Source organism: Rhipicephalus sanguineus, chromosome 2 (genome assembly GCF_013339695.2).
Source record: "Rhipicephalus sanguineus isolate Rsan-2018 chromosome 2, BIME_Rsan_1.4, whole genome shotgun sequence".
Taxonomy (NCBI): Eukaryota; Metazoa; Arthropoda; class Arachnida; order Ixodida; family Ixodidae; genus Rhipicephalus; species Rhipicephalus sanguineus.
The window spans coordinates 132,829,776-132,973,954 of record NC_051177.1 but is presented as its reverse complement, the minus strand read 5'-3'; positions in this window follow the sequence as shown (position 1 = coordinate 132,973,954).

The window sequence follows — 144,179 nt, the reverse complement described above, 5'->3', positions numbered from 1 at the left end:
CATCTGTGAGGCATTGTGAGACTCTTCATGTCCTCCGAGATGGCGAGCGCGCGGCGTGTATCTTGGAGGCCATGCGACTCTTGCTTTAGATCAAAAACCTGTACCATGCACACACGCGCGCGCGCGTGTGTCTGTGTGCGTGTGTGTGTAACAATACATACATTATTAAGTGGCCCCTTAGTTGTTGAAGTGCGCACGAGGGACCGGAATTGCACGAAGTCGTTCCAACTCTATGTCAGTTTCCGAGTGCCTTGAGGAGCATGCCAGCGTGCGCATTGCAGACTGCGCTGCTTCCTTGATCGCTTGCTCTAGGCCAGAGGAGAGACCTCTGCGACAAGCATCTTCCATGTTGGTTTTAAATGCAGACCAATCAATTCATCGGATTGCGCCTACTGAATGACAGACAGCCAGCGAAGCCTTTGATGTTAAGGTAAGAGGCGACATGATCACTGCCATGTGTCTCGATGTATTTAAACCATTTTACAGATGTGGCGAAGCGACTTGACACAAACGTGAAGTCCAATCCAACCAGCTGCTATATGTGGAGCCTCCTAGAAATGTAGAGCTTCCATCGTTAAGTAGGGACAGATCGTCATCAGACACGAACGAAGCCAGCCGCTGACCCGTTGCGTTAACTTTTGAGCTCCCCCTCCCCAAGGGTGGTGGGCATTAAAGTCTTCCGTAATAATCCATGGACCAGGGTTTTGTGCGAGTATGCCATCCAGTCTTTTTCTATAAATCAGGCTGAGGGGATAAATATAGGTGAGGTTTTTCTTCATGACAGTCAGACAAACATATTGGTTGTCATCGTGTGGCGGCACGGGCTCAATGACGTACGTAAGCTTGCGACGAATATACACCAGGAGCTTGCTGCTTTCGTTGTAGTTTGAGGACATTGATTCATAGCCGGATAGCCTGATTGGAAAACGGTTTCGCAAATTACGATGATTGGAAAACGGTTGGAAAATACACACTAAGTCCTCTGGCGTTCCACTGGATGATAGTTGCTTGTGTGACTTCTTTGCAAAAAGGGTTGCTAAGACCGGGCTCGGCGCGTCCAAAATTTGTAGACCGCTTCGGGCGGTTGGAGTTCCAGGCTTCTTAGGAGTTCCGCCATGACAGCGACAAGGGATCGCAGCATCGGAATGATCTGCCGATCGACCCTTGACATATCATCAACTGAAGTAGGCTCGGAGGAAGGTGTAGGGCGAGGACGCCTGGAAGGAGGCACCTTCGGAGGCTGCGTACGCGGAAGCGCAGGCCATTCTTCCGCAGCGTTGGGCTTCTGCGACTCATTTTGCTTCTTGCTTGCAGCTTTGCCTCTGCTCGAAGCTAATGAGTTTTGCGCAGGTAGCATATGTTTAGCACGCTCTCGTGCACTCTTCCGTCGACGATTACGCCGACGCCGCACCTTATCCGCGGCTTCTTTGTGGGATAAACTATCTCTAACCATTTGTTTGATAATGGCAATTTCTCATTTGATCCGTGGGCAGGTTTTGGAGGCGGCATCATGAGGGCCATCACAATGTTTGTACTTTCGATCTTTTGCAAGACAGGCATGCTGCAGTGTGCGGTTCAGCGTAACGGGGGCGTACGGTGCTGTTTGTGCATACACCCTTGACATGGCCAATCTTCATGCAGTTGTGGCATTGGTCGAACAGGCTGTCGGAAGTGGCAGACCTTGACATGCGATGGGATGGAGTCACCTTTGAAGATCACCTTTACGCAGCGGGTGTTTCCAAGGCGAAACACATCAGCGATGACCACTCCCTCGTTAGCAGGTTTTATAAGAATGGCCAGGTCCGAGTTCGCAACAGCCAAATCAATGTCATAAATCACACCCGCCACGCAGGCGCCGTCCATTGGAATGACCGGCCGGACTTTGATGCCGGCCAGATCTGCTACTCTACGAAGCTTGTCTAAGGCTGTTGCATTAGACGTGTCCACGACGAGGATATTCTTTCGCGTGTTCATGCGGACATCTTTGATTTCATCCGGCGCCACACCCTCAAGGAACATAGAGAGAGCTTGCCTGTTAACTGCTCGAAGGCTGATGGAAGGATCCTCGGGCATGAATAAGATGGTGTGCGGCCACCGTTCTCCTTTTGCCTTCGAAGTTAAGGTGCTCGCTGGTGAAGACGCCTTGATAATTCTTTTTGCCTTGCTACTACTCCTCACGGACTCAAAGCTGTCATTCGACGAATCGTCGCCAGTGATGGAGTACAAGTCGGTGTCCTCGCTGCTGCTGGAGCAAGTCGTCCGCTTCCTCGATGAGCTTGCCAAGGTGGACCTCTGCCCGCTTGGCGTCGCAGTAGGCTCCGCGTCCATCGCCACAAAGTGGTGACCATCACTGTTGGCCTCACCGGTTCTCATCCAGGCGCGTTGATTTACAGCGGCGCTCGCCATGGCAGACATCTGGCTGGGCGGACCTGTGGAAGGCTCCGCGTCCGTCGCTGCAAGGGAGGGAGCAGCGTCCCTCGAAAAAGGGGAAACTTGATAAATTTGCACGGAGCACAAATAGAAGCGTTCGGTGATCATATTGTGACAAGCTGGTCAAAGTATTTCATTCAGATGGCATTGCTTGGCAAATGGGTCATTCATTGTAAAGAGAACCCTGTTTCATTAAAAATGTTGCAGCAAGTTGTCAATGTTGTTTCATTAAAAGAGTGCATAAAAAGAAAGCGAGCTTTTCTTCAACATGCCAGTGACTAACACAAGGAACAAAGAGAAACACGCACCACGCAACGCTGCCGAGGTCATAGCAGGCGGCTGCGTACCGTACGCAGGTGCGCAGCATGTGGGGTCCGCGGTGCACAGAACAGGTTAACCACGCGGCTGCGCTGCTGCTGGCCCTTGAGAGGCAACAGCCGTGGTGCTGGACCTCGTTCTGGTGGCGGCGGTGGCTTATCAGCTGCTGGTGGCACCTCAGAGTCGTCGTCGGTGTCGTCATCGTCCCCTTCAGGAACAGGCTTGCGTGCCGCCATCGCAATGTTGTGAAGAGCTGCGCAAGCAGCAGTGATGGTGGCTGCTTTGTCGGCGTTGTAGAGCAGAGTCCGGTAACGCTGCAAGCAGCGTAACCTGCTCTTTAGGACCCCGATGCACCTCTGCACAACATTGCGCATGGTGGTGTGGACCTTGTTGTACTCGCTCTCAGTGGTGCCACTAGCTGGACGTCCGAGCACTGGCGTCATGAGCCACGGTTCCAAAGGATAGCCGGAGTCTCCTGCACAAGGGCAGCATGACAGCTGTAGTTATAGTGTCATGTGGTAGTGATACTGACGAAGGCAGCAGTCAGTGTGTTCAAGACTAAACTTCTTTTATTTGGATGAATTTGTGCCCAAAAATGAAAATAGAATGTGCAAGGCGTTCGCACTGTAAAGCGAAAGCAGCATGAGCACAGCCGTCAAGTAATCTGAACATCAGCAGAATGCGTCTTTAATAAAGCAGTTATAGAACCTTCCAGCGTTATCGCTGGTGCTTGCATAAGCTCTCGAATGAACTTGACTGTTTGCGTTCTGCGTGTGATCACAACAGATTGATCGAAAAAAAATCACGACGAGCCTTTCCAGACATTGATTGAGGCAGTCTGCACCAAGCATTAACAATTGGTGTGGCAGAAACATGAATACATCAATATAAGGCAATAAACGAACGTGGAAATAGCGTCTTGAATGTGGCAAAGATTGCCAGCACTTACCAAGCAAGCTTTCGCCAAGCCGCAGTTCAGCTCCCACGTGCCACCGAAGAGAGCTCCTCCGCCACACCCACGAGTCATGGCACGACCCCGGGAAACATTGATTGATATCCAGAATCCAGAGGTCGGCATCACAGGTCTGCGCAATTTAATTGAGCCAAAATTATAGTCACAAAAGACCTCGCAAAAACTGTTATGTTAATGTAACTACATCTGCCTGCATTGTTACCTACCATTCAAACATAGCTATGAACACATCGTCGACAAGGTAGGACTTATACCATAAGCGCTAACACATTCACTTGGCTTGATCAGACAGTGAGAAATGGTATATAGTCTGCATACTTATTGTTTGGACCAACCCAGCTTCTGGCCACAGCATGCTTTACACCAAATTACTACTGTATGTTTAAGCAACTATCACAAACTACTTGGAGCATAAAAAAGACTCGCGAGTAAAAAAGGGTAATGAAACAATACGTAGTTAATTAATGCACATGTATTAAAGCAACGCCCATCACAGCAATCAACAATGAGGACACACATTATGCATGGAGCGCTGCTTTCAAGAAATACACATCGAGAATCATGGTTTAGGGTACGTTTGGCGATCGAGCAGCGATAATATTATGCACTGTCGAGGCCACTGAAGCACAGCGAACTGCGCGTCGCAAGATTTCATCGCTTATACTAAGCGAGGTGCCCCGACACGATTCCATTACCGTTCTGGATAGTCGATTCAAAATTCCGCTCACAGAACACTCTGTCGCAAGTCCCAGTAAAGCGGAAAACTAAAAATGAAACGATTCGCTACGCTTACAATGCATGAATACTCACGATCATTGTGTTCAAGGCGTAGAAGCCCTTCCGCGACATGTAATTCGCCGTGTCGGCGGGGCTCAGGCCGTGGGGCTTCTGGATGGCGATGAGCGTGCCGTCGACGCACCCCAGCACACCGGGAATCCGCCAGAGCCACGCGAACGACGCCATTGTTCGCTCCTTCGCTTCTGATGTTTTGGGAAACGCCACCCACCGTTTTTGTCCACCAACGACAGCGGTGGCTTGTGCCACCTCGTGGATCGTGTCGCTGACGGACGGCTGCGACAGGCCGATGAACTCCTCACTGCCGACACCTCGCTGGAAGCACGCGGGCGCGAAAAATCTCAGCGGACACAACACCTTCCGCTCCGTTGAAATTCCACTGGCTCGTCGGCACGCGATGATTGGGTCCAGTTCGCCGCACAACCAACGTACTGTTCGTTTCGAGAAACGAAAACGACGCCGGAATTCACACTCGCTCAACAACTCTTCAAAAGCATTCCGCACCTCCAACACCTCTTTCTCTTCGTCAAGAATCGCCAACGCTGCGACAACACCCGCGGCGAGCGCCATTTTCTCAAAAACTACGCCGTGCAAAGCCGCTTTTACGCACCGGAGCGCGCGTGCGATCCCCGCGCGAACGGTCTCGCTCGGCGTCCCGTTGTAGCAGACGAAATTCTCATTATGACGCGGCATGACGTCACCAAAAAGAAAACCTCAAACAAAAAAAAAAAAGAAATGGCGACACCCCCCGGCCTTGAGTGGCATCTCCCGCTTGAGCCAATCAGCGTGCTTGTTCTTCCCCAGGAGAATGAACAAGGGGAACTAACAGATCTCCGATCGCCACCTTGCTGAAGGCCTTGACTGTCTGAGAAAAATACCTATTCTCATTATTCTTTTCTGTAAAACACCCCCTCCGTCAAAACTTTTGGGAGGGGAGGCGGGCCCCTGGGGCATAACCCCTAGCTAGGGGCTTGGGCTCTGGACTCCTATGTGGCCCCGGTCTGTCTATGAAACTTCTTCCGAAGTGCCACGGCCCGTACCGTGTGCTCTAGCAAGCTTCGTATTGATATACGTTGTCAAGTCGCTTGAGACTTATTGTAATCAAATAATTAGGCATGAGATTGTGCTTATGGACCTGATAAAGCTTCAGTGTCACTGTGCAGCTGTCCGTAATTGGCCAGGGTGGCTCTGTTTCGGAGGGGTAGTAAATGTAATGCAAAATAGCGGCTCTACTTCTAGAAGGAGAGAACGCTGCTCCCTTAGAAAAAAAGGCAACGATTCGACAGCACAAGCTTTGCGTTTGTTCTACTATTCCTGGTTACGTTTCTGTGTCTCTCTCTAATAGTAGAGTACTTCAAAACGCTTCATTATAATGTAAATGGCTGCCCTCATACTTGCCTTGGTTTCGTTGCGTATAGCCTTCTTATGGCTGAGGTTAACTAAAATCTGTGTTCCTTTTTCATCGTTATTAATGGGTTGCGTGGTAATAAATAATAAAACATGAGAAGTTTACTTGCTCCATTTACAGAAGCGAAACCGAAACTGCAGCAAATATCTTCCGTGAAATGATCCAGCGAGAAAACAAGCAACTAAATCTTCAGAAGCGTTGCACTTGTAATAATAATTGCTGGAGTTCTACGTGCCAAAACCATAATATGTTGATGCGTCGTGCCGTAGACGAGGGCTGCGGAAATTTCGACCAGCCAGGTTCGTAACGTGCATCTAAAACCAACTACACGAGCTTCTAGCATTTTCGCCTCGTTCGAAAATGCTGGAGCCGCCGTCAAACCTGTGCTAGGTCAGCAGCCGAGCGCCGTAACCGCTGTACCACCACGGCAAACTTAAGCAATTCTGAGAGAGAAAGAAAGAGAACAAGAAAAAAAAACGCATTGGGATTCGAACCCGCGCCCCAGCGATTACGTGCGAACTGCCAGCACGGACGATCAACCCATTCAGCCACAGCGCGTGGCGGCTGGCACGTCATACGATAGCTATTATCAAGATCTTACGGTCAAACGCTCCTTGCAAAGCTTCTTGCTAGTGTCCCTACCTTCCAAAGAGCAGGAACGGAATGCAAAGTGAAAACGGCTGCTTTCTGTTTGCAAAAATGCGCCGTAGAGCATAATTCGATGTTTCACAGCGTAAGGAACGAGGACGATATTTGAAAACACACACAGCGCTGAACTTACAACTGGCTATATTTTCAAGCTTAAAGCAATATATATACGCTTTTCACCAGGAAAGAAAAAAGAATAGAGCAAGTGAAGCATGCAAAACATTCCTGAAACATCGTAGAAAACCAAGAAATTTTGAACCGTGATAAAAAGTGCATGAGTGCAGCTTCACTTGCTCTTTCGAGCAACGAAAGTGAATTTCTCGTGATCGTAAAATATATGTGATATCGATGATGGGTTGTTGTTCCTGTGACTACAATTTTTTGTACACCAGGCCTGCAATTGTCGCGTGACTAAAATCACGTAACATCGCACATCTTCTTACGTGACTACAATCACGTAACAACTAGTCACGTGACTGAAAATCAAGAAAAATCACGTAATTTGTCACGCAACTAAAATCCCGCAACGTCACGTAACTATTAATGTGACATGTTTCCGCCAAAACCTTCGGAACAACAGGGTGGCGCGGGGCAACCTCAGCGTGTCTGCACTGGACTCTAATAAAGTTGTACTTTCTCTCACGTGACTAAAATGCCATCATGTAACTACTAGTGACGCGACATTTCTCCTTCAGAACCACGTAACAAATGCGTAGTGTGGGCAACCGACCGAAACCTGAGAGGAATAGAATATCCAAGCCTAACGACATCCTAGTATTACTAGCAAAAACTACACCTCTAGCAAAAGCTTCGTATTACTAGGAAAACCTTAGAAGAAGCTAGATCGAACACTAGCTCAGTTGTCGGTTCCTGCCTTACGCAACTAGTACAAGCTGCGCACATTTTTATTTATAGATGTTTAAAGTGGTATCTTACTGCGGTACGTTGAGGTCGGCTCCGAGTGCGTGAGAAAAGCTGCTGAATCACAGGATTTTCGTTCTGTAACTGGCAGCACCAGTCCCTGGACTTCCACAAAGATTTGATTTATACGGACCTATCCGATGCAGCGCACAGTGCTTTGTGATGTTAAAGGAGATGGCATGCTGGTCTTTTTCTGTTGACGTAGGACGATAGATGTGACAAGAGATGAATAAAAATCCCAGTTTTACCGCAAGGGCAATGCAAAGAGTGCGACAGCAACAAATGAAGCAAGGCTGGCTGCTAACTCTTCTAGATATAGTCTCGCGTAACTCTACAAAATGGTGCTTTAAGAGAACACAGCCACTCCAGGTAGGAAAGGGGATTTCGCACAGTCTCTTTGCGTTGAGAGCGCAGCATGTAGAGTATACGAGCCGTTCGCTGATGCCTCTCCAGATAGCGATTTTTGATTTCTTTGAAAAAAAAAATCAAATAATGTTTCCTATTCTTTGCTTGGCTTTATATATGTTCGTTTCATTAGTTGTATCTAACAAGGAAAATAATCCCTCGAACAATTCCCCTTCTTTCGTTAAGATTACGACAGACACTTGCGTTAGCCCTAAAGTAAAAAGCTACTGCAAAAACGTCTAACTTTGTTATTTCATTACTATGCCTCGCTTTTCTAAGCTTACTTCGTTTTCTTTACGTTGCTGAATTGTAGGTACCTGAGAAGATCCTAATGAAATCATGAGAACGGGGAAATACGTTTCCACCACAATACGCGTACGAAAGTTCGAAAGAGCTTTGTACACCACAACGTTTATAAAAGGATAAAGTAAGAATTACAAAATATAGATCTGAATTATCTGATACGCGTGGAGTCCCGAAACCAAAACGAAAGATCTTTTGTTCTGTTTCGGCGGCGACATCTTGAGGGAAGCTGTGGAACTAAGTCACGGCCTGAAAAAAAAAACCGATTCGACGCGAGGATTCGAACCGATGACGGCGCGGTGATGCCGCGCTCCGTACATGAGCGATAAGCTCGCTCGGCCACAGACGACGCCTTGCCGCCGGTGGTAAGCAAGGGTTTATCAATTTACCACAAGCATTTGAAGGACCGCGTTTCAAAAAACGCGTTAGGGAACAATGTTATGCCAATTGCGGCAAGCTGAGAATGGCTTCACACGAAAGCTGAGTGACAGGACTACATGTGATTTCCTGACCATTAACATAACTTGCTTAGTTTTACCACAGTGGCCGTTTTTGTCTCGAAAAACGGGCCGCATTTTTCGCCGTTTCCATGGACTCCCATTGTACAATCTTTAAATGCTCTGGGAACAAAATTGAAGCCTACTGCAACATCATCGCTGCAGTCCTCTCGTGCGTTTAGGTCCCCAGAAGCGCTCTGTCGTCTGCGTTTTTGAACATTCACCATCTACGCTTAATTATTCGGGAAAAACGCGCTAGTTCCATTGAAAACGCGCTAGCTTCGCGCCGCGGCCGTCAGGGGCGCTGGCTGTTATGTGTCCACAAAAGCTCGATATGTTTGCTTGGCCAAGGGAAGAAGTTCTTCAAGGCCGCCAGTGTTGCGGAATGGGCGCCTCCATTCCATTCCAATTCCATTCCGGAGAATTAGAACTTACCACAATTTCATTCCTATCGCCGCCGTAGTTCCGCACGACGGATACCAACGGCACAGGACTGCGGTTACGCGAAGAATAAAGACAAACTTCGGAGCAACATAGTCTATATAAGGACAGAATTGTGGTAGGCGCGTTACTTATAAATGTACCGTTTTTTTATAATCAGCCAAGGTATTTTGAAAATACTGCTTTACTGTTGATTTCGAGGCTCTGACTTACTAATGTTTGAAGTTTGAAAAACAGCGCATAGACGAAAAGGTGCTCTATTTTTGGAAAAAAGACCCAATTCCATTCCCATTCCATTCCGTGCAAAAGGCGCTTAATTCCATTCCTTCAAGCGTTGTCCCCATTCCGTTCTGGGGTCGCGAAAATGTGGAATGATTTCGTAGTCATTCCGATTTCGGAGTGGCAACTCCGCAACACTGAAGGCCGCAAACCTGTGCTCATGAACACGGCAGCCCAGTAGCTTCGCCATGTAAACCTTGGCAGCAAGGCAGTCAAATACAACAGCGACCACTTCCAAGCCGCATTCAGTGGTGCACCAAATGGCCTGAAGGACTACGTTCTTAGCACCTCTCCAGATAGCCCCGCTGAAAGAAAATAGCCAAATGGCGTTTTCCAGGGTGCTGCTACGCCAACAACCATGAAGACAAGCGCATCAGTCGCCAATGGCACATTGTCCGCATCGATGGGGCCCTGGCTGTTACGTAGGTCAACGAATGCAATGAGGCGGCCACTGGGTGCATCTAGCTCACAACATTTCCTGATTCTCATTCCATCGAGCACATAGAGCAGAGGCGCTCTCCTAGAGTATCGTTTTTATGCTTCACTTTCAGGTCTTCCAGAACTTCAGCGGTGGACCCTCGCGAACATTTGACAACTTGGAGCCATTTCCTGATTACCTGGACACGTTTCAGGTCTTCCACAACTTCAGCGGTGAAGCCTCGCGAACATTTGACAACTTGGCGCGATATTCTGATCACCTGGACACATGGCATCGGAAACAGTGCTTTCGGGTACTCGGAGGCGCGTGGCGAGTAATAGTGTGCAGTCATCGCAAACTTCATTTCTAACTCTATCTTCTGCCATGTGATTGCTCTGCTGCATTTTTGCTCCAGTTTTAGGAGCTTGCTGGCCACGCTTCTTATGCTCGCGCCTTGTCCTCACACTGTGTGACCGTCGGCGGCACACACCACGCTCGGCGCAGCTGCGCTCTCTCCGGTGATTTCAAGAATGCTCACTAGATGGCGCTGCCGCTCGTGGCGGCACACGCCACGCTCGGCGCAAGCGCTAGTTAGGTGACTGCTCAACGGCCGCACCTCTCGTTTGGCCTAGGGATGGTAAAATCGATGAACGATTAATCGATTAAAGATCAGCAATTAATCGATTAATCGTCATCGATTTTCGCCTTTCGATGAATCGAATTAATCGATTAAAACTATTCGATTATTAGATTACGACACCTCCCACTCCTGCCCCCAACCTCGCCCCTTGGCCGGAGCGCATGACTGCGAGGCGCGCTATCCTGAGACGCAGATGCCGTGCACATAGCCTCTCTTTCACTGCTTTCACTACAACGCATACTTACTGCGCTAGCAGAACGAGCCCAAAGCTGGCAGCGGCCATACTGGCGATACCCCATAGAGAAAGCTATGAACTCGCCCTGATCTCCGTCGCCTACGGCGTCCAACTCCACCCCATCGAGGCAGAAATGAACTTGCCCGCTTCTCTCCGGCTCACAGTCTACTGTTGCTACTGCCTTCACCCTTAAGCTGGTTCACCGTCGCCTGATTAGACGCGGGGCTTGCGTGTTCTATTGCGTAATTATTACACATTGGTGGTTACACTGCTATATTTGCGATGTCATAATGCCGGGCAATCGGAAGAGGAGCGCAGTGTGGTCGTTGTTTCGCTGAAGATGAGAAAACGAAGACTGCAATGTGTAATAAATGTGGCAAGCACTTCACAAAGCCAGCACTTGAAGCACGAAAGTTGCTGACATTAGTTGAGAGAAAATGTAGCGCAGGAATGCGCACTGGCGAATTGCGAAAAGGGCCTTATAGACCCTTTATGTAAACCGCCACTTTACGCGTCGGTTTACCGAACGTCTAGCACCCAGTGCATTACTACTGAAGTGACCTTGTGGCATTTAGTAATACTGTATGGTCGCATATTTAGGGAGGAACATACAGCTTTCAGCTAGAGGCCCCCGTCTTATGCTGTGACAAGAAAGAACGACAGTTGCAAAATTTATTTTGTGATGTCTGATACACCAGATAGCGGTCACAGTTCAGGCTGTACGCACGATTGAAAACGTGCGAGTGGCGCCGTGTTAAGGCAACGATCAGATGAAACCTGCGGAGTATACTGGCGCAGCTGCTGTTTATTCTAGCCGGAAGGCAGAAACTCATGTCACTATATTTCCCGCAGTTGCCTGTACCGATGGTCTGTTTGAGGCCAGTGTAATCTCTGCATGGGTTACCTCAAATAAAAGATCGTGTCTGTTCGCAATTATAGTATTATGTGGGGCTTCCACAATATGTAACCGACAAACCGAGAAAAGATGCCGTGCGTACGAGAGCGAGCGTCTTATTTAATTCCTCTTCCTCCTCGTCTCTCTTTTACCTTTCTCGGGATTTCCTCACCCTCCGCCACACTGCATGTTTCAGCTGCGACTTTCCAACCAGTGTGGTCCCCGAACGCGCCTCCGGTTTCGATGAGCTCGAGTAGGCAGGCTTCGAGAAAATACGACCTGCTGCCGAATAGTCCAGGGATGATGGCCACAGATGCTTGAATCGACGACATCAACCAAGGACGACGGGCCCCTTGTGTACAGTGTGCGAAAGTGGGAATTTTCCCACACTGGACACAAGGGGCCCGTCGTCGACACTTTCGAAAGTGGGAATTTTCGATCGTCAGCGCGTCTGATAAAAAAATTTGGGTCCATATCAGACACGAACGATGCCTCTCAAACGAAGAGATATCGGTTTGAAAGCGCCCATAAAAATGTGGATTAATCGATTAATCGATTAAAACATTTCGCCGAAAGGAATAAATCGATTAAAGGCTAAATCGAATAACGATTAATCGATTAAAAATTTTAATTGAACATCCCAACTTTGGCTCGCTTCCTTTCACTTCGCCGGGAGCTCACTAAGTGAACACTCTGTTGCCGCTCCGCAGCATGAGCGGAAGCAGCGCGACGGGCTCGCAGCGCAGCAGCAGCTCGGGAAGATCTCGCCTTGCCAATAACCAGCCAAAACATAATGTCACGTTACGCTCTCCGATGCGTATCGTACGACTGCAAACGTGCCACCGCCATCAGGGGCGCCTGTATCGATGTTGCCTTCTCGAACTTTCCATGGCGTCCCATCATCGATGACCCCTTGGCAACATACTTCACTGATCATAAAGCAATCATCTTTAAAAGGAAACGAGTCCGCAAGCTCATCGAGGGACGCCCTTCTTGTACTTTGTAAAAGAACATCTCTTGTGTCTATGTAATGCATATAGTTCATCCATCATAAAACAATCATCTTTAAAGGGAAACCAGTCCCCAAAGTCATCGAGGGACGCCCTTCTTGAACTTGGTAAAACAACATCTCTTGTGTATATATAATGTTTATAGTTCATCGAAATGTATATATACTTCATCAAATGTATATAGAGCATCCAGCCTTACATTAATAAACATTGTGTATGTAATGCATATATAACAACGTTGTCACGTTTATATACGATGGTAGAGGAATGTGTTTGAACTTGGTAAAACATCTTTTGCGTATATATAATGTTTACAGTTCATCCAAAGGTATATTCTTCATCAAAATGTATATAGTGCATCCAACCGTAAATTAATAAACATTGTGCATGTAATGTATGTATAACAACGTTGTCACGTCTATATGATGGTACATGGAGCATTCGCGGGTTACCCGATCATCTCCGAGCAAGCTCCTCTAACATCATTCACTTTGTGGATTTGGCGGTGAATTTTGTTTTCTGCTTCATCTGAGAGCATGTGCCTTCTTTTCATCTTTTGTAGATCCTGATTTCTCTCTTTTTCTTTTGCTTACCCGTATCCCTATACCTGAATCTTAGTCCTTCCTGATGTGAGTATTTCTCCCAGCCGCTTCACCTTTGCTTCTGGGCACTCCGTGGAGCTGTACTCATGGTCGGAGAGGCATTGTGTTGTTTGTTCGGCACTCGTCGACGGCCGTTGTGAAAGTTCGCTGCTTGTCGGCGATTCATAGCTGCCAAGGTCTGTAGAGCTGCTGGCCTGTGGCACATCCTGGAAGATGTGCCTCAGGCCACCGCCTCTGTGTGTACAAAGTGTGAAGCCGACATGATCTCCTATAAAGCTGTGATGGAAACGCTCTTATGTTTCGGTCCAGGATCCGTTAATACAATGACAGAGCAGTCGGCCTTCAACACGCAACACAGGCATCTTTATCACAGAATATTTACAGAAACTCAATGTTCCGCACCCGACCGTCTATTTCCGCGACGTGATTAGCACTCATGCGTTCAACTTCAGGAGCTTTCGTCGTGGTCACCGTGGTGTTCGTCCTCACGGCGGTATCGCTGCGTGGCCCGACAATGAGGGTCGCGACGGCTCGTCGTCACCTACGGCGCACTTGTCGCCGCGTCCAACCCGGTTGTGACATGGTCGGTAGGCAGTCGCAGCAACCAGTTGACCCCAGGTTGCTGCTGTGCCCGACTAGTGGTTAGCCAGTCGCTTCCAGCTGAGGCGTCTCCCTGAACATCGGTCTTGGTCGCTCAGGAGCACTCGCACCAGGCCGCTGGCGCACCGGAGTCAGGAACAGGATGTCGGCACTGCTGGGGCACTCGCACCAGGCCGCTCGTGCACCGAGGAGGAACGAACGGGATCTCGGACCCGGTTCCCACGGTAGCGGAACCCCAGACGCCGACACCCGAGCAATCGAACTGCCATACCCGATGACCACCCGCTAGTGATGCAGAACTATCGATGGCACTATCGATACTATCGATAGCGGAGTCGCTATCGAACTATCGGTGGCAAAAAAATACTATCGATAGCGCTATCGATAGTAAAAAATTCGATGGTACTATCGATAGTATAAAACCAACAGCACGAACTCATTGCAGAATAAGCTTGGTGCCCCGCGCGCGTGGTACATAGGGGAGCCGGAGGAGCTGGCTGAAGGGCAAGAAAGTTGACATGACTGTGCTCTTCCCCTGAGTGCTTTGCTGACACATAATCCTAAAGTCAAACTATTCAGTTGTAGCGGAAAGGAAGGCGTTACATCTAGTGGAACTGCGCGGCTTCAAATTTATATTGTACTGTATGATTTCAAAATAAAAAAAAAAAATATCATTAAGTAAGTTTGTTAATTGTAAGGTGTAACTGGTTGCTTTTGGATGTGAATTTATTGATGGACATATTCTGCCCTTTTCACTGCGGAAATAATTTATTTCTTTTGCCAAGAATTGCTCATAAATTAAGCGAAGCTGATAGTAGGCTATCACAAATATGGCCGACCCGCAACAGCATCATTATTCACACCACTATCGATAGTATTGGCACGTGTTTCTGACGGTGAACAATGCTGCAACAAGACTGGGAAATATGGAGCTCTTTATTTGGGCTATCCTGTGGCCAGAAAATCAAAACTCAATATACAAGCGATACCTGCTGTACACTGATAGCGACGAGAACAGTCGTCGGCCGTCGAGTAATCTGATCATCGGTGGAAAGCGTCGTCTTTTATACATCAGTCATCGAACCTTACAGCCAGGGGCGTAGCCAGAAATTTTTTTCGGGGGGGGGGGGGGGGGTTCAACCATACTTTATGTATGTTCGTGCGTGCGTTTGTATGTGTGCGTGCCTATATACGCAACCAAACTGAAACATTTCGGGGGGGTTTGAACCCCCCCAACCCCCCCCCCCCCCTTGGCTACGCCCTGCTTACAGCGTTATCGCTGGTGCTCGCGTAAGCTCTCGAATAAACTTGACTATTCGCGTCCGGCGCGTAACCTTAACAGAATGATCTCAAACAATCGTGAAGCTTCTCAAACATTACGGCGCGGTCTGCGTCAAGCGTTGCTAACAGTCTTTGTGGTTGAAACCAGAATACATCAAAACAAAGCAAAAAACACACGTGGCAGTAATATCGCTAGTAATATTTACCATGGTACTACCGATTGCACTATCGATAGTTTGTCGATAGTAGTACTATGGAAAGTTTGTCTACACTATCGATAGTTAAAAAAACATGGCTGATCCCTCCGACATAGGAATCGGTATAACACTAAAGTGAAACGTGTCTTCACAGAAGTAGTGCTTATTGTGTAGTGATATATGAGAGCTTGTACAATGTCTATTCGTGTTAGGCAGCTATAGCACCGTTTGACGTGGATGCACCCATGTTGACAGCATGTCTCTATCGCGACTAACGCCCATGATTATAATTAAACCGTTGTGGTAGCTGGCTGACAGTGTGAACATATATTTGGACACAGCGAATCGTGAATCCCGCGTAAGGATGATATCAACAAGCTCATAATCAACACTGGTACCCGGTATGCATTTCTTCAAAGCGTCGTCAATTAAGGAGAGAAACGGCATGGCGTGCGCTTTCTAGTAATGGGTAGCCGACGCCTGTGTTGATGCATACATAACACACATTGCGCTTCAGCAACACGGGAGGTAGAGGTTCGTAGCCTGAGCCGCAAACGCGTGCGTGCCGCTGGCCTCTGTCTCCCAGGCGCTGCTCTCGCTCCACCAAGGCACGACATTCGCCTGTCGAAATCGCGTCCTTTCTGCAACGCGTATTGCAGAAGTTTTGTTAGTCGGTGCTCTCGCAATTGAAGCAGTCGGCGGCGGAGAAATCGCGTAGGTGCACGTGGAAGCGGCACTACTCCGATGAACCGACGCACGCTAACACGAAGCCAAAGGCAAAGAACGTAACTGCGTCAAGGGCGCCTCGGCGACGCGAGCGCGGGCAGTCTAGCTCTCTGGTATTGAGACGCTTTAACCATGACCTCCGATATCGCATGCAATCTCGGAGTAAGCGCTAGTAAGTGTCGATCGTGAAGCATTACTTCTTTTCACATCTCACAGACGGCGGCACCGTCCCGTTAAGATGGCATATACACGATGTACTACTCGCCTGATAGTTAAGAAAGAGGTAGGAAAGTCTATAGAATTGCAGCGCTCTGTACGCCAAGGGTGCCCGCTCTCTCCTCTCCTTTTCTGCATATTCATTGAAAGCTTTTGTCTCAGTATATTGAACAGTAACGCAATTCAAGGATTCAGGCTTCATGCTTGTGAAGTGCGGCTACTGGCGTATGCTGATGACATAGCGATTTTTTGTACAAACCTCGAAAGTATTGCAGAAGCAGTTAACATCGTAAAACGCTTTTGTGAGGTTAGTGGAAGCGCAGTGAATTGGGGAAAATGTCTTGGTTTCTGGCATGGAGATTGGGAGCTCACGCCAAATTATTTCATGAACGTCCAGTGGCTCACAACACCGGTTAAGTATTTAGGCATTCCTCTCGAAAATTACAGCGACAGTGAACCTTATTGGCACAGGCAGACATCTCAAATCCGAGAAAAAGCAGAAAAATGGAAGGCCAAGGATTTATCCATTTTTGCACGCGCTACCATTTGTAACGTGTTCTTTATTACAAAATTGTGGTACGTGTTGCAAGTACTTCATTGCTCTCGAGTCAACCTTCAAAAACTTCATCGTATTTTTGCCGTCTTTATTTGGGGTTCCACCTGGGAGAAGACTACTAGGACGAGTCTTTTTCGACGTGTGCGTGACGGTGGTTTGGGTTTGTCGCATTTGTTTCTGCGACAGCTTGTAAATCGCTTCTTGTACCTTCGTGACGTTCAAGACCCGTTTTTGCGCACGGTCTGCCAAGTGCGGTTGGCCAATGCTTTGCCTGAGTTTGTAGTGTCTTCTGTTAGGTTGAAAGGTCGAACACAAGGTTACTTTAAAGAGATTATCGATTCATTTCGCTTCCTCAAGGCACGATTTTCTATTGAATATTTAGGCACTGTGTCCCGTAAAAAGTTATATAAAGACTTATGTGATGTTGTTCTCCCCATTCCCTTGTACCGCTCTCAGTACTGTGGTGGAAAATGGAGCAAAGTGCTAAAACGCGTAAAAGGCATGCCTGTGCGTCCGGGGGTTAAAACTTTCTTCTTTAAGCTTCATGCTGGTGTCTTGTCAGTTAAGACGTGGTTGTCTGAAAAGGGGTTGTTCGTTCCGTGGGGTGACCAGTGCTTTTTATGTCGCAAACCAGAAACCATTGAGCATGTCTTTCTGGAATGCTGGGACGGGGTGTTCTTCTGGGACGTCCTGCAAAGGACACTAAAGAAAGATTTCCCATTGGACGCACAGGGCATAAGGTATTTGATGATTGAAAATGATGATGGATTTCCTTATGATATCACAATGTTATTGGCGCTTTACAGCATTTGGAGGTCCCGAATGGCTGTACGTAACGCTGATGTTGACGCTCGGCGAGCCATAGATTACTTTTGTGAGACGCTGACTTCGTTTCTTGAATTGCAAAAAATGCAAAAGGATGTACCCCATTGGGTACCTCGCATAGAATTGCTGTTGCACATGAAACAATTGTAGACAGGATGTACTCTCTTCTCACGGTTGAAAACTGAAGCCCTGCAATAAAGACAAAAAAAAAAGAGTTAGCTTAGTCGGTAGCGCGTCGGGCGCTTGCCGTCGTGGCCGCAACGTCGTGGGTTCGATTCCCAGCGGGGGTATCTTTTTCTTGGTTTTTTTCTTTCTCACCCGTTGGCGTCCACTTTATCAACGTCATATCCGTGACGGATGTACTTGGTGGACCCCGGCATAAAACACTTTCGTGTTAAAAAAACTATCGATACTATGTATAGTCAATTTAACGATAGTTCTGCACCACTACCACCCGCTCTCGTTCCGCTCGTTCTCTCGTGCTCTCGCGACTCTTTTTTCTCTCGGCCTACGTTGTTCTCCACCACAATCATCATAACCACTCTTCGTCACGAGCCGCCTCTCTCCAGATCTTCCCCGGTGTCACGGCCACACCCCACTATGCACATCATCACAAAAGCCTTTCTTTGTGGAAAACTTTTGGTGTGATCACTGAAACAATTTTACTATCGTGGTGATTCGGAATTGTCTCTCTGTGCTTCGTACACTAAGAATATGACTAAGTGAAGTCATTAGACATTATGTTAGCGTTTTTACATGTGAGTGCTTGGTCCTAAAGTTAACGTTAAATTTGTGCTTTCATGCCGTTTAGAGATGCCTAAGGTCACTGTAGTAGTTTTGGGCACAAGAATATTCTTGGAATGACACATTACTACTCTATCATACATTCTATATTCAGCCACCTCAGCGCACACTGGTCACAAACGTAAAATCTGAAGCCTAACACATAAGGAGTTTAACAAGACAAGAACCTGTGCAGAAATATGAGAACACAATGTTAACACTAGCCTCCGTAAACTGTTTCATGGAATTTTGAAAAATGCTTCTTTATTCGGTTCAGAAGTTGAATGCTTGAAGTAAGAACATATGTGCAAGCTAGCTGATCCTATTTTAGTAGAGGTGACTGATTTTTGTGCAGGGTGAGGAAACATGCACGCTGTGGACCTATTCTTTTTATTTGCCTGCTGTAATCATCACTTGAAAAACACTGCTGCAACTGGAATGCAGGAAAGTAAGTGTAAGGTAAGAAAGCCCATTAGAAAAAATATCTGTCTTGAGGCACGAAAGGTCTTGCACATCGCTGATGCTCAAAGCAGCAGTAGCTTACAGCCTGCTTTTGTAGTATATGTGAACATTGTGTCCCAGTTAAAAAAACATATTTTCTGAATTACATCTACCTTGAATGTCCGTAGCATCTTTGTTTAAGTACTGTCTATCGGAATGCGTTCCGCTTTTTGAAAGGGACATTTGCGTTGCGCCTTTCCTATCAGGGTTTTGTGTTATAAACCCACGAAAATGGCAAGGCCATACCACCACCTTAAAGGGGTACTGACACCTTTTTTCGAAGGCGAGTTTACTCTGCCATACAAATCTCCCGTATGCAGAGACGGCTCTGAGCAAGTGTGAACCTCAGCAAATGCTGATAAGATATTTTATTTTGATATTAAAGTCAGTTTTTCCATGGCGCACCTACTGACATCGACACTAGCTTGACGTCAGGCTACAGTACAAATTCTGGTGACTTCACGCAGCAGTATGGCTAGTTGTGATGACGTTAGGTGCCAAAACTTCCAAGATGGCCGCTTGTGCGTCATCAAAACTTCCAAAATGGCCGCTTGTGCATCACCAACGGAGCCATGGTGCGGAGCGGCCGTGGAAACGTCACTATATATTGTGCGAGCACATGACGAGAAGCTCATACCGTGTTGTGACGTCAGGGTACAGTAGGAACCGAAACCAGCTTTTAAAAACATATTGTAATTACTTTTACAGGGCGCACTCGCGCTTAGCATTACCTTTTCTAGGCTTTTGAGGGCTTGACCTTTCATTTGACGCGAAAAAAGGACAACTGAAAATATTCGTGTCAGTACCCCTTTAAGGAAAGTAACGACAATTGCTGATGTGCAAAATTTTTCGCATCTTGCACTACGACGCAATTTTTATCTGTACAATTGTAGCAATTTCGTTGCTCGACAACATATACCAGCAGGTTTGTATAAAGTTATTACATATGCAAATATACAGGTGTGCTTTCACTTGTGTTTGGATGTTCAAGCTATGAAGGCACAGCACCCTCCTGTAGCACACGTTTCCGTAGAGCACCCCTGAAGTCGTCTGGCCTAAAAAGTGTGCGGAACAAAGCGTGTGATGGCTTGCAGGCTTAAAGTCTGGCTGCCGCGTGCCACCAAGCCATATCTGCACGAAAGGTGTGTTTTCCAATGGGGACCTGCATTCGTTATAAAGAAAACAAACATAAACAGTAAAACTAAACGCAAAATAAAAAGTAATTTGCTACACTATGAATGTGCTTGCTCCTCGGTACTTTTTCTTGTTCCAGATAAAGTGTGCGACTCGAGAGACTGCTACGAATATTGGCTTCATTTCCTGCCCTACATATCCTGCCCAAAGACGAACATTATAAATAAGCGTTTCACAATGTGTGGAAAAGTTTTAATAAATGCGAACCATTTCTTAGCGAACCTTTGGCACTTTGAGCGTTTCTATCAACGTATCTATCTAGCCGCCTCCGTCTGGGTGCTCTCATGATCGCCTCCTTAACTTGGTGTAGACCAAAATTGGCATGGGAGGGTAAAGGATTTGACGAATACAACTGTCGGGTCATGACATGAATAACCTGAAAATCTTGGCGCGTACGTCGTCCAACCGTTTCCTCTAGACACGTCTGGCACATACCCGTTTACCACTGGCCGCGGTGTACGGATATGCGCCACAGCTGATTGATAGCTTATATCTACCCAGGAACGGCGAGAACAGACATTGGTAATTTAAATGCGAGAGTGTTAAGAAAAAAGATGGTTGATCCCCCTGTCATAGGAATCGGTATAACACGGAAGTGAAAGGTTTCGTCACAGAAGTAGTTGATTCTGATTGTTAATTGGTAAATGCGAGCTTGTAGATTGTCTACTGTTGTTTGGCAGAGACAGCCCCGCTTGATGTGGACACGCTCACGTTGACGTCTAGTGGCACATGTCCGTACCGACGATTAACTCCCATGATCATGATTTAACCTTTGACGTAGCTGAAGTTCTTAACATGTACGTGGACACCGCATATGATGTATCCCGCACACATATGGTATTAACAAGCACATAATAAACCATGATACTCGATATACACTCCTCCGAATCGTCGTGAAATGCGAAGAGAAACGAAACGCGCGTCGTGTCTTCCCTCTAGCCTGGCAATCAATTCTCACAGGGTGAGCGGGGAACGCGGTGCGACAGCCAGGCGAGCGTCGGAGAGCTATTTTTCGATATGGACGGATGCTATGAGAGAGGCTAGGGCTATAGCCACCACCTCGCGGTGTGTTAAACGAAATTACACTTCTATTGGAAACGCGCCCAATGGGACGGTCGCAGCAACAGAGTGTACTTTTTTTTCGAGCCTGGTGTCATACATGTCACCACCCCGTTATACAGGGAACGCTCATAGCAACCATTCAAGCAAGAGCATTGAGAGAGGAAAGCGTGAAAGATCAAAGGCGCATTCATGTAGCCTCCGTTGTGTTTGGCGGTAGCTAAGTGGGCTAAACGCCCGCCAGCCATCGTCGCGGACCGAGAGGCCATAGGTTCGACTCCTGTCAACGGAACTTTTTCTTATAGTTTTTGCTCTTTGCCATTTGATGACATTAATTTTGCTGACGTATTTCCGTGACGGAAACACGCCATGATATGTTTGGTGGACCCCATGATAAAACACTTTCGTGTTAAAACCGATAACTGCAGCTTTGAGCAGCAGAATGGAAAGAATAAAAATTAGGATCCCTGGAGGAATAGAACCCACCAAGCGTTTTGCGTGGCAATCAGGTATGTTACCACAGATCCACGCCAGGTTTATAAACTGACTTGGAAAAACAGTCTATGCAGGTGTAATTTTTTTATTTATGGATTTATTTACAACAATAATGTTGCGGGAGACCAGGGGAAAAAAAAGCTGATCAATCAGCTTCAGGGTGTCGTGGCCACCCTACACGTATGTCAGCGTAAACGGTGGCTACAAACAACTACTAGAACAACAAAGTTCATACATAATATATTGCACATGGCTCATTTCCATGGAAGAAGGAAGCGCGCTTGCGTAGACAACATAAAGAAACTCGAAAACGTTTCCTTTGAGAACACAACGAAAACGAAAACAAATAGAGGACGACGTTTTGAAAGAAAGTTCATGGCGAGGATATTGTGGTAAACAGTCTTCGAAGTTCTTTAAATGAGGTTTCAATAATGTTAAAAAGCTGCTCTTTACTAATTCAGTTTAGCAGTGCTGGTAGCGTGTACTGAAGCATTTGTTTACCGTTATTAGTGGGAGATTTCCTAATTTGCCATTCCTCTGGTTGCGTATATTGTATTTTAAGGTGGCCTGTAATCCTGCTAGAGTTTGTAGAGTGCTATATTTTCTTCATTAAACTAGGTTTATACTGGTGACATAGGTTATAGTTAAAGATGGACTTTACCGGGCAATGTTGTGCCTTATAAAGAGATCACTGGTGTGTGAGACGTATGAAACCTTGCATGTTAATCGGAGCACACGTTTTTGTAATACTGCGAGCTTGTCAATGTTTACTTTTCTGGTAGTACCCCAGTCTATCAGTCCATAATTAAGTACCGGTACGAAAAGAGTGTTATACAGAAGCATATTGATGCTTGTAGGGCATTCGAAAGAGACGCGGCGCATCGCACCTATTGTACTGGATAATTTACTACTTAGGTGGTTTATGTGGTCTCCCATGCCATGTGTTCATTGAAATAAACGCTTTAAGTTTTTATTGATGGTACGAACTCAACTTCTGCGTTATTTAGTTATAGATGCTAGTTGAACGATCTTGAACCGCGGTCAAAACAAGATTGCCTTAGTTTTGCTGATGTTAATTTTTAAGTTGTTTTTGAGTTGTCCAGTAATTTATTTTCGACAGCGCTTCGGGACCTCTATCAATTAAGTCCATTTCTGCGCTTCCTGAGAAAAATAAACTGGTGTCATCTGCGTATGTAATGAATTTGGCTGTATCATAAATCGTTGGAATTTGGTTGATATAAAGTAAAAATAAAAATGGTCCCAGGATACTTCTCTAGGTCTACACTGACTTCTATGTTTTAAATATGAGGAAATTAAAGTGTGTGCTATGCCTCTAATGCCATAAGATTCCAGCTTGCTCAACATAATGCTATGGATAACAAGGTCGAATGCCTTTGAAAAATCTAAGAATATACCCAGTGCCATTTCCCCACATTCAAATTTCTCTAATATAAATTCTAATATAAAAATGTATGTTGTGGTTGTGGTGCTGGCTATCTAATTTTGCAAGAACGCAATAAACACTATATATGTACTCCGACGATACAAGCGTCATATGAGATTAACGTCGGTGGGTCCAGTGTTGGCTCCGCTTTTATAGCAGTCTAATAAGCATAACATTTGTATTCCTGTGATTCAGCAAGCTGTATTGAAGCACTGCTCGACCATGGAGAAGTACATTACCGAAAGTTGCGTGTGATATTGGCATCATTGCACCATAAAGTGCACTTAGTTTCGATAATACTGAAGTATGTACTGTAACGTGAAGGCTGACGTTACGTCGCATTGTAAGTTTCCCTTTGAACGCCAGTGTTGTCGTTGTCGACATGCCTGGCAAGCCCACAATGTGCACACAGCTACACTTACAAAAACACGTCGATCCACCTCGTAGCGCTTGGCGTTAAAATGCAGCATAGAAGTACGCGCTGACTGCTTCGCATGAAACCGATTCCCACAACACGTGGGATCTGCCTTTCTTTTTTTTTCATTTTGTTGGTTAGAGCAAAACCCCTGTCTGCCAAGACTACTTGGTTTGACAACAAGTCATCCATGAAAGTGGAGTCCTCGAAAATGAAATTATTGGATGCCCGCCCACCATAGCCATAAGAGACGAACATTACAAATCCGGTAGGGGTAACTGCCACCAGAAGCTTGATTGTGTTTCCCCATGAACTGTAAGTTTGCCCTCTAGCATAACTTCTCTTTGGTCGCTGGATATAGGTACCTCTGTGCAATCTATGATGCATGTTGTGTCGACTTATCCAGCTGCTCTCAAGGGCTGTGGCATGGTAGCACGAATGGGTTCTATGGGCATGATGCGGTACAACACATCAACCATTTCACGCAAAACTTTTCCAGCCTGGGATACTCATATGCCAAATCTCATGGCAAGATTAAAGTACAGCAGCCCTAGACGCAGCCTCATAAACTTTAGGAGGGCCTGGTCTACTGTGGTGATCACAATCTTGTTAGGTCCCGCTAGAGACACTGTGGCCACCAGTTTCCAAAAACCGTCACAGCTAAGCCCAGTGTGAATATTGCATGCAGGCTCTGTTCGGTCCTCAGACAGTGTTTTTCCTAGGTTTGTTCCTGTCTGTGTTTCCATGGACCTGGTTCGTGTGACAGGTGCATAATATGAGCGGTCCGTTTCAATAGCCTCCCATGGGTCTTCCCACTGCGCACTGGAGCTTTCAACTTCAGGCTCAGCCTAGCAGGTCACGCAGTGTTTCTCTTCAGATTCAATTGTACTTTCGGCTTGCTTAGTGGATCTCAAGTCAGGGGGAGTGGGGTCAATCTCTATGGCTCCATCACTGTCTTTGTACTTCAGGCATGGATTAGGAGATCCGCAGCCTGGTGTGTCCACTGATGCAGGGGGCTGCTCTGCATTATACCCAAAGTCAGTTTCTTCTGAACCCTGCAAATATAGCGAATACGCTGTTTTAACAGGAAAGTTGTTTAATAAATCGTTCATGGTCCGCCAAACCAAACAACTATGTGATAACAGAATGAATGTGGGCCCAGGATCCGTATGAATTGACACGGCAGTCAGTTGTTTTTACACACACACAGACTATATTACAACACATAAGTTGAACGCCCTACAAACAAGACAACGCTGATAATCACACTGCGAGGTAGCAGTCCTATGCGCCTAGACACGCATGAACTGTCCTACTCGCCGTTACGTAGTTGATGCGGTGAGGGTTGTCGTCGTAGACGCTCCACGAGGCAGTCTGAAGTCCAGCGTCTCAGTATGACCTGACCAGGCTCTGAGGGGTAGTGGGTAGAACTGGAGGCCGGCAGGACACCAGGCCACTGCAGTACAACTCAGTCGCCGATCGCAGGCACGAACTGCGGGAACCTCGTGTCACCTCGACAGCAGGCGGTTGCGCCTCTTTTGCCAGGGCACGAACACCCAGGCCACACTTCCTCACGTCCGGTACACCCCTCAGGTCTGCATAGCTGCAGGACACCCGGCCGAGGGGAAGCAGTTCACAGCGGGACATCAGGCTAACCAGGTCCGCATGGCTACAGGACGTCTGGTTAAAGAACGTCGCGACCCGAACCGCCGATCAACCAGCCGCCGTCGATCGTGTCACGCTCCTTCTGTCCAAGCTGCACGCCGCGCTCGCTCTTCGTCTTCCTCCTCGTCAGAGGCACATAGCGAAGAGAAGAACTGCCGTTTCCTCTTCGCTTCGTCGCAGCCACAATTCACATCATCACAAACTGTAATCATAAACGGGTATGTGCCACCAGAAAGTGGGGTAAATCCCACTATCCACCACTGGGTCCACTAAAATGAAGGCAACAGTTAGCCCAACAAATGGCCGCGAAGCGACGGGGGCGAGCTGAAGCGTTAGAGAACCTACGCCAACTACGAGGTGCCCGGAGGTGCGAACGCTTGATTTGAGCGGGAAGTTTTGTTTCTGGACTTTGGACATACGTGTCGTGTCTGTGTCATTGTCTCTAGATGGCAAAACACAACACAGGAACACTGAAGACAACGAAAAATTCTTTATGCGAAAAACAACTAAACTTGATACACAAGGAGTAGTGAAAAAACAAAAGCCCGACTATATAAACAAAGATCCCTTGTCCACACTATCCCAAAACTAAAAAAAAATATTTACAGTTTCGTCACTGGTTGATGTCCTTGAGGTGGGGCTCCGGTGCTGCGAAGTGCGTTGCTTCGCCGGAGCACGACCGTATGCTGCACCGTCGGATACCCGTAGTTGCCGGTCACCGCCGCGTCAGGTACTTGCAGCGACTGTACCGCTCGTCATCTGGTGCGCGATCCACGGGGCATAGCCGCAGAACATCTGCGCGTCCTCAGGAGAAGGGTCTCGCTGGTGTGAGCTGGTCACCTTCCTGGCCACGCCTCTCAGGTCACAGTACGTTGCTGCAAATGCTGGGGCACTTTTCCAGGGGCTCTCCTGGCGGACCTCAGGCGACCGCCTTGCCACCACCACCGCTCGTCCGCGCCTCTTCCCGTTCCAAGCGCGCTCTGCCTTCTCTCCTGCTCCTCGCCGGCCACGTCGCCTTTCGTGCCCGTTTTTCTCCCTCTTCTTCTCTGCGTTTTTTTTTTCAATTCTCTTTCAGTGTACAGTCTTCGTATTTGTTTATTCCATATTTCTTTCGTTTGATATCCGTCTTTTCTCTCATTTCTTCTCACTCTTCTCCCACAAGTCGACAAACTCCTGACAATGGCATGCCCTCCTTTTGGCGAGTTTTTCGGCATAAAAAACTGCTCCTGGCGTCCCAGGGCCTTCCGTCGTCAATGTGTGTCATATACACGTTCTCTTGATGCACTTCACCGGCGCACTCACATCACACCACTATCACAATCACTTCAGCACTCATCACGACTATTTCACTAAACGGTACATGTATGGTTCAACACTTCACAAGTGATATAAAAGCACTGTGTCTACTGTAGCAATACCGCGAAATGTTATAACAGTAAGGCGAAGTCCTAAACACACTCGCTTACAATAGAGAAGTCACTATGCCGACTACTCAGCATATTCGACAGTTTGCTATCTCGAAACTTTCGTGTTGGGAAACTGCACGAAGAAAGTACTCGAACATACAAGCAGTAGTAACAACTTGATGAGGGCTAGTTGGTTCATAATTAGAACAAAGAAAGTAACAGCGCGAATGGAACAAGGACGACAAAGGAACGAAGACCACGGGACAAGCGCTGACCGCCAACTGAATGTTTATTTCAAGAAAAACCAGCCTTTTATACATTCTCAAAATGAACATACGCACAACACTCGCTAATCACACTCAGAATCTTTCTTTTAAGAAGTTTATTTCTCTCTCCGAGAGTAGAAGAGAAGGCGAACTGATACACTTATCACCTTCGTTATGGATCCAAAGGATCCAGCAGGCTATCCTTCTCACCCTGTGATCGTTAGCGCAATGTTGTCTTTTTCGCTTGCCCGTCTACGTTGCAGCCACCCTCCAACAAACTTTTAACATCTCTTCGCAAGAAAGAAGCCTGCCAGAACACTACTTTAGTTAACGCCGTCACCGTTCGCGCTCACTCCTTATGCCCCTTCGCAATGAAATGTTCCAAGACAGACTATCCTACTACCTTGCCGGCACCATCAATAGTATGCACCCTCTCCCTTGTGAGCAAGGAACTTTCTGATAAACCACGCCTTATTCACTACGCAGGTCACGACCTGCTCCCGTTCCTTCCTTCGTTGGCCTATCTCGCAAGCCTACGTTTCTGCATCTTCAGTGGCCTCATCATGTTCGTTGCTGCTTCCCTAGCCCAGCTGTGGGGGATGCTAACTCATCCAGTGTTGGGGGCAGACGGTGTTCACCGCTGGTCCTACATCTTTCCAGTGTGCCACTGGGTCTGGAACTGCTCTTACGCCTTTCACATTACCGAACACCACATCATACAAGGGCTCTCTTACACACAGGGCAGTTCGACGTCCTGTGAAATACGGAGTGTATAACATTATTCTAGCCTCCGACAAATATCTGTTTGACCCATCTGCCAGCACCACTCGTGATGTTTTTCCTGTTAGCTCCCTGTAGTTCACCAAACTTCGTCTAACCAGCACCGTTCCAGCACCGGGGTCTCGAAGTACCGATGCACTTTTCTCGTTCACTGACCCTTTGACAACCGGAATGCTGACATTCTCAAGGCCAACTGTGGCCACAGCTGCACTTACTATATTCGGTACCTCTCTTTCCTTTGTGTCATCTTTGTCTGCTTCTGTATGAGCTAATATCTCTGCTACTTGATCTCGCGGTTTCCGTCGACTTTCCTCAGTCTTGTGACCTCTCATATTACACGCCTGGCAGTAACTTCTTTCCCGTTGTACACCGCATTCCACTAGACAGTTACGGGCTTGATGGCCGAGGCGATTAGAGAGGCAGCACCGTTGCTGCATCTTCTGCGTTCTATGCTCCTTATTTCGGGGCTCCAAATTCGTGTCTCCTCTCTTCTGATCATCTCTTTATCCATATTCCTAAATTTCAATTGCCTGAGCTTCCATGTATCGGTCGAACTAATCGGCTACCTGATCGAGTGATCCCAGCTTCCTTTCCTTTAGAAACACGCACAGCTTTGGGTGACAGTAAAGAATTGTTCTCTAACGACGTAGACAAGCACAGGCTCCCGTAAGTTTTGGGAGTATCAGCCATCTACATCTACCTGTCAAAGTATGTAGACAAGCAGCCCACAAACTGTTTTCCCGTTTCGCCGTCTTCGGGCTTACATTTCCGAAATCTTTCGCGGAAGCCTTCAGCAGTCAGTCTGAAACCGCTGAAGCAGTGCTTTCTTCACTTTATCATAGTCCATTGACTAGGGAGGCGGCCATCTCCCAAATACACTCAAGGCTTTGCCTACTAAACAGAGACTAATGTGCTGTCGCTCATTCCCTTCTATACCAATGTTGTCCCAAAGCGATACTTCCAAACCGGTGCAGGCAGGCATCTAGATCATTCATCTCTCTTATCATCAAATGGAGCCATTAATATCCATAGACAAATGCTCGTAGCTCTCGGGAACTCCCTTTCAAAAGAAACCGACCATCGACTGCCATCATCTCTGCGAATAGAGGCATCTGCCAGCCGAAACTTTAAGAGCAGAACCTCTTTCTCAGCTTCACGCGCCTCGCGAGCCTACTTTTCCGCGCGTTCAAACAAGGTAAGCGACTCCTCCCGGCTGAGTCCCAGCGCAGTCGCTATTCCCAACAATTTCTCAAAATCCATGCTCCCGCGCTGTGAGAGACCAAATGGGTAGGATAATCTATCCTGGCAGGCTCGCCAATATTTTGTCATGGTCTCTCGTCACAAACGAGCGCGTTGGTAAAGCTCGCGCGCGGCCGCTTCAGCAGCAAGATAGAACGGCGCGAGCCGCCCGCCCAAGAAGCGCGAACGACGAAAAAAGAAGCATCAAAAGACGCCGACGCGCCGCATCCATAGATGAATGCGGCGCGACACCGAAAATTCTGCAAAACGAGCTCTTTTAGCTGTCGCGTTAAAACTGCCGGCGTTGGTCACTGAAACTTGGATAGGAAGAAACAATCTCTGACCTAGTGGGCCTAGTGATTGCCATACTTTTCAGGAAACGTTAGGACAACCGAGGCCTTTCTCTGGTAAAAAGGCAACATTATGGGCTTACTCTAACGCCGAATTGATCGGAGGTGCGACAATATTCATGGCTCGCATTTTTTTCTTAATTCTTAAGTGCTACATTTCGCTTTGTTCTTTTGCTTCGTGCCAAGCTTACGAGGAACCATCAATCTTCCGAGCACACCAGCATATCACATTTTTGCCCTCCCCTATGTGCGAACAGAAAAGCGTGTTCTGCTGCCATCGTCTATTTACAGCCATCGCAGCTGAATATAAAAACGCGATATCAATTGTAGCGTTGTAGGTCGCCTTGGAGGCAAATAATGGCGCTCGATTCTCATCGTGTGTCCCTCAGACAGGTCACGCGCGTGCAGTCGGCTGTAGTGAAGCAAAACAAGGTGGTCGCCGCCGGTGTATCCCCGCAGTGGCCTGCGTTTCAACCGCAATGCTTCCTGAACTCATATTGGCATGCGTAGCAGGCATCACAATGGCTGCACCAGTTTCAGTGCAGAATACGCAAGAGATGCGTTGGTGGTGTGCTCCACTGAGTGAGTACAATATTTTTTTTTATTGGCGCCAGTATGCCCTACGGCATAAGTTAAATAAAAGGAAAGAGTTCAGATTCGCTGATAAAGGCCAGGAGCGGTCGATGCAACGGCCCGTGCGTCCAGCGCGTTAAGTCGGGTGGTCGACCGGGGCGGTAGTCAAGGCCTCGTAGGTGGCGGGTGCGAGCCTTGTGAAGGCCCGGACAGGTCCCAAGTAGGTGATCGATCGTTGCCTCTGTGGCTGGAGCAACGCAGAAGGGGCATGTCGTTGGGGGAGGCTGTGCACCGGATGTCCATGCAGCCCGGATGGCAGGAGTCAACGCGGCGGCCCACACGAATCCTCCTGAGCGCAACCTCCTCTCGGCGAGTTAAGTCGCCGGAAGGTCCGAACCACGCGGAGGAATGAGTGCACGCGTGAGCATTTGGAATACTCTATTTGGCATCGCATATTCAGACAACCAGAACACGAGGAGCGAGCGATTTTTTTGGCTTACCGTGCAGCTGAGACAATGCATAGATGAGAATTATTTACATTGTAATTTTTATTTCTTTTGTTATGCCGCTAAAGGCCCCGAAAATATTATATTACATAGGGGGAATAGATGCACGAAAACTGCGAGCTTTGTCCGTTAGAGAAATGGAAAAGTCGTACAAAATTGCGAAATCTAGCCAAAAGCAGAGTAGAAAGTACGTTAGGCAATTAAAAAATTCGAGGACAAAAGTTTGTCACTAAAAAAACAAAAAATCTTCATCGTATCGGATAGAGCTTAATACTGATGAGGCAGTAAGACCAGTTAATTGTTGGTGTGATGGTGTGCCGCCCGCCCCCTTGCGTCGCCCGCTCACAGCGATGGTCACGCGCTGGTGGACGGCGAATCAACGCCAGCTCCCCTGGAGACAACGGATTGTTAATATCTCGAAATTATTAGAAAGAAACCCCATGTCTCTTAGTGTGTCTACACTTTCCTTAGCCCACACCAAACGGTACGATACTGTGAGCGTAGAAGGACGTCCCGCGAAACTAGGGCACAAAGGTCCTGGTGCATGTACTTGAAAGTTTTCGTTATGTGGGCATCGGATAGTCGTACGCGTCCACCACCGCCTTCGCATCAAGCACAAGAGCCTGGCCATCCCTCTTTAGGTCCAAGTCAGGAATTCTCTTGCCCAGCCTAGTGCGGTAGTTCGGCTCTTCTAAGGCTTCAAAGCCCAATTCGCGGCACCGCTTGGCGGCACATCTGAAGATAGCGTCATGTGTCTGTATCCTCGTGTGATGGGTGCGGTGGTCACATCTGCAAGATGTGACCCAAGGTCTGCTCCTGGTTGCAACTAGCCCTGCACAGCTTTGTGCATTATAAATTGGAAAAATTCTAAAAAAATGGGAAATCTAGCCAAGAACACAAATAGAGCAGAGCAGAAGTACGTTAGGCAAGTAATAAATTGCACAACAAAAAATATTATTTGACAAAAAAAAACAAAAATTAGGGGAACTAGATGGATAAAATATGCATGACAAGAAGTAAACCCACGTCATGCTTCCACACCTGCTACAGTGTGCACGCAAATTCTTAACAAATGAACTGGACAAAAAATCTATACTTAGTAACCAAAGAAGATACGTTAAGAGTACATATTTACGCAAAAATGTTGCCTAAATGTTCATCAAAAGTTGCGAAATCGGTTTAAGTAGCGATTTGTGATGGCAGGTTATTCAATTCAACTAGTCTTCGTGGAATGAAGGAATTCACATAGTCAGCTAAGAAGGCGTTAGCATCTTCAAGATATGGTGTGTGCGTGGAGATGTCTGTTGGTGTGTCGAAGATCCCGTGAAGGTACTGGAAAATATAAACTGCAGTAGGACAGACTGTCGGAATTGTTGGTCTTGCATTCGAACTAGTGGCTCCGTGTTTTCGGAGTTTATTTTTATTGAAGTTGGGAGGGGGTTTTTCGGAGTTTACTTTCCTGGCAGAAATTCTGCGTGTATCAGAGTTTATTTCCCATAAATCGGAAATTCGGAGTTTAATTTTCCGTAATTCGAAATACTCCAATATCTTGGATATGGTATCTGAACACGAGGACACCAGAACACTCGAAGCGTATTTTAGTTGTCTGGCAAGTTTCAACGCACAAACACATCCGCACAAAAGTGCAAATACTTGAATGCAACACATCTGCGTATGTGTGTGTTAAAACCTGAAGGCTTATTGTAATAGACGCAAGCATACTTTACGAGGTCCGTATATCAAGATGTCTCACGCTCTCGGAGGCCGCACATACGCTGACGTCCCTGCCTCCGTGCTTGACACAACCTTTCTGAATGTGCGATGAATGCGGTTCACGATACCGCTGAAGTGAAGTTTCTATTGGACTAACAGGCTGATGTATCCATCACCGCTTTGAACATGCCCTTTCGATAAAGAACGGAGCAGGTTCATATTGGTCGTTAAAATCGGCGTTTATCGGATAAATCCTAATAGTGCAAAATTTTACCGGCGAGTGTTTATTGGATTTCTTGGGTTTAGCCGAAAACACGGAGCCCTATAGATATGTAAGGTTAGTGACATTGAGATGACAGCAGATGGCCGACACTGCAACCCGAATAGGCTTTCTCCTGACATGAGGCGAGGGCCCTTTTCCGAAACAGTTTGGAGCACTCGCGTGGTTCTGTGGTAGAATGTCTGACCGCCATGTAGAATGCCTGGGTTCAATCCCAGCTCCAACCGTGAAATTTGTTGTTTGTTTCAATCGCGGTATTTAACCCATCGACAACACTGCCGATCCCGGCACCGCATTCTCTGTGAAGCGGGCTTCTTCACACTGTAGGGTTAATATTTCCAGTGTCGGTTGCTGTGGATATACAATCGCCTGTGGCACATACCCGCACACTATGGGGCCAAGTGTGCAGGTATGTACCTCACGTTACTGGTGGAAATGATTTCATGACGTACGCACAGGGAAGTCAGCTTATACATGTCATGACTTGCGAGTCGTCTTCGCCATACATTGACGTCCTCATATATGCCAATTTCGGCATGTACCAAGCTAAGGATACGACCACGAGAGCGCCAACACGTAGGCTAGACAGATGCAACGGTCAAGGTGCCTTTGGTTCGCTATGAAATCCTCACCATTTCAAACCCTAGAGGTCGGCTTGCTCATTAAATGCGATGCAGTTCTTAGCGAACCAAAGCACATGCAGTCGCATGCGCTTTCGAGGACATAGCGGTCGGCCTCGTGCAGCTGTAATCACAGTAACGCAAAACAATTTCGCTGCTGATCGCGAAATCAGATAAATTACGCAAGTATGCATACAGAGCGACCGCCCATATATTTTTCACTGGAGACTTAATCACTTAATCCATTTTTACGACATGCGAAATACCCCCCTAGTGCATACAGTGCAGTACGATGTATATATTAATCGTCACAGTCGCTGAGATTTAAGTACCTTGTGTACAGTCCTAATAAAGGGGGGGGGGGGTTCAAACGCGGCAATCTGCGCCCGCGGGTGATTTCTCAGCTTTCGCGCATGCATGACTTTTTTTTTTTTTTTGCATTGAGCGAACAGCATGCCAGAGCTCCAATGCAGGGTGGTAAGTGCGCGATTTTGGGTGAGTTCAGGTGATTCCGTTTGAATCACAGAACACAGTCGTATTTCATTCCTTCGCCATCCCGCGAAGAAGCCGGTGTGGCGCAGTCGCCTACACGGCTGCGACCGCTAATCTTATGCAACGGCACTGTCTAACAAATGGAAGCGAAGTCATTTCACCAAGGCGCGAAAAAACGGCAAATGTTTTCTTTTGGATTGAAATGGAAGCGTGCTGTAATTACCCGCAAAGAGACGCCGTATAGTTGTTTCCCTTGTTGAGAATGACATCGCGCTCTTACAAGAACGCCGTCCGTCTCCTTCACGTCATAAACGTGTCCGGCATCTTACAACTTCTCGCCTTTGCGCAGCACAGACTGATGGAAATACACGTCCAAGTGCTGCACGGGTTTCAAGCGAAAAAAAAAACTATATTGGACAACTCGCGGCAACCGAAACAATGCAGGCAGCTGCATTCAAATACGCCGCGCCACTCTGTGGCAGACCCGCAGTTTCCAACTCCTGTCACACATTGGCGCTAGTAGTACTGCTCTGTGGCGCCGGCTGTTCACTGGTGAGAGTCTATAAATGCCGGCGCGTCTTACCGCTGCTCACATTACCGCCGGCCGACTACTGTGATTACCGCTATGAGTGCACAACATGTATTGCTTGCAACATGACTTTTCGTTTCCAGGGCACAAGTATGCCCAATGAAGTATTTCATATTTAATATCCTGGTTGCGTTTTTTTTCACCATCACGACGTGAGCATATAATAGAGTTCATAAAGAGTTCTTGAAGGCAGTTGCGTTTCGTTAGTCCGGAATGGTGACATGATAAGAAAATAATTACCGCGAAAACATTACCTCAGTTTCGCACCTTAAATGTTCTTTTAACCGCCTGGAGTTAGCGCAGCAATTTTTCGCACATGTAAGGTAATGTCAATTCCATGTTCGCGAGATAATCTTGTGACGTCTGATAGTAGAAATCCAGGGCAAGCTTGAAAATAACCTTAAATGTTGTGTAAGAAAGTGTGAAAAATTGGCATATTCCACGTACACCGGGAATCAGCGATATTCGAAGCATGCATCAGGAACTTTGCTTTGTCACTCTTTTATTTTCAGCATAACGTAGGTGCACGAATGTAGTACACAATAGACATGTGTAGAAATGTAATGTGGACTCACAATTCTAGAAAAGATGCAAGGGTGTTGAACTGGTTGGTCATTGTTGCGTAACGATGCCCCGCTAACGTTTGCATGACGAGCACCAGCAATGGTAGGCTGATATGTTGTTCTTGTATTAGCCCGTGATAGCGGTGAACGCACACACACATTACGAATACGCGTCCATTTGTGGAACAGGGTGTTGAAACATTGTTAACCAGGGCACCATCAATGTGAACAGTCAGCACCAGCTGCAGAAGAGGAGTTATCAGATGCGTCCGTTATTGCGGCGATGAGGGGCCTATGTACACTGAAGTATGGCGTATAAATAACCTGCTGGAAATCGCAGATGTCTCTTCTGAAGAAATGATCAATGACACCTCCGGTCCTCGTCGTGGCAACAGGGTCATGGGAGGCCCTGTGCTCATCGAAAACGTCTTTCATATACTGTGTGAACCAGGCGTTGTTGGGTTTTGACACATCCACATTGAAGTCACCGGCACTGATGAGCGGCATGCTCCTCTCAGCAGAGATATTGCATCGAGGAGTAGCCCCGGTTTTGGCGTAATCGCGAAGGAACTTAGAAAAGAAGCTTTTCAAAGCTTAGAAAAGAAAAGAAACTTAGAAAAGAAGCTTCTTTTCAAAGACTCCTTTTTTCTCTGGGACTCAGGTAAATGGCGTCGAGCGCAGTGTCGCTGTCGTGGTAATTTATGTGCGCAACACAGACGTCGCCGATTCGGCTGCTTGAGTCTGTGTTTTTGTCGTCTGGAGGTTGGAGCAGCGCTTCGGCGCCAATGGAAGTTGCACATCGCCGTGTTTTTATAGATGGCCACGCGGACACATCTGTAATGAGGCCGCCTGCTGTGGACGACAGACTGGAATCCCCCATATGGAAATCGGAGCATCACTCCAACTTTCAGAAACGACCAGCACGCAAGTTTGAGCGCAGCGTCTTCTTCAAAGTCCTGCACGTGCGCTTGCAGATACTGGATGTGGAGAGCTGCGAGCATGAGATGTTTCCTGTGATTGGGGCGCCGCACAAAGGCATCAGTATGGTCCAGGACAGTATCCAGGCGCCTTTTTGCTAGCCGGGCCACTTCATCGGCAAGTTTTCTATCGATGGGGCCATGCAGGTGATGAAACCTGATATCACACTTTGCATTGGTGAGGTATAAGCCGTGTAGGCTGGTAACCCTGGACTGTGCCACGTAAACCAGCCTCAGGGGATGGCGCCTGTCGTATTCGTAGACTATCTCGGCGTACGTAGCCCTTGCGACTTGTGTATAGTTATCGCATTGGCTTGCGCGAGGGGAAACTGCGTCTTCTTGCAGCAGATGCTTTGCCATGCGTAGATCGTGGTGGTGGTGGTTCGCAGTCGCACTGGCGCCCATTGCGATTCTATGGAGGGGTTTGCGGCCGTGACGTGTTTCATCCCATGTCGAGCGAGGATGCCTACTGCAGATGTTGGAAACTCCAGCCACAGGCGCACGAGGTTGACGTGTTTGTCATGCTAGATGCACCTTAAGGTGCCCATATTTCCATTAACGAGGCCGTCGCTGACGTCGATGTTGGCCATGATCATATACGGCTTGCCGACGCGCAGACAAATTGAGACTGGAAGGACCCCCATGTCGTTTGTGTTCATCTTGGCCATCTTTGACAGGGTATCTCTATACGCTTGCTCATTCTTGTAGCCAGTGACCTTATTGCAGGCGGGATGGCATAAAACGTCGTCCGCATCCTCGAGGCAATGGGCGTTGTAGCGGTCAACATCCGCGTTGCTGTAGAGCCTGATGCCGTTAGGGCACTTTGCGGTGGCTTCCTCGAGTATCACAAAGCGGCTCTCAATCATCCTGACGTCATCCTCGCTCAACATGAGGCCATCGCCCAATCTCGTAAGAAATGACGAGAAGACTGCATCGTTTTGGCGGATAACGCGGACGAGCGGATGGTACTCGGGAGTCTTCCAGGCATGTTCCGCTTTCAGTTCTCTCACTTGTCTCGCGCTGCGCCTGTACACCTCAGTGGCCTTGATGGGAGGCAATTGCGGAGGTCACCACACATGTAGACGTGGAGGCCTCCGAAGGGTTCGTGAAAGTTCTGCGTGATATGACGCAGCCTGTCGTCGACTTCGACCAGCACCTCGGAGCCAACCGTGCTGACCTCGTCCACTAATATTGCCTTGACGTCCCTAAAGACATATCGGTAGGTATTTAGATCGCTGTGACGGAAGCCTTCATCATCCTTCTTCATGGTTGTCTTGAACGCCGAGTGCGCGGTGACGCGCCCGATAGCATTGGCGGCCTTCTCCATTGTTGTCATAGCGACATAAACCTCGCTTGCGGAACCTGGGCTTTGGTATCCTTCAAGAGATTAACACTAAATGTCTTGCCGCATCCCGCTGGCCCCGTGAGGAATACTCGGATGGGTTTCTTATCTGGAAGCTTCAGGCGATGAATGACCTCTACCAGTAGTAGTGAGTGTTGCTCGTGGTTTCTGAGGTGCAACTCTTGAAGATAACCCCCCTCATATGTTAAAGAATTTTATCTTCAAGGGTGGCGATATCTGGTTAATTGGTTGGTTGGTTGGTTGGGTTGGTTGGTTGGGGTTTAATGGCGCAAAAGCATCTCAGGCTACGCTGCGCCAGCCACAAGTCATTTCGTACTGAATAGCTTGGGTTAGACGATTTCACAGTTTATCTAAAAAGCCAGTTGCCCGTAGCAAACTGAAAAGATTACGCAATGGAACAAGTGGGTCTTCTCCGAGGATTATACTGGCGTGCAGGGGTACGTGACGCTTGTATAACTTGCCAAAATATCTGCGTCTTTGTGTTTACAATATAGGGACATGTAATTGGAATATGTACGATTGTTAATGGTTCCTGGCATTTTCCGCATGTTGGTTGTTGTTCCTTCCTAAGGAGGTAGTTGTGTGTGAGATGCGTGTGCCCTATTCGGTGTCGACGTAATATAACCTGATATAGCGTTCTTGATGACTGGAGGTTTTCCATTCGCTAATTAGGGGTTTGACAAGATTGAGCTTGTTATTCATACCGTTATCCCATTGCTGTTGCCACTTCGACTGCAGAGCCAACCGGATTGCTCGCTGGTTATCGTTTAAAGAAGGAATGCTTATTCGTGTAACTGGTTTCTGCGCCGCTAGAGAGGCACATTCACCGGCCGTTTTATTGCCTGGGATCCCCGTATGACTAGGTACCCAGCTAAAACAGCAAACCGGCATCGCGGGGACCCCAATGCAGTGCGATAACCGCTTCAAGACTGCGAAGAAACGCTATAACAATACCCCTGAAAGCATAACAGGCAGTCTGAGGTTAGCTCTACAGAAATCCCCTACGCCGACGAAATGAGCAAGCTCGCCACCGTAGATTACAGCGTATCCCATAAAGTAATGAGAGGTATCGGGCAAGTAGAGCGGAAACCGCCTCCTTTGAGCCAACCCAGTGTCTTTTCTGGCCAAGCGAACGGACAAGAGTCTGCTGCTGACCATGGGTCGGGTGCTGCTAAAGAGAGCGACGTCGCAGCTTCACCGTCAGCTTCAAAGCGACCGAAAACATCTCAGTCGCTCGCCAAAGTTCTGTGGATCATCCACTAGGAAAGGGAGGTGGCTAGGGAGCAAAGACGTCAAGAAAAGTTGGCTCTCATCAGGCAGTTGTTTTCCGAAAAATATTACATGTATTGACAGGAGCGAGAGATTGTAAGTAGTCAAGAAACATAAAATAGTCTATTTTGTTGCTCGTTGACGACCAACGCAATAATAATTTTTTTCATGTGTTCGTCTAGCTGCGTCCCCCTCGTTGCAACTTCAACGCAAAGAACGTATCAACTTACACGCGTTTTCACATCGGCTAGCAGATCGCGATTACGGTGTCATGACGTGTGCCTTGTCTGTGGCGTTCGTTTTCTACTGGTTTCTTGAGCACCGAAACTCTTCAGGAAGAAAAGCCAGCATTTATTGAACCTTCACTCGCCCATTAGTTCACTATACTCGCGCATTAAACATGGCGCTAAGGTCTCCTATAATGAACAACGTACGTGATTTTCAGTTAAAAGATCGGCCAAGGCACGCCTTTTTGCTTCCCGGAGTTGCCTCAGAAACCGAGCTGTGGCGGTCCTCTCTTGCGTGTCTTGCGCGTCCTCTCGGGAGCTGTCATCCATATCGTGTTCCCCATTAATTATACATATGTTTGGCAGCACGCAGCATGCAAGAATGAATTTTCTTAACCACTCTGGTGTGTGAAACACGAGCAACAAAAGCTACCGAATCCTGTTCTTCAGAACTCCAAAGGCGTTCTCGACGCGCACGCGCTTTCGGCTCAGACTGTAGCTAAATCTCTTTTCCTCAGTGATCATATGTCCATGGTCGCGGTACGGCGTCATGATGTATACACGCAGTGGGTACGCCGCGTCTGCTACAGGCATTTTTCGACCAGGTCTGAGCAGTGCCTCTGGAGGGGATCGCTAAAAATCGAAACTGGCGGTCCACGACCTCCGAAGTTGCCCGCCGCGTGCCGGCAGACGTTCTCGGAGGCCTGGTATTTTTCGAGAAAATTTGCAAATCTGCCGCGCCAGGTGGCGCTCATTTCGCTCCTGTCGCCACGCTGTCACCCCCAAAATCATGGCCCGCGTGCCGTCACCGCCGCCGCGCATACGCAGACTACCCTCATGAAGAAGGCCCATTATGTGGAAGCGGCCAGCCTCGCAGATTACGTGCAGCTCCGCGCTCAGGAAAGATAAATCGTAAACGTTTGCGTCGCTCATGACGACGACCCAACGGTCTGCAAAATACATCCAAAATAATCTATCTGCATTGCAGATTCCCTGCAGAGTTTACGTCGGGGTGTCGTGCCTGTCAACGAAGCTGGCCTTGACTGTTCTGTTAGGGCACTGGGTCCGAATGGTGTCCCGTCGATTCCCCAAGGACGTTCGGGAATCTCGCTATCTGAAATAAAATACAAGAGGGAACAGTAATCATTGGTGGCTTAGATCATGGGTATGGGATATTGCACGCACACGGCTGAACTGACGGCGTGAAGCCAGCGACAATCCCGTGTGCCTGGGCCTCGCTATCTATTGTCTAAATAACGCTTGAGGCGAGCGCTCCTCTTTTAATTTTACGGACCGCTAATAAACCGCGATGAGCTCTTACCTTTAGATACTGCAACTAGGATGCGCGTCAGCGTTGCTTACGTGAGCTGACCGTATGCTGACCCTTGTACAATCGTCCATGCACAGAATACCTACATACCGCCTCAAGCAAAAACTCGACTGCCGTTTCTCCTTCTGTGCGCGGTATCTACAGCTACGTAGGAGCTATGTAGGAGTCCGCGACCCTGGCCACCACTCCCTGGAGCGTGCTTTCTGCCATCCCAAATAGCTGGGCTACTCATCGAAATGTGACTTTGTACCCAGCATACCTGTCGAAGATGTCATTTGATAAGTACAGCCACACACACACACACACACCACACACACACACACACACACACACACACACACACACACACACACACACACACACAAAGAATATATACCCTTCAGGAGCGAACGTTGCATGTTTTCACGTAAGGTGCTGAAGCGATGTATGCTTCACTGAATCATTGGTGTTTGCAGAAATATTTCCATAACATAGACATGAACATGCCTAACGTTTGTCTTGACATAATATATACACTACACCTTTAAACGACGTAGAATATCGGCGACACCATGGTTTCGAGCTGAGGGGCGCGAGGTAGGGAATTAGATTCTCAACCACGGCGCGAAATACTGATCGTAAAGGAGTAATTGTTGGGAACTAAAAAGCCACACACATATAAGCAACGACAAAGTGTGCTTGTTTAACAACGCGAGTGCGTAGGGAGAGACCTCATGGCCTCTCCACGTTTACATCTGTGCGCGGCTGTGAATTATGTACTATTGCAGCCGCCGTCATGTCATTGTCCTTGTTAACAACGCACACGAGAGCCAACGTCGGACGTTCCTTGGCTGGCGCTTTTCAGCCAATCCCTGGGCTTTGCGTACCGGCAGGTTCCGACGGCGCCTTGCCGGTTCTGACTCCACGATCAGGGGACGTAGCCAAGGGGGGGGGGGGGGGTTGGGGGGGTTCAACCCCCCCCCCCTCCCTGAAATTTTTCAGTTGTGCTTGCGTATATATACACGCACACATACAACGCACGCACGAACATACATAAAGTATGGTGAACCCCCCCCCCCCGAAAAAAATTTCTGGCTACGCCCTGTCCCCGATGGGAGTCTCCGGGAAACTGTTGGCAGTAGGGCATAACCAGAGAGATGGTCAGACATCTCCTTTAGTAGTAAAGCTACACATAAATGGCAAAGAGGTGACAATAGAACTTATACAGGATCAGCAGTGTCTCTAATGTCGGAAAGCTATTCGAAAATGTTTTCCCGATGCTGAGTGGTACGCAACTGATGTGCGCTTGGTCACGTACAACGGAACACTTGTAAATGTGAAGGGTTTCCGTTGCAAGTTGATGGTGAGCTATGGCACACACAGCGCCATGAGCTGCCGCTTCTAATAGACATGCATGAATCGGGCTTGAGGATGCCAACACTTTTGGGGCGTAACTGGTTGTCGAAAATAAGGTTAGATTGGTCAGAAGTCGTACCTGTGTACAGCATTCAGACAGAAAATTCTCTTTTGAAAAAGTACCATGAAGTGTTTGCAAAAGGATACGGTAAAATCAAGGGCTTCAGTGGGGAGCATTGTTCTGGAAGGGAATGTGTCACCCCTTTTGTGTAAGGCTAGACCAGTTCCATACGCCGTGTTGGAGCAAGTTGAAAAAGAATTGCATGACCTTGAGAGAGCTGACATCGTATATCGAGTCAAGCACAGTGAATGGGCGACCTCTCTTGTGATATTGCCGAAGAAAGACAATTCTGTTAGGATATGTGGGGACTACAGAATTACTGCAAATCCGCGTATAAAGGTGGATCAGCACCCACTGCCTTTACCGGACGACATTTTTTGCATCGGTAGTAGGAGGCGCAAATTTCAAAGTTCTTGATCTCTCTAAGGCTTACCTGCAACTTCAACTTGATGAACGCGCCCAAGAGCTATTGACAGTGAACACGCATTTGGGTCTTTTCAGATTTAAAAAACTGCCGCGCGGAGCACCAAGCGCTCCGGCGATGTTCCAATCAGTAATGGACCAGATTTTACCAGGAATTCCTGGCACTGCATGCTACATAGATGATGTACTTATTTCAGGAAAAGATAAGCAAGAGTGCTACGAAAGAACCGAAAGAGTGCTTCAGAGCTGCAGGATCGGGGCATCCGCGTTAATGCAGAAAAAAGCTCGTTCTTTCGAAGCAAAGTGTTCTATCTGGGACACGTAATTGACAAGAATGGATACGTAATTGACCAGAGAAGGTGGAAGCTATCATGCATGCTTCTGAGGCAAAGGATGTTACACAGCTCAAAGCATTTCTTGGCCTCGTTAACGTCTATGCGAAGTCATGGCAAATCTGACAACTCTACTTGAGCCATTACACAACTTGCTACGCAAAGAAGGAGCACGGAAATGGTGAAGTCAGTGTCACAAGTGTTGCAGAGAATGCAAAGAAATGCTAAGTAATAACCAGCTATTACAGATTTATGACGTCAGAAAAAATTTGCGTCTGACATGTGATGCGTCTGCATACGGCTTAGGGGCCGTGCTGTCTCATGTGGTTGTAGGTCATGAAAAAGCTGTTGCCTTTGCGTCACGATCAATCACCCCAACTGAGCGCAATTACGCACAAATCGAGAAAGAGGGACTTGCCATTATTTTTGGAATCAAGAAATTTCACAAGTACGTGTATGGTCGCAAGTTCGAAATTTTCACGGATCACCGGCCACTGACCGCTCTGTTTGACCCTATGCGTCCTGCAAGCTCTGCGCGAGTGCACCGTTGGTTACACGTACTCTCAAATTACCGTTACCAGGTCACGTATAAGGCAGGACGTACGATTGGCAACGTTGATGGTTTTTCGAGGCTTCCCCTGCCTGGAACTACTGAGGAGTCTGAAATCATTTTTTATTTTACACCGATACAAGACCTTCCTGTCACAGTTAAAGAGGTTGAGCTAGTGACAGCCACAGATGAAGTCCTCCGCGTTGTACGTGAATTCACATGGAGCCGTTGGCCAAACAGTTTCTGACGAGCTAAAGCCGTACTTTGTAAGGAAGTTAGAAATGAGTGTGCACATGGGTTCTTTAGTGTGGAATAACAGCGTTGCGATTCCCGCTTCACTTCAAAGTGACGTTCTTGAATTGCTGCAAGGACAGCAGATCGATGTCACTAAGATGAAGGCAATCGCTAGATCAATGGTCTGGTGGCCTGCTATTGATCGCTGTATTGAGGAAATCACTGGAAAGTGGGATATTTGCCAGAGTGTTGTTTCGTTCGGTCAGCCCACTCCATTGCAACCGTGGCGATGGTGTGAGAATGCGTGGGAGAGAGTACACTTAGATTTTGCAGAGAAAAATGGCAAATCATGTCTCCTTGCCGTGGACACGCATTCGAAGTGGCTAGAGGTAGAACTCATGAACTCCACTACAGCGCAACAGACTTTTTTGCCGCACGAAGGGAGATGGGCATTTCCCCCGCTTCAGCAAGTGTGGGGCCAATTTGGGTGCTACTGGGGAGGCCGTAGAAGGTTCGCAAGTTCGGCCCACTGGCCCTTTCGGAGAGAGGACAGAGGCAGGCCGTAGAGGACTCTGGCAGTAGCAACGCCGTTCTAAACACGCAGGGCGAGCTTAGGCGTGCAGCAACGCCCTCGGGCAATGAGGCCGCGGGCCGCGCAGAGAACTTTCCGGTTCGTGTTGCGCAGCTCGCGGACCGCTGGTCGCCAGGAAAGACGATCATCTATGACGACACCGAGGTAGCGTACTTTGGTGCTCCAGGGGACGAGGGTGCCTCGAAGTGAGAGTTTGGAGCTATAGAATCGTGCGGTTGCACAAGGGTGTACGAGAAGAGCCTCGGTTTTCGGGGCTAAGAGGGAGAGGCCAACTCCCGAAATGTATCCGTCCACGGCATTCATGGCGCACTGGACTGAGTCGAAAAGAGCGGCACGCTTGTTTCTCGGAGCACTGGCGAAGATGGCAATGTCATCCGCGTAAATAGCCGTGCGTACCTCACAGGGGGTGCGGCTAGGGATGAAGTCAGGAAGTCTTAAAAAATTGGCCGCGTATCTGCGTGCTTCGCTGCAAATGTCGTCTAAAGACGATAAAAGAGGCGATGTGTGAGATATGGACGCCATCTGGCAATACGTCGGGAAATATGAGTGCTGTGTTGCGGGCTGGTAGTCCCGTCGCAGCGGCAGGCGAACACCGGCGGTGACCAACGCGACCGGTGGGGACGCCGGCCATCCCGAACACGCAGTTTGGCGCGATGCGCCGAAGGAGAAGAAACGTCCGCACTCAACGAGTACTCTCCACAAACTCTCTTATTTACACGTCGCCTGGGTAAAACAGGAATGCCAGAGCGGCGCCCCCTGTCATTCGTACAATGCAATACTGAACCGAACCGAAACACAACATGAGCTTGTGCAGAGGGCACGGAGGAAGACAAGTTTCAGCGGAGTCGCATTTTCAGCGCAGCTTAAGAAACTAGGGTCTTTAAAATTGTGTATCGATGTATTTTCTATTAAAGGAACACACCACCTAATATTTACCGAATAATGTTGCGCCTCAGATATGCGTAATATTTACTTTTTGATCGACAACGTTCACAAGTATGAACAGCCGCACCAGTTCAAGATGTGTGGGCGGTAAGCAAGTGGCTCAACTTTGGCCGGGTGGCTGAATCGGGTGACGTGCCGACAAACAGAAAGCCAGACAAAAAATTTTTGCGTTTAGGTTCCCCAAGAAAGACTATCGTCTTTAAAAGAAAAGGGCTCAGTACACTTCCTTGTGGAACGCCGGCAACGAAGGGGCGGGGTTCACTGCTCACGTTTCCGATGCGCAGACGTAAGGAGCGTCCTTTGAGAAAATCGGTGAGGTATTCCAACATGCGGCCACACACGCCGAGGTCACTGAGTGCGTCCAAGATGGATGCGTGCGGAACACCGTCAAAAGCGGATTTGACGTCCAAAGGACAAGGTAGCTAACCTCGTCGTTGGCCTTGGCGTGTTCCAGGGAGGCAATCACATCAGCGAGTGCATCGGCAGTGCAGCGGCTCGCACGAAAACCGCTTTACGTGAGGACGAAGTAGTCGAGTTCGTCGGCGATCGAGTTGAGTCGCCTTAGCACCATGGCCTCCATCGTCTTTCCCACGGAGGACGTGAGGGAGACAGGGCGGTAGGAGGACGGCAAGGAGGCAGGCTTACCCTTCTTGCGTATGGGCATAACAAGGGCCTCTTTCCATGTAGCTGGGATGAGTCCCGATTGCCAAACTTGGTTGTAGGCGCCAAGACGTCGCGATAGTTGGCTCTGAGTCAGGTTGCGTAGAGCCTCATAGGTGACGCCGTCTCCACCGGGTGCGGAGCGACTTTAGCGCCGGTCAAGAACTAGGGCGAGCTCACTGATGATGAAGTCCGCGTTGCATAATTCACGAATCTCGACGAGGATTCCCTCGGTAGGGAAAAAGCGTCGAGGCGCGTATAGTTCTGGCCTGTTGCCGATGGGGAGCTCAGGTAGTCGCACACGTTGGAGTGGCTGCTGGCTGGGTGGTGCAAAATTGTCCGCCATGAGTTCGGCGACGGCTGAGGCAGTTATGCCCATGGCAACCGCAACGGAGAGGACGGGGTATCGAGCTGTTCTGGGGTGTAGTATTGCCGCGAATATTCGCCACGCACGGCGGGTGTTATGCGGGTCGTCGAGTGACACACAGAGCCCCTCCCAGCTCCGGTCTCTTCGCTGACGCATGTGGCGGCGGCAGACAGCGTGTTTCCCCGGGACGCCGGTCTCGCCATGTATTGTAAACAGAAAGCGACTTAACGGCCCTCCTCCTCCTCGAGGACCCCGCCTCCATCGGGGCAGTCTGCTCGAGGCTCTGTATTCTTACCAAAATACCAAATTGCACAGAAATCGACGGCAACATCACCTGGTTTCCTGCCCACATGGGCAAAGATGTCCATCCATCCTGTTATCCCCAATGCCAATGAGCTTGCGCATACCCGCGCACGCGAACTGTCCCACCGTGACGGGCAATCGGCATCTAAATATGGGGATGGCATCCGGCAGCCTGATTCTCTCCTCACCTTTAATGAGATTTGCTAACATTATCAATTGGCCAGGCGTAGCTTTCCACTCCCGCACCCGCAACTCTCGAGGACCCAGTCAGTCACTTTAAGAATGCTGCAAACGGGTACCTACCTGTCACCTTTAGTGTACTGCAAATTTATTGACAGCATAAAGCCGCACTGCCCTCATTGCGACGAGAGACGATACACGTTAGCCCACATGCTCTGGCAGTGCACGGCGTTGCGCGATTGCGAGAATCTCAGCACAGAGGACGCCTGGAGGACGGCAATCACCAGCTCGGACCGGGAGGTCCAAATCCGGGCTGTCCAGAGGGCCCGCAATTTGGCGGGAGGGGCTCGCTCTTCCTGTGCCCACGTGGGTGCGGTCAGCAGGCGACCCTCCCTCTCGAGGGGAATCGGCTCCTCAGGACAATTTATAAATAAAGTTCATTGACTGACTGACTGAGGCTCTGTAACTATGAGCAGCTCAATAAAGTTTCTCTTCCACCCTCTGATCCTGCGTTCTTGAAATACAACAGTAATAACATTTAAAAAAAGACGTTTGTTACCGTGAGTCACGATGAGGTTATTATACAAGATGCAGTGTACATTAATGAAGTTTGTGCCTTCATCTCTCGCATCTTTATTAAAGTACGCTTCCACAAGTTCACGTGCCCTTTGATCACTATGCTTGTGCAAGATGACAGTGTTGTCGAAGAACGGTTTACATCCACACGCCCTACAATGAGTCCAAAGGTGTGACGTCGGCGCTCCCTTTAAGGTGCTATTGTGTTGGCGGAGTCTTTCGTTTATGCATTTACCTGACTGGCCTATATACACATTGCCGCAGGAGAGGGGAATACTATAGACCACTCCAACAGAGCATGAAACAGTTTCAAGAATGCATCAGTTCCAACTCGCCCACCTCTCTACTTGACTGTGTTGAATTACAGCACAGTCCATGGGTTACAGTGAAACAAAGAACATAAAAATCGGCCGAGCCATAGTCGTGCAATGCTTTCTACGAGTGAGGTGGTTGAGAAGAAAAATACACATCTGAGAAAACGGCTTTAGATGTTTTGAAAACGTTGCAACTTCAATAAAAAGCCCCGGGGTTATAGTATTTAGCATCACTGCCATGACACATCCTCTTGGACCTCTGTCTCTTGGTTTGTCCACTTTTGCGTGCTTTCTTGAGACGCAGGTGGTCTTTTTCTTGAGACCTCTCGAGAGCAATGGCAGCAGAACGTACACCCAATGTGGCACACATTTCCGAGTTCATCCGTAGGCATCCTGAATTATACTTTAATACTGCCTCACTTACCACTGCCTCTACAGCAAAAAGTGAGGCATATTGGTCCTTGGATAGTAGTGACCAAATCACGGAATGCAAGCTTTCAGCTGCATTCTGTGTCTTCCCCCCTTTACACCGCTCAAACAGCTGTGTATCTGCAAGGCGTCGATACACCGGCAACAGGGTTTGGACAACTCTGCCTGAAAGGTTGGACTTATGGGCTGGTTGTGCTTCTCCTTTTGCCTCTGCAACTCTGTGCTTGCACCTGCTGGTAGGGCCAGGTGGACAAAGCTCATTGTGGGGACTCTCATCAGTGGACGTGACGTGGTAGTAGGTCGCCATTAGAGCATTGTGCATCGCAACAAAATCGTTGCTGTTGTTGCGGAGGGCTATTCTATAGTAGTTTGTAAGTCTTGATGAGGTCTTGCGTAAGGCCTCCTTTTCCGCCTAGTGGCTCCCCTTTCTTAGCTTTGCTGACAAGATAGCGGAGGGCGGTGCCCATCCTCTTCTTTACACAGTTTATGCAGTCATTTTTAGTTATTTGTATGTAACTGTAGGGCTGCTCCACAAACAACGCCTGCAAAACTCGGCTGTCGCCATCAGCAACCACACTGCAGTACCTTCTACCATTCTTCGTCAATGACCGGCCAAAAAGCTGCAGCACGGCCTCCGCCTCCATGCGACCAGATCCAACGTCCGTGTTTTTTTTGCACTGATGGTGCGGCCTCCACCTGGTATACGCAGGGTCGTTCTGTGCTGGTCCTGGATAGCACCCGAGGCAGAAATTGGACAGGACAACTCTGTCGTGCACAAGCCCTGTGTGGAACTGAATTATTGACCCAACTCCGATATGCGACTGAGGACCACGCGTCATCCAGGTACCGTCGTAGACAACGGTGGCATTGTTAGAAAAACCAATGTCCATCTCTCTGTACACTCTTTTGACAGCACTAACCGCATCTGCAAATATGGCGTCTGAAACCACCTCAGCCTGCTTGAATAACCGTTTCAAATCGTCTTGGTAGGTTTTGTGATGCAAGCCGCGGGGAGAAACGTTCATGATGGCCCACATCAGAGCAGTCTGTCACTTAACAATGATTTTTATCGCTTGCATTGAGCGAATGTTGACGTCAAACATTCTGGAGTCGTCCTTCCTTTTAGAGGGCCGGTGGGAGGATATGCTGCCACATTTAATGCATGACAGCGCCATTTTCACTGCCAGACCCACCCTCGTTTCAAAATTCACGCCCACAGAACTTTTTCGGCATTTCGGGCAGAGTGTGTCAGCAAGCAGTGCGTTGATAGCAGCATCTGAGGAGCCCGTTCCCGTCCCTTGCGACTACTCGGCCATCCTAAACCATTACAGAGGACTCAGGCAAACTTACTCCCTACCACATCGAACATTAAATAAAGAAGAATCGGTCAGCTGGAGGCAAATTCAAACCGGCACGTTTCCAAATTTGCACACCCTCAGTAAAATGCATCCTACTGCATACTCTACTCACCCTGTACCACGTTACGTGGCCATTACAGCCTTACCCCCGATACAAAATCCCACAGCGGAGCGATGGGAACAGCTGCTGGCCAGCGAGAACCTGGATGATCAGCTGAGTCTAATTGACCGGACCCGTAGAGCGGCTGCTGCGAGCGGAGCCCAGCACTGAGGGCCCCCCCACCGCAAGTCAAGAACCTCCGCATACCCGGAGCTTCTTCAAAGAAATTCTGTTAATAAATGTTTTCACCACCACCAGCTTGCACAAGTCAAAATTCATATCCAAGTGTTCCAGAAGTTTCCTCTTCACCTTGCTGGCCCACCAGACAGCTTCCGCTCAGGAGCGGACACCGCGCGAAGAGAGTCGCGAATGCTTGCGCCTCCGCCGCTCCCGCTGACACATAAGGAGTCTCCAAGCCCGTCTCAATGGTGCGATGCTCGGTTGACGACGTTGTGCAGCTTGTGGAACGGTGAATCGTCGTTCACATCGAAGCTCGTCGACGGACGGGGATCGCTCGTGGATAACGGTCGCACTTCCGCGGACTTTGCTGGCGCCGGCGACCTGTGATCCCAACGGCAGTCTGCGATTTCATCTCGGCTGCGTGAGCGCGCGCCTCCGAGTTGAGCGTCCGGGGTCACGGTACGCGCCGAAGCATTTGATCCGTCCTCCGGTGACCGTGGCACATAACTATCACCAAACGACAACAGCGTTATCGATGTTGTCACATTACGATTGTTCGATTCAACGCTGCGTTCTTGGGGGTAATACGGTGCAAGGCAACTTCGCATGTTATCTTCATGTTCCGTTAATGCCAGTGCAGTCGTCGGATGTTCCGCAGCTCCGTGCAACGTCCGCCGCTTTTTAGCCGTAGGGCACTTGAGCTTTCGTTTTCCAAACGCGTGAGTCGTTGCAAACTTCTTTTTGAACGAGCGAGATTCCATAACGGCGTGTGTGAAATACTCGACAGGTGGTTTTCGAAGCAGACGACAGCGGCGCCTACGCGACGGAACGTGGTTTTCGAAGCAGATGACAGCGGCGGCTACACGTCTGTCGTAACAGCGGCCAATTGGGAGCCTCCTTGCAGTGCGCGAGCCAATCGGAAGACCGCTTTCATAAAACGGCCCTCGGATTACTCGTGTGACCACGTGCCCTTTTTTTTGCCTTTTGCGCGTTTCCCACTCACCGGTGACATTTAAAACGTGGAAAGCGGGAAGGCGTAGCGTCGGCGTTTCAAAAAATACCAAGATGACGGCGATCGCTGGCGTGAAAGATCAACAATTGCTTCGTGAACATTGGCGTTGTCGCGCGATATGTGGCGCGCTGAGAAACGTATTTCTTTCGGGCATTCAGAGTACCGTTTCAGGCCAAATCGTTTTGGTGCAGCATAGAAAAGGCGTTGCAGATGCCGAAATGTGGGATTTCCGAAAATCGACTTTCTTCAAGATTTTCGCGATCTGATTCCCGCGTCCCCCCTTAAGCTACCTCAATGGGGCTTAAAGTACGTCATCTGATGCGGGAGTAGTCGCAATTTTTCGCTTCATAAAGTGTGTAGCGGGAAAAAATAAAACGATAAGAACAGCAATAGGTAAAGCAGTTTCCAAAACGTGATGTGTACGTATGGATCATACAGAATTGGACAGGTCAAAGAAACGAAGGTCACTGCAACAGGGCACAAAACACGTCATTACTCATTACACGTGTTCATCATTATTAGGCAAAACACGCGCCAACGTTTCCGCAAGCAAGATGCATCGTTAATGACATAGTACACAACACACAATTTTGTCAATTCTACCGTTACCAAAGGTCAGCCAAAACGCCGCTGTCTTTTCACCGCACACCACACGACAGAGATAAAGCAGTACATTTTCGAAGACGATGCCGCTGTTCTTCGCACGGACCACGACGTGGGTTCGCTTCACAAATTTAAACAGGCAGCCCACATGGGCTGTTTTCAACATATCCACCCGTATGTTCTCTGGCACATACCAGAACTAGACTTGCAAACATTGAAGTGATTGTAGAGACTTAAGGAAAAGCGACGAGCACCAAGCACAGCGCGACTGTACCACGCCGTGCCGGCAACGGTAGTGTTTAGCCAACCACATCCGCTGCACGTGCGCTGGTGACGTCATAGAGTGACTTACTGCGGTACCCGCCTCTTTCCTACGCTTTCTTCTCCATCATCTCGTAAGCTTTGCTGTTGTGACCACTAAAATAACGATACGGCGCACATCACTCAAAAAACCGCAATTCCCCTTTGCAGTTGCCTCTTGATGAATCCATAAGGAACAAGCGCAGTCCAATTATTTATTTATTTATTTTCAATACTGTCGACCCCAGTCATTGAGTCATTACAGAGGGCATATTTGTTTATTCTGTTCATTCATAACGACCACACAATAACATTCCAAGTAACATACGGGTTCACTTACACTGGTGGTAAACAACAACGAAATATAAGCAACAATGAATTTTCTATACTGAACAAGGGCGACATTCGTACCAAAATTTGTTATACACTGTTATAAAAAGATATAGGTATGTACCGCATCTTTAATATCGGCACAACCATCACTATCTACAAGTGTGCCGGCAAACCATTCCGCATTTTATTTGCGCAAGGAAAAAGAAGAGACTGAAACGAGAGGCATCAATTTGAAACGCGCCAAATTTTTCGGTATGTATATCAGAGAGCAGGACAAATGGCGGTGACAGAATCAACAATATGCGCAGTTTCCTAGCAGCAAACTCAGGAAACTGCTGACTGGCGCATACGAAGCCAGGTATTTGAGCGATGGACTGAATGAATTAAAAAAAAATTTTTTTTTCATCCCTTCATTTACCAGACGGAGGCGAAAAGTTAAGCCTGGCCAAGTAGTCTGGCCTGCCACAGTGCACTGTGCAAAAAAAGAAAGAAAAAAAGGAAAGAGGGAAATAAAACTGTGCGAAGCATTGACACACTATACTGTAGGTTACGCATGGTTTCTAACACTGCGTTGAATGCGGATAATGTGTCGGCATTAGTAGCATTTGCCTTCAGTTTATTCCATTCGCGTATTGTTAGTGGGAAAAAACGATTTACAAAACGTCGCTCTTTGAGGAATATTCTTTCAGACTGTATTTGTGCTTATGACGGGTAGGGCGCGACTGTGAAAATGTGACGTAAATTAGAGGCATCTACCTTGTAGTAGCCATGTAACAACTGGTACAAGAACCTCAGGCGCGCCTCTTTGTCCTAGTATCTAATTATCAATGCCAGATGAAGCCAGAAGGTTAGTGGGAGGAATCTGTACGTTTGAACTTGTTGTGTACGAACCGTATGGCTTTGCGTTGTACTGCCTCTAATTACTAATGCTACTTAGTGAATAAGGAAACCAAACTACGTTGGCATATTTCTATTACTGGTCTTACGAACATAGTGTAAGCCAAGAGTTCTGCAGGCGCTGGTGCAGTTCTAAGTCTTCTTTTTAGGTAGAAAAGTCTACGAAGTGCGGCCGCAGTGACGTTAGCTATGTGTGTATCCCATCTCAGGTCAGATGTTAATGTAATGCCTAAGTACTTATGCTCCACAGCATTAGTCAGTGGTGAACCATGAATGGTGGTAAATGAATTGTGATGGATTCTGCTTACGCGGTACCATCATAGCTGCGGGTTTTTTCACATTTATGTACATTTGCCACTTAGCACACCAATCCGCTAGCGTAGTCAGACATTCATTGAGGTTAATGTGGTCTGTGAAGCTGGTTACTTCCTTATAAATAATGCAGTCGTTGCAAACAGCTTGATATTACAGTCAATGTTTGACGCGAGGTCGTTTATGAAAATTAAAAATATAGTGGTCCCAAGACGGAACCTTGAGGGACCCCAGAAGTTACGGGGACTATGTTTGATATATGACCTTCATACAGCACGAACTGTGAGCGATTTGTAAGAAAGCTTTCTATCCAAGAGAACAGTAAACCCTCTCATATGGCACTTTTCAATTTATTAGTATTTTCCTGTGACATGCGCAATTGAAAGCTTTAGATAAATCAAGTAAGATCATGTCTGTTTGGCCGCGATTGTTTATGGTGAAAGCTAGATCATGAACTACCTACGTTAGCTGCGTAACAGTGAACAGGCCACTACGAAATCCGTGTTTGTTAGGAGACAAAAATTTTATTTTCTCGACAAAATAGTTTCAGGATGATATGCTCTAGTAGCTTACATGAAATGCTAGCGAGGGATGTCGGCCGGTAATTTGACACCAATGACTGTTCTCCTGATTTCTGAATAGGTATTATTTTTGCAATCTCCAGTCATCTGGCAGCTGGGATGAGGTAAGCGAGTTTCGAAAGATTAGCCCAAGAAACTTGCTACACCATTCCGCGTACCTTTTAAAAACTCGTTAGGAATATTGTCTGGACCAATCGATTTTTAGGATCTAAGTTAAGAAGCAAGTTCAGTATTCCTTCATCTGTGACTTCGAGGTGATCGATGATTGGCGAATCGAGGGATAATACTGGAGGAATGATACCATTATCAGTCGTGAACACTGATCGGAAAAATTGTTGTATTCGTTAAGCCTTTTCCGTTCTTTCCCCTGGAACCATGTGCGACTGTGTATTATTGCTGCTGCGAAGGTATCTCCAAAATTTGTTTGGATTGCTTTTAATAAAGCTTGGAAGGGTAACACTAAAGTAATAGTGTCTGGCACTTTTCGTTGTTGCTTAAACGATGATTTTGCACACTGCAGCTTCTGCTGATCGATGCTTTACACTTACGGTTTTTCGCTGCCACACGCACCCTTTTTAATGTACGCTTTGCCTGGATAACCTCACGTGTTATCCAAGGATTATTCCTTGGCGCTTTCTTGTGTTTATTTGGTATGAAGTTAGTGACACAGTACATAACAGTAGATTTGAAATTTAGCCAAATTCGATTAGTATCACTGGATATGTCAAAAGCTAGCTGCAAAAAGTTTTCGAACTCATGCGCGAGATAGGTTAATACGCTGTTATCGTCAGCTCTTTTGAAATCAATCACAGTTGATCCACGCTGCTCACATGCAATACTCGAACCAAGCGGCAGCAAGCATATGACTATGTGATGGTATGATATGCCGTCAACTACATCAGTTCGAACACGGTTCTTCCGGGAAATGCTGACTAATCAGTATCAGATCTAATATTGTTCTCGGCAGTGTTGTGCAAGCGGGTTGGAGATAACACGATTTGCTGAAGGGTAAAGTTCAACATTAGGTTTATAAAGGCGTCCGTGGTAGGTGATGTGTGGTTTAGCGTAGTCCAGTCAATGTCTGGGAGATTAAAATCTCCCATAAGCAGGATACGAGAGTTGCGAACATGACGCTGCATGAAGTCATTAACTGCAGTTGCATTCGTGTCCGGATGACAGGCTTCGATAAACGCATCCAACGAATATAGGAGTGCTATCGCAAAGAATGCGGCAGAAAATTGCTTCAGCATCTGTTACGGCTGGAAGCGACACATATGAATGACATTTCTTTATGAGTAGAGCGACGCCCCCGCCACGAGAAGGTCTATCCTTTGGGATAACGGAATAATTTGGAGGAACAACTTCACTATCGAATATCTCGGAAGAAAGCCATGTTTCTGTGACACCTACTATGTCAGGGCTGTATTCCAGTAGAAGATTTTCGAGAGCATCTATTTTGTTTAGAAAACTTCTTGCGTTAACATTCAATATAGTCAGGGCTTCGCTTTTGCGTGTAGACGAGCTTGGCGCGTTTGCGGCCTTGATGGTGCCTCGTCCTTTTTTTGGGTGCGAACCTTGTCGTTCTTTTCTTCATCCCAGATAAAGGCTTGATTAGTAATGAATAGTTTGTCAAACACCAACGAAACCTTCTCCTTGTTTTCTCAATTTTCTTTGGCGCTGTTTCATAGCTTGCGCCTGATGTCTCGGATCCTAGGCGAAAAGTCTTCTCCGACTGAGAAGCTGGTGTTTTTCAGTTTGTATCCGCTTTTAAGTATGGATGATTTCTGCCTAAAGTCTAGCAACTTGAAAATGACTGGTCTATTTTTGTTCCGTTCCGCTCGTCCTAGGCGGTGTATTCGTTCGATAGATACTCGTTCTAGGCCGAGGGTGTCCTCAACAATAGTCCTATTCACTGCTTTTTCAAGACTTTCACTCGTCTCTTCGTCAACTTCAGGTAGACCATAAAACAACTAAGTTCGATCGCCTACTTCTGTTTTCTAGGTCGTCGACCTTCCTTTCCAGCAATTCATATGCGCGTTTCATGCTGACAAGCTCATCCTGACAGAGACTAACCTTCTCCGAGTCTTGATAAAGCGTCTAGCTTTTTATCAATATCGACAAGCCGCTTTTCCTTGATAAACTTAATATCCGCGGCGATTTCTTTTAATGCACTTGAGATTTGATCTTGCGCAGGTCCCGGGTTAGTCTTGATGTATCCCCCTAAAAGCAGTAATTTTGCCAAAAACATCCTAACGCAACATGACATACAAGAAAACCGTGGGCACGGTAGCCCAAGCAAAAAAGGATCGTCAGAGCGTATACATTTTCCGTATTTCTTCCTCACCTGCACAAGGAAGACGAACGGGTTATGAGACGTCCGCATGCCTGAAGTGCCACCATGCCCAAGAAGCGTCCAGTGCACTGCACGAGCTTTTGTAGGTGAGCTGGTGGGTGGTGCTTGGTGCTGATCATGCGCAGTCAGAATCGGGATGGGTAACGGCGAATGATGAGGCAACATCTCGATGACGTGAAGGACGGGATGTTGGCGCATGTAGTACGCCACACTGTGGGTCTGAGCTGTAGTGCTCTTCCCGGATCGCAAGCTGCCTTCACTGGAGGCGAGAAGCAGGCCGAGGAAAAACTGCACAAGGAAGACGAACGGGTTATCAGACGTCCGCATGCCTGAAGTGCCACCGTGCCCAGCACAATATCACAACCTACTTATTTTAAATTGCCTCTAGTATACAAAACATAGTCTTTGATCTGGACTGTTAGCAAGTAAGCATTCATTGCACTGAAAATATAAAGGCGTAATCACATCATCAAGTTTCGCCTATCAAATGTGTAATAAGCGCACACTACAAAACCCGATTTGAAATCTGTGAATTTAGATGGCACGTGTCCACTTTTATCAAAATTTCAATGTATCATTTAGTATAATTAGACACATACACGGAAACCTGCAATATATGTCCGCCATTTTTATGTTGCTTTCTTTATATCTGTGCTTATATTTCTTGCTGCACGAAGCATAGGCCTGCGCTTGGCCGCAACTTTCTGAGCGCATACTTGCCAAATGGCCCGATCCCCGGAATATGTTATCCGTGAATTGATTTGATTGTACCAGCAACGATTCTTGTGCGAACTGTGCTGCAGAATTATTAATGAAAAGCTATCTGGAAAGAAGTTGCTACGTATATTATTGATTTCGGCATACTGCGAAAAGATCTTCTCTCTCTGATAATAACGAAATCATAATGTGGAACCCTGCTACTTGCGAAGGCTGATTTTTAAAACTGCGACGAACGCTTCCAAGAATAAAAAGAGATAGAAGAGATCGTGTATAAGACAACCGATGAAAATTAACGTATGGGAAAATCCGTAGCCCCCTCGTTTAAAAAATTGCAACGAAATAATATATTAGGCGCAGAAGAGTTTCTTAGAATTATTATAATTATGGTGTAGCCGTTATGATATATTCCGGACTGGTATTTTTATATCGGCCATCTTAACTCCAACTGGCGTTTAGTGACGGAAGCATTTATTACATTATTTCACCATTTTCTACGTTTATTTAAACGTTAATCAGTATAAACATTTACAAAAACTGGATATTTTATTCGGCAGCCCTTTAGTCGCATACACTCTCGTGCTTCCATGCGAATATCTCCGTCTGATATTCCCAGCGTAAGCTAAACCCGAAAACGCAAACGATGGCCTGGCCGCCAAGCCAGTGCTCAGTCTGGGTGATCAGGGTGTTGGTTAGGGATCTATCAGTACTGTGTCACCCTGGCCCGCCGCTGTAGACCATTTTAGCTGAACGCCCGTTGAACACAGCGCCCCACAATACGCTGCATTCTCGATCGCCACCGGGTCATCAAACTGAGATTCTTGGCTGTAGTAAAAGTCATGGTGCGCCGGTAATCCCCTGGCTGCTGATGTTAGTAGATATTACCGCATGGTCTTCGTGTCTGATAACCGCACGTGGAAGAGAACAAAGATTGGACTGAGTCGCTTCTTCGCTATGTTATGGAGCCGAACAACGCAAGGTTGTCTTAAGGGTGACAGGCTTAGTGGAGGTGCTGCGTACGACTCACGACTCACCCCTAACCAGAAGACCCCGCTCAGTAGCCGGAACGCAAGCCTTGTGCCCGTGAACACCCCAGTTCACGGAGCAAGCCACCGCTAGCGAGACCTTCCAGCGTGGACATCAGGAGAGGCTACTGAGACAGCGACTATGACTTCGTCGCAAGTCGCCATGGAAGCTCCTGCGTCTTCTATGCCGATCTACTGCACCGCGCAGCGCCCGCTGATTCCTAGTCCCTTTCATGGAGAGCTATTTGAAGATGTGGATGGCTGACATTGTGAGTTCACACGTGTCGCAACTAGAGGTGTGCACGGGCTCCGGGTGGCCCGAAAGCCCGAGCCCGACCGGGCCCGGGCTCGGGCGGGCCGACGTATTTTCACCTCGGGCCCGGGCCGGGCTCGAGCTACTTGGAGTTTTATCGGGGCGGACTCGGGCCCGGCGCAAAGCCCGTCTCAAGCCCGAAATATAGATAATGAGCGGGAATTGTTTTCCAGCACTCATACAGCGCTTTTTTCGCGACCGCCCTTTACCGCTTTTCCTTTCCATTCGCTACTTTAAACAAAAGGGGAGCAGGTAAAGCACTGCCTCTGTTTGCACTCTGACAAACAGAGAAGTAACACCACCTGAGCTAGTGACGGCGCCACGCGACTGTTCGCGTTAGATTTAAGGCCAAATCCCATATGAGTCAAAATGTACACGACAGCGCGAGCGACCCGACGTAGATCGCCTTCGTGCAAGCTTACGCTTGCATGGGCATACCCCATACACGTGACGGCTTTGGCGAGCGAACTCTATTGTTGCTGGCATGAGGCCGTCTACTTGCTTGCTGTTTTTGCACGACAATTTGTAATATCTGTAATAGAGACTGTTCATCGTGTGTCGTTTGATCACATTTGCTATGCTCAATAAAACGCCAAATTACCGAAAACGATGTTTTGTTTTCGCAGCGAGCCTTCAAAAAGCCGGGCCGGGCCGGGTCTGGGATTCTTTTCGTACGTCGGGCCGGGCCGGGCGGGCTCGCAGCCCTTTGCCGTCGGGCTCGGGCGGGCCTTCGACAAAGTCAGCGGGCCCGGGCCGGGCTCGGGCTCGGAAATACGGCCCGTGCACAGCTCTAGTCGCAACGATCAACCTTTGGGAGGACGCCGCCAAACTCCTGAATGTGTACATCTGCTCAAACGACGGCGCCTGAACACGGTTCCTGAACAAAGTTGATGTATTGACATCCTGGCGCAGATTCCAGCACCGCCTTTTGAGACATACAGGAGCCCCGACCACCGCGAACGTGCTGAGCGTGCACTGCAGCCATGCATTCAGATGCCGAATGAGACCGTCATGCTGTATGGCTAGGAGATACCACGGCTTTTCAAAAGCGCGGATCCCGCTATGCCAGAAGAAGAAAAGCTGCGCCACCTTACGCGTGGTGGGAACGAGCAGCTTTTTGCAGGTCTGGTGCGAAATCCTCCAAAGGGTGTCGACAAATTTTCGCTGAAGCTGCAACGATGAACAAAGTACTTAAAGTACTTCATCAGCGGTCGACCGGCAAGCGAACGCCGTATGATGTCCCAAATTTTGCCCACCTTTGCGGGAAAGAACATAGAATGAACTCGCAAAATCATTCGCTCTGTAGTTCCTGAAGAACTGGGGGAAGCTGTACGGGACAAGACCAGCCGAGACCAATCGGCTTCAGCGCCCGTGTCATCCCCAATGAGGTCCAGCAGGGGTTGCACACCCATCGTTAACAACCGATGCCAAGCGGTGCGGAACCGGCTCCTATGTCTACTGATAGTCGTCGCCGTACGTGCGCAGGTGTCTTGCGGCATTCCATGCCTCAGGTGTCTAAAACACAAGGATGGCTCAACGGAAACACAGATGCTTTAATCTGGACACGGGATGGAGGTGACGGTCACGTTACAAATCGTCACACTCAATTAAATACCGTTTAGTCTACCATTTAGTTCCTAACGTCTATCGGCACAGCGTTGACGCCCTCACACAATCACGGCACGTCAGACCGCACGACGACGCTGTCACGGTAGGTCCAGGTAGTAGTCGGGATGGAGGCCCCGAACCGGAAGAGTCTGGCGCGTTGCTAAGCGCATGCCTGGGGGTCCCGCCCAGGCAGCTCAGCGTAGCGACATGGCCGACCATCACGAGCGAGACACGCTCATCGGCATCTTCTTCCTTCGCTGCCCCAGTATATACACGCCCCACTGGCCGCACAGTTCAAATAGGCTAAATTCCTAACACAACGACAGGCTTTCTCCAGCACAAACGTTCAAGTACGACAGGTCAGCTTCAGTCATGCCCATTTTGTTGAAAACGTCGTGAAGCTCCGATGTGCTGAAACACCAAGGTGTCTGCGAAGAACTTTGTATAATAAAAGTGCAGTTGGAACCGATAAAAGTAAATGCTGCCAGAACACACATGCTGGTGTGTGATGCGTCTTACAACTCTAAGTGTATATATTGTCGGACACTGCACTAAAGCGAGGAGCCGCTACCTTTTGCATGATTATGCTTCTGGCCTTCGCAATTTGTGGAAGTTGCGCATATGTCGCTGAGCCATGTTGACGTTAAGACGCGGTCAGCTAGGGAGAACACTGTGAAGATTACGCTGTACACGTGATATGCGTGACGTGTACCGGTTTCAAGCAGGACATTCTGTTGTAGGTGCAATGGCAAGACTGAGGAACTTGAACACGGCATGCCAATCAACATATAGGGTGACATGTTTCACCCATATTTTTGTAAGACGATATTGTGCAAAGACTAAGTAATCAAAAGGTGTTTAGGCAGCCCTTTAGCCCTTCAACGTAGGCAAAGTTTATCTGAATAAATTGAATGAATTGTAAAAAAGCTGGTGAGACACTAGGCGTCAGAGCGTGGGCATCTAGGTTCAATATCCACTATATGACATTCATATACATCTTTTTCCCAAGAAATTTTAAAAAAATAGCGTGATTCTGTGGTAGAACAGCTGCTTGCCACGCAGACAGCCTGGGTTCAAATCTCACTCGTACTCGAGATTTCTCATACCTATTTTATTGGCATCTTTCTCAATTTTTAGGTCACGGACAAGATAATTTTTTGTTCACAATCAACGATGCCGACAAAGAGGCCGACGCCGGAATTTCTGCGAAACGAGCTCCCAAACGCTATCGCGTCAACACTTGTCGCCAAGTGTGAAACATAGCGGCTGGAGCTCGTGTGCCTTTCCCTTTGTCAGGAACATGGGTTGTGAATGTTGTTTCCCTGCCGCAGCGTGCTTCGCAAGATTCACCGTGTTCAGAAAATTCACCAGAGTATGACGTTGGGCATGTTGGTAATGCATAACTGACCACGTAGCGCATAAATGATCACGTAGCGATCACGTATTAGCAGTATACGAGCCGTTTCTCGTCAGACATTCTGGTCAAGTTCTGGATTTCATCCGACCTCGTTCTAATCAGCACATGTGTGCATTTTCCATTGACGTAAAATACCTGTATTATTCGCTGCCTCACGAATCACTTCTTTGTTGTGTACAAGAATTCACTGATAAGTTAGGTAGTATGGCGTTTCAGAACAGTGCTGGTGTGCCGTCTAGTAGTTCTTAGAACTTTTCTTCATTTACTTGAGAGCTACCTTTATCCTTTGGGACGGGAAGCCCAATCTTCAAAAGGAGGGTATATGCATCGGGTCATGTATTGCTCCAATCTTAAGTGACTTGTTTTTAGCCAAGCTTGACAGAACCGTTTCCTGCGACCTATGTGACAAGCATATCACGCGCATTTTTATATTTGCTGACGACTTCCTCATTCTTCTTGACGGTGACCCCATGTCCTGTGCTCTAGACATCCTCAGATTCATCAAAGAGCGGTTTAAATCACTCTTGCTAACTTACGAGTTGCCAACTAACAACACTAAGCTTTTTAGACATAGCCTTTACTTTTCACCAAGACTGCACCTGTTGGGCGTACCAGCCCAAGAGCAACAAAGCTCTGCTTCCGTACCATTCCGTCCACACAAAACTTGTTAAAAGAGGTATTGTAAACTTGTGCTTTCGCAATGCATTACAAAAGTCTTGCCCCCATCTAATGGCCGCCAGTTTTAAAGAGCAAGCAGAGCGACTTTCGAAGGCGGGTACCCCTCTCACATACAGGTTTCGGTCGCGGGAAGTTTGGTGAAGAAGCTTCAACTCTCGGAACAAGCGCTCCCACATGTTGAGCCAGTAAGGCCTCAGAGGCTCGCTGTAGTCCCACATCTACATGGAGTCTCCCACAACTTGAAAAAGGTTGGGGAGCGGGCCGATGTGAAAGTGGTTTTTTCTGCCCCGAAAAAGCTGTCGTACTTGTGCACTAAGGATGTTTCCAATGCAAAAGGAGGTTGCTCAAAAGAGCACAAAATCCCGTTCGTCACGTGTACAGCAAATGCAACCTATCAGATACATCTTTCATGCGGCAAGAAGTGCATAGGACAAACTGGCTGCTGTATTAATGACCGGCTCCGGGAAGATGACTGTAATGTCAACAATGGTCGCGATGGTTTCTTGGCATTGCACTGCAGCACGTGTGGCTGCAAACCGCTTTTTCATGACAACGTTATCGTGGGAAAAAACAGGAATAAAACGACAAGGGAAATTATCTAGGCAGAGAGGATTTGTAGATTAGGGTTGAACTGCGTCAGCACTCCCTCTCTCGGGCTTTGTCAAAAAGAATTGTCTTTCCTGAGAATGTAAGACTTTCGCGCATTGCAGTTGTGGGCTTCTTGAATGATTTGTTTGTTTTTTCGCATTTCGAGAGTATATATGTGTACGCTTCTCGAAATAAACCTTGTTGGAAGTAAGCGCTCGTCTTCGTCCCTCTCTTGTCCAGTGACAAATTTTGCGCTACGTGATCAGTTATGCGGAAAATTCAGGCGGTGCACATAGGAGACACAAATTGTGCTTCCGTAGGCATGCACAGGGTTCCTCACCAGGGGGGCGAAGGTTCATCGCAGCGCCCCCCCTCCTTCCTACGTAGACAATGTGCCTCCCCCCTCTTACCTGACTAGGGGGCACCTCCCCCCCCTCCCATTTGCACGCCTATGTATGCTTTTGTCGAATGAATAGGGCTTTTATCAGAAACGCGAGTTCTCGTAAGAATGGCATGCGGTTTGAAATCTAAGAGCTTGCGAGGATACCTTTTGTCACGCTTTGGCCATGTGGAATTTCCGCTGTACTAAAGTGCTTCGGGACGATAGATATGTTCGTAACAACATTTGGGGACTGCAATGGTCGTTATACTCTGTCTGATGGAGAGCAAAGGACGAAAGGGCAGACAGGATAGGCACAAGGTGGAAATTTCTAGCATTTCAAGGGATACTTATGAAAAATATGAAAAACACCAACGAAAGCATTCAAATTCTGCTCGGGAGGTGTGGCTGTTCCGATAAATAGTGTTTATTTCACATATTTCACATAAAAATGGGCAGGCTGTACTTTTTGATGGTTGTGAGCGCGCGGAGGCTGCATGGCAGGCTGCATGAGCGGTGCGTCGACGACAGTGACGTCAAGCGTGCCAGTCGCAGAGACCTAGCAGCAGAGACTGGCAGCCACTGCACACTTTCTTGTCCTGCAACTTCCCTGATAGCGTTTTCCTTCACATCAACCCCCCCCCCCTTCCCCTTTCGTTTTTCTTTTTAATGGCGCTGGGACGTGCCCCAACTACTGAACCCCGAACAAGAACATTATTTTCTGCCGGTTTCGTACGTACTGGTTCTAGGAAATGTAGTCGGAACGGCGTGTGTCGAGAGAAGCGGGCGATGACTGGCGATTAGGCACGCTGGTTTCCGGCGAGTTACACGTCACTACTTCTAGTTCACGGTGCGGCAGTTTGTGAAAAACTCATGAATTCAATATTTTGCGCTAGTTTCTGCCTGTAAACAAGGTCGTTTCAACTAATTTAAACGTCCCGGCTTTCAGATGAGCTGAAAATTCGGCCGCGAAAGGTTTCTTTAACGCCCCTTAAACGAAGTGTACACACTACAATCGAACTATGACATATCTAGAAACAAACTGGGGCCATAAGTTTTGCGTAGTAGGGCTTGTCCTGTGTGTATGTGTGTTCTATGTTTCGTGCCGAATTTCCACTCTCACGTCAGCCATTATTAACCAACTAGCCCAGCAACAAATTCGCTTAAGCCTTGCGTATTTACAAGGAATGAGTTCCACAAAGAACCGGCTTGTTAAAGCTGCTTTGTCTCAATTTTGAACTCTAGGAAGTGTGACTTCGTTTCTCGATTTGCCGCCGTAACCGCTAACGAAAACGTCAGGAGAGAGCCGCAAAATGTGAAACGTGGGAGATGTGTACGGCAAAAGTGATGACTGCGACCACGTGCATACCTGCGGACAATTTTTCTTTAAGAAAAAGCGAAGGCTACAGCACCAAATTGCACGAATGCTCCAGTTAATGAATGCAGTTTCACAACTGCCTCTGAGTTTTCTGCGTGAGAATAAAAAAATCAGGACCTCTTCCCTGAGAGGAACAGGGGGGTAAGCGAAGCTTGAACTTGTGCGTGCCTGACCTACTAGTTTTCTTCTTTCTTCTTTCTTTCTTTCTTTCTTTCTTTCTTTCTTTATTTCTTTCTTTCTTTCTTTCTTTCTTTCCTTCTTTCTTTCTTTCTTCCTTTCTTTTTTTCATTCTTTCTTTCTTTCTCCCTTTCTTTCTTCCTTCCCTTCTTTCTTTCTTCCTTTCTTTCTCTCTTTCTTTCTTCCTTTCTTTCTTCCTTTCTTTATTTCTTCCTTTCTTCTTTCCTTTCTTTCTTTCTTTCTTCCTTTCTTCGTTTCTTTCTTTCTTCCTTTCTTTCTTCCTTCCTTTCTTTCTTTCTTCCTTTCTTTCTTCCTTTTTTCCTTTCTTTCTTTCTTCCTTTCTTTCTTTCTTTCTCCCTTTCTTCCTTTCTTTCTTTCTTTCTTTCTTTCTTTCTTCTTTCTTTCTTTCTCTCTGTATTTCTTCCTTTCTTTCTTTCTTCCTTTCTTTCTTTCTTTCTTTCTTCCTTTCTTTCTTTCTTCCTTTCTTTCTTCAAACTTCCGGCTACTGGGCCCTCCATCATTGATGCGCCGCTCCGTTACACACAAGGGCACAGACTCGTGATGCAAAACTATCGCTAAATTACCTATCAATAGCATAGATAGTTTCTTTGAAACTATCCATTGTGTAGACGTATCGATAGTACTACAATCGGTAGACTATCGATAGTATTATCAATAGTGCAATCCGTGTTCTTATCGATCGTACCATTGGTAGTATTACTAAGCATTCTTTAGTAATGCTGCTCTCGCCGGACGATATTACCAGAACATTTGCGATACACTACTACTCGCAAAACTAAGCTCGTTTCGTTTATGAGACATTTTTTGGTGAATGAAATCTATGATTACCGCACTGAAAATGCCAGAATATGTCCATTGATAAATTGGTACTCAAAAAAAGCAGTCACACCTTACCAGCAACAGTTAGTTCGTGATATTTTTTAATCAAGAAATGCAACATAAAGTCGAAGTCGTGACTTTCCGTCACATGTAACGGCTTCCGTTCCACTATCGCTGAATCGTTCATATTAATTATCGTGTGTCAGCCAAGCACTCTGGTGAAGGAACACTAGCATGTCAACTTTCTTGCCCGTCAGCTGGCTCCTCCTATCTGAAATGATCTGTCCAGTCACGGAGAACACACGTTCTGGAGGTACTGACGCTGCTGGGATGCACAAGTACTTCGTAGTCATTTGAGATAGCGACGTTGTGGAGCATTGCCAACACTTTCAGAATTCTAAAGGGTTGCTCTTCTTTTCGTCTGGGTGAAACTCTAGGTACTGGCGAACACGTAGCACTGCGTTCGGGGTTGCGGTTGAGGGCTCCTGTTGGTGCCACTCAAGGAACCGCAGAATACGGCTTCCTGTCGCAACATCGTTAAGATCGACCTGCTGTCTATTTGGCCAGCTGGTTTTTCCGACAATCGCCGGTTTAGTTCACCAACAAACAAGTTTTGGCGCGGTCTGCGTTTATTCGCATCGAAAACGCTCGCTCCTGTAGTCGTGCGTCCAGCAGTGTCGCCAGAGATGTTAACTGTCTTTTTTCATGAGTGTAAATTTTTATGATGCAAGGAGGATATGCACTCTAGAAGAACTTCTTTACCAACTTCAGTTTTCAACTCTGACTCGAAAGCCCTTCCAGCTCTCGTGCAATACCACCGACCACAGAAATTGCCAAGAAAATGGTATTTATACTCATCTCCAGACACTAATTTCGCGGCTTCCTCGAATGACCCCAATGCTTCCAAAACTTTCTCAATGAGCGTTGTATCACCTGCTGGTAACGGGCTTGGTGCCCGGGGCAACTTTCATTGTCTTAAAGACCGGGCTTCTCCGAACTCCAAGGTCCTTTTAGGTGCGAAGAACCTTGTGCGCTCGTGATGTCGGCGTCTCCTGTCGTCGTAGCCCGTCATGGTAGAGCAAGTGGCAAATAAGACGGCGTTTTCGCTCACCAAAAGCTCGCGAGAACGCGCGCTCGCCCGCGAGAGACGTGCCCTTCTCCGAATGGCAAGTAAGAAGGCATGTTGGCTCACGAAAAGCTCTTTTTCTGCGATAGATGCTATTTGTAGCAATAAAAGGACGCTGTCATCTTATTCCTATTGACGTGTCCCTCTGGGAAACAGCGGTGCGTCGCACCTCCTTAGGTTTTACGTTAATGGAGCTGTAGTTAGCCTAATTATTTAGCACATAAAAGATGCTAATCCACTTCCAATTCGCGGACGCATATGCCGCTTCCGTTCGCGATTTTTACTTTCATTAGCTTGCTTTGCTGATCCGTGAAAATATATAATAGGTCCGAAACTGCATAAAAAATAAAGAAAGAAATATCAGTGGTTCTGGTCACTTCATATTGTAGTAAACTATATCAAGCGGTAGCGCTGCCTTGTCAGTCCTGTCATATTTGTCATCGCCAACATAGACCACGCACTCGGGGAACCAAGTTCATGCTGTGACGAGTTCGCGCGGTTGGTTTTATACTATTGATAGTACTATTGAAATTACAGTCGATAGTACGATCAACATTATTATCGATAGCGCTATCTATAGTTCTTGTTACCATGGATAGTTCGATAGTGACTCAGCAAACGATAGTATCGATAGTACCATCGATAGCTCTGCATCAATAGCACAGACAAACTTATATTTGTCGGTGTGACTACTGCCTCCTGGCCCGCTCCTCTTTTTTGTATGAGCTTCGCGCTGAATTATTTAAGGTCATAGATCGCCAACGTTGTTCCACCAGCTACTCTGCTAACGAAACTGTAATACTTCCTCCTCGATCGATAGAAAAGCCAACAAAATACAGCAGATGTCTTGCTAAGCACTGCCCTTGGACAATAATGGCACCAACAGCTAGTGCTTCGGATGCGTCTCAGCTATATATAATCACTGAAGCCTGGAATGCACCGCACTTGCACCACCACCGCCGGAACCCGGTCCGCCGGCACTGCGCTGCTGTTGCCACATCTTTTCTAACACTTCACCAGGAAGATAGCATTTCCGCTGGACACCATAGCTTATCGTGGGTCTGGTTGTGAATCGATAGATTCACAGCCAGACCCATGATACTTCCGAAAAACATGAAATATTGTGTTTACTGTGCGTAACAGCTGCAAGCAGAAATTATGACTGGGGAATTTTTAAAGGTGCCCGATCGCATGACGAGAAACCTGCAGCAGGACTGATGCGTGCGCGGCCGTCCCTAATTGTTTTTAATTTTTTTTTCAATAAGGTATCTTTTCTTGCGGACGAGTTAATTGCAGCGTGTTAATTGCTGAACATTGCGCGAAATTAGGTAATGTTTCGTGTGCTTTCAGAATGTCATATGCCGGAAGCCTAGGCAAATGTCGTTTTTATTTGTTTCTTTGTTATTAAATGCGAAGCATTTCTTAGCGAACCTCTGGCACTTTGAGCGTTTCTATCTACGTATCTATAGATCTATCTATCTATCTATCTATCTATCTATCTATCTAGCCGCCTACGTCTGGGTGCTCTCATGATCGCCTCCTTAACTTGGTGAAGACCAAAATTTGCATGGTAGGGTAAGAGGATTTGACGAATATGATTGCCGGGTCGTGACATGAATAACGTTAAAATCCTGTCGCGTACGTCGTCGAACCCTTTCCACTAGACACGTGTGGCACATACCCGCTTACCACGGGCCGCGGCGTACGGGTAATCGCCACAGGTGATTAACAGTTTATATCTACCCAGGAATGGCGAGAACGGACATTGGTAACTTAAATGCTACAGCGTTAAGGAAAACCAACAATGGCAGCGTTGACTCAACGAATGGAATGAATGAAAATTAGGATCCCTGCAGGAATCGAACCCAAGCATTCTGCGTGGGTATCAGGTATTCTACCACTGAGCCATGCCAGGTCTATAAACTGGTTTGGAAAAACAGCCTACGCAGGTGTAATATCGGTGCAACGTCAATTGTGGTTGTGGTGTTTGCTATCTAATTTTACAAGAAAGCAACAAACACTACATAATACTCCTACGATGTGTACTCCTACGACACATGGATCATATCAGATTCACGTCTGTAGTTCCAGTGTTGGCTCCGCTTTTATAGCAGTCTAATAAACATTACGTTTGTATTCATATGATTCAGCAAGCTATATTGAAGCATTGCTCGACCCCGGAGGAATACATTAACGAAAGTTACATATGATATCCACATCACCGAACCGTAAATTGCACTTAGTCCGCGAGAACGACGCAGTGTCCACTTCATTTCTTACGAGGCTGGGCGATGGCCTCATGCTGACCGAGGATGATGCCAGATTGAGTGACAGCCGCTTTGTGGACTAGGCTACGTACGCCACATACGCCCAGGTAGTCTACGAATTCGACAAAGACCATCCACTGATGTTGGTCCACGTAGCACTATCCAGGCCTACCAGCCTCGACGGCCTATACCTCACCAGCGCGAAGGGTGGCTTCAGGTTCTTACTTGTCGCCGGCTCTGTTGACAGCCGATTTGTCGACGAAATGACCGAACATGAGGATGTAGATGCGGTCACTAACGAAATCAAGGTGAAAAACACAGAGACGTTTCGGAACCCGTACGGGTTCCTTGTTCACACTAAGCAGGCAAGAGCCGTGTGTCGCTTTTTTATGCTAAAATGTGACGTAATAAACGGGTAGGTGTAGGAACCGAGGCATCCTATAATTCCAACAGCTCTACTATACCACATACTTCACTCCTCATGGACCCCTCGTTACCACGATCACGACCTGATCCTATAACAAGTCATGACCAGCTGCTGGTGCTCACTGATCACGGTGATGATGCCCTTGTTCAAAAACTGTCAAGAACTTCTTCCACACATACACACGGGTTCGTGAAACGTGCGTGCGTTCTCGGGACACATGTGCGGCTCTTCAACATATATATGTGTGCGTATAAAATTTAAACATATCTTTAGCGTCATTTTGTAACGTGTCGACCAGTAAAAAAAGTTACGCCACAGTCACCTACTCACCGCATGCTTCGCATAACATCGACTCCCACGGTACGTGGGATCTGCCGAATTTTTTTTATTGGGCTCTAGACTCCCCAACGCAGCGCAAAACGCGGCCTCTTTTTCGGGCTTGCGAGGCTTATTACCCTCAATATGGTCAAGGTTGTCGCAGCCGTTTCTGTAAATTCCAGGTGCACAGCTCTACTTTCAAGTAACCGATTACAATCTATGGTAGCCTAGCAGTAAGCGTGTTGCGTTGCTAATGTCGAGGACGCAGATTTGTTTCCCGGTCCCTGCGGTCGTATTTAAATGGGTGCGAAATGAATAAACAATGGTAAACGTACGTTTTAGTACACATACAAGAACCCGTAGTAGCTAAAATTATTCCGGAGGACCTGTGCCGGCGTGCCGCGTACCAAATGATGGTTTCTGCGTTCAACCACGCAGTTTATGAGCACTGTTGGCCTTCTGCAAATGTCGTTTCACCGGTTTATCAGACGTTTTATTATATCTCTTTCAATACTGTCGACCCCAGTCATTGAGTCATTACAGAGGGCATATTGTTTATTCTGTTCATTCATAACGACCACACAATAACATTCCAAGTAACATACGGGTTCACTTACACTGGTGGTAAACAACAACGAAATATAAGCAACAATGAATTTTCTATACTGAACAAGGCGACATTCGTACCAAAATTTGTTATACACTGTTATAAAAAGATATAGGTATGTACCGCATCTTTAATATCGGCACAACCATCACTATCTACAAGTGTGTCCGGCAAACCATTCCGCATTTTATTTGCGCAAGGAAAAAAGAAGAGACTGAAACGAGAGGCATCAATTTGAAACGCGCCAAATTTTTCGGTATGTATATCAGAGAGCAGGACAAATGGCGGTGACAGAATCAACAATATGCGCAGTTTCCTAGCAGCAAACTCAGGAAACTGCTGACTGGCGCATACGAAGCCAGGTATTTGAGCGATGGACTGAATGAATTAAAAAAAAAATTTTTTTTTCATCCCTTCATTTTACCAGACGGAGGCGAAAAGTTAAGCCTGGCCAAGTAGTCTGGCCTGCCACAGTGCACTGTGCAAAAAAAAAGAAAGAAAAAAAGGAAAGAGGGAAATAAACTGTGCGAAGCATTGACACACTATACTGTAGGTTACGCATGGTTTCTAACACTGCGTTGAATGCGGATAATGTGTCGGCATTAGTAGCATTTGCCTTCAGTTTATTCCATTCGCGTATTGTTAGTGGGAAAAACGATTTTACAAAAACGTCGCTCTTTGAGGAATATTCTTTCAGACTGTATTTGTGCTTATGACGGGTAGGGCGCGACTGTGAAAATGTGACGTAAATTAGAGGCATCTACCTTGTAGTAGCCATGTAACAACTGGTACAAGAACCTCAGGCGCGCCTCTTTTGTCCTAGTATCTAATTTATCAATGCCAGATGAAGCCAGAAGGTTAGTGGGAGAATCTGTACGTTTGAACTTGTTGTGTACGAACCGTATGGCTTTGCGTTGTACTGCCTCTAATTTACTAATGCTACTTAGTGAATAAGGAAACCAAACTACGTTGGCATATTCTATTACTGGTCTTACGAACATAGTGTAAGCCAAGAGTTCTGCAGGCGCTGGTGCAGTTCTAAGTCTTCTTTTTAGGTAGAAAAGTCTACGAAGTGCGGCCGCAGTGACGTTAGCTATGTGTGTATCCCATCTCAGGTCAGATGTTAATGTAATGCCTAAGTACTTATGCTCCACAGCATTAGTCAGTGGTGAACCATGAATGGTGTAAATGAATTGTGATGGATTCTGCTTACGCGTTACCATCATAGCTGCGGGTTTTTTCACATTTATGTACATTTGCCACTTAGCACACCAATCCGCTAGCGTAGTCAGACATTCATTGAGGTTAATGTGGTCTGTGAAGCTGGTTACTTCCTTATAAATAATGCAGTCGTTGCAAACAGCTTGATATTACAGTCAATGTTTGACGCGAGGTCGTTTATGAAAATTAAAAATAATAGTGGTCCCAAGACGGAACCTTGAGGGACCCCAGAAGTTACGGGGACTATGTTTGATATATGACCTTCATACAGCACGAACTGTGAGCGATTTGTAAGAAAGCTTTCTATCCAAGAGAACAGTAAACCCTCTCATATGGCACTTTTCAATTTTATTAGTATTTTCCTGTGACATGCGCAATTGAAAGCTTTAGATAAATCAAGTAAGATCATGTCTGTTTGGCCGCGATTGTTTATGGTGAAAGCTAGATCATGAACTACCTACGTTAGCTGCGTAACAGTGAACAGGCCACTACGAAATCCGTGTTTGTTAGGAGACAAAAATTTTATTTTCTCGACAAAAATAGTTTCAGGATGATATGCTCTAGTAGCTTACATGAAATGCTAGCGAGGGATGTCGGCCGGTAATTTGACACCAATGACTGTTCTCCTGATTTCTGAATAGGTATTATTTTTGCAATCTTCCAGTCATCTGGCAGCTGGGATGAGGTAAGCGAGTTTCGAAAGATTAGCCCAAGAAACTTGCTACACCATTCCGCGTACCTTTTAAGAAACTCGTTAGGAATATTGTCTGGACCAATCGATTTTTAGGATCTAAGTTAAGAAGCAAGTTCAGTATTCCTTCATCTGTGACTTCGAGGTGATCGATGATTGGCGAATCGAGGGATAATACTGGAGGAATGATACCATTATCAGTCGTGAACACTGATCGGAAAAATTGTTGTATTCGTTAAGCCTTTTCCGTTCTTTCCCCTGGAACCATGTGCGACTGTGTATTATTGCTGCTGCGAAGGTATCTCCAAAATTTGTTTGGATTGCTTTTAATAAAGCTTGGAAGGGTAACACTAAAGTAATAGTGTCTGGCACTTTTCGTTTGTTGCTTAAACGATGATTTTGCACACTGCAGCTTCTGCTGATCGATGCTTTACACTTACGGTTTTTCGCTGCCACACGCACCCTTTTTAATGTACGCTTTGCCTGGATAACCTCACGTGTTATCCAAGGATTATTCCTTGGCGCTTTCTTGTGTTTATTTGGTATGAAGTTAGTGACACAGTACATAACAGTAGATTTGAAATTTAGCCAAATTCGATTAGTATCACTGGATATGTCAAAAGCTAGCTGCAAAAAGTTTTCGAACTCATGCGCGAGATAGGTTAATACGCTGTTATCGTCAGCTCTTTTGAAATCAATCACAGTTGATCCACGCTGCTCACATGCAATACTCGAACCAAGCGGCAGCAAGCATATGACTATGTGATGGTATGATATGCCGTCAACTACATCAGTTCGAACACGGTCTTCCGGGAAATGCTGACTAATCAGTATCAGATCTAATATGTTCTCGGCAGTGTTGTGCAAGCGGGTTGGAGATAACACGATTTGCTGAAGGGTAAAGTTCAACATTAGGTTTATAAAGGCGTCCGAGGTAGGTGATGTGTGGTTTAGCGTAGTCCAGTCAATGCCTGGGAGATTAAAATCTCCCATAAGCAGGATACGAGAGTTGCGAACATGACGCTGCATGAAGTCATTAACTGCAGTTGCATTCGTGTCCGGATGACAGGCTTCGATAAACGCATCCAACGAATATAGGAGTGCTATCGCAAAGAATCCGGTAGAAAATTGCTTCAGCATCTGTTACGGCTGGAAGCGACACATATGAATGACATTTCTTTATGAGTAGAGCGACGCCCCCGCCACGAGAAGGTATATCCTTTGGGATAACGGAATAATTTGGAGGAACAACTTCACTATCGAATATCTCGGAAGAAAGCCATGTTTCTGTGACACCTACTATGTCAGGGCTGTATTCCAGTAGAAGATTTTCGAGAGCATCTATTTTGTTTAGAAAACTTCTTGCGTTAACATTCAATATAGTCAGGGCTTCGCTTTTGCGTGTAGACGAGCTTGGCGCGTTTGCGGCCTTGATGGTGCCTCGTCCCTTTTTTGGGTGCGAACCTTGTCGTTCTTTTCTTCATCCCAGATAAAGGCTTGATTAGTAATGAATAGTTTGTCAAACACCAACGAAACCTTCTCCTTGTTTTCTCAATTTTCTTTGGCGCTGTTTCATAGCTTGCGCCTGATGTCTCGGATCCTAGGCGAAAAGTCTTCTCCGACTGAGAAGCTGGTGTTTTTCAGTTTGTATCCGCTTTTAAGTATGGATGATTTCTGCCTAAAGTCTAGCAACTTGAAAAGGACTGGTCTATTTTTGTTCCGTTCCGCTCGTCCTAGGCGGTGTATTCGTTCGATAGAAACTCGTTCTAGGACGAGGGTGTCCTCAACAATAGTCCTATTCACTGCTTTTTCAAGACTTTCACTCGTCTCTTCGTCAACTTCAGGTAGACCATAAAACAACTAAGTTCGATCGCCTACTTCTGTTTTCTAGGTCGTCGACCTTCCTTTCCAGCAATTCATATGCGCGTTTCATGCTGACAAGCTCATCCTGACAGAGACTAACCTTCTCCGAGTCTTGATAAAGCGTCTAGCTTTTTATCAATATCGACAAGCCGCTTTTCCTTGATAAACTTAATATCCGCGGCGATTTCTTTTAATGCACTTGAGATTTGATCTTGCGCAGGTCCCGGGTTAGTCTTGATGTATCCCCCTAAAAGCAGTAATTTTGCCAAAAACATCCTAACGCAACATGGCATACAAGAAAACCGTGGGCACGGTAGCCCAAGCAAAAAAGGATCGTCAGAGCGTATACATTTTCCGTATTTCTTCCTCACCTGCACAAGGAAGACGAACGGGTTATCAGACGTCCGCATGCCTGAAGTGCCACCATGCCCAAGAAGCGTCCAGTGCACTGCACGAGCTTTTGTAGGTGAGCTGGTGGGTGGTGCTTGGTGCTGATCATGCGCAGTCAGAATCGGGATGGGTAACGGCGAATGATGAGGCAACATTTCCGATGACGTGCAGGACGGGATTGTTGGCGCATCGTACTACGCCACACTGTGGGTCTGCGCTGTAGTGCTCTCCCCGGATCGCAAGCTGCCCTCACTGAAGGCGAGAAGCAGGCCGAGGAAAAACTGCACAAGTAAGACGAACGGGTTATCAGACGTCCGCATGCCTGAAGTGCCACCGTGCCCAGGAAGCGTCCAGTGCGCTGCACGAGCTTTTGTAGGTGAGCTGGTGGGTGGTGCTTGGTGCTGATCATGCGCAGTCAGAATCGGGATGGGTAACGGCGAATGATGAGGCAACATCTCCGATGACGTGAAGGACGGGATTGTTGGCGCATGGTAGTACGCCACACTGTGGGTCTGAGCTGTAGTGCTCTTCCCGGATCGCAAGCTGCCTTCACTGGAGGCGAGAAGCAGGCCGAGGAAAAACTGCACAAGGAAGACGAACGGGTTATCAGACGTCCGCATGCCTGAAGTGCCACCGTGCCCAACACAATATCACAACCTACTTATTTTTAAATTGCCTCTAGTATACAAAACATAGTCTTTGATCTGGACTGTTAGCAAGTAAGCATTCATTGCACTGAAAATATAAAGGCGTAATCACATCATCAAGTTTCGCCTATCAAATGTGTAATAAGCGCACACTACAAAACCCGATTTGAAATCTGTGAATTTAGATGGCACGTGTCCACTTTTATCAAAATTTCAATGTATCATTTAGTATAATTAGACACATACACGGAAACCTGCAATATATGTCCGCCATTTTTATGTTGCTTTCTTTATATCTGTGCTTATATTTCTTGCTGCACGAAGCATAGGCCTGCGCTTGGCCGCAAACTTTCTGAGCGCATACTTGCCAAATGGCCCGATCCCCGGAATATGTTATCCGTGAATTGATTTGATTGTACCAGCAACGATTCTTGTGCGAACTGTGCTGCAGAATTATTAATGAAAAGCTATCTGTAAAGAAGTTGCTACGTATATTATTGATTTCGGCATACTGCGAAAAGATCTTCTCTCTCTGATAATAACGAAATCATAATGTGGAACCCTGCTACTTGCGAAGGCTGATTTTTAAAACTGCGACGAACGCTTCCAAGAATAAAAAGAGATAGAAGAGATCGTGTATAAGACAACCGATGAAAATTAACGTATGGGAAAATCCGTAGCCCCCTTGTTTAAAAAATTGCAACGAAATAATATATTAGGCGCAGAAGAGTTTCTTAGAATTATTATAATTATGGTGTAGCCGTTATGATATATTCCGGACTGGTATTTTTATATCGGCCATCTTAGCTCCAACTGGCGTTTAGTGACGGAAGCATTTATTATATTATTTCACCATTTTCTACGTTTATTTAAACGTTAATCAGTATAAACATTTACAAAAACTGGATATTTTATTCGGCAGCCCTTTAGTCGCATACACTCTCGTGCTTCCATGCGAATATCTCCGTCTGATATTCCCAGCGTAAGCTAAACCCGAAAACGCAAACGATGGCCTGGCCGCCAAGCCAGTGCTCAGTCTGGGTGATCAGGGTGTTGGTTAGGGATCTATCAGTACTGTGTCACCCTGGCCCGCCGCTGTAGACCGTTTTAGCTGAACGCCCGTTGAACACAGCGCCCCACAATACGCTGCATTCTCGATCGCCACCGGGTCATCAAACTGAGATTCTTGGCTGTAATAAAAGTCATGGTGCGCCGGTAATCCCCTGGCTGCTGATGTTAGTAGATATTACCGCATGGTCTTCGTGTCTGATAACCGCACGTGTAAGAGAACAAAGATTGGACTGAGTCGCTTCTTCGCTATGTTATGGAGCCGAACAACGCAAGGTTGTCTTAAGGGTGACAGGCTTAGTGGAGGTGCTGCGTACGACTCACGACTCACCCCTAACCAGAAGACCCCGCTCGGTAGCCGGAACGCAAGCCTTGTGCCCGTGAACACCCCAGTTCACGGAGCAAGCCACCGCTAGCGAGACCTTCCAGCGTGGACATCAGGAGAGGCTACTGAGACAGCGACTATGACTTCGTCGCAAGTCGCCATGGAAGCTCCTGCGTCTTCTATGCCGATCTACTGCACCGCGCAGCGCCCGCTGATTCCTAGTCCCTTTCATGGAGAGCTATTTGAAGATGTGGATGGCTGACATTGTGAGTTCACACGTGTCGCAACTAGAGGTGTGCACGGGCTCCGGGTGGCCCGAAAGCCCGAGCCCGACCCGGCCCGCGGGCCGGGCTCGGGCGGGCCGACGTATTTTCACCTCGGGCCCGGGCCGGGCTCGAGCTACTTGGAGTTTTATCGGGGCGGACTCGGGCCCGGCGCAAAGCCCGACTCAAGCCCGAAATATAGATAATGAGCGGGAATTGTTTTCCAGCACTCATACAGCGCTTTTTTCGCGACCGCCCTTTACCGCTTTTCCTTTCCATTCGCTACTTTAAACAAAAGGGGAGCAGGTAAAGCACTGCCTCTGTTTGCACTCTGACAAACAGAGAAGTAACACCACCTGAGCTAGTGACGGCGCCACGCGACTGTTCGCGTTAGATTTAAGGCCAAATCCCATATGAGTCAAAATGTACACGACAGCGCGGGCGACCCGACGTAGATCGCCTTCGTGCAAGCTTACGCTTGCATGGGCATACCCCATACACGTGACGGCTTTGGCGAGCGAACTCTATTGTTGCTGGCATGAGGCCGTCTACTTGCTTGCTGTTTTTGCACGACAATTTGTAATATCTGTAATAGAGACTGTTCATCGTGTGTCGTTTGATCACATTTGCTATGCTCAATAAAACGCCAAATTACCGAAAACGATGTTTTGTTTTCGCAGCGAGCCTTCAAAAAGCCGGGCCGGGCCGGGTCTGGGATTCTTTTCGTACGTCGGGCCGGGCCGGGCGGGCTCGCAGCCCTTTGCCGTCGGGCTCGGGCGGGTCTTCGACAAAGTCAGCGGGCCCGGGCCGGGCTCGGGCTCGGAAATACGGCCCGTGCACAGCTCTAGTCGCAACGATCAACCTTTGGGCGGACGCCGCCAAACTCCTGAATGTGTACATCTGCTCAAACGACGGCGCCTGAACACGGTTCCTGAACAAAGTTGATGTATTGACATCCTGGCGCAGATTCCAGCACCGCCTTTTGAGACATACAGGAGCCCCGACCACCGCGAACGTGCTGAGCGTGCACTGCAGCCATGCATTCAGATGCCGAATGAGACCGTCATGCTGTATGGCTAGGAGATACCACGGCTTTTCAAAAGCGCGGATCCCGCTATGCCAGAAGAAGAAAAGCTGCGCCACCTTACGCGTGGTGGGAACGAGCAGCTTTTTGCAGGTCTGGTGCGAAATCCTCCAAAGGGTGTCGACAAATTTTTCGCTGAAGCTGCAACGATGAACAAAGTACTTAAAGTACTTCATCAGCGGTCGACCGGCAAGCGAACGCCGTATGATGTCCCAAATTTTGCCCACCTTTGCGGGAAAGAACATAGAATGAACTCGCAAAATCATTCGCTCTGTAGTTCCTGAAGAACTGGGGGAAGCTGTACGGGACAAGACCAGCCGAGACCAATCGGCTTCAGCGCCCGTGTCATCCCCAATGAGGTCCAGCAGGGGTTGCACACCCATCGTTAACAACCGATGCCAAGCGGTGCGGAACCGGCTCCTATGTCTACTGATAGTCGTCGCCGTACGTGCGCAGGTGTCTTGCGGCATTCCATGCCGCTTTCTAGCGCCGCAGTCCCGATTCAGGCGATGCCGCTCGTCGCGATTCAAGCAGCACACGCTGGTTTAGACATCGACCTTCGCCGAACACCCACGCGGAAGTCGTATCTCTATGTCCGACAGACGACCCCCTAGCTACCATTGCTGTGAGGCCGGTCACAACTACCGGAAATGTCCGCACTCGGTGTCCGTACCCGGCAACTCAGACTGCGCGGTTTCTCCATTAAGTCCCCTCGTCCCCAAGATGGTGAAAGGCCAAGCGAAATCTAGGAGTACCTCGCTCAACAACGTGTACCCTTTTCACGACGTCAATCGTGGTCACCACCTCCGCGACAAACCGAATCCATTGAGCCACGTGCCGGGACGACGGCACGGGGACACTCCCCAAGCTCTCGTCAAGAAAACTGAAGGCAGCGGCGTTTGGGGCCGAGGTCGCTTGGACTCAAAGTGCGGAAGACCTCCCATCGGCGCTTGCACCAAACGCCGAAGGCATCGCATAAGAGAAATGGCGGCAACTACATCTGAACACGGTGATTGAGTCTCGCTCGACATACCTATGCTGATAGACGGCCTTCAGATCAGTGCATTGCTGGATACAGGTGCAGACTATTTAATTATTAGTGGAAAACTGGCAACGAATTTTGAGAAAGTTACGACACCTTGGAATGGAACGCGTATTCGCGCTGCTGGAAGACACGTTGAACGCTGCTGGGTCGGAGTACTGCAAGAGTGAAAATTCGTGCGCCAACGTGGCAGCCGCCTGCCTCGTCATTCATGACTGTTCTCGTCGGCTCATTCTCGGCATTGACCTCCTTCGACAGTACGGCACAATTATAAATCTCAGCGTGCGCATGGTAGCCTTCTCGACACAACGTGCAACAAAAGGAGACGCCGATAGCTGTCGTTTACCTGCGCTGCGTGTTGCTGACGACAGTGTGACGCTGCCGCCACGAGCCACTGTTTTTCTGTTTTTGTAGAAGTCACGTGCGAAGACGTGCGAGACGGTGACGCGATCGAGGAAAGCAAACTGTCGTTTTGAATGCTTCAATGTTTATGCGCAGCCCGAAGGGTTGTGCGTGTTTGATGAATGGTCACTCATATTCCTCACTAATTTAAACTATGAACACGGCATCTTTTTTGCGGCACCACCGTGGCCTATGCAGACCCTTTATTCGACGTGACGGAGTGCTCTGCGTCCGAGGAAATCAGTGGTGATGATAAGTTTCTTGACCGCATCGACGTTAATTCGACGCTTTCGGCCGAGAGGAAAGCTGCACTACATGACCTTCTGAGTGAACCTCAATCTTGCTTCGCCTCTTCTTTTAAAGTCCGCCAAAGGCCGCTCACGAAGCACCGAATTATTACCCACAGTGACGTTCGCCTTTCCGACAGCAGCCTTACCGCGTTTCTGCTAAAGAACGCGACGCTATTTAGACGTACGTAAAAGGGCTGTTCAACGATGGTGTCATTCAGCCGTTGAGCAGTCTGTGCTCCTCACCAGTCATAATAGTGAAGAAACACGGAACGCTACGATTCTACATTGGTTACAGGAAGCTAAATAGCGTAACAAGGAAATACGTTTACGCGCTTCCACGGATCGATCACTCTCTCGACAGGTTACGGCACGCCAAGTATTTTTCGTCCATCGAGTTCGCAGATAGAGATTGAAGAGCGAGACCGAGCAAGGACGGCGTTTGTAACTCCAGACGGGCTTTATGAATTCCGTTTTTTTTTTTCTTTTCCTTTCGGCCCCTGTTCTGCTGCAGCCACTTTCTAACGGATGATGGAAAACGTTCCCACTGGCTTGAAGTGGCAAAGCTGCGTTGTATACCTCGATGATGTTGTCATCTTCGAGATTTTCGCAGAACATATGAAGCGCCTAAGAATGGTTCTGGAAGCCATTCGCTGTGCTGAACTCACTATGGAGCCCTATAAATGCAATTTCAACATCGAAGAGCGGAAATTTTAGGGACATGTCGTCAGTGCGGATAGAGTTCGGCCTGATGCAGACAAAACTGCGGACGTCGCCGCCTTCCCTATTCCGTCAGACAAGACAGCAGTGAGACGTTTCCTCGGTTTGTGAGCCGATTATGGTCGATTTGCCGCCAACTTCTCAAAGGTAGCCGAACAGCTCACGCGATTCACTCGAGATGAGGTGCCCTTTGCCTGGACCGCAGAGCAAGAGACAACAATCAGACAGCTACGCCGGCGAATGCATACACCATCTGTTCTAGCCCATTTTGATGAGGATGCTGCTACTGATGTCCACACAGATGCCAGCAACGTCGGACTTGGCGCAGTCCTTCTAGGAAGACACGCCGGCGTTGGCATGTCATAGCTTACACCAGCCGTACACTCGTTCTGCTCGTTCTCCCCACCGACATGCGTGATGACATCCACCTTGCGTGCCACGACGAGCCCACGTCAGGGCACTTAGGCTACTCTGAGACTCTCGCCAGAGTGCGCCGGCAGCACTCCTGGCCACGACTGTCGGCTAGCGTATACCGCTATGCGAATGGCTGCCGCGAGTGCCAGCGTCGCAAGACTCGTCCTGCAAAACCCGCGGTTCTACTCCAACCAACTGCACCACCGAGGACACTGTTCGAACTCTTGGCAATTGACCTATCTAGGACCCTCTCCTTTGTCGTCCTTCGGAAACAAATGGATTATTGTGGCAATGGATTACAAGACTTGATACGCTGAGAGAAACGCGTTACCCCACGGCACGGCTTCTGAAGTTGCTGAGTTCGTGCATCATAAGTTACGACGCCCCGTCATGTGTGATGATGGACAGAGGCACGTCATTTGCAGACAAAATGATGGAGGACATTTTCAAGTTGAGCTACACATGTCATCGAAAAACAACAGCTTATCATCCACAACGTAATGGACTGACGCAGAGGCTCAATAAGACCATACCAGACATGCTGCGAATGTACGTGGCGTTTTCTTCCATACGTCACGTTTTCGTACAATACGGCGACACAGGAAACAAAGCGATTTCCGCCTTTCTGTTTTCTTTACGGCCACATGTAAACCATACTCGATGCTATGCTTCCGTGCGATAATGATGATGAACTTAGTTCATACGCCGAGATATACACTCAGTACGCCGAGGAAGCTCGTAGACTGGCTCGCATAAACATCGGTCACCAAGAAGATGCACATGCGCGACGTTACAACCTCCACCGTCGAAACCTGTGGGTGTGGACCCCTATCCGACGACCACGCGTGTCTGAAAAGCTTCTGAGCCGTTATTTGGAACAGTACAAGGTTCAGAGACGCGTCAGTGACCTTATCTACGAAGTATTCCTGGACGACGCAGTATCTTCACGTCGGTAACTTCGACCGAAACCGTGCATGTCGTACGGCTCAAGCCGTACCTCAAAGAGTAGTCATTGCGCTTTCGCGCATATTCTTCTGTTCTCTTGTAACCGAAATTATAAAATTTGTTCTTCTGCGGTTTTTCTTTCATTTTCTTGTGTGCGCATGGCGCATATGTAGATGCGTCCCCCTTAGTTGTCCTGCCGGTACTTGTATTCGTTCTCTCTGGTTCCCTGTGCCTGCGTGGGTCTCCCTTCATTTTTTTCCTTTACAGTATCGAGTCGCTGCTTTCAAAGGGGGGACTATGCTGCATGGTCTTCTGCCTGATAACCGTGCGTGAAAGAGAACAAAGTAGATTGGACTTAGTCGCTTCTTGGCAAACCGAACGAGGTAAACAACGCAAAGTTCTCCTACGCGTGACAAAATTTTAGTGGTACGTGGCTCAACAAAGCAACTCTTTTTTTTGATTCAACCCTCCGAACACGAGAGCTTAAATATGCGCCATTGTCGTAGCTTCCGTATAGCAGCGTTAGGTGCGTTGTTGTCATGTTGCGTTGCTTTTTACTTTATAACATTTTAGTCACTATTTCGCGTTTTCACGTACAGAGATGAATGTGGTGAAGATTAATGGCTTGAATGATTTTAAACTAAATCTAATGAAATGAAACTAACGCGTCCGACACGAAGCTGCTGAATCGTCATTCGTTTTGGAAACGCAGAGGTTACCTGACGAACAGTTAAACTTGGACCATGAATGCCACATATTTAATCGGCTCAACTTTGCTATAGCTTAGATTATTTTTACCAGGATAATCCTTTGCAAAATGTCATCAACGTTTGTCGTTGGGTTGTAGGGATGAGGCACAACGTGTCACTGGGAGCACATCCACGTGTAAAAGCTGCACCATGAGCAAGAGCAATAAGTACTTCATTGCTTTGCATGAAGCAAAGCTGTAACTATTTCTATGAAGACAGGTTTCCCTTTCATGCAATTTACGATTCCGATGCAAGATGAATCAATCATCATAATTTTGTTCATCACGCCAGCGTCATGCGCTGAACATTAGTCTAATATGTCGCAATGAGCAGACACATAAATTAGTGTGAGCCAGCGCACAAAGTCCTCACCCTGTAAAAACATGAAGTGTTGCGCTGCGCGCGTGCAGGCATCACGAACCTCAAAGAACTATATGTACAGCTTACTTTGCAATAATCTGGTGTCAAAATAGTTGGCGGATTTGTAGGATTTCACGTCCCGAAGGGACTTAGGCTATAAAAAACGTCATAAAGAATGACCACGGATAATTTTAGAAGCCTGGTTTTCTTTAAGAGCACTGAAATCGCACAGTACCCGAGCCTCTGGCATTTCGGCTCGATCGCACTGTTAGTGTCAATATAGGGGAAAATTACACTGTATAATCTTACATGAGCTAAAAGGTGCAAAATCTTTGAACAGGCTCCAGGGGCTGTCCTGAAGAAAGAATCTATTTAGTTATTGTAGATGTATTAGCAGATCTTGCGATATCAGTCAGTGCGCGATGAAGTCTTGAAGATGAAAATAGCCTAGCAAGCAGCAGGCCATACAATAAATGCCTTGAGCGTTTACGCATGATTTTGTTAGATAATCAATTCTCGCAGTTACTGTAGGCGGACGTGCCGTACTACTCAGGCTCGAGCAGCATAATGACGTGTGAGCTAATAAACAGCTTGGCAGAGTTTAATAAGGCCAGAATAAGAGCCCACAGTGACACTTTCGATGCGCCTTCAGTGTATGCTATTACGAATGTTTGATTGCTCAGTTTATGCTTGATTACGAATATTTCAAAATGAAGCTGCAGTTTTGTACCATGCTGCCATATATGTGTGTACTGGGCATATTTTCTTCTATTTTGCTTTCCGGTGAGTACTATATTCATCATCATCATCATCATCAGCCTGTCTACGCCCAATGCAGGGCAAAGGCCTCTCCCATGTTCCGCCAATCAACCCGGTCCTGTGCTTTCTGCTGTCACGTTAAACCTTCAAACCTCTTAATCTCATCTACCCACCTAATTTTCTGTCTCCCCCTCACGCGTTTGCCATCTCTTGGAATCCAGTCAGTTACCCTTACTGACCACTGGCTATCCTGCCGACGTGCTACGTGCCCGGCCCATATCCATTTTTTCTTGTTGATTTCAACCGTGATATCCTTGACCCCCGTTTGTTCCCTGACGCACTCTGCTCTCTTCCTGTCTCGTAAGGATACACCTATCATATTCCTTTCCATTGCTCGATGCGTCGTCCTCAATTTAAGTTGAACCCTCTTTGGAAGTCTCCAGGTTTCTGCTCCGTAGGTATGTACCGTTAAGATGCAGCTGTTATATACCTTCCTCTTGAGAGATAGTAGTAGACTACCGTTCATGATTTGATAATGCTTGCCGAATGAAGCCCATCCCATCCTTATTCTTCTAGTTATTTCACTCTCATGGTTCGGCTCCGCGGTTACTCCCTGTCCTAAGTAGACGTACTCCTTTACAAATTCCAGTGTCTCGCCCCCTAACGCAAAGCGCTGTTCTCTGCCAAGATTGTTCCCCATTACTTTAGTTTTATGTATATTAATTTTCAGACCTACTCTTCTACTTTCCGTATCCAGTTCAGGGATCATGAGCTGTAATTCGTCTTCCGCGTTATTCATCAATGCAATGTCCTCAGCGAATCGCAGGTTACTGAGATACCCTCCGTTAACTCTTGTCCCTAATTCTTCCCAATCCAGGGCCCTGAAAACCTCCTGTAAACACGCGTTGAATAGAATTGGAGAGATCGTGTCTCTCTGCCTTACGCCCTTCTTTATTGGGATTTTGCCGCTTTCTTTATGGAGGACTAGAGGGGCTGTGGATCCGCTGTAGATTTCTTTTATTATGTTTGTATAGGCTTCGTCGATGCCCTGATTCCGCATTCCTTTAATTATTGCTGCACCAATGAAGAGCAAATGCTACATTTTGTTGACGTGCGCGCATTTTTTTCTAAAAATATCGCCCTTAATGCTCGAGAAAAAAAACACGTTCCTTAGCACGAACATCAATTTCCACAAAACCTAGTCTGTTCTGGAATATTGTCGAAACTTCTTAACCTAGCGATTGGTGCACCTAGGCGTAGTTTTTTCACGACCAGAAATTACGTTCCATACGCTGCAAGATTCGATGAAAATGTTAATGAGAATACTGAGAGTGCAAACACAATTATGGCGATCATTCCTCTTGGAGAAAAAGAGTGCAAGAAAAATCTATGTCTGAATTCTCATCTGCGCATCATAACCTCGGCGTGAATATGAGGTGCGCTGCATGAGGGGCGTGCCTCAAGTGCAGCGCACGTCATATCCACGCAGAGGTTATGATACATTGCATTTGAGGCACACTGGAATAATTTTGATTAGCCAGCATAATTTCATACTGACCTCAATTTCAACACACGTGCATGGGCATTTTTGTATGTTACCACAATGATATGCGGATGTAGAGGCGTAGAGTCGAGCCCACGCCCTCATTTATGGCTGCACAGTGCAATGGGCAAGAACCCACCGCGGCGGATGATAGTATTACGCAGTTTAGGCGACTGTTAACTTTGAACGAAAAAGAAAATTGAACTTAAATTTTTCTTTTCGAGTGTATTTCGTCCTCAAAATTTACAGCGCTCCTAAAGAGCGGGAAAATTGCTTCGACAGACTACTCAAAGACGCACTCAAGGAAACGAAGCAGCGGTTACTAATTGTGGATCCAGCGTGGGAATACGAGACTGCTAACTCGAAGGGTCGACGGTTGGCACTAACGATTGTAGTGCAAGGATAAGCTGTCCTGACAGACAAAGCCCAGCCAACGAGAACAGGCAACAGTGTCAGTCGATACCCCTGCCCGGACCTCATGCCGATAAATGATAATAGGCATCAGGGATGGCACAATTGAGATCAGACATTCATTAGTGATCACAACATCACAGAAAGAGGGCTGACAAAAATGCGAACGAAATTGAAGGAACGTAAAATACGGTTATGCCATCGGGGCAAGTTTCGAAAGCTGCATGAGCAACAAGGTGTTTATGGGTGCGGTGAAGGGAATGTGAAACAAAAAACTCTTCAAAAGTGCGTCAGTCAACTCAAAACTTCCTTGCGACAACGCCAACACTTCAGCGCAACATCACGACAAACCGCCGGCACGTCTCCACATCACGACGTTGACAGACACATATTACACCTACGGAAGGCTCGCCACAGCCTACAGAAAAGATGCAAAACTCAGAAATGCAATAGATAACTCAAACAACGAAAGGCCGCCTTAAAAGCTCAGCTGGAAACTTAGGCAATCGACCTCAGGCTAAACACCCGGAAAAACCCCTGCCGAAAAACACAGAGTTTTCTGCGCGCTGCCAAAAACTGGGTAATGCTAAGAAGGCTCACCGATCTCGATGCAGCCAATTCAACGAGCAGCAAAACTTTTCAGAAGATCTGAAGACAGACAAATGGGGACGATTTGGAAACAACTTAAAGCCTAAATTCTGCACCGTTATCAAGAGAACATCCTTCCAAGGAATGGGAGAATGCTGATATTACCGTGATCATGCAAATCAGGCAAGCATAAACCCTGAAATTATGTGAGGCCCACCTCACTGATATCATGCTTAGGAAAATTATTTGGAAACGTAACCTTGGCCATACCTTCTGCCATATCTAGAAGAGCAAGCTTTACTGCCGCCCACATTGTTCGTTTTACGACGGGTGCTATCCAGTCAGGACGCACTGACCCAAATTAAGGGGAAGGTAATAGAACAAATAATCAGCCAATAAGCGAAAGCCATCCTGGCATTACACCTCAAATGCCCGTTTCATAACGTAGCTCACGATCTAATGCTCACCACTGTAGCATCAACCAATTGCATTCGAGCTTCTCTCAAAGATCGCACACCAACATTACTGCATACGTACGGTCAGACCCCGTCCCTCTTGCTGGAAAAGGCACACCACAATAATTAGTACGCTCTCCTGCGCTATTTATTATAGCAGCCACTACATGATGCCATACTGGGAACCGGGCATGCCTATTGGCTGATATCTCGATCTCAGAGGCTCAGATCCTGAGTCGCAGGACCACGCACCAGGCTGTATGTACATGTCACCCCAACATATGCACGAGTAGGCGGAAGTATGCACATATCACCAGAGAGAGAGAGAAAGGCAAGGAGGTTAAGGTGGGGGTTCCACTGCAGTGTAGTTTCATTCTGAGCCGCCAGAAGACGCCACCAAGTCACGTTTGGAAAAAAGAGAGGAAAATGCGCTCTCCGGCCGTCGCGACAGCGAAGAGCCTCTCCCTGCTGCAACTAATCCACTCTTTTCAGGGGCGCCGCTGCTCCTTGGAAAAGTTTCAGATGTGCTTCACGCCCCCCCCCCTTCCCGCCCGCTCCCCCCCCCCCCAAGAAAAAAAAAAGCACGGCCCAGAGAGCCTTCGTACTCCCATGCCACTGTCTAGAAAAGAGGTGCCTCTTTCTCCTGGTAGTATAACTATTTACGCGCCGCTGCCGCAAGGGCTGCTTTTTTTTTTTCTCCCTTTCAACGACTCCTCTTTCTATCTCTCCTTCTGTGATGACCCTCGCTCACTTGTCCCTGTCCCCAGCGGTGCGGTTCTTTTCACGGGAGGAACAATTGCGCTGCAAACCGCTCACGTAGGCTGCCTGGCCAGCTGCTCTCCGTGACATACAGTGCCGAAATGCGGGTTTGGGTGACAAACTCTATCGCGGAGGTCACATCACAAGCGAACCATGAGACATCACATCCTTCCGTGTACAGTGTACTTATGTAATAATCCCCTCTGTCGCTGTCGTTTACTCCTACCTCATTTACTGATTGTCACTACTCAGTCATCTGCTTGAGCTAGACAGCGGTCATCATAATAAACTCTCATTTTTCTTTGTTCCATTTCTATGTACTTCCTCAAGTAAACAGCCACTTACGTCTACCACTCTATATGCCGTTACACACCCTGACACAATCGATCTATGTACTAAAGATTTTATTTCTCTCGAGAAAGAATTGACAGCAATATTTTGTAGAGAGAACGCTATAATTATGCAGTAATTATTCTCCAAATAATTGTGGTGACATGAGGGCTTCTATTCACAGTTTATGAATTATTTGCAAATGCTCAGGGAAGTTCTGTTCGCGTACACACACACACATATATATAGAAAAGTGAAAAAAAAACACGTGTGCGAAGCAATTTTATTTACGTTTCACTGGAGGTCTAAGCTTCATCAGATAAGCTCGGACACCGAGCGGAACGTAAATAAAATTGATTCGCACGCGTGTCTGACTTTTCTGAGAATCTTTTACCGAACCTAGAAACCCTGCGTCGTTTCTGAGTGTGTTACACACACACACACACACACACACACACACACACACACACACACACACACACACACATATATATATATATATATATATATATATATATATATATATATATATATAGATATATATATAGTATATATATAGATATATAGATATATATATATATATATATATGATGATATATGAAGATCGGCCTCCGATCGAAACGTCGACAAACAAACAGTTTTTTAGAAGCGTATACCTTTTTCCTATATATATATATATATATATATATATATATATATATATATATATATATATATTTGCGCAGTAGAATTGACAGCAATCTTTCTGCGCCAAAAGTATGCAGAAGACATCGTTCATCGTTGTCACTGCAATTGTGCTGGAACGTGAGACATGGTGGTCTGACAGGAAGAAAAAGAAAGAATAAAGACGAGACTGCCTCCAGGATAGCATTCAACTCTGTCCCGTTGTCAAAACTCTGCCGTTTGTGATACCCTGTAGAGGGTCGTGACGCTATTTCTGCGGCCCTTGTTGGGAACACGGCACAGTTTTACCCTGACCTGCAACACGGGGTGTAAGCAAACTGCCAGCTGCCTCAAGACGGAGAATCTGCTTGCCAAAACTTTCCTGTACTGAGTGGAAGCAAGATTTGGTTAAAGCGTTATGCAAACATGCTTTTACAATACCACGCTTTACCAGTTTGCTGTGAGAGGACGAGTACGGCAACAGAGGTTTCTTCCCCCGTGGCTCATATGCCCAACAGACGTGTTCAGCTGCATGTGTACCGTGTAAATTTTTTGCGCTGAGCAGTTTAATAATGGAATACCAACTAGCCCAATCCCACACTATACTTCAGCGCCTGACCTGTCTGCTCCCTTCCAATCCCTTCTAGAGTGTTTGTTTTTTGCTTTGCGCTAATATGAATACCTTATAGCGAAAGAGGCACGCCCGGAGTTCGCACGACGGGAGGCCACCGTTACTCTCTTCGTGATTTACGGCCTGTGATTCGACCGGGACTCGCAATACCATCCCTGTCTGACGTATTACTGCAATGCGCCTTCCTAGCGAATTGCCATTGTTAACATGAACGCGATGCGCATCTGTCGCTTTCATGTAAACGTGTTTTATGCACAGCGATACCAACTATACTTTTTATAAACTTATCGTTTTCGAAAACGCTTCTCTTCTTGTCTGGCTACTAGGCGCAAGTCCCAGTTCGGCTACGTTGGCTCGTCAGCCTTACGACTCACGCTACGAGTTTACGACCCGCTATCCTCAGACATCGCAAGTTCTCAGCACGGCAGACTTTTCAAAGACGTTGAGTTGTTAGCTCCTAACGTTTCTCCTTCAGGCGAAAGCGGCGGCTGATAAAGCACGAGCTGAGCAAAGAAAACAGAGAGGAGGTGTTCGATCGCGTGTCACGAGCACAACAGCATGCACTGCGCAGATATCGAGGAATAGCTGTTGATTTCAGCCGCCAGTGCAGCAACACAAGCCTACAGGCACGCGCCTAAGATTCCCGGCCGGAGGCTATCAATCGGATGTCACTGTCTTCCGACGGCAAAGCTGTGTTGCGTGGAACGATGTCATACTTCGGGTTTCCAGCTCACCACATCAGCATTGGACGCAAATTCCCGCTACCGCAAGAATTGCTGCGTAGTCACCGATATGGTCTGCGCACAAGGATATACAGCAGCGAATGAACCGGGACCCCAAGCGTATCACGCATGTATGCCACCTGCCGTTTGTAAAACCTTGCCTGAGGAGGTTTACTGAAGAAATAAAAAAACTTAGGAGGCCTACTATTTAGGGCCGAAACATACAAATCCAAGTGCCAGAAGAGATGTAGAGTAGACCATTCGGAAAATCCCAATGAATATGTGCCCGCACATGCCACAGGGTGACCGCAAATACGGCCGAAGCTTACCACTAAGGCTTTTTATATAAACTTTATTTGTGATTCGAGCAAACAGGTATACAACTTTAGGTGTGAAGTTTGCGATACTGGGCTGACAGAAACCGCGTTCCACACCCCAAAGTACAATCATTCAAAGCAAGAGCAATGAATCAGAGAAATACGCAAAGTGAGCTCGCAGTTCCTAGGCTGTAACCGCAGGCTGTCTAGTGCACGGAAATATATACGCGGGTGTTCCTGGATTTCGTTGCCATGGAAATGCGCCTGTCGTAGGCGGAAATCGAACCCACGTCCTGAAGCGAAACAGTCCGATGCATAACTTGCCAAAGTATATGATAGACGGCGAATCGGAGCGAGCGTATCCTGCCAAGTTTCCGCTTGTAGCCTAATCTAGCAAGTACAGAGCACAGCAAGCCCAGTTGAACGGGATGGGTTACTTTCGCGCTCACGCACTTTTGCCCGGGGAAAATGCTGCGACGCATAAAGGAAAGGAAGCCGGTACCAAAGAAATTCGAGTGGCCTACATTTTTTAGAAGCGGAGGTATACATCTTAATTGTGTTTAATTGTTAATTTAGTTAGTTTAACTCTGCGGTGTTTAGTTTGTTAGCAGTGGCAGAAAGGAACACGCAGCAAGTACAAAACAGTTGTCGTGTCATTCCTATATATGTGTGCCTTATCTCGTATTTATGATGTTTATTGCTGTGGATTCATATGAACAAGCCCAGCAAACCACACCTCTGGAAAACGACATTTTTTCTTCAAAAAAGGAAAGAAAAGGAAAGCTGAGGTGCTATTCAAAACATACTTCGCCCACGCAGATCTACTCAGTTCCCTCGCATCGCACGCGCACTGCCCGTTTTTCTGCTTTCTTTTGTCTGCCGTTGCACACCCCTCGGTTTTAGTGGTCGCCCGAGTGGGGCCACAAACATACGCACGCACACGAGGGGGCGTTCCGAGAGTACGGCTTTTTTTTTTTTTCACTTGACGACGCTCACCCCATACTCTCTGTGCAAAATCGGCATTTGCCCCCCTCCAGCCACACCGGCACTTGCCCCCACCCAAGCTATGCCAGCTCTCTCTCTCCCCCCCTCCTCCAGCCGCGATGCAAGACGGCTTTGCACCCCCCAAGGCGCCCATGCTTCACACTTGCTTTCACGCTCTCCCGCGCAGCCGTCTGAAAGGCAGACAAAAAGAGAAGACTTGCAGATGCTGGGGCATGGTCTGAAGTTGACATTCTCCCCTGAAGTAAAATGTTTTCGAACGCCACAGTCGGGGAGACGGGAGCTTTCCAATGCAGCGCTTTCGTGTTGTCCGTCTAGGTGGCGCTAGAGGAAGATTTTCGTTGTAGTGATAGGAATAATGCAGATTTCTCAGTGTTCCTGCAGTATTTGTGTGTGATTAGTGTGTATAATTATATAAGGAGACCGTAACTATTATATTTTAAGCTATGCATGCGGAGATTTCAGCGCAGTTTGAAGATTACTCCACTTTTGTTGACGTTTTCAGCATGAAAAATTAAGACAGTTTACGAGCTTCGTATCGCATTTCTGCTTGCTTTATTGAAAAACGCTAGGTCCAGGAAATAGATCGGGGACTATAGTTTCTCTACGTGCAAATTCGGCCATGGAACTTCAGTAGCTTTCCACGAAAATGGGCCACGGTAGGTCCCTATATTGAGAATATCGCCCACTTTAGATGAATATAATTTAAAAAGTAGCACGTGCACATCGATGAAATTGGGTATTCAGACGGAAAATCTTATCCTCTACATACGCCCCGAAAATGAACTTTCTCTAGCGAATAGTTACTGGACAATCTGCTGCGGAAGTTACTAAATTTGGCTGTTTTCAAAAGCTCAGCAACAAAAAAGTAGAAGTCCAACATCAATTTGCTACGTTGAGAAAATAGGTAAATATGTCTTGAATGTGCTGCGCAAAGAACAGTGCTGTAACTGTAGCAGATTTTTAAAAAAATGGTCACTGCTGAGGCACAGTCAGCCAAAACCGTGTAACTTGCGCTTATTCTTGGCTATCCATCCCCAAATACTAATGGTTGACTTGTTTTTAATAAATATATTTGAAAAGTACAAAGATCAAGCTTTTCAATGATATATAAGTCAACTATGTAAAGCACGGAGAACAGCCGCCGCGTCGGTTGGAAAAGTGACAAAAACGACGTGTTCGTGCCGCCGGAGTGAGACCGCCGCCTTAACCAGAATTGTAGCATCCGGTTTGCTACCCTACACCAAGGGGATTCCTCCTCAATGGCTCAATGGCTATAGTAAGAAATTCCTCAATTCCTCAAACTCCTCAAAAATTCCTCAATGGCTATAGCAAGAAAATTCCAATAACGCCTACCTTGGACCTGAGCTCACGATCGCTTCGAAAGTGAATCCAAGACATTTAAAGAAGTTACGGTTCCTGGGTCTACTCATCCAAGCCAACGCGAAGGCGACGTAGACCATGGCGCTCCTGACAAAAAAATCCACGCATATCCACGAAGTTAATTTTGAAGAGTGGGGCGCAGCTCGGATTGTTTTGGTAAACTGGAATCACCCGTGACATTGTCCACTCTTTGTCACGCAAATACGTGACAACACGTGTGTAGAGAAAAAACATTTATTTGTCATAGTTAGCATGTCCTGTTGAGTTCTGGATTTCGTTTCCTTTTCATTATCACCGCTTTATGATCCGTGAAGTGCAGAGGAAATAGTTCTTCAATCAAATCTAACCTGAAATTGGCAAAGACAAGGTCTAAGCACGTCCCCCTTATGGTTGTTGGCTGTTTGCAGTCATGCGAAATGCATCGTAGAGCCTATCGAGACGTCACTATACTGCACAAGCCAGTCGTTGTCGGTGATGTCAACGTAAAAGTCACCGTACTAGCACGAAGGGGTTGTTCATTGTACTTGTTTCGTAATCGCATGATGCTAGATCGACGTACTTTTCTACGCGCCTCGGGAGAGATTCGGAACCAGGTATACTGTCAAGATGACGGCTCGGTTGGATAGTTTCACTGCAGTGTGTTCTCCGTTGTGAGAGGGTGTGCACCGCAGTGCCATCTCGTACACTTTTACTTCAGCGCGCTGTCGCGTATTTTTTCCACAGATGTTTTATTGTTTTATACAGTTTCGATTTTTGTCGGTTTCTGTGCATCCTCTCGTGTATTTTTTTTTTCGATTTTCCGGTGGGCCCTCTCATGTACTTATTTGTTCTCAGATATATTTAATTCAGTTTTGGTTTTGCTGACGCGGATGGCGCAGATGGCGGTCAAAGCTAGGTCTTCAGGAGCTTAGCCCTCAAAAGCATATTAATGATGTTATCCGCATGATCCACAGGGTAGCCAGCAACCGCCATTCCCAAAAAGAATCGGACGTAATTCATAAGCCGCATCATCTATCATGCCACTGACCACTGACTCATTCAAACACAAACCTAACAGCTAAACGTCATCATGATCTCCGTCACTATGTGCACAACAGTGAAAATGGTCACAGGCATCCCTATCTACGCATGAGTATCCTGAATATTGCAGCTGTGAATAGATGAGTTTATGAGAGAATTTATGGAAGCCCAGAGGGTAGAACAGGTACAAAGACTGTAGTGTACACCGACTGGAAGGCGCGTCCTCAACAATTAGCATACCCAACGTGAGCGTTCGTCAGAGTGGCATGCATACCTTGGAAGAAGCATCCATAAAACCTTAAGGTGTGGAATGTGATAGGACACTGCGCTTATTTACGGTAACAGTGTTGATACTTTGATACGAACGCCTCAGACTGCCCTAACCGCTTGGCAAAAGTGACAGCGATGGCCAACTGCAAGGACAAAGCTGCGTTATCAGCAACAGTATGGCCTGAAAATTACACGTAAGTCGAAGAATGTGCCATAGCCTGCGCTGTTAGCACTCAACCCTCAATCCTAACCTCTTGGGAAAAGTGGCCGCGATGGCCAACTGCAAGGACAAAGCTGCGTTATCAGCAACAATATGCCCTGACAATTACATGTAAGTTGAAGAATTTGCCATAGCTTGCACTGTTAGCACTGTCCCCTCAATCCTAACCTCTTGGCAAAAGTGGCAGCGATGGCCAACTGCAAGGACAAAGCTGCGTTATCAGCAACAATATGCCCTGACAATTACACGTAAAATGAAGAATGTGGCATAGCCTGCGCTGCTAGCACTCAACCCTCAATAAGATAACAAATACCATAACCGAATGCCAGCAAGCACGTAAAAGTGTATGCGCAAAACCGTATCTCCCTGGCTGCTGAAGAAATCCTTCACCGGAAAAAAGACGTCTTGTTAGTAGACCTTGTTTGGACGCCTGGGCATGCGTCTATCCCTGGAAATGAGCGCGTTCATGCGCACTCCTGAGGCATCACCCTCGAGGCAACTGCCACGGTGGTCTAATGGTTATGGTGCTCAACTGCTGGCCCGAAGTTTGCGGAATCAAATCTCCGCCGCGGTGGCCGCATTTCTGTGTCAATAGCCGTGTCCTAGTATTTAGGTGCGTGTTAACGATGCTCGGATACTCTAAATGTCCGAATGCCTCCACTACTGCGTCCGTAGTATTCATATTGTGGTTTCAGGCCGTAAAATCTATGCAGGTATTAGTACTCACCGTCCAGGCGCTAGCGTAAAGCGAGCCCAACCCAGATAAGGGGGAAACAGTATCAGTCACATAAACAAGCACACACTAAAGCACTGCAGACTATCCTGTAAAACATTCTCTCCACCATACGTAAAGCATCATCCATGCCGTTGTTCCTGTTTGGCGCCAGCTCCAAATAACACGTTCCCAAACCTTGCACTTCGCCACACGTTTTACCCTTTCTCACTATCCTGACCGTTGTCCCTTCTGTGGAGGACACCCAAGCTTCTGCCATTCCACGTGGGAATGCGACAAAGCGCCCGGCCTACCTAGGACACTCAATCCTTTTCATTCCCTGTGGGAAGCCGCTCTTCTAGCACAGCGGGACGACCAGCGGCGAGGTGATTGACCGGGTCAGCCGAATAGCTGGAGCAAATTGAGCCGTGTAATGAGCGCTCCACCTAGTGGGACTTCACAAGAAAAACGCAGCAAAATTAGACTTTCCTGCAACCACTACTAGTACTACTACTAATACTACTACTACTACTACTCCTACTACCACTACTACTACTACTGACTATCACTTTTCTCGGTCAGTGCAGCCATTGCCGAATGACTCCCGTGATTAACTATTATATTTTGTAGTGCCCTACATAACACCCACTCGGCAAGTAGTCACAATCGGGCACAGTTAGTGTGCGTGGCATCAGTAATGACAAATTATTTATTATAATCTAGCGCATTGAAGACATCCTTGATTCCTAATGTTAATAGCAGAAGCATCATGATTCTACAAAGTTGTTTCAAGCAAAAGGCTTTACATTTTACGATGCAGATGGAAATCACGACAATCACCAAACAAGATGGCACACTGCAGTTCAACGCTTCCCTTTTGTTCACTACACTGCTATACGTTCTTCCATATCAGCCATGTCAGCAGCAGAACGAAACGAATCTCTCTATAGCAGGGGTCGGCAACCTTTTGAGGCGAAGGGCCAAGACTTATGAAGCCGACACGGCTGGGGCCGCAATGCAAATTAGGTGGGTTGTGTGTGTGGGGGGTGGAGAGGCTTGCAGATAAACAGAAAGACAAATGGCAAATTGACAATAATGAACTGTAGAAAACACAAAAAGATATGTTTATTTTCAGCACGCATGTCGCAAGGTAGCAGTTTATAAACATAGGGTACAAGCAAAAAATGAGCTCTGAATGTGTCTTCTAGAGCTGAACATCCTTAGCGAACTCGCAATATCTACATTTAGCCTGTTTCACATGCGAGCGACTGAGAGGCGTGGGACGCGGTGATCGAGCGGCACCAGGACGCTCGGACGCGGATTCGTTTTCACATCATCTGCTCTTGCGCTGCGCGCGCCTCTACGATGCGCAGTGATGGTTGTGCAAAGTGCCCGTTACCTGGGGGTTTCCTTTCTCCGTGTTCGCTTGTTTTGGTGCGTTTTGGTTGCGAGTTTCACCAGCCTTCTACTTCGGTGCTCGATTTTCACGTTTATTTCTGTTCAAGCTTGCTTTTTTTACCACGCAAGTCTTCTTGCAGGCTCATTAATACACTTGGCCATAGAAAAGAAAAAGAAAAAATTACATCATTTCCCGCTAAAGGGGACCATGAGGCGATGCGAAGCCGGAGCACTTGCACGATCGCGATCCGTTGGCGTTCTTTTGGGCATGGTACCGACCTCGCGTCGTGGAACGTCAAGAGGGACGCTACGCGCGCCTTGTCTTCCCTCTAGCCTGGCCGTTAGTTCCCACAGGGCGAGCGGGGAACGCAGTCGGCAGGTGTGCGAGATGGGGGAAGCGTAGGTGAGGAGAGAGAGGGGGAGGGGACGCGCATGCGCTGGTGCTCATCGCGGCGTCGCGCAGGACAGAATTTCGGCACGTCTATCCCGCGTTTCAGAGGAAAAGTAGAAAGGAGGAGGGGAGAGGGAAAGTGGAGAGGAGAGTTGCAGAGGGTATGCGCATGCCCAGTAAGGGTGGTCACGCCGCACACCACCACCCCCGGATTGATCTCCGCCATAAGATACTTCAGATCTAAAAATTGGCTTTGGTGGTTTTAAGCTTTCACAGGGCATTCGGTGGCTTTTGCTCTCGAATGCCGCAAGGTGTTGGTGCGCCGTCTGGGCCGGCAACCGCATGCAAGCGGCCCATTCGACGATATTGTGGGTTTTGTGAAGGAGCTCGTCTCTCTTTTCGCCTATGGGCATTCCAGAAAAGAGGCGGCGGCAATTGTCGTCTTCGGGGTACATGGCCATTCAAAAAAAGAAAAACAGCAAACTATTCGAAAGTGCTGGACCAGAGCAGTAAACAAGAACAAGAACAAGAATGTCCGGACCTATGTTGGTGCCACGATTCGATAAAAATGTAAAAAAAATATTGTTCATCTCTCCATCATAGAAATTGGAATAACACGAAAGTAAAGCGTGCCCTTACAGAAGTAACCGAATGTTTACTGCACATTGATGTAAGAGAGTTTGCACAATGTGTATTAATGTCTGGCAGCTATAACACCGTTTAACGCGTACTTAGCTTCAGGTGCACGTTACAGAACCCCTGGTGGTCGAAATTTCCGGAGCACTCCACTACGGCGTCCCTCATAATCACATCGTGGATTTGGGACGTTAAACTCCAGATAATATTATTATTATTATATCACTGTTTTACGTGATGCACCCACTTTGATGATTGGTGGTAGATCTACATCCCGACGACTAAGGTCCATGTTAAATGATTAATCAAACCCTTGTGGTAGCTGTAATAGTTAACGGTGGAAGCGTAATCAGAGAACAAGTTGTGACAGCCAGAAGAGCGTCGCATATTGGATGCTGAACTTGATCGCCATCCCGCGGCATGTTAAAATGTAATTGAACACCACGACCGGACTAGAGGGAAACGCAGAGCGCGTCCTGCTGCCCCGGTAGCCCATCTGCGATTTTTCTCGGGGCAAGTGCCTAGGCGGGGAACGCGGTGTTACAGCCAGGTGAGGCAGGCGCGCGTCGCCGAGCTATTTTTTATTTGATTAGCGTGATGCTATGAGCGAGGCCGACGCTTTTACGACGCTGGGGTAAGGTCACCACCTCGCGGTGTGTTAAGGCATTGACAAAATTGAACTTCTATTGAAAACGCGCCGAATGGGACGGACGTGTAACGCGTTGCAGGTGCTAATCGCGGAGACCACAGTAATGACGAAATACTTTAGCGCTCCTAGAGGGCAACACCGCCCCACCGACCGGGAGAGTGGTAGAAATAAAAGGCGCGCTTGTAAAGCCTCTAGAGTCTGTGACCATGGCGCAGTGGATTGCGTGCCCGGCATCTGTGGTTGCGGGCCGAGCGTTCGTGGGTTCAATGGGGGTTGAAGGAACTTTTTTCTTTGACATATGATCGTGTAAATTTTTTCTACGTCATTTCCGTGACGGAACTACGTCACGGAAGTCTTGGTGGACCCCGGCATAAAACACATTCGTGTTGAAAAACAAAAATGGCGCGTGCAAACGATTTTGTCTGCTTTGATGGAAGCGCCGTAGAGAACAACAAAAGGAAACGAACGGCACTTCTACACTGCTACGTCGTTGCAGCGGATGTCGTCTGCGAGGAAAGCGAGTTTCTCCCGGCGCGCGCGCCCACTCCTCAACTCTACCCGTGCAGTCACGTGCTCCTCACGTCACTGCTCCCTTATTGGTTGACCTTGGGCAGACGCTCTGTCGCGAGCGAATTTTTTCATCTGTAGCGAAGATCGCAGCGTCCTTTGGTCGCTGTTAAAACCTATTTGTGGGCTCCTGCGACGGCAGCCGCTTCATTCTTGGAGCAAAATCGCTGTCATGTGAAACAGGCTTTCAGGTTGGTGGCCGACAGGCGCAGAAAGTTGTGGAGGTGCTCATTGGTTACTTAGGGGAGGGGGGTGTTATTGACCTTACGCCCGGTGCCGCATAATACAGCCTCGCGGCCCGCAGGTTGCCGACACCGGGCTTATAGCAGTGAAATACATTGTCACACCGATGTTCGTTGTTTATAAATCCGACCACACAAAGAAAATGTTTTTAGGGGCGTAGCTCCTCTTAGTCTAACCTTGTCACGTCTCCGTTGCCCGGCGTAAACGGATCTCCCGTATGATGCAATAGATGGCGCTGTCATATAGAAGTACATACAAACTGCAGTTCAGGGATGATATTCTAGATGGCGCTGTACACAATCTGTGTCGTCATCACCATTTCTCGTCTCATTTCCTTGATGGCGTTGGTCCAATAGAATTGTGTGCAATATGGCGCTTGTGTGAATCGACACTAGATGGCGCTGGAAGTGCCGCTGCTCTCCGATTGGCTGCTGCGCGGGCTGCGCGGGGATGCGCGGGGAGCGAGCGCCTCTCTCATTCTCCTGGATCGTCGCCGTACGGGTCGGAACGTTGGCGGAGCATGGACGATGCGCAGCGGCGGGCGCTTGCTCGGCGGCAGTGTTTCGCAGCGCTTGCTTGGCGGTGCGTGCCAAGGACGCCGCTGCGAAACAGGCTCAACGAGAAGCGAATCCCGAGACCATGATTGCTTGAGGAGCTGCGCCCAAGCTCGTCATCATTCACCCGTCGATATGCTGTATTTTTTTTTTATAACTGTACGTTTATATAACAGCGTGTTTATATATCACTGTGTGAAATATACTGGCACTTTTAAGTCCTATGTTTCTGCATTTGATAAACTCGCACTTTAGAAAATGTGTAAATTGACTATAACCTTTAGCTGACGTACATAACCAGCAAATACTCAACAAATTCATTCTTTTCCTAAAACACCAAGCAGTGCGCACAACACAATTAGGCTGTTAAGAGAATTGCGAGTAGCGCTCGACCATTGTCGCTCTTCTTGTATTTACGATCAGTTTCATCATGAATATGCCGATAAGAGAAGCACAAAAATTAAAATGCTATATTCGCTATGGTCTTGGCCAGGGCTGGGCTACCAGCGACCACGGGCCCCATGCGGCTATCAGGGCAGTATTATGCGGCTCACACCACGACACCACGGATAGGACGTTAAAAACGAACACTAACGGATGACAAAGAAAAACTAAGAGAAAAAGTTCCGTCGCCGGCAATTGAACCCTGACCTTTTGGTTCGCGACGATGCGTGCTGGGTGGCGTCACCCATGGCGAAATGGACGCTCATGTACTATGCTCCACAAACGCGCCTTATATCTCTCACACAATCTGTCTCGCATGATGCTCATGGTCATCTGTGAGCAAGGAACTGAAGTACAGCGTCATGACGCTAACGAACGCCAATAGGGAGCGATTTCGCGACGACGCAGTTAAGGCATCTCGATACCAGTGAAGAGCGCAGGCCACGCTAGTATCGAGAAGTCGCCCTAGACGCAGTTACCTTCTTCGGCTTTCGCTACGTGTTCGCGTGTGACGGCTGGTTGTCGGCGTAGTGTAGCCACTACATACACCAACAGTGTTTCTGCTCCGCCTTCTGCTTCGAGTGCGTTCACGGCTCAAGCTACGAACCTCTGTCTCCCGTGTTGCTGAAGCGCATTGTGGTAATGTATGCATGAGCATAGGCGTAGTTTACCCCATTACTCGCCGTTCCTCCCCTCAACTTACGATGCTTCGAAAAAAGTGTATGTCGAGTACCAGTATTTATTATGTGGCAGTGTAGATAGCTGGGCCAGTTGGTATGAATCCATGGGATTAAACAGCGCAAAAATCAAGACGACGCACACAGGAAGATGTGCTTGTTGTTGCCATGCTGTTGCCACACAGGAAGACTTGTTGATGCCATGTGTGCGCACGATTTGCGATATGCTGGGTCCAGATATGTTGACAACTTCAGCTACCAGGACGGTTAAATCAGGGTCTTGGGCGTTAGTTGTCGGGATGGAGCTGTGCCACTAGTCGTGAATGTGGTTGCATTCACGTGAAACGGTGCTATGGTACCATGGCAGTTTCGTGGCAGTTAAAAGCCATTCGACGCAAAGAGCGCAGCTGGCCTGACGTCATGCAAGGCTGCGCTCTGGGATTGAGACCACTGCGCGCAGCGCCATGGCAGTTTAAAGCCGTGGGTGTAAAAGAGAGAACTTAAGATATAAAGAAAGAGGAAGCAAGCATCGCGACCACACACCGTGCCACCTCGCCAAGCCACGAATGCGCAGTAGCTAAGCCACGCCCATCGACGGAGACACCGCGCGCAACCTCCGTTCTAGAGTGCATAGCCTGGCTGTTTCTGATCGTGCCGAGGCACGTCTATAGACTGCTAATTAGCATTCTAGTGGGAAATTATCGTCAGAACATATAGGAGAAAATAAGAAATAAGTAAACTTATAATAAAATTAAGAACGAACCAGAGAACAGCCATGGAGCGTCCTAAGAAATTGCGTACTCCCCAGGAGGAAGCCGCGCATTTCGACGCTAGACGTGTCAGTCGACGGAGAGTACGAGCGGCGACGGGCCCTTGCTTCGGCGTGCCAAGCTTTAAGGGACTCAGAGCACACTTCAATATTTTTCGTTTTGCATCGATACATCAATCTATTTGCTGCTATAAAAATTGATCTGCCCATATTTATTTTGGCCCATATGTAATCCTACGGAGTGTGCGTGCATGAAACCCTACTACTACACATAGATACAGCAGCCACCACACTAGCGCATCCCCTCAAAACCGTTCACAACGCGAACTGTGCATATTCTCTCGTACGCAGGGGTTGATCATCAAGAAAACTCTCGTATTCGAGCGTTAAGCACTTTATTCACTACAACACAAAGGCTTCGAGAACTAAGCTAAACGCCGACTGCAGTAGTAGTAGGAGCAGTAGTAGGAGTAGTAGTGGGAGGAAGGGTGAAATATTGATTGAGAGTGAAACAGCGTCTGCACTTCATAAGGGAGTGCGGAGCAGCGTCATAGGTAAACGAAGAAAGGAGTTAAACAAAGCTCAGATAAAAGAAAAACTCGAGATGACTGCAGTCTGTGAAAGTGTTATTGCTTCTTCGCGAACTATGGAATTCACTAATTTCGATCATTCTTTTTGCATTCACCTCAGTATTCAGCATTACACGCACTACAGCGCTGCAGCGCAGCTGAAGGCGTGCTCCGGTATCTCATTCTTTCGTCGTTCTTCATAGGCGCGCTGCTCCACGACCGTGCCATTTGTGCGCCTGGGCTCAAGCGACGTGCAAACAACACCATGAACGGTTTCGATCATTTTAATGCATTAGTTCTTCGATCGTTCACCCGGGCAATGCTTCAGTTTAATGCTTTGAATACACGTTTAAAGCATTAGAGTTATATAATCTCTTGTGGCCGGAAATGAGTGGTGGAAGAAGTAATGTATTAAGGTTAATACTTCCACTGGTCTTTAGATGGCACTATGGGTTTTGGCATACGGAAAACGAGCGGAAGAAATCAAGGTGTGTCAAGGAGGTGTGTCATATGCAGCTCCAAAAAAGGTAGGCTTGAAAGCACGGAAACAACACGACAGTAACGCCGACTATGACGGAAGAGGCGCGGAGTAGTGAATGAGAGAGCCAATACAAAATTTACGTGCGCATGAGCAGGTATGGGGCACCGCCTGCGAGTCGGTACACGTGCGTGTCTATGCGAAGGATTACTGTGCGCCATCCTACGAGGCTGAGCGGGGCAAATGGAACACTTGGTGAAGAACCAGGTGTTGTGTGAGGGGAGATGGCATTACCGCTATGTCACGTCGCCCTCGTTCTCGCTTTCACAAGCATGCGTTTTTCACGTCGTTCTTGTCTGCGCAAGCTCTCGCCTGAATTCCAACTTCGTCTTAGTCTTAATAATATATAAGCAGCACAAATAACCCGAAATGAAAAACTTGGTAGTATAGAGTTGCAAACGCTCAGAAGCCGCGTTTCTTACCCACGGAGTAACTGGCGCAACCTAGACAGAAGGCCATGCTAATTCTCGTTTTATGGCATCGAGGTGCTTCGACTAATATTTCGACATAATCGTTTTCGTCATGCCAAGTTTGCAATATAAATTTTCCGTCTAGAAGCTCCCGCTGGTGTCGCCGTCGCCTGTTAATTGAATACGTCACATTTAAAAAAAATTGGCAGATCCCACGTGTCGTGGGAATCGATGTTCTGCGAAGCGTGCGCGGGATGGTGACACATTGAACGAAACGTTACGGAATGGCGCCAGAGAAATATGGAAGTGGTATACGCACACTCATATGTTGAAGAGTCGCATATCTATTATATAGGCAGTTGTTTACAGTTGCGTAGCGACAGCAACAGACACATGGGTGTTACGAACACCAGACGCAGTAAACTGATATGTAGGGCTTATATTCATCAATACTGGATAGCGCGAATCCGAACAGGCCAACGAAGCAACACAGACGCACAGGACAGGCGCAAGTCGCAACTAAGCTTCATTCAGGAAAGTTGCCCTAGATATATACACAGCCGAATGGCACGCGCAGGCGCACTGCACGTACGTTACAGTCACAGTTACAGTTGTAATGCTTATACTTGTCCGTTATGACGGAGAATGCACGCACGTTTCGCGAACCCGTGTGTATGTGTAGAAGGTGTTCTTGACAGTACTCGAACAAGGTCATCATCACGGTGATCAGTGAGCACCAGCAGCTGGACCGGACTTGTTAATCGGATCCGTTCATGACCGCGGTTACGAGGTGTCTAAGTGTAGTTAACTGCGAAGTATAGTACAGCTGGTGGAAATCGTTGATGCCGCTAACTATGAAATGATCTTTGATGCCTCCTGTCATGGAATCGGCAGCGAGGTCTTTTGAGGCCCGCTCCACATCCAATCCGGCTTTCACGCAATATAAGGACCAAGCATTTTTCGGTCTTGATAAGTCAATGGTCAAGACACCGGTAATGATGAGAGGCCTGGTTGTCTCAGCAGATTTATTGAAGGAAGCAGTGACGCCGGTTTTTGCGTAATCCCCGTGGTCCACGTTGCGGACCATGTGGACGCGTGGATGGTACTTGAGCATCTTCCAGCGGTGTTCTGTCTTCAGTTTCCTCACTTTCCTTGCGTTCGCCGGGTTGGTGTAGCGGTTAAGGTGCTCGGCTGCTGACCCGAAGGTCGCGGGTTCGATCCCGGCCGCGGCGGTCGCAATTGGATAGAGGCAAAATGCTAGATGCCCGTGTTCTGTGCGATCTTGGTGCACGTTAAAGAATACCCAATGGCCAAAATTTCAGGAGCCATTCTCTACGGCGTCTCTCATATCATATCGTGGTTTTCAGACATAAAACCCCAACAATTATTATTATTATTATCACTTTCCTTGCGCGTCATTGTGTGTGTTCACGGTTATTCTGATGGTTGAGACTCTGTATCACTTGTGGCGCATACCCGCATAACATTAACTCTTGTTTACGGGTATGTGCCACACGTGACTGAGAGAAAGGGTTTCATGACGTACGCGACAGGTATTTTGCGTTACTCATGTAATGGCCAGTGAATCGTGTTCGACATACACTGATCCCATGCTAGGCCAATTTTGGTATATTACAAGTTATGGAGACGACCAGGAGAGCGCCCAGGCGTAGGCGGCTAGATAGATAGATAGATAGATAGATTGAAACGGCTAAAGTGCCCGAGGTTCGCTAAGAAATGCTTCGCATTTAATAATAATAATAAAACAAATTCAACGCCAGCATATTCAAGTTCCGTTACTCCACTTCCAGTTGGCCGGATAACTATTGTCCGTACAACACATCAGGTGCAATGCTATGAAAGTCAGCGAGACTCCTTGCAGTAAATGCGTTCGAAAAAAGAAATACTTTTACGACCCATATTGTGATTCCCGTTCGGTTTTTAGTCTCAGTAATAAATGAACATGTTTTTTGCTTTATAAATAAACAAACTCCGATTTTTATACGGTAGTCTGTAGATTCTTGTGGATGGCTTAGCGTCTGTGTTTTCATATTCCGACCTCCACGGTAAGTTCCAGTAGCACGCAGCCAGAACCAACCACGGAAGCCACGTTTACAACGTCAAAATCCAAGCGCGAGACGCGCGGACTTTAGCATTTTGCTGGCCGAACTTCTTGAATAACTTCCACAGCGTTGCATCTGATGTATGAAGTGGAATGTAGCTGCCAGGTATGCAGTTACGGTCTTACGGTCTCTTCAATTTTTTTAGGGGCGAAGCTCCTTAGGGTGTGGGTCGTTCCTTCCTCTGTAGTAGTAGTACAAGGAGTAGTAGTATGTATGTAGCCAGCTCTAGTTTAAGGAATTACTCACTATATGAGCAATTCACTAGATATCATAATTTACAAAACATCGTAGTGTTCATTGATTTAATCACACCAAAAGGCATACTTTGCGGGCGATATACTCTAGTGAGCTTTCAACATTTCGTCCTAATGTGCATGATAACAAAATTATTTCTACGAAAAACGCAAAGCACACCTTGATCAAGATGTTTGGTTCTGGGACGCTTTATGTGCAGTATACGCCGTGCATTGTTCGCGAAGCCGGAGCGCTTGCACGATCGCGTTCCGTTGGCTTTCGTTGGTCATGCTACCGACCTCGCGTCGTGGAACGCGAAGAGGAACGCTACGCGCGTCGTGTCTTCCCTCTAGCCTTGCCGTTATTTCTCACAGGGCGAGCGGGGAACGTGGTCGCTTTTTGGCGCGCTTTCTCTTTCGCTCGGGAGCTGACACTTTCCATGCATTTCACCGATCTCAAAGCGGTGATAATAAAGGGACCACGTAAACCAACAGTACAATAAGAGTTTGATGTTTAATATATACACGGTTTTGAACACTCTATATATGATGTGCTTGGCGAATTTCACGGAAAACTTTCGCGATTTACCGATGATTCCCTCCGGAGCTTCGCCCCACTCATCATCATTCCGCCCGTGTTATAGGGCCTCTAACAAAAAAAGGCCACTCAGGGGAATTGAGTAAGAAATGATCGTTAGCGTCCTAGATATCATATCACTTCACAGGAAGTTGGTGGAAAACGGACACGTTTTATTCTCGTTTGCACACTAACACTGAATGAAATATGCAAATGCTACTGAACATTGCTGCTCGTGGATGTCAACAGTGCTCCTTTATTAGTTGCATTTTAGTTTCCGGAAAAAGTGGCATTACACCTGTGCGTTGCTGAAGTTTGAAAACATTACAAAATTATCCTCTCTTTATCCTTTGTCATAAACGAGGTGCCCCATCATTAAGTTTGGTGACACGTCGAATGCCGGTGCATTGTACTTTGGATTTCAAATTATACGGAGAATTTTTCGAAGTAAAGGTTCTATTTTGTAACCTGTACGCGCGATCACATGGCAAGACCTAAAATGTAAGATCCATGAGGATGTAACTAAACTGCATGGATTTGACAATTCGTCTATTCTCTTAATGTATTAATGTGACCTGGTTCAATGATTTCATAATAAGGTCACTGGTTGTTGGAGATGCGCGCTGGTCGCCGGTCGATGTACTGTGGCCGATGATGCTCAAAGTTAAATTTTTCAGAACATCATGTCGTTGCCTTAATATAATCACTTCGGATACTCCGGTAAAATGACTCTTCATTTAAATGCGAAAATTCTTGCGCTGTAGAAAAGCTAGCATCGACATATTTTATTTGCAGTAACACATTAACAATGCGGTATGTTCTCCGAGTTTAAGGGAATGGCCCAAAAAAGAAAAATAATATTCTTAATTGCAAGGGCAATGGTCGTATGCCACTTTGGTAAAATTAATTTGCCTTTCTGGAATTGCCGCAGAAGTGACAAAGACGAGTGGTGAAAATTTTGAGCCAATTTACTACGAAAGTGATGACCCAGTCCATGCGCCCCAAGAAGACTTATCAGTAGAATCGGCGAACAATGTTTCTGCGGCGAGGAATCTTTCTGCGACGACTGAACACTCCGGAATTTGGGGATTTTGTGAGTATTCATGTGCATGTAAATATATTTCTTGTTTCAGAAATAGGACTCTAAAATAATATAAATTTTATTCGTATACGCATTTCAGTATACGCATTTGAGTCATGCAAGAGCAAGGTTGCCGTTGATGGCTATTTTGCCCCAAATTGTCTACGTTACTTCCCCATCTGGCGACGGATATTTCAGGCTCGCTGTATGGCTGCATTCTGACTACGTTGGAGCTTGTGTACTGTCGCAAGAGGTCATCATTTTTCTTAATATTTGTAGATAAAACACAGTTTGCAAGCTTTTCTGTCCTGTCAGCCGGTGCGTGAGCGTGTCCTTCCCCTTCAAGCAGGCTGGTGCTCAGCCAGGCAGAGCAACGCAACGCGCGGCGGGCCGGCATATGCGGAGTGGCGAAGTTACGCGCATGTTGGCAAACGCGTGAGTAACCCGCTGCTCACAGTAGCCGCTATTTATGCTGGTGCTACACGCAAGTTTATATTTCTGTGGCGCAAGCGGTTGTTCTTGTGTGACCTTGACAAAAACAGAGGTCCCCAACAAAATGAAGCGGGGCTGTTCATTTTCACGCACATCCCACTGTCTAAAACTGGACGGGATTATGTGAACTCTATAAATAAAACTCGATCTGCCGCATCAAGGAAAAACTGCTACCACGTTTAATGTTCCCCACTGAGTTTTAGGCTGGAATCTTCCATATTTGCTTTCTATCTGGCAAGAACTCCATTCTACGTAAGCTATAAGAAGGCGCACTGAATTTATCACAATGTATTTATTTGCTACTTATTTGTGGCTTGAAGACGAAACAATAGAGAAAATCTGTGCTCCCACTTCCATGGCACTGTTTATTCCAAATCGTGATAGCTGTTGTTCAATAGTAAATATCACCGCGCTTGCACCATGTGGAGAGGGTTGACCAGCGAAGCTTAAATGCGCGCCCCGGCTGTCTATCACTGGGTTTAGCAAGGAGCGATTCCACCCTGTGAAAGTGTATTACTAACGAAGATGTGAAATGTGAATCTGAATTTTAATGAATGGTACGGAAAGCCACAGAACTTTCACAAAAGGTACAGAAAGTCCTTTCTGAATGTTGCATGTGCTCCACTAAAGATTTTCATTTGAGCAGCATGCCTCTTTAATTTAAGGAAGCCGTAATTTATTCGCCCTATCCTGCGTGGCAGCAGAAAGCACAGGACCGGATTGATTGGCTGAACATGGGAGAGGCCTTTGCCCTGCAGTGGGCGTAGACAGGCTGATGATGATGATGATGATGATGATCCTGCGTGGCCTATCCTGTGCGGCTTTTCAGATATGTGACACAGAAATTGGGAAAATCCCACTACTCAGCACTCGTGCACTAAAAATTAGGAAGGAAACAGTTAGCCCAGCAAACGGATATATGCCCCAGAAATGTGTGCGGCCAATCAGAAAACTATCATAATCATAATCGGACATGTGCCACAGAAATTGGTAGAATTCCACTACACAACACTGGTCCACTAATAGGAAGAAGTCAACAGTTAGCCCAACACTATGGAACAGGGAAGCCGACGGCGGCTGCAAAAGACCCCGAAGTGATTGAAGGCCTACCCCAACGACGACCTGCTCATAGATCTATGAGAAGTGCGATCGCTTGGTTTCAGCGCAAGTTTCTGTCTATGGTGTTTGGACATCCGTGTCCTGTCTGTGACTGTGTGGTTTAACTAGAATGTCTCTGCACTGATAATCACCATAGAAAGAACCTAGCATTGCCTAGCTAAGGCCTCGCAAAACACAGAAGCAACCTACAAACCGCCCTCATCGCCTAGATTAAGTCTATAAACAGCCTACCAGCAACCAGATTAGTCTTCGGAATTGTGTGGTTTCGCTGTGTCAAGACTTGCGCGGGTGAGTGCAAGCTTCACCATTTTTTTTTTGCTGTTACATGTGTCGTCCCATTGAATGCCGTCTTTAAGAAATGAGAGCAAGTGTGGCTTGCCTTGGTGCTTCGTGCACAATACTGAGAAGGCGTTTTAGCAGCATGCGTATTTCTGCTATATTCATTTGGCGACAACTCAGTGGACCAGTGGTTGGTAGTGGGATTCGCCCAATTTCTGTGCCAGATTTAAGGTTGCCCACGGTCGCTCCTTCATTTTTATTGGAACAGTGGCGATTACTAAGGCTTATCCAATTTCTGTGGCGAATACCTGCACCAGAGACAAACTGCTTATGTGCATGCGTTTGTTTCGGCAGATGCAGCTCATGTTTACTAATTCACTTATAATAGGCCGTTGTTCGATTTGGCGATGTAATATAAATGTAATGGCTATATTGCCTACATTAGGCTACAATTATGACGCCTATCGAAGTACACCCAATGACAACCCTGTACAGGAGCTCGAAGTACGTGAGCTCTTCCGCGTACGTGAAACTAAATCCGTCTCATATTTCAACTGAATGAATATTGTTACGGGGAAATAGGAGCACTGGCTCACTTCGAAACCACATATCAGATCACAACGCCGTCTTCACCTTCCTCGCAGACGCCTTTCAGAATATAAGTCACTATGCACTGTTACAGTCGTTGAAAACCACGCAACATAACCCCAGGCTGCAAAAGCGCCGACCCGTGGCGTCTATGGAGCAAGAACAGAGGGCGGGGGGGGCAACGCTTGAGCCTTGATACATGGATCACGTCACGGGATAAGAGAGTAGAAGAGGTTGCGGAATTATAAGAAACGATTTCGCTTGTAGCTTCTGTCACTTGTCGAAGAAAACGGTATGGGCCCGTGTAACGAGGAAGCAGCTTCTCAGAAAGGCTTGGACGTCGCGTTGTGGACCAAAGAAGAACGCGCGAACCCGCTGGAAATCGTTCATCGCGATGTCGCTTGTCGTAACGGTGCTTCTATGTTTCTTGGGAAGCCAATAATTTGTTGGCGGCAAGCTGACGGGCGTAGTCACCGCGGGCAACAGCGTCGTGTGTGTATTCCGTGGTTGACTCGGCGGCAGTTGGAAGGTGTCCAATGGCAAAGTTGGTTCGCGTCTAGACAAAAAAATAAAACGGTGAGTATCCAGCATTGTCGTGCTGCAGAGAGTTGTACGCGAACGTCACCTAAGGCATGCAGTGCAAGGTCCCAGTCACGATGGGGTGGTACAAGGTCGTGAGCTTATGCTGGGTGGAGCAGGAACGCAGGTTATCGTCAATCACTTGAGAAAGAAAGGTACGGCCTTGGTGTGTAAGCGTTTCCGTGGGTCACCATGCACTGAAATAAATCACGAAGTAAAAAAAAAATCGCGACGTCTGTGGCGCAGCTGGTTTTCAGGGCTCGTGTGATTGCGTGGCGGGTCGCGCAATCGGTAGCAACGACAACCATTTGTTTCCTGCAGTGGATGTTGGAAAATGACCGAGAAGGTTCAAACCGACACGGAAAAAGGGGTCCGATGGGGTGTCGATAGGCTGAAAATACCCGGCAGGAATTCCCGGCAGCTTCTTGCGGCACTGACAAAGTTCGTAGGCGTTGACATGATGCGGCACAGAGCGGGTACGGACAGGCCAGTAAAAGCCGTGATGCTCACGGTAGTATGTGCGAGAAACGCCAGGTGACCAGCCGTTGGGGCGTTATGAAGCTCGAGGAGAACGTGAAGCGCAGGTCCTTTGGAGCAACCAGTACTAGGCGCGGTGCAAAACGTTGTACCCGCGCTGAAAAACAAATGTAAAAGGCAACGCATTCTATGAATGATTCGTTGATTTTCACCGTAGCGAAATAAAAGCCCTATCCAGGGCAAGAATTAAAGCCGCATGGCTTTAAATCTTGCCGCGAAAATTTCATGCCAAACATCGCAAAAATAATATGCCAAACATGCATTTCTGCGGTCGCGGGATTCGGTTTCTGTAGTGCATTTTGTGGCGCTCACGAAAGGCAGAAAAAAAGGTGAAACACGCTACGTCAATGCCGCCCTAAAACGTTCTACGGAAGGCTGCAACCTTATATAAATCTCCTCTGAGAAAAAATAAAACAACAGTTTGAGGTGAGATGGCAAGTCGAAAAACCATTATACAGCACAGTGAATGTCACATAACAAGAACTTTTTCAATTAATAATAATATCTCGGGTTTAACGTCCCAAACCACGATACGATTATGAGAGACGCCGTAGTGGAGGGCTCCGGAAATTTCGACCTCCTGGGGTTCTTTAACGTGCACCTAAATCTAAGTACACGGGCCTCAAACATTTCCGCCTCCATCGAAAATGCAGCCGCCGCGGCCGGGATTCGATCCCGCGACCTTCGGGTCAGCAGTCGAGCGCCATAACCACTAGACCACCGTGGCGGGGCAAAACGTTTTCAATTCATGGCGAAATTTATGGGTTTTTTGGATTTTTATTAGAACTGGTAATGTATTCCACAATGATATGGCTGCAAAGTGAACTGTTTGTTTGCCATAATTAGTTCGCACTTTGGGCAGAATGAAGTTGGTATGCTGCACGAAACGAGTGGGTTAGTCACTTAGAACATTATCAAAGAGATTCTGCGTGGATTCTTTTCTTACTTCAATGTCCAGGTACCACCGTTTGCTGTTTTGTCTGTTAGATAGCAATAGAAACCTGATCAAGGTTAGGAATATGCGCGAAATGTAGCTTCTCGTTAACGTACGTGTAATAAAAAATTATGTGCCAGCGTAAGTACTGTCAAACCTAAGGAAGTGCGAAGTTTGGGCACCCATCTTTTTCCGTTCGTAGAGTTCCCACTGCTTCGTTTGCCAAAGAATTGATGACTGTAATGTTTGAGGTAATCATGTCGAGTTTTCCTGGCACGAGTATAACCTTGATAGGTAGATTGACGAACTCGGTGTGCGACACGTGGGCTAAATTATGATGCGCTTTATCGGCTTCCTCTTTAGTACGGCAGTTGAGAAACCGGTCGTCTGAAGCTAGTTCCGTCTGGTTGTTTCCCCCATCTCATATAGCGACGCAGCGTCGGCGAAGCGCGAAGGGAGGGGCATTCCCTCGTTCGGCGAGGTGGTGGCGCCCTCTTTTGCGCATCGCCGGAGTCACTCGCTTGTTTCCGAAAAATGTTTTGCGATTTTAGGTTAATTATTCGTTATTTCTGTTAATTTTACAGTTTTAGACTTTCTCCGTTCATTTTATTATGGTTTTGAGCATCCCTGGCCTTGTTATGGTCTGTATTGAGCGCTTTACTGTGGTCGTGATCACGCCACGTGAGATATATGGATGAACGACGAGCCGGGCCCGTAAAATGCTCCGCACTTAAAAATTAGCGCGACTTGCACTAAGTAGCGCAAGGCTGGGTCCCAGATGAGCTGGTGGCCACATAGCTGGCCCTGGCTTGGTATGGCCTTTACACTCTCACCTCTCTCTTCCTCGCACCTTACTACACTCTACATTGGTATCCTTTTGTGCCTTCTTAAGATTGACAGCCTTAAAGAACATTTCGCGGAAATTGCGGTGTCGGCATCAGCGGTTCTCAGCGACAAATCAGCGTTGTCCGTGAGCTAAACTTCTAGTTAGATACAAATAACGAAATAGTAAAAATTTTACGTTGGACTGGGAATTTATTCTAGGACTTCTGCGTGAAAAGCACGAGTTCTACCACAAATACACGGCCGTGCTCGAAACTGGTTCGGAAAAAAAAAACGCTACATGAATGCTATGTAGTGCGAGGAGCATCATTAACACGCGCAATATTGCGTGGCAGAAGCACAACGAGTGGATGGTTCAAAGGCCCACCAATTGCAAAGCACAGAGGCATGGTTAATTTTTATTATCAGCAACAGAACAAATAACGCGTGCAGCTGTGCAGGGGCGCGTGTTGCCTTACAGACACGCAGTGGGTACCTCGCCAACTGGCAAAAGGAAGAATTTTGTCGTATTGGGCACTTCACAACTGCACTTGCAGTAGGCACTCAAGGATAGTTTGAAAAGGCGAATTTACAGGCGCAACAAACGTTCCTTTTCTTGCGGCATGGTGTTTACCAAGAAGCGAAGCTCCGCTAGCGTTTGAGAAGGTGATGCAAAGAGGGCCAAATTACCCTTTCGCGCTCTACCCTTGAAGGTGAAGTTTAAGCATCCTCCAAGTTTTCTCTATCTTTATTGGGTCTGTTTCTTTCTCTCTCTATTTGTCTCCCTCTATTTGGTTTTCCGTCTTCATATCTTTTTCTCTTTCTTCTATTTCGTTCTCTATATTTTTTTTCTTCTGTCTTTCTCCCTCTCTCTGTGTGTGTTTGGTCATTCCCTCGCCTTCTACGTTTTAGGGGCGAAGCTCCTTATGCCGCGGGTCTGTCTATCCTCCGTTTGTAGTAGCCACCTCTAGTTCGTGAGAAGCGCGCGTTCTGGTATGCAGTAGAAGAAGAAGACGACGTTGACGAGTGACACTCTCGTTTTGCGTGTTCGCCTAGCTGTGTGGGGTTCTTTCTTCTTTACTACGCCTCGTGTTTTCAACGACACCCGAAGACATTTCAGAAGTAACGCGCCATGAGGCTCCCTCTTGGCAAGCTTTCTCTTTAGCTCGGCGTCGCCAGATGGAAGACAAGGCTGCGGAACGGAGGGCACGGAAGGCGGCGGGAGCGCGCGCTCGCAGACAGAATCCTGAGGTGAGAGCCCGCGAGGCCGAAGCTGCCCGTCGACGCCGCGAAGCAGATTCCGCCATTCGAGCCCGCGAGGCCGAAGCTGCACGGCTGCGGCGCGAATCGGATCTTCAAAATGTGAAGGACCGTGAAGCGGCGAGAAAGCGCGCATACCGTCAGGCAGAGCCCTAGGCTGTGCGAGCACGTGAAGTGGCTGCAAAACGCATCAGGCGGACTCTGCCCGAAGGCGCCGACGCGCGCTTCCAGCGGGACTTCCTTGATAACAGTTTCGGCCATAGTTGCGGTGTGTGCGATAGATTGTGGTTCTCACACAATCTAGTCGCAATATCTTCCGTCAAGAAGGACCACGCTCGCGCCAATGCCATCGCCGTGCTGCAGCGCGAGTTCGCTTCGCCCCACTCGTCATCAATCACGTGGATATGCTGTGATTTTTTTCACTCTTCCTTCCCTTTCTTTTTGTTCATTTCACTTTTCTCTTGCTCGTTATATTTCTTTCTCTCTCTGAGTACTAGTTCTCCCCTCGTCATTTACCTCCTCTTCACCCTCACTTCCATATCGCACATTCTTGCTATGTCCTGCCGGCGTGCATGGATATCCGAGTGGTTACGACGCTCGGCTTCGCATAGTGGGTACGCGGGTTTGAATCTCGCCTCACCAAGCAATATTTTTAGCCAAGAATTCCTCTCTTCTTTTACAATGAGGCACGTTACGCTGCCATTTGAAAGAACATATTTACCATATCCCAGTTATGGATTATTTCTCAAAGGGATTTGATTTGGCGTTAGGGTTCAGAAGACATATCGACACTGATCTCCAGATTGACATTTTTGCCACGGTGATGTTTCAAGGCACAGCGGTCGCGTGGAGTGACACATGAATAAATATGATTGAGACTAGTCCCGTCTATGTACATCATCTGATCAAAGCGGTAATAATCGCAATAGAGGAGCAAGTAACACGAGTATCAGTGGGCAAGGTGACAAACATTTTACTGCCCGTGAAGCCGCGTGCCGCAAGCGAAACATCGGCGGGCCGCTGTGTTGGAGTCTCCTGACAGCGTTTGCAATATTGCCCTGTCCTGCGTGAATTTCCTGCGCCATGTGTTCGTTAATGGCAGTTTCGTTCAGCAATTTCGACGCTCTACGCTACCTCTTGGCAGGGTACTACAATCCTACGAGGCCCCATAGAGTGAACATGCGTAGCACGTAATTACCAGAGTCACTGAATCCCGGTGCACTGCCCCGACTTCCATAATTACCTCGCCAGATAATCAACGGCTTTTTATGGTTCAGTTAAACGCCACATGTCAACTGTACACGCCTTGTTCGGTATCTTTATCTTTGCTATAAACTACCCTTAGGTCAACTAGACTAAGTAAATACACTTTGCAATTCATTGAGAAAAGTTATGTGTAATGTTTTCCTTGTGCAGACTATATAGTTGTCGCATTTTTTTTTAATTTGTTTGCAGTGTTCGACTTGTCTTGGCTTTGTCACCTTGCCCAGAGGCAGTGTGTGCCGAAAAATGACTGCCCTGAGGAACGAAAGTCGTCCATTTTTAGTTGTCGAAGCGGATATGTTTGCTGTAGGTTTGGTAAGAAGGATTCCTTTCAATGCTTTTGCTTTCACCTATAGACTATGTTACGTAAGGCATATGAGCGCCGCCATCATGGGTGTTGAACGAACGTTTTCTTATTTTTGTATCCCCTGATGTGAGCTGATAAAGTGAGGAAACGCCGAATGCACCAACCCAGCAGTTTCCATGTGTATGCGCCCACCTTAACACTGTTCGCATGGTTGTTCAAGATGAAACACGGCAAGGTTAACAGCCCAGCATGGCTGCACCGAAACCCTTCCGTAAAATAGCCTTTAAACAAAAACTCAAACCGCGTCATATGAAATGTTATAGAAGCATCGCATGCGCACAGCTGGGTTGCAGAGAGAAGAATATAATAGTCATCTATAAATGTCAAATTATGCGCAAGAGAGTGCGTGCAGATCACCAGGTCGAGATTTTCACTGCCGTTATCATAAAAACACTGACGGTTTCGCCGCTAGGCCGAAACGACGAATGCGATAGCAACAAATTGGAACGTCATAAACTTGTTGCTGGGCTAGTTGGTTCATAACACTAAACTGCAGAGCGCAAATTCGGCACGAAATATAGACGAACGCACAAAACAAGGACGGCCGCGAACTCTCAACTATCTTTATTGTCGGAACATTTTTCAAGACAGTTGCGAGTGAGCGGTTCTCGTGCGCTGTGGGAGCGTTTTATGTCCCGTACCGAATTTGCGCGCTGTAGTTAAGCATTGAAATTGCATACGCAGAAAGGCTAGCAGCTTGACACTTGCAGTGTGCTGCTTAAGTAGAAAGAAGGAGGCACAGTTATTAGTTCACGCCCGTCCTCTGTATACCTGTGCGTTCTTTTCGTGCGTCCTTCTTTTGCGTTTCATCAACGGGCTGCAAGTGTCCACTATGCACAACAAACAAGCCCCTACGTTGGCTCTTCTGGCCAACAGGTCACCCCTTCAGCAAACATAGCTGCTATGCGAGCCGAGTGAGCTTCACGTAGTCTAAAGATTCAACTGAATTTTTTTAGTGAAAGCACATGTACAAACCTTCCTCTCAAGAGACAAGCAAGATGGCACGGGCAACTGTACCCTGTAAGGCCAAGTACAGGGCGGATGCTTGCATCCCGACTCCTGCGACAGAAGAACGGGGCGAAAACATTTCAAGGGCACCCTTTGCCAACTCGCGGTCTCTGCCAGCTCAGAACTCTGCCTACCGCCTGTGGTAAATGCTCAATATAAATAGCTCGCCATTTGTATGCTGCATAACGCATATTGCGTGGAGGAGTTGTTTAACGCGACGTGCAGGGGAACGGGGGTCGCAGGGCCGAAACTGGAGTATATATATATATATATATATATATATATATATATATATATATATATATATATATATATATATATATATATATATATATATATATATATATATATATGGACGTTTGCACTGCCATAGCCATTATATGGACATTCTCGGCCCACTTTTGCCGTCGGCGTATTGCCACGTCCACTTGTTTTATTTTCATGTATTCGGGTTTGACCTGCAAGGACGGTTATCAACGCTCGAAGCTGACCGCGCCGCAATGTTCGAGAAGCTTCGCGATTGTAGTAGATCGTTTTGTTAAGATTTAGCGCAGGACGCAAATAGTCTAGATTATTCCAGAGCTTCTAGACTATTCCAGAGTGATAAGAATGGAAAGTTAGATGCGTGATGTATTAAAGACGGTGCGTCCCAGCCACAGAGCAGTTGATCGACGGCCAACGCTCTGTTCGCCGCTATCACTGTGCAATGTGTTTTAGAGTGGTTTGACTTTGCGTATCCCGGTCAGAAGTTCGGCCAAATAATGAGTTTCATCTTCGACACGCCGTCTGCTGCTTGTGTCGACGTCACAACCCCGTGACGTCCGGTGGAGGTGCTGGGTAACAATCCCAGTACCTCTCGTAGATGTCACGGGGTCATGACGTCGACGAAGGCAGCAGGCGACGTGAGAACGCGACGCCGTTAAGAAACAGGTCGACGCAATGCTACGCGACGACATCATCATGCCGTCGAAGAGTACGTGGGCATCCCCCGTGCTGTTAGTGAAGACGACGAATGGGACGCTACGTTTTTGAGTCGATTATCGTCGCCTGAACAAAGTCTTGAAGAAGGACGTGTATCCCCTTCCCCGGAATGACGACGCCCTGGATTGATTACACAACGCAAAGTAATTTTCGTCGATGGACCTGAAGACCGGGGACTGGCAAATAGAAGTTGACGAGAGACACTGAGAAAAGACTGCCTTATAACACCAGAGGGCCTGTTCGAATTCAAGGTCATGCCCTTTGGTCTTTGCTCGGCACCTGCGACTTTTCAACAGGTTATGGATACAGTACTGGCCGCCTTGAAGTGGCAGACGTGCCTGGTGTACTTGGACGACGCCGTTGTGTTTTCCTCAAACTTCGACGAACACCTTCGGCACCTTGAACCTGCACTTCAAACAAATCAAGACCTCCCGACTCACCCTGAAGCCTGAAAAGTGCCGCTTCGCGTACGAGGAGCTCTTGTTTTTGGGTCACGTGATCAGCAAGGGTGGTGTTCGCCCGGTCCCGCGGTAAAAAGCTGTCATCGCTGCCTCCCCGCCATCCAATGGCAACAAGGCCGTACGCCGTTTTCTCGGATTGTGCGCCTACTACAGACGCTTCGTCCACGAATTTTCACGAATCGCCGAGCCGCTAGCGCACCTCACGAAGACCGACGTGCCATTCATGGGGGAAACGGCGCCAATCGAAGCATTTCAAGAACTGAAACGAAGCCTTCAGATGCCTCCGATATTAGCGCATTTCGACGAATACGCCGATACGGAAATCCACACCGACACAAGCAGCGTAGGACTCGGCGCCTCCTTGTTCAGAAGACTGACGGGCTGGAGAGCGTCATCAGTCATGCTAGCCGGTTGCTATCAAAGGCAGAAATCAACTATTTCACAACAGAAAAAGAGTGCCTGGCCATCATCTGAGCTACGTCGAAGTGTCGCCCCTACCTCCACGGCCGAGCCTTCAAACTTGTGAGCGACCACCTCACCTTGTGTTGGCTAGCTTACTTGAAGGACCCTTCAGGTCGCCTTGCAAGGTGGAGCCTACGACTTCAAGAATTCGACATTACCGTCGTGTACAAGTCCGGAAGTAAACACTACGACGCTGACTGCTGCCCGCCTCGCGCCCCCGTCGACCCACCGCCGCAGGACGACCAGGAGGATGACTGCTTCTTGAGACCCATAAGTGCCAACGACTTCGCCGCATGACAGCGAGCGGACCCAGAACTTAAGGGCCTTGCGGAATACCTCGAGGGCAGGACCACCGTTGTTCCGAAGGTATTCACGCAGGGACTGACGTTGTTTCTTTTGCTCAACGATGTTCTCCTAAACAAGAACTTCTCGCCGCTTCGAGCCTATTACCTTCTCGTGGTTCCCTCGACATTGCGACCAGTGGTCCTACAGGCTGAGCACGACGACCCGACGTCTGAACACCAAGGTGTTTCTCGCACGCTCGCAAGAATAGGGGAAACGTACTACTGGCCGCGCCTTGCCGCCGACGTCACTCGCTACGTAAAGCTCTGCCGGCACTGTCTGCTACGCAAGAAACCGCCGACTAGGCCAGCCGGACTTCTGCAGCCTATTGAGCCACATCGTCGGCTGTCCCAGCAAATCGAGATGAACTTACTGGGGCAGTTCCCGACGTCCATTACCGGAAACAAATGGATCGTCGCAGCTACCGACCAGGGCTGGGCAGTATCGCGATACTAGAGTATCGCGATAGTATTTTAGAGATACTTTTGAGTATCTGTATTTCTGTATCGAGATACATATGAAAAATGTATTTGTATCTCAGTAGTGAAATACAATTACGATGTATCGCCTGTATCGCGATGCTATGCAGGACACGGGTATCTCGTTACATTTTTTTGTGTCGGAAATGAGTTGAGGCGTGTTTCCAATGGTGGAATGACGTTTTTTTTGTGCGTGTCCCAAGACAAGCAAAAGCGTGCCGCCGGTCGCCGACAGATAGGGAGGCGATGGTTTCCCCTCAAGCACAGAATGGTCCATGTGGTAAAGTGCGCGACTCCGCAGACGGCAGAATCGCGGGGGCAGTGTTGTCGGCCTCTGCCGACGAAAGTCGCTGTCTCTCAAGATCAGTGCAACACGCCTAATTTTTTTCGGGTGACAAGACATTACTTCTCGACCCCCCTCGCGGATAGCGCCTAAGAACAGGCTTTGCAGTGCATCGCGCGCGTTCAGTTTTCAAAGCGGCGGCACTTCCAAAAGCAGTTCCCGTAGTCGCGGCGCAAGTGACTAGAAGATGGCTATCTTTGACGCGCTTTCAGCCGCCTCTCCAATGTGAGGGTGAGTTCCTATATGATTACATGCGTGAAACGGTCTTTTGTGGTAGCAGGCGGAGCCGACTTCCCCTGTTGCGGCTTTCTGAAATGGGTGCTGGTAGCGTCGGTGGTGGTGACAGCTTCATTGAAGCAGACAGGGTCAGACGGCTGAGGATTCCGAAGATGGTGACCGACTTCGGATTCTGAACAGTCAGAACAACCCAAGTGAGGGCGGAAGTGTTCCGGTATCTAGATGAACCGAGAAGAGATATTGCCACGCTGCAGGGCACTCCGGCTATGAAGGCAGTATTTATTCACTATAACACGAATTTGTGCACGCCTTTAGCGGTAGACAGACTTTTTTTCGTTCGTGAGTTTTGCTGAGGATGAACCGACGCTGTTAGAAGACAGCCTATTTGAGAAGCCTACACAGCAACCTTCTCAGCAAAGCAGATCTTCAAGATAAATGTGTGCTTTTTCTCAATTCACTGGTGTTCATTAGTGATTAGAGTGATTTGCTTAAAGTGTGCCATTTCTAGCATAGCTTAGTTTGTTCGCCAAGTATGTTGATTTCGGTGTCCAATCCTTGTTACTGTTGCTGTGAAATAGTGTATTTTTATTGCAACTGATACTTGTAATTAGGTCATTATTACTAATTATGTACTTTGTCCGCCCCCCTCCCCTGCCATGTCTTAATGGCGCTGAGGGTACTGTAATAAATAAATAAATAAATGAACGTTTCGATGCGCTGTAACTTTAATTACAACATTATGCTGCACTAATAAGTGTCTTTGCGTACTATATGAGCATCCTTGAAATAAAAAATGTATTCCAGTATCTGTATCGCTGTAACTGTATTCCGGAATACTTTTTTCATCTTGTTGCAAAAGTATCTCCGAAATATCCCGTTACGTTAAAGGCAAATGTATCTCAGTATCTGTATTTTAGGCTTCCAGTTCATGTATTTCGATATCTGCATTCCGGAATACTTTTCTGAGTATCTCTGCCCTGCCCTGCTACCGACTACCTCAGCCGCTACGCCGAGACAAGGGCCCTGCCCAGAAGCAGTGCCGCTGAGGTAGTGAGAACTTCGTCCTGCATCATGGCACCAGAGAGGTCCTCATCACCGGCAGAGGTACGGCGTTTACTGCTGACCTAACTCAGGCAATACTCAGATACAGCCAAACAAGCCATCGCCGGACCACAGCGTACCACCCACAGACAAACGGCCTCACCGAGCGGCTAAACAAGACCATCGCGGACGGGCTGGCCATGTATGTCGACGTCGAACACAAGACCTGGGATGCCATCCTTTCGCAGGTGACCTTCGCATACAACACGGCCATGCAAAAAACGGTGCAAATGACGCCGTACAAGCTCGTCTACAGAAGGAGCCCGGCAACGACGCTCGACGCAATGCTGCCAACCGCCACCGATGAAGACGATCTCGACGTCGCCGCTTATTTGCAACACGCCGAAGAAGCTCGACAGCTCGCCCACCTGCGCATCAAGAACCAGCAGAGGGCCGACAGCCGTCACTATAATCGTCGGCGACGCCACATGGAATACCAGCCCAGTGACCATGTGTGGGTCTGGACGCCGATACGCCGACGTGGGCTCAGTGAAAAACTTCTTCGGCGGTACTTCGTCCCATACGTCCTTCGACGTCTGAACGTGAAAAGGGAACTTGGATGGCAACGTGTCTGATCAAAATTTGGACATATGTTTCTTGCTATTTCAACAAATAAAACATGCAAGATTATTTGTGTATTGTTAGAAAGGAATTGAGCAATGTCATTAGAAAAAAAACATGGCTGTATCCCTCGGTCATGGGAATCGGTATAACACGAAAGTGAAGCGTGTCTCATAGATATGGTTGAGTAGTTGAGTTTTTATTGTGCCTTGATGTATGAGAGCTTGTACAATGTCTGTTGGCGTTTGGCAGCTATAGCACCGCCAAACACAAAGAAGGACGCACGAAACGAGCGCACAAGTATGCTCAGTACGAGCATACTCGTACTGAGTACAACTCAGTACAAGTATGCTCAGTACGGCAACAGCTGTCACAGTTGTTATATGTCTGTGTTTAAGCAGCGCACTCGTTTCGCAAACGCGGCCGCTATAGCGAGCGAAGTGTCCTTCGTGCGCTCTGTAGCTTCAACGCAACCTTTGCGGTTAACGCACAAGATGTACAGGCCACCCCCATCACGAGATAAGCTCGCGCGCACAGGCGCCCACGCCCTATAGGGCAAAGTTCTGGTGTATACATACAGGTAGGAGGTGTGCGCGCATCGCGACGGGCGGGCGACCACCTTTAAAGCGCATGCTTCGCGCCATCTCGCTGGTGATAACTAGAACACGCTGAAGTGATACCAAGCTCTGAGTTCCGACAGCGGTAAATGTTGTGTATAAATAGCTGGCCGTTAGAGTGTTGAAGAGCGCACGCTTTGTGACCGAGTCGCTTAGCGTCGCACACTGTAGAGCGGGGGGTTGTGGGCTCGATTTGGAGCGACGGAACTTTTTGTTCTAGATATTTTCTTTTTCATCTGTCAGTTTACATTTTACGACGCCATATCCGTGGCGGAAATACGTCAGTGAAGTCTTCATGGACCACGGCATAAAACACTTTCGTGTTAAAATCTCAACTACTAGTATGTTTCAACAGATCGGCGAAGCTGCTGCTGTCTTCCACAATTTAACGCTCTTGACGCTGTTATATTTCCAAATTAGCACAAAGCATTACTTATCTGTACTGAAATTATTAACTGTACATCACGGTTGTACAGTAATTCCGGTGCTCCGGACGTCACAATATCAACCGTGTTCCACCCTCCCTTCTCGCAGACCGATCATAGCTTCAGTCTCTGTTTCACAGGACAATTCCTACAGGTCACAATCTGTTGACATACTTCAGGTTTCGTCTTAAGCCTTTTTCTGCTGAGCTCGTCCGCACGGTTTATACCGCTCACACCGAAGATGAGCTAGGCTCATCGATGCCGAAAGAAGCGTTTGGGGGCGCCGGAATTAGGCTATCTTAATTCATTTTCTGAGTTCGCTTTGGCTTGAGCAGATGGCAGAGTAAAAGGAATAAAAAAATTGGCCGCGTATCTGCGTGCTTCGCATGGACAGTAAACTAGCACACATGATAGAAGCCAAGCAATCCATCCTCAAAAGATGGAAAACGCAGAGGCTTAACAGAAGGCTAAGAAAGAAGATAGCGGAACTAAACATACAAATCGAAGAACACTCTAAAGCACTAGCAAGACAGCAGTGGGACGAGGTATGTAACATTGCAGAAGGTAAGATCAAACGCGGAGGTAGCTGGAATCTGTTGAGGCATCTTTTAAAAGATAGCGATACCAAATCCGGCAAACGCACGATGATCAGTAAATTGGTACACCAAGAAAGCAAAGATAAACCGCAGGATGAAATCATGAAACGATTGGCAGAGAAGTATTTGCCACTGGCACAAGACGGTGAAAAAGATGACGAAATAAAATACAAGGGGAACTGTGCGAAGAAATGGACAAATAATTTACGAAGGGAGACGTGAGGTCGGCTTTGCACGACCTCTACAGTAAGTCAGCAGCAGGGCCAGACGGCATAACAAATAAACTTCTCAAGAACTTGGACGAGGAATCCCTTAATTTCCTGACAGATCATTTCAACGAACTGTGGAAGGAAGGGAAATACGCGGACGAGTGGAGGAAGGCCTCCACGGTTCTAATACCCAAACCGGGTAAACCGCTGGGGCTCGACAACCTCCGTCCCATCTCCCTTACCTCGTGTCTAGGCAAAACGATGGAACACATGATTCTCAACAGACTCACGAGGCACTTGGAACAAAGCGACAAGTTGCCTTACAATACGATAGGATTCCGTCCTGGGTTGTCAACCCAGGATGCCATGCTTTTAATCAAGCATCAGGTCCTGCAGGTCAGCCCAAAGCACACGAGAGTGATCTTGGGGCTGGACGTCGAGAAAGCCTTTGATAGGGTGGCGCACAAAGCCATACTCGAAGCCTTGTCAGATATGGGACTCGGAGAAAGGCTCTTTAATGTGGTCAAATCCTTCCTGGGAGACAGAAAAGCCAGCCTCAAGCTGGGAGAACTGAGGTCGAAAGACGAACACGAACTGGGGAACAGAGGCACTCCGTAAGGAGCAGTGCTGTCTCCAGTGCTTTTCAATCTGGCCATGACCAGAGTTGCTAAGGAACTAGAAAGGATTGAGGGGGTGGGTTTCGCGATATACGCGGACGACGTAACCATCTGGAGTGCTCAAGGGAGCATGGGAGAAACCGAGACGAGAATGCAGGAATGCGTTCGAGTGGTCGAGGACACCCTAAGCGGAATGGGCCTGAGGTGTTCGGCTGCAAAGTCGGAGTCACTAATCTTAAAGCGAGGTAGGGGTAGAAGACCCAAAGGGTACGACCCCGATAACGAACCCAAGATAACACTAACACGCCAAGACAGATCCGCAATAAGGCAAGTCGAGGAGCTCAAAATACTGGGCTATTACATTGACGACAAGGGTTGTGACTCTACTACCATACCGAAAATCTCGGAGAAAACGGCACAGGTCGTGACTTTTAAAGCGAATAACCAACAGACACAGAGGCATAGGAGAGAGAAGCGCGCTACGGCTGGTCCATGCCTTCGCCCTTTGCCACTTTAGATATGTGGGAGGTCTAGTAAACTGGACGGTCAAGGACCGCAACAAGTTAAACGCTTTACTCAGAAAGCTAACGAAGTCCACCCTCGGGTTGCCCATTAGCACGCCGAACAAGAAACTAGCAGATCTAGGAGTCCATCACACCATGGAGGAGATTGCGGAGGCACAACAGGTAACGCAACTCGCTAGATTAAACAAGACGCGCGCGGGTAGGAAAATACTCGCTGCAATAGGACTAGACCCGAATAGAATGCGTGAGCTGGAGGAGGTCGAGGTGGAGCTTAATTGCGAGCAGAGAGATGCGATCAGAACCACCCCTCTCCCAAGGAACATGCATCCAGTACATAACGTAAACAGGAGAAAGGCGAGGGCGCAAGCCCTTCTTAAAGAAATTGAGAGGGTGGGAACACAGGCGGCGATTGTTGACGCGGCATAGGTCAGAGGTAGAAAAGCATACACGGCAGTAGTCGTAGACATTAAAGGAGAGGTGCGGGACGCGATAACCGTACTCAGTAAGCAATCGTTTGTCGCAGAACAGGCCGCGATAGCCCTGGCGGTCAGGAGTAACAAATGGACCCACGTATACAGCGACTCAAAAACGGCGGTGAAAAGCTTTGAGAAAGGCCTAGTAGCCAAATGCGTAAGAAAGATCTTAGGAGAAAGAGAAATTCCAGAAACAGCCATCAGATGGTTTCCTGCGCATATGGGACAAGTGGACGAAACCCGAGTGAACCTCAACGAGGTCGCCAACGACCGGGCACGAGGACTGACATGCCGTGCCGGTCAAACTCGAGGTGACGTCTATGACCATTCGGGGGACACAAAAGATTCACTGCTGTCGTACAACGAAATTACAAAACACTACTACATGGAGCATAGACATTTTCCGTTGCCACACCAAAAATTAAATAGACCACAGGCTGTCAGTCTGCGGTTACTGCAGACGGGTAGCTATCCGACGCCGTACAACGTAAATAAAATTTATCCGGAGCTGGAATTAAGGACAGTGTGCGATGCATGTAATGGCGTCATGGCAATCAGACACGTGATGGCGGGATGCCCCGCCTCTCTTGCCGATCCCGACCGGGAATGGCAGAAGTGGATGCGGCTCATCAAGAGCGACGAACTAGACGATCAACTAAGGGCTGTCCAGAAGGCCCACGACGCCGCCACCCGTCTCGGACTGGTGGTGCCGACGTGAACGCGGCCCGCCTCTGCCTAAAAAACCGAGCTTCAGGACTGTTTATAATAAAGTTATTCAATCAATCAATCTGCGTGCTTCGCTGCAAATGTCGTCTAAAGACGATCGAAGAGGCGCTGCGTGAGATATGGACGCCATCTGGCAATACGTCGGGAAACATGAGTGCTGTGTTGCGGGCTGGTTGTCCCGGTGCAGCGGCAGGCGAAGACCGGCGGTGACCAACGCGACCGGTGGGGACGCCGGCCAGCGCGAACACGCTGTTTGGCACGATGCGCCGAAGGAGAAGAAACGTCCGCACTCAACGAGTACTCTCCACAAACTCTCTTACTTACACGTCGCCTGGGTAAAACAGGAATGCCAGAGCGGCGCCTCCTGTCATTCGTAAAATGCAATACTGAACCGAAACCGAAACACAACATGAGCTTATGCAGAGGGCACGGAGGAAGACAAGTTTCAGCGCAGTCGCATTTTCAGCGCACCTTAACAAACTAGGGTTGTAACATTGTAGGGCGAGTAGGGCCAGAAGGACCGTCACGACGAAAACCTGCGTCCTCAGTCGTATTCACCTGGAACGTTGGTGTGGCTTCGCGTTCCCTCCTCCACTCCTGGCCTTTCCACAAAGCTACTGCCTAAGTACGAAGGCCCCTACCGCGTCCTACGTCAAGCATCCCCAGTTAACTATATGATTGAGCCTGTTCAATCATCTACGGACCGCCGTTGTCGCGGCCGCGAGACTGCTCACGTCGATCGACTGAAGCCGCATTATGACCCACCAGTTGTACCTGTTCCTTAGGTCGCCAGGATGGCTCCTTTTCCGCGGGGGAGTGATTTGTAACATGGTAGGGCGCAGACAAGAACGCCTGCGAAAGAAGACGAAGACGGTTGCTGTTGGCGCTCGCGCTTATTCGGCTTGGACCGCTGATGGCTTCAGCTGTGGCAATCTTTTAATAAACGCGTTACTGTCTCAACGTTAAATGCATACCATCAAGGTCTTTAAAATTGCGTATCTATGTATTTTCTATTAAAGGAACACATCACCTAATACTTACCTAATGATGTTAGCCTCGGATATGCGTAATATTTATTTTTTGATCGACAACATTCACAAGTATGAACAGCCATACCAGTTCAAGATAGGTGGACGGTAAGCAAGTGGTTCAACTTTGGCCAGTTGGCTGAATCGGGTGACGTGCCGACAGACAGAAAGACGGAAAGACAGACCAAAAGTTCTGCGTTTAAGTTCCCCAAGAAAGACTATCGTCTTTAAAAACGCGCTCAAAGCATGCAGTTCCTTCGAGAATACTTGATTCTGGTAACCGGAATTAGGATATGGTATTGGCCTCGAGGCCCACCACTGGAAACGCCGGCGCCACCGTCGGCGTGACGTGCTTGGCAGGATCACGTGGTCTCAGCGGCCGCGTCGGCTGCTTGTGGAGCACTGCCGCATGCTTTGAAAACGAGTTTGAAGTCGCCCATGCGCTGCGGTCTGTTCAAATTCGGAAGTTTTCTCTCATTTTCTACTCAATCGAAACCATTGTAATAGAGTGGCTGCTTCCCAAGGCGACGAACATGGGGCTCTACCGCTTGGTGCCGCAGTGCCGCGCTTACGCAACGGAGCCCAGTGCCAGCCTCTACCGGTAACCGCGGGACAAGAAACTGCGTGAAGCATGGGTTGTAAAGCGAAGAACCGGCAAGTAGCTATCGGCTGCGAGTCTTGTGTGCAACAAGCACTTCCGCGACGAAGTCTTTCGTTACTGCGTCTGGCCTGCGATGTTCGGTGACTAGCAGACAGCGCGCACTGAGACGATGGCTCGCGCGCGCTTCCCGCCGGCAAATGATGCTTATCTGCCACAGGATGGAAAAGGCGCTACCTTTTACCACGTGCGATACCATCTCAGAACCCTCCCGTGCGATCTCTTGATCGTCGGCCCCGTGCTCAGCGTCCACAAAATCAGCTGCAGATGCGCAATTCATTGTTTAGATACGTTGAATTAAAAAACGCACAGGGTCCCTTATGCATTCGCTAAAGATGACCAGAAGGCGAAAGCAATCTTCTTCTTGTCAGTAGTTGTACTGATTCTCCCGCGCCCCCCTCCAAAAGCGTTCTCCACCTAACGCGGTTTTGCACGGCCTCCGTGACCGATCACGGAGGCAATGCAAAGCGACCATGATGTGTGAATACATCATGTGACGTCATAGTGACGCTACATATTTTGACGATCTGTGACGTCATGATGACGTCATATGGTGACACCATCACATGATGATTATTTTTTGCATCACTCGTGCTGCTGCCGACGCGGGACGCCGATGGGCAATCTCCCCATTTGATGAAGCATCTAGGGCTTTCGCCTTCATAAGCTACATAAGTATGCATTGCCTCCGTGATCGGCCCACCGATCACGGAGGCAAGCCAAGGGGACCATGTCGTGTGAATATGTGATTATGTGACATCACGTTATGTCACGTCATGGTGATGTCATAATGAAGTTACAAATTTAGGAGATCTGCGACGTCATGATGACGTCATCACGTGACGATTTTGTTTCGTCACTCGTCTTGACGCCGCTGACGGTCAATCTTCCCGTTTGATGAGGCATGTAAGGCTTTCGCCTTCATATTAAGCTACGCGACGTTTGCTGGTGGACTAGCGAGAGTCAAATACTGCGGCTGTGTGCTGCATTTATGTTGGCAATAATATTTTTTCAGTCGAGCTTGCGTTCCCCTGACGCATGCACAATGTGATAAAAAGCCCTAATTTATTTGTGCCACTCTCAAACTCACGTTGGACCTCTCCAACCCCATGTATTTTCTTGGAGCCTCATTTATTAACATGGGAAAGATGCCACCCTGTGAGGTTAGACACGACACTGCTGCCAAAATTGCTGGGGTACTCGTCAAATATTTACTATCCTGTTTTGCGGCTGCTGGTTGCTGCAATAGCTTCTATTTTATTCACCGCTATTTCAAGTTCATGCGGGCCCTAGTTCACAGCCGACGTTTGCAGAACAAGTCCGGCAAACGTTACTGTATTTTCTTTCTTTTCCTTGGCGTTGCATGCTACTACATGCTCAGTCTCGTAGACTGCTTCTCCTTCCAACAGCATTCTCGAAGTGCAGGGGCGTAGCCAGAAATTTTTTTCGGGGTGGGGGGGGGTTCAACCATACTTTGTGTATGTTCGTGCGTGCGTTTGTATAAGTGCGTGTATATACGCAAGCAAAACTGAAAAATTTCGGGGGGGGTCTGAACCCCCCCCAACCCCCCCCCCCTTGGCTACGCCTCTGTCGAAGTGGTGAAGCTTTGGTCTATGAATTTGTTGATGACAGAGAGCGGCAAGTTCACTGGAATGCAAAGGCATCGATAATTAAGGAGCATTAAAAAAAGGCGTCGCATTGGCTCACGTTATGTGTGAGCACGAAACGAAACGAATGCACTGAGTCAAGAAACAGACGCAGCGGCATTTGCCCGCTGAGAAGACCGATCAATACGCAGTGCGAGACAACTTGTCAAATGACATTGAAACGTACACGAATTTAGGCCGAAAAAAAAAAAACATTGAATCGTCGGGAAGGCACATCACAAAGTTGCCATGCGCACAGAAGTCGTAGTTGTAACGAATTTGTTTTTGAACTGCTCTGATAGCGCCCGCGCAACAGTAGTTGTTTGTGTACTCACAGATTCTCATATATTCCGGCCTAAAGTTCACAGCGCGGTGTCAAAACGCTCTCGTAGCGAAAGCAAAACCATCAGTACGAACATACATGCAGACGCTCATACATGCAGGCACCGTCGGTCGTCGCGAACCCGTGCGATCGCTGGCTTGAGGCTTCTTCCTGTTATGCTCCGTTTGGTTATACAGGCAGTCTACTCTAACGAGATATTTCATATAGTTTGCACTCAGCGAGTGACTACCTTTCACGCAAGAAGCCGGTTCAGGGGTCTCCAACGCGGTGACCGCGTGAAGTGGGTGCTCGGTTTTCTGCAAAGAGACAGCGACTGTAGACTATCTTGTGCTTTCAGTTCGTCGAAAATGATTATTTTGATAGCAAAGAACGCAGTTCATTTCGAAAGTATTCACAGAAATGCCCTGGAGGGCTTCCGCGAGGTGTTTTTGTAGAGCGCTGACAGCAAGAGCTGTGGGGAGCGCGCCGGCGGTATCCTGCCTAGCACGCAATCGAGGTGCGTCCGATAGAGGGCGACTCCGTAACTCCTCGAGGCCAATACTCCTCTGAGCGCGAGCGAGGCACGCGCGCAGGCAACAGCTTCGCATAGAAAGAAAGAAGGAAACACGCTTGGAAGTAAGAATTTCAGTTGGCCTATACTCGAAGGCAAAAAAAAGAGTATGTGTGACTCCTTTCGGGTAGTCCTGACTTGCCACGTATATGACTGTTTAAAGAGGCACGTTACTCTCTTGCGGGTCACGCGGCTCTCCGAAGAGTGTACTCCGAAGAGTGCTACGAAGAGGCAAGTCAACTCACGAAGGGAGTTGACATGCCTCTTTCCAGAGAATCATATACGTACCCCTATCGGAAAAAACAGCGTTTCCAGTGCCTCCCAGTGCCTTTCAGCGCGCTGGGTGGCACTGGAAACGCAGTACAGTGTGTTCTAGTGTACTACAGCGCGCTGGGAGGCACTGGGAGAGACTCTACAGAATGGCCAGTGCCGCCCAGTGCTCTGAAAGACGCTGAAAATACTGTACCCAGTGGCCCAGTGTCTTACAGCCCACTGGGAGGCACTGGCCACGGTGTACAGTGTCTGCCCACGCACTGGCGGCACACGGGAAAAAACTGGGCGCGCTGGGTGAAATTCGTATAAAATTTGGTATTGCGTCGCGAGAAGTCGAAAGAGAAACTTATCGAATATTTTCAAAATATACTTCTATTATGTGTCCTACACCTTTCTAGCTTTAGCTTTAGTTATGCGACGGACGTTCGTACACGCTAAAGTCATCATCTGTCAAGCGCGCCCTTTCTCTGAAGTGTGTGATCGAGTGTCGTGAATGTAGTTCATAAAACTGCATCTAAATAACTTATCATTCGCAACACAATGTGACATTAGTATTAGTCTGGTAATAACATCAACCTACCCTACCACTCAGTCCTTCAATATGGGCTCGTACCGCTGAAAGCCGCACCATGGCCGCGCGTCACCGGCAACAGTGAGTCAATGTAGCGCTCAATCTCGGCATTTTTAGCTTCTGATTTGTGAAATCGAAGGTGCAAATATGAGCTCGCTTCAGTCAGGTATGATCGAAACTACATTTGAACGGTTATTAGATTCTTCGTAATTGTATATCCACGTTCTCCACACCGATCGTGGTGCACAGAGTACAGGTCTAAGCCTAACGATTGGTTCGGCTAGGGTGAACTACTGCGGCTGTATATTACGCGGAACATAAACAAAGAAGACCGAAAATATGTCCAAACGGGTGACGAGAACTAAAGTGTTCAGTGCGCAGTTCAGATAAACATCGTTTTCTACTTAGGTATGACTAACTGCTTAGCGAGTCAGTGCGATCGCAGCAACACATCTGCGGTTACGCTAATATGTTCTGAGGCAAAACATGCCAGATAGACGTTCTGATTCTAGGCAACACATAACAAACAAATTAACTATCTTCTGTTAGGTTCTAGCGAGCACGAAGAGACTCAAATCTTTGTTTTTAAAAGAGAAAAATGAAAATATTCTCCCCCGGAAATAGTTACAACACAAAGAAAAACGAGACTAGCTCTCGTCTTCCAGGTGTGACGTAGCGGTAACGTGCTAGACTCAGGATGCACGGTGCGTATGTGGTGGTTTCGACTTCCGCTCGCTCTTTTTCTTGGTGTTCTTTTTTGTCGAAGTGTTCGCGTTTCAGAACTAATGACGATCTGGGCATGACGAGAGTTTTAAAAACACTTTAAAAGCCCAATTTCGGCCCGTATCGGGTGTCCCAGTGTGCAGCGCGCCAGCGTCCAACGTGCCTCGTGCGGCGTGCAAGCATCCCAGTACCCAGTGCCACACTGGTCCAATAATCCTGTATGGCGCTGGGACAGTGCCAATGGGTTTTCCAATAGGGGTGGCAAGCCACAACTCCCCAAAAAGAGCCAAATGACTCTTTTTTAGATACGAAATATCTTAAGGCGGAGCTCAATCCGGTGGTGGTGGTGGTGTGCGGCGTGAACACTCTTACTGCGCATGCGCATACCCTCTCCACACACCTCCTCTCCACTCACCCTCTCCCCTTCTCATCTCCAATTTCCCTCTCCCATTTCCCTCCCCACTTCCCCTCTCAACTCTCCCTCTCCCTTCCCCTCTCCCATCCCCCTTTCCACTCTTACTCTGAAACGCGGGCTAGACATGCCGAAATTCTCTCCTGCGCAACGCCGCGATGAGCTCGAGCGTATGCGCGTCCCCTCCCCTTCTCTCTCCTCTCCTACGCTGCCCCCCTCTCGCCCGCCTGTCGACCGCGTTCCCCGCTCGTCCTGTGAGAATTAACGGCCAGGCTAGATGGAAGATACGACGCGCGTTGCGTCCCTCTTCGCGTTCCATGACGCGAGGTCGGTAGCATGCCCAACGAACGCCAACGGAACGCGATCGTGCAAGTGCTCCGGCTTCGCATCGCCTCATGGTCCCCTTTAGCGGGAGATGGTGTAATTTTAAATGCGAAGCATTTCTTAGCGAACCTTTGGCACTTTGAGCGTTTCTATCTACGTATCTATCTATCTAACTATCTATCTAGCCGCCTACGTCTCGGTGCCCTCACGTTCGCCTCCCTTATTTGGTGTCGACGAAAATTGGCATGGGAGGGTAAGAGGACTTGACGAATATGATTGTCGGGTCATGACACGAATAACGTAAAAATCCTGTCGCGTACGTCGTCAACCCTTTCCACTAGACACGTGTGGCACATACCTGTTTGCCACGGGCCCCGGCGTACGGGTATGCGCCACAGGTGATTGACAGTTTACGTCTACCCAGGAGCGGCGAGAAGAGACATTGATAACTAAAATGCTAGAGCGTTAAGGAAAACCGACGTCGGCAGCGTTGACTCGACGAATGGAAAGAATGAAAATTAGGATCCCATCAGGAATCGAACCCAAGCATTCTGCGTGGCAATCGGGTATTCTACCACTGAGCCACGCCAGGTCTATAAACTGGTTTGGAAAAACAGCCAACGCAGTCGTAATATCGGTGCAACGTTATTGTGGTTGTGGTGCTTGCTATCTAATTTCACAAGAAAGCAATAAACACTCCATGATACTCCTACGATACAGGCGTCATATCAGATTAACGTCTGTGGTTCTAGTGCTGGGTCCGCTTTTATAGCAGAGTAATAAACATTGCGTTTTAAAGGCGATAGTCTATCTTGTGATACTTAAACGGAGAAATTTTGGTCTGTCTTTCTGCCTGTCTTTCTGTTTGTCGGCACGTCCCTCGATTCAGCCCCCCGGCCAAAGTTGAACCACTTGCCCAAGGGCCAGCCATCTTGAACGGCTGAATAGGTTCATACTTGTGTACATTGTTGATCAAAAAGCAAACATTACGCATATCTGAGGCGCAACATCACTAGGCAAGTATTAGGTGGTGTGTTCCTTTAATAGAAAACGCATACATACGTAATTCTAAAGACCCTAGTTACTTAAGCTGCGCTGAAAATGCGACTGCGCGTTAAACTTGACTTCCTCCGCGCCCTCTGCATGATCTCATAGTTGTGTTTCGGTTTCGGTTCTGTATTGCACTGTACGAATAAGGTCCCTAGATAAAAAAAGTTTTCAAGGTAGCGACACTCATTGCTCTTTGCGCCTTCCTCCTCACTCTCGCGCCTACCCCTCCTTTTCTCCATCATCTGCGTCTGTGATTGGTGAATTCGTTGCACGTGATGCTGTTAGTGGATGGTGGTGATATGTATTATAAAGCAAAAGGTTCAAAACGAGTGCGCATGTGCATATTGTTCCAGTCGGATTCTTGCCGCGACGAAAGACGAAATCGTATCCAAGACAAGCTGTAGAAGAGGAGCGTTCCAGTTGACGCCAAGTCGGCCGAACATGCTTCGCCGTGAATTTTGAATATGTCAAGTACTGTGCTGTCGGCTGCAGCAACAAAACAGAAGGCGGTTTTTCCCTCTACAACATACCTCGTGGTATCCGGAATAGGGCACGCCGTGAAGTGTGGCTACAAAACATTTGACGCGAGGACTTCCGTGCAACGCCGTAGACGCGGCTTTGCGAGGCGAGTTGATTTGTCGCCTTTTGTTTAAACGCTACAGAACGCGCGTCTAACGCGCGTCTAGTACGTGAAATTCGTTACAAATATTTGTGCGTATGCACGTACAGTTGAATACAGCTGGAGTGGTTGCACTTTCAGGGACATTTCATGCCAGACCAGTTCGAGTCACTTGCTCTTGAACGCGGCGTAAACAGGCTCAAACGCGACGCTGTGCCAACGTTTTTTAAGTCTGTTTCTGGTACTTGCCACTGATGGTAGGGCGACTGTATCGTCGCAATGTTCATCACTTCGGGACACCAAACTGGTAGAACCTCACTTGTCGTTAAGTTGCGTGCACCCGCACTGCGGTGCCGCGGTCTCTTCCGTAGTCACCCAGATAATAAAACATGCACCACGATTACCTGGCATCATGATTGCGAAAATGGATGTATTTTTCCAGAAAAAACTGTCATCGCATGCTGCTAGTCAAGCGTTCGTTCTAGTCTGGCCACGGATTTTGCCTGTGTGCGCACAAGCGGCTATGATCACTCGTCACAACGTCACAACAAGGTGCTGCCCTGTGGTCAGTCAGGATCACAGGATCCAGCAAGAAGCACGTTAACTGTGCCACATCATATTCACGAGCAAAACACATTCGGAGAACTGGAGGAACCGGGACGAACTACGACGCACGATGCGAGACGCCATGGATAATGGCGTGAAATATAAAACTATAACAACGTTGCCAGTTGGGTAACACACATCACGCTTCTTCTTATGTTGTACCGCTTATATGCAACTAAGTAACCTTTTATCCTACGTCTCATTTACTTTTCATTTGCTATAAATATTTCTATCCGCCGTAATAACTGAACACGAACATTCCCTTTTTTATGCACGCTTTGACCCTTCTTGGGGGCGCTCCAGGCAAATAAGCGAGGAGGAAAAGGAAGGGTGTCGCTACCTTGAAAACTTGTTTTATCTAGGGACCTTATGTACGAATGCCATGGGGCGCCGCTCTGGCATTCCTTTTACCCAGGCGACGTGTAGATAAAAGAGTGTGTGGAGAGTACTGGTTGAGTGCGGGCATTTCTTATGCTTCAGCGCTTCACGCCAAACCGCGTGTTCGGGCTGGCTGGCGTTCCCGCCGGTCGTGTTCGTCACCGCCGGTCTTCGCCTGCTGCTGCCGCGCCGGGACTACCAGCCCGCAACACAGCACTAATGTTTCCCGACGTATTTCCAGATGGCATCCATATCTCACGCAGCGCCTCTTCTATCGTCTTTAGACGACATTTGCAGCGAAGCACGCAGATACGCGGCCAATTTTTATTCCTGTGATTCAGCAAGCTATATTGAAGCATTGCTCGACCCCGGAGGAATACATTAACGAAAGTTACGTATGGTATCCACATCACCGCACCGTAAAGTGCACTTAGTCCGCCTGACGACGCAGTGTCCTCTTCATTTCTTACGAGGCTGGGCGATGGCCTCATGCTGACCGAGGATAATGCCAGATTGACTGACAGCCGCTTTGTAGATTACACTACGTAGGCCACATGCGCCCAGGTACTCTACGAATACGACAAGCACCATCCACTGATGTTGGTCTACGTAGCACTATCCAGGCCTACCAGCCTCGACGGCCTATACCTCACCAATGTGAAGGGTGACTTCGGGTTCTGACATGTCACCGGCTCTATCGACAGACAGTTTGTCGACGAAATGACCGAGGCATTCATGAATACCAACAGCTCTATATTACCACATACCTCACCACACATGGACCCCTCGTCACCACCATCACGACCAGACCCGATAACAAGTCATGACCAGTAGCTGGTGCTCACTGATCACGGTGATGATGCCCTTGTTCAAGAACTGTCAAGAACTTCTTTCACACATGCACACGCACTCGTGAAACGCGCGTCCGTTCTCTGGACAAGTATAAGCACTACATATCAGCTTACAGCTTCTGGTGTTGGTAATACCCACGTTGCCGTTAGCAGCATTACGCAACCGTAAACAACTGATTTTATAACACATATGCGGCTTTTCAACATATATGTGTGCGTATAACATTTATGCTAATCTTTAGCGTCATTTTGTAACGTGTCGCTCAGTAAAAATTATTACGCCAGAGTCAGCTTCCCGCCGCTTGCTTCGCATAACATCGACTCCCACGGTACGTGGGATCTGCCGAATTTTTTTCTTTACAGTGTACGAGTGTCGTAGCTACTACACCGAGGAACATGCTTTCTCTAAATTATCGTAGCTGGACAAAGATCGGGATTCCACGTATCGGCAGTCGGTGCTCTTACATGCAAAGAAACCCCAAACGCGCGTCCGAGTTTTTTTTTCTTCTTTGATGGGCTCATTTGGCTCAGCGCCTAATATTTTTTTCAATTTCAGCGACATTTTCTGCACCGAAGACTGGACATGTTAGGGCACTTTTCGTGGTGCAGTGAACTGAAGCCAATTTGCCGCAGATTTGCCGAAAAATATATTTCTTGTATCATGCAAATAAAGCGAATTTAAATAGTTTTTTGGTTCTTTAGGAGACGCACAAGCAAATAGGCAAATTTAAAAACAAATCGCTATGTCTGTAGTGTTTTGGCCAAAAAACTCGGTAAGGAAAGGGTTAATAAGGATTAGCTACATACACGCCGAATGCGGCCATTACACGGCGTGTACTCTGGCATGCTCCAGGTGGCCATCGACGTATAATACTTGAAGAACAGAGTACTGAGCATGTTTCATTGCGATATCAATTATATGGAAACTCTCGGCCGGTTTCTGCCGTCGCCGTGGCCGCCGTCATACACCGTATATGTATAAGAATATATATATATATATATATACATATATATATATATATATATATATATATATATATATATATATATATATATATATATATATATATATAGAACTCTCGCTCCGCAGCGCGTGGCGCTAACCGCTACGCCACAAAACGCAGATCGTTCATGTAGCTAATGACGAGCGTTATATACACACCCTTTACCGCTGGCAGTACTCCGAGACGGCGCCTCGAGACGGCAGGTGCTTATAAGCGTTTCTTCATTACCAGCGAGATGGCGCGAGGAGCGCAACGGGGGCATTTAAAAGACGTCGGCCTGCTCGCTTGCTCCTTCTAATATTTGCGCAGGGAGAACCTTGCGCTTCCGCTGTCAGCTCGCGCGGTAATCTCGTGGTAAGAAGAGGAGGGATGTTTCGAGCTTTCACCGTCATGTCCGCGCTGATGTTACGGAGCGTATGAAAGTCACTCGAGCTCAAGCGAGACCGCTAAACGAACAAACAGAAGATGAGCGCCATCTACAACGTGCCACAGCTCGACACTTGAAGCACGCTAGTTTCCTTCGCTGCTTCGGCAGCCTTTGCAACAGGAGCGTTGTTCCAACTGAGATTATCCATTGACGAGCTTCACTTCGTATAGCGTTACAGTTTCTTGCTATCGCATTCATTGCTTCGCCCTTGCGGCGAACCTGTGACTTTTTTGAAGTATAACGCATTTCAATATGTAATATTATTCCTAATATCGAATAAGATCCTTTAAGCATACTGTGGACCCGGATCTCTATAGAACCTTATTTATATTTCAGTTACTAGTGCGGAGAGTAACTTCGCCGTAGCGAAGTTTGACGAACGCATTCGCCGGCGAGTGCCTCCTGCAGCAAGTGTCACTAAGCGTTACCCTGTGTAAACATGAGAACTACACTGGCGGTGAAGTGCACTTAAAGGGGTACTGACACGAATATTTTCAGTTGTTTTTTGCGTCAAATGAAAGGTCAAGCCCTCAAGAGCCTAGAAAAGGCAGTGCTAAGCGCGAGTGCGCCCTGGAAAAGTAATTACAGTATGTTTTTAAAAGCTAGTTTCGGTTCCTACTGTACCCTGACGTCACAACACGGTATGAGCTTCTCGTCACGTGCTCGCACAATATATAGTGACGTTTCCACGGCCGCTCCGCACCGTGGCGCCGTTGGTGACGCACAAGCGGCCATTTTGGAAGTTTTGATGACGCACAAGCGGCCATCTTGGAAGTTTTGGTACCCAACGTCATCACAACTAGCCAGACTGCTGCGTGAAGTCACCAGAATTTGTACTGTAGCCTGACGTCAGGCTAATGTCGATGTCAGTAGGTGCGCCATGAAAAAAATGACTTTAATATCAAAATAAAATATCTTATCAGCATTTGCTGAGCTTCACACTTGCTCGAAGCCGTCTCTGCATACAGGAGATTTGTATGGCAGAGTAAACTCGCCTTCGAAAAAAGGTGTCAGTACCCCTTTAAGTTTTCCTGTGTGACAAGGATACGTTATAGCATGCCAGTCGTTACGCCCATTGCACTAGGCATAAGTTGTTTGTAGAATCTTTGTATACTAAGGTTGCCGCATAAGCGTATCCAACTGCTGCCAACATTCGGCAGTAATACATCTGACAAATTGTATTTCGACCATTAAACCTTACGTGCAGTGATGCTTGTTTTTCTTATTTTTCGCTGCGCAGGAAGTAGATGCGAAAGGAAGGGAGGTTACTGCGCCAAGAATTGCAATGGAGATATCGGTAATGATGACTGGAGTTGTCACGATTCGACAATGAAGTGCTGTATAAGTGTGCGCAAGAAGAACCAGACGCCAGCGCATCGCGTGCCGGAGCTACTGGCTCGATGAAAATCTATTGTGCGCAACGCAACAGTGTAAGGAAATAAACATTCACGATCGTCGTTCCTTTGCCACTGCAAAGTGCGATATTTTGATTTACGCTTTCTTGATATAAGCAATCAATTTCATATAGTGCACGCCCAACGGGCTTGCACAATTAAAATGTTAGTATAAATCACCGTATGTCTAAGGCCCAGTAAGATACGTAATATGAAGAATATCAGTCGATTGTACGTGAATTAGAGTTACCAAAAATGCAGCACACTTGAATGTCCTTTCAGAAATGCAGCTGATATTTTCAGCGCTATATCCCAGAACACAAGCGTCGACAAAGACAACGCTACTACACCCCTCGCCCTAGGCTAGTTGGTAAGTGCTTAGTAAGTGCACAAAACACGTAACCACCGCACAAGGAAGATGAGATGCCCTTTGCTGTCTCGTCTGCCTTCTGTAATGGTTACGCGTTTTGTGTCGTCCCGCGATGCTATAAATCATGGACCTTCTGACTTCCGTTTTGGTCACATGATCCGCAAGTTTCTCAGAACTAGTGAGCACCGCTACTTGCTTGTGTTAGACATTGTGGAGATCTACAGAGCCTCTCCAGACCCTCAATTTCACACACATCACAGGATATACGTAGGAAAAACGCCTCTGATAAGACAAAAAGACAAGAAGGATGGCGTCTTCTCCTGCGCTTTGAAAGTAAATAACAGATGAGAATGTTCAGAAAACGGTATAAACGGGATGCGTTCAACAGTCTGGTAGCATTTCTACGGCTCCTGTGAAGCTCGCCAGCAATCTAGATGGGATATGAATATACTGTATAGACGTCTGACGCCTGCATTATGTCGTTAAACAGGATGCCCATCCGATTTCTCAAATTCCTGATGCGATCGATGGCGTTTATTCAGCTGCATGTTTTTGTTCAACTGAATGGCGTTCTCTGATTTCGCTGAGCCCGGCAATAAAATAAAAAACAATTTTTAGGAACTATACTTTTTTATTATTTCAATTTACTGTATGTAGCGTGCTAGAATCCATTGAACGCTTTTTGTCAATAGGAGCGTATATTGGCAAGATTGCAAACCCTCCTCGGCGATATTTCAACAATTCGTCACACATTTGATGAACATAATCAGCGCCTTGATTTTGTCCTTCATTGGGTGAAGAACACTATAATATTACTCATTTCAAAGAATCTGATGGAGCTCTAAGCAATGGGTTTAGGTGACCTCACGTAGATATATGATATATCACCTGGTCAAAGCATGCTCTGGTAATAGAAGCATCCCAGTGATGACGGCTTCTACAGGAAGGATGCTATTTTTTGGAATCTACTTTATAATCTCGCCGCGTTATAATTAGGCTTGCTCGCATCGCTTACCCGCGGAAGTGCGTTCTGCTAAAGCAAGCATTTTTTCCCACGCCATCCCATTGTGAGGCCTTTTAAATGCAAAGCATTTAGCAAACTTCTGCCACTTTGAGCGTATCTATCTATCTATCTATCTATCTATCTATCTATCTATCTATCTATCTATCTATCTATCTATCTATCTATCTATCTATCTATCTATCTATCTATCTATCTATCTATCTATCTATCTATCTATCAGCCGCCTACGACTTTGTGCTCTCCTGGTCGCTTGGTTCATCGAATGTGCACCAAAATTGGTATTGCGTAACATGACTGTACGACGAACATAAATGACAAGTCATAACATGAAAATCATGACACGCATGTCATGTACAGCATGATTTACATGCTACGCTCATGGTGCGCTGGCGGCAGTTGCGCCAGCTTGATATACACCGAAATTGGTGTCTTGTGACGTGACTTTGTAATGAACATAAATAACACGAGTTAAAATGAAAATCATGACATGCATGTCATGTACAGCATGACTTACGAGCCACGCTCATGCAGCGCTGGCGACCGTTTCGCTAGTTGATCTAACACGAAATTGGTATTGCGCGACGTGACTGTGTGACGAACATAAATAACACGAGTTAACATGAAAATCATGACACGCATGTCATGTACAGCATGACTTACGTGCCACGCTCATGGGGCGCTGGCGGCGGTTTCGCTAGATTTATATACACCAAAATTGGTATCTTGTGACGTGACTGTGTAACGAACATAAATATCACGAGTTAACATGAAAATCATGACACGCATGTCATGTACAGTATGACTTACGTGCCACGCTCATGGAGCGCTGGCGGCCATTTCGCTAGCTTGCTCTACCCCGAAATTGGTATTGCGCGAAGTGACTATGTGACGAACATAATAACACGAGTTAACATGAAAATCATGACACGCATGCCATGTACAGCATGACTTACGTGCCACGCTCATGGGGTGCTGGCGGCCGTTGCGCTAGCTTGATATACACCAAATTTGGTATCTTGCGACGTGACCGTGTGAGGAACTAAAATAACACGAGTTAACATGAAAGTGATGACACGTATGTCATGTACAGCATGACTTGCGTGTCACGCTCATGGGGCGCTGGCGGCCGTTTCTCTAGCTTGATCGACCCCCAAGTTGGTATTAACGCGATAGCGTTAAAGAGCTCGTATCGCAGAAATTCCGCCGTCGGCGTCGGGGCCGTTGGTTGTGAGCGAAAAATCATCATCTTGTCCGTGACCGAAAAATCGAAAAAGCTGCACATAAAATAAATAATAAAAATGTTGGGTCCGAGTGAGAATCGAATCCAGGCCGTCTGCGTGGCAAGCAGGTGTTCTACCACACAGCCACGCCTCTGCCTGGAGCTGCACTGTAAGTAACGTTCATGCTTCCCAAAAATACGCGTCCTCTATACGGGTGTGACAGTACGAGATGTAATATTGCAGTAATATTGGGCGGTACAAGGGTACATTGCCATCGGGCGTCACACCACGTCAATATCATAACGACTTGGCGTTTTAAAGACAGCCACCCATCACAAGAGGCACACACATTTCTGCGCGTATTCTCTTAAGACCACGTAGTGGGTGCATCGAAACTTCGAAAAAGCTTCTCGTGCATAATTGCTCCTGGTTTAAGGCATGCTACCCATTACATAAGGTGCACACTTTAGTGCGCGCATTCTGTTACACTCGTAGTGTTCGAAGTGCACACTAGAGGCAGGATATCGCTATAGCGTTCAACTCTTAAAGGCGAAGCTTAAGCGTCCCCCAATTTTTTGCGCGACGTTACTGTGTGACGAACATAAATAATAGGAGTTAACATGAAAACCATGACACGCATTTTTCTCAGTGACATACAAGAGGATGTACGCAACTCTTTGCTGGCTGCTTCGCATTACATCGATTCCCACAATGCGTGGGATCTGCCGGCTTTTTTTAGGGGCGAAGCTCCTTAGGGTGCGGGTCGTTCCGTCCTCTGTAGTAGTATGTATGTAGCCAGCTCTAGTTGAATGAATTACTGACCAGATGGAGTTTCATGTATTTCTTAGTGCTCTAGTTTAATGACTTGCTCACTAGATGGCGTTTTATGTATTTCTTAGAGGTTCAAAGAAAGGCTAAGGAATATGAAGGAGAGTAGATGGGCAGAGGTATTCCGTTACTTGTGTAGGAAGAGCCTGGACACACAGTGGAACAAAAGAACTAGGAGGCTCACTAGTAAATATACGGCTGGCAGTGTAAACAGTATGTCAACAAAGAGCGTTAAGCGAAAAGTCAGAGAGGCGGAGAGGATTTACTGGACGGCAGCTATGGAGAAAAAACCGGCTTTGAATAACTACCGAAAGGGCAAAAATGAAATAAGGAGGGAGGCATTTTAGGATAATTCAATGGGAAGCGCTTTACTGTTTGAAGCGAGATCGGGTTGCCTTAGAACGGGTAGTTATAAAGCGAGATTCAGTAAAGAAGAAGAACAATGCACGTGCTGCGGGGAAGATCAGGAAACGGGGGAGCATGTTCTGAGTGAATATGGAGATATCCACCCAGGTGTACGTTTGGGCATGAGCCTACATGACGCCTTGGGTTTTAGAGACAATGGAAAGCTGAACACACCCGCGATTGAAATAAGTAAGAGACGGTTAGAGTATTGCTGACAGAAAACTAGAGAGAAATGACCAAATAAATATTGGAAAAAATATGGACATTCTGCAGTAATTAAGGGCAGAGAACGGAGCTGAAAACTTAAGTTTTTTTTTTTCTGGAGTAAAATAGTTTTAATTGAAGTAAACACACTAGGCCAACGCTAAGAAAAAGAAGACTAAAGGTTTTATTTTTTTAAAGAGCCTGGTGGCACACCTGTCACCGCCCCGTTATAAAGGGGACGCTCATAGCATCCATCCATCCATACAGAGTTGCTGTTTAAAGATGACAGATGGCGCTTGTATAATGCGAATGGCGCGTGCATTGGTTGCCTGCTATCGTAAAAGGCGCTCGCTCTTGACGCACTTTCACTTTCGCTCGGAGTCGCCGGATAGAGGCAGACAAGGCGCTCGCTCTTGGCGCGCTTTCTCTTTCGCTCGTCGCCGGATGGAGGCAGACAAGGCGCTCGCTTTTGGCGCGCTTTCTCTTTCGCTCGTCGCCGGATGGAGGCAGACAAGGCGCTCGCTTTTGGCGCGCTTTCTCTTTCGCTCGGGAGCGGACACTTCCGCAGCATTTCACCCGATCGCAAAGCGGTGATAATGAAGGGACCACGTAAACCAAAAGTACAATGAAAGTTTGTCGTTTGATATATACACGGTGTTTCACACTTTTTATATGATGTGCTGGGCGAATTTCACGGAAGAGTTCCACGGTTTACCGATGATTCCTTCCGGAGCTTCGCCCCACTCATCATCATTCACCCCGTGGATATGCTGTGATTTTTTCGCAAGCTCAGCTTCTTGTAATGTCGAAACCAATGAAAATGCTTGGATTAGGCCCCTCTAGCGGCTAGGTGTTATGTCTATTTTCATTTTTCCTTTAGGCCATAATTACTACACTTCGAGTAAATGCTGCAAATAGTACCGCCACGCTTTCCTTGCCGTAATTATCTCTCGGCTTCATAGGCTTGTCTCTAGCAAAACGCTTGCCTTTAGATTTCGTCGAAAAAACAAGAAGGTAGTCTATCGGGTCCATCGTTCCGCGTTGAACGCGGTTCATCGTGTAACGGCCAATGACAAAGCTTATTTTATCCTCGGCGGTGGTAGCGAGAGGGTACACCCATATCGCTGCACTTCCCTTGACCGGAATTGACTTACCCTTGGTTCCTGTCATTAAAGCTGACATTAGCAATCATTACCCTATTTTCGCCATCTTTACCTCGCCGAACAGATCGAAGAGTTCGTGACACTTAGCCAATGTATTATAAGAAAAACTTCACCGAAGACGTGAATAATACTGATTGTTCCGCAATCGGTCAAGTGCAAGACCCAGAATATGCACTTGTAAGGCTCTGCAACTGGTGGTCAATCGGCTCATTTGTTCAATTTCTTTGAACGTGTATTTGGATCCCTAGGACAATGCACCCAACACCCGCATGGTGGTGGTAGCAACTTTATTCACAACTCCCGCAAATTCGTGGCCCGGGCCTAGGCCACCGCAGAGGAGAACCGGTGACCCTGTCTCCTCGCCGTCTCATGGGCTTGCTGCATCACCCACAATTGATCTTGCCGGTTTGAGCTGCGCAGCGCGGCCATCCATGCTGTTCTTTTTTTTCACATTCAATCTGCGCGTCCGTGAGCAGTCGCGAAGATTGAATGTCGTCGCATTCCTGACGAAGAAGAAAGAGCACACCGCCGATTTTATTAACTTTTGTGCACCATCGGCCAAACGAATGTGCAAAGTATTGCAAGCGCCCATACCAAACAGTAATGGTAGCAGGGCGGCCTCGCGAGGGCCGGCGACAAGACCAGCATCAGAATATTGAGTAGAGTCATCCGGATGTGCCGGCACTCTCGCATCTGCAACGCGTCGGCAACCGCTAGCGTGCTCCGTGTACTTTTGGGGAACCGGTACTTAGACTACCCTCTATGCTACAAACGGGTGATTGGCATTTTTTCTTTTAATAACCCTTCAGCGCCGAGGAAATCGGCTGAAGCTTTTTCCGAGATGCGTTCACATTTGCATGTACAAGAACACTGAAGGGTCGTTAAATTTTCAGCATTCAAATGCTTAATCAGACATAAGATGCTGATAAATATTCGAACCTTTGTATAGCTGCTTAATGTATTCTTGTCGCTACAAGCACTCTGGTTCCTGTGGGAAACAGAGTTCTTTGTGTTTGCGATAACATACTTTAACAAAAGATCCCACGGGAGCTGCTGCACCTCTTACTATTGGTGATTCCGCCTAGCATGTGCGCTCCTGCTTGACCTGTAATGTCTTTTCACGACGATAAGCAAACGGGGACTAGCGCCCGTGCACGAAGAGTAAGTGTCGTGCGCACTGCGCCAATGCTTCCTCCAGTCGACCCCAACCTGTCGGTCTTCCAAGGTCCCATTTTGATAAAGTTGGCATTCGTCTGAAAAGCCCATACTAGCGATATTTTACTGGTAATAGCTGCACAGTCGCACGTACCAGCAATCTAGCTCATTATTACAGGACGGAACTACCCCATACTTCAGAAGAACGGACCGTTCGGCGAGCTGGTAAGTTATCTTCGAGCAGTAGCCAGGAGCTACAACAAATGTGGCTTTTTCTGCTTTGTGTCACTGCCGATGCCGATCATTCACCAGCACGGGCTACCACGAGTAATATTAACAGACCGTGGACGCAAGTTAACCAAATGCGTTGTCGTGGCGCTCTACGATTGCAATATGCTACCGTTTCTACTTTTCAATACTCTACGCCCTATCATACTCCACCTAACATTTTGTAAAGAAATCCCATACCAAGAATCTTGCAGTATACGTGGCATTAGAATACAAGAACATCGATTTCACGTTGGCGTTCATAATGTTTGCTTTCAACACAAAGCCACGAGATGACCTCTTAATCCGAACATACGTTCTTTAACCACGCCAGTCTAAGTTAGACACAAACCTCGCTTTGTGAAATGCTGATGATTAAGAAACTTGGAGGACGCTTGAGCTTCGAGAGTAGAACGCGATAGCGTAATCGGGACACGTGCACATCGCCTTCTCAATTGCTAGCCTGGATTCGGTTATAGACCCCAGCCTGCATGTGTTACTGCGCACAAAGTTCTGCACGCTATTCTGGTCTGTGTGGCATGCTTTCCTGCCCAGCCAGGTAAACTATACAGCATTACGCATCACCACCCTCGGCCTACGGCCAAGGGCGGTGATGCGTAAGGTTGTATACTTCCGCACATATTCAAGTAAGCTACTTCACCGTGCTCAAATTATAAGCTTAGTGAGAAGACACCTGATTGACGCAGCGAGCTTCGCTTGCACGATGAAAAATGTAACGACGCCTCAGGAGAGAGACAGAGAACCAACCAGCAGGAGAGGAATACGAGGACTTCACTATAGCATCCAATGCTTCATCCACTTTCCTGCTTTGGCACCGAGTCGTCCCGATAAGATCATCCCGTCTTGTAACGACATGTTCCATATATTTTTTCCTACAAAGTCTGACATGTCTAGCACACATTCATCAGGGTAGGGTATGTATATTGATTCAAGTGCTGTAGAGGTATATTAGTGAGAACTAACAGACAATAACGCCAAGGAAAGTATAGGGAATATTATTTGTAGTAATCATAATATAAATGTGAAAAAGTAAAGCGGACGAAAAGATAACTTGACGCCGGCAGGTACCGAACCTGCGACCTTCGAATAACGCGTCCTATGATCTACCACTGCGCTACGCCGGCGGTCATCCTCCCGTCTACTTTATAGAGTATATGTGTTCTTATAAACCTAGG